At 44.2% G+C, this 137,643-nt stretch overlaps 2 protein-coding genes across 5 annotated transcripts; both read right to left on the reverse strand.

Annotated features, from left to right (window-relative positions):
- Positions 1-3,016: 3,016 nt before the first annotated feature.
- Positions 3,017-47,501, reverse strand: sorbs3 (sorbin and SH3 domain containing 3). Of its 4 annotated transcripts, none has more exons than XM_084180983.1 (20): positions 47,414-47,501; positions 26,085-26,162; positions 24,894-25,088; positions 23,491-23,569; positions 22,891-23,027; positions 20,280-20,343; positions 16,998-17,033; positions 16,809-16,890; positions 16,310-16,424; positions 13,689-13,805; positions 13,361-13,471; positions 12,561-12,619; positions 10,404-10,492; positions 9,592-9,650; positions 9,262-9,308; positions 8,859-8,973; positions 8,646-8,771; positions 5,727-6,313; positions 5,479-5,585; positions 3,017-4,921 (listed from the first exon to the last, which is right to left on the reverse strand). In XM_084180983.1, the coding sequence occupies exons 2-20, from the start codon at positions 26,094-26,096 to the stop codon at positions 4,860-4,862; spliced, it is 2,199 nt and encodes a 732-aa protein (XP_084037109.1). In that variant the 5' UTR covers positions 26,097-26,162; positions 47,414-47,501; the 3' UTR covers positions 3,017-4,859. The 4 variants fall into 4 exon arrangements, with proteins under 4 accessions (XP_084037109.1, XP_084037110.1, XP_084037108.1 ...); XM_084180984.1 differs by lacking the exon at positions 47,414-47,501 and adding an exon at positions 40,643-40,714; XM_084180982.1 differs by lacking the exon at positions 47,414-47,501 and adding an exon at positions 39,668-39,694.
- A 7,656-nt stretch (positions 47,502-55,157) lies between these two features.
- Positions 55,158-61,469, reverse strand: LOC311145071 (E3 ubiquitin-protein ligase NEURL3; the record flags this gene model as incomplete). Its single annotated transcript, XM_084181254.1, has 4 exons — positions 55,158-55,351; positions 60,061-60,219; positions 60,352-60,852; positions 61,418-61,469. 4 exons carry the CDS (start codon positions 61,467-61,469, stop codon positions 55,158-55,160), a joined length of 906 nt encoding a protein of 301 aa, XP_084037380.1.
- Between the last annotated feature and the right edge of the window lie 76,174 nt (positions 61,470-137,643).

Here is a 137,643-nt window from a genome sequence, read left to right on the forward strand (position 1 = left end):
TCCGAAATGCACTTCTATTGCTGGGTATTGGATACAGAAGTGATATGAAACCACCTGTAGTCACCGGTATGATGGCTCACAGAGCCACGTGCTGTTATCAAAATAAAGGCATGAGCGCGCTGGGCGTGTCGGGGATACTGGGAGAGTGGGTAATAATTGAGATATTACATATGGTCATGGCTAGAAGAGATCCAGCTTTTGTCAAATTTCGTTTTAGCTAACCTAACCCTTTTCCTAACCTTACCCCAATGTTCCTAACCTGCTACGTTAGTTATCCTAACCTGCTGCGTAAATTCTCCTAACCTGCTATGAAAAGTCAAATCTGACGTTAATTTGACAAAAACTGGATCCTTCTAGCCATGACCATAGTGCCTTGCACATTTGTCTTAGTGCGCCATCTGCAGATAATAAATAGCATTACAAAATTCAACTGATCCATAGACAATAGGCCTACATATGTCTACGCCTACAGGATGGGCTGGTGAAATTGCCAGAGGTTTATGATTAAATTCAAAGCATGTTTAAACAATGGAGGATTGTGTTATAGGTTAGTAGGCTAGGCCTACATAGTTGAGGCCTGGGTGAGGAGGGAACAGCAGGTATCCAGCTCTGTGAATATATGGGTAGCAGAATGTTTTGTGTCAAAGGGTAGGCTGCCATGTCTCGCAGCCAAGGGAGGTAGGTGATAGGTATGCATAGAAGGCAAGATTTGCCATTTGTACGGGATTTATTGAATAGCCTAAAGGGGAAGAGAGTAATGACAACTGCATTCATGTACTTACAAGAAAATAGACGTTGGCTTAATGTCACTTCACACTTAACTTGTAGTTAAATTAATTGGCTTAAGTCAGCCCAAATTTGACATAATGTACCATACCATCTGTTCCACTCCATCTGCCCTGAAAGGCTGAAACCAACTGAGTTAAATACCCTCTGTGTTAGGAAGCCTGCGTTATTAATATAGGCCTACTATTCCCAGAACATTTCCCACCAGGTAGGCCTAAGTCCCTACTGGCCTCTTACATTACCATGTTGGCACAAAAAGACTCAATACATGGATGTGTGATTGAAAAATGACAACAAGTACAATCTTATAACATTAAAAAAATTATATATAACCTTAAATGGTTTTTCAGCTGTCCCTATAGGATAACCTTTTGAAGAACCCTTTTTGGTTCCAGGTAGAACCTTTTTGGGTTCCATGTAGAACCCTTTCCACAGAGGGTTCTACATGGAACCCAAAAGAGCTATCCTATGGGGACAGCCAAAGAACCCTTTTGGAACCCTTTTAAGAGTGTAGGAAAGCAAAACATAACAATAAACAATATGAGAATTGCAAACTTTTCTCAAACTAACCTCCCCCGTGGCAGCAGCTACAATGGATACGCTCATTCCCAAACAGCTCTCGCTGAGCAAGTGCATACAGGCAATCCCCTGGAGAACAAAGAATGTCCAAAGTGATTGGCCACTAGCTAATTAAAGATGTGTTCCAGATCGAGGTTAGTTTTACTTTTTAGCCAGTAGTTCTGAAAGTAGGTCCCCGAAAATTGTGCACAATTGTGTACAATGTAATCCATTTTGTATGATATGTTACATCCTGCTTTTTTTGTGTTTGTTTTTTGTTTGTGCAATTCGTATGATATGTTATGAATTCCAATTTGTACAATATGTTAAGAATTTGTAAGTGCATTTGTACAATATGTTACTAATTTGTGTAAGTGCTTAAGGTCCCGTTCTATCTCTTGAACGCTTTTCTTGAGTAGCCTTCCCAACAGCTAAAGGTCCTGAAGCTTCTGCTCATGTGCGGGATTCTCTACTTTAGTTTACAGGCTACTCTGGCGAACGGTGCTCATTTAATAAAGTTAGATCAAAGCTGAATCACTGTCTGCAAGTTCACATAATGAAAGTAGGCCTATTCTACATAACATAACTGAATATAATAGCATAGTATAACGTTACTGTATGACAAAAATAATAATAATTCTTATGAGACTTTAGGATGATTGTGTGAATGGTCACATTTTTCTGTCATGTGGCCAAAACGTTTAGTTTTGATTGAAACTAAACACAGGCAGGCTACTGTATGTTACAGTTTGTTAACACAATCTGCTCAAAAATTTGCTCACTGCACATATTCAAAACAACACTGTAGGCTACTTCGAAACAATACTTTATAACTCAAGAAGATCTAAATGCATATCCCAATGAAACTGAGACTGTGTTTAAAGTAGAGAATCCCGCACATGCGCAGAAGCTTCGGGACCTTTAGGTGTCGGGAAGAGGGGTTCAGAAATGCATTTCGTAAACGCCATTTGCAATTGCAAAATCAATGCAACATGAAATCAACTACATACACATTAATGGAAATAAACACTGCAAAACACTCAACAAAATACTTTCAGTGTGGGGCATAAAGTAGGCTACACATTTTAATAGAGAATGTCCGACTGTCTTTAGCAACTTGAGATAAAAGTTGTGTTCCTTTGCGCAGACGTTGTTGACGCATTCCAGATCTTACAACGCCTTGAAAGGTATTTTAGGTGTCAGCTCATCACATCATATGTTATAGCAATCTGGTGCCAGCGGCACAGTCGATGACGTGGCACCCATTGGTTGATGCATGCAACTTCTGAGCAGGGGAACACGACCACTTTGTATGAAGAAGAAACGGAGCGCTAGCCTATAGTCAAATGTGATGATGGCTGTCTCTGGGCTCATAATCACACTTTGGAATAAAATAGTACTCCTAGAACAGGCATACACATTTGTGGGAAATCTTCCTTTTCAGAGAGCAGAAACAGACTGTTAACTCATTTTTATTAACTAAATAGAGGTAGGCTAAAGGTAGGCCTAGCTCAGGGCTCTCCAACCCTGTTCCTGGAGAGTTACTGTCCTATTGGTTTTTGCTCCAACCTACAGGAGGGAAGCTCTCCAGGAACAGGGTCGGAGAGCCCTGGCCTAGCTACTTCACAAATGTCAAACTGCTTGGGAATCAATTCAAGTCACACATCAAAACCTTTTTATCATCAATTTATATGGTTTATTTGAATTACATAATGTATGTGTATCATTGATATTGAATAACATTGGTTGGTATTAGAGGAAATATATTATATGTTTAATCTGATACATGGTTAAAACCCTGTACAATCATATGTTGTGGCTAGAAAAGGCATTTTTACGATAGTGTGAATGAACAAAGCAGAGAAACATTTCAGTTGGCAACTTCATAATAGGGGTTTGGGTAGGTCCATAAATAAAATGACTGCTTAGTTGCTTCCCATTGGCTTACAAACGTATATTTGCCATTGGTTACACTTGTATGCACACCTCCGATTCGCAGTTTTAATGTATACTGTATGTCAAAGCAAATTGGTTAATTTTCAAAGCGGCAGATTATAGAAACAGTAGTAAACAAACACAGTTTGTAGTAGAACTGAGATACCAAATCAAATGTACAGTAGCCCAAGGAATCAATCTACTGGTCCATCTTACTGTTCACTCCTTTCTTTCTGTAATGTTTGAACACCATTGTGGGTTTTAATGTTGTAGTTGACAAGCAGGATTAGTGTTAGAAAAGATCTGTGCTCCAAAGTGAAGCTATGGCATCTCTTTGCTATCGCTTAGGTCATGGCCTAAAAATGTCAGCGGTTCCACTGAATTGATACAATTGGTGTAGCTCCACTTCTGTTCTGTCAAGACATTCCGTGTTGCATTCACTTGGGGGATAATGCCAACATACCTCCTTCTCATCATCTTCATCATCATCTTCTCTTCTCCACCATCACATTCAACTTCCACTTTAACACTCAACACCTCCTCTGTTCCCTGGGTCCCCTGTAGCTCAGTTGGTAGAACATGGCGCTTGCAACGCCAAGGTTGTGGGTTCGTTTCCCACGGGGGGCCAGTATGAAAATATATGCACTCACTAACTGTAAGTCGCTCTGGATAAGAGCGTCTGCTAAATGACTAAAATGTTCCCAACAGAAATACAAGCTGCACAAATGGCTGAATCATTACCAGTGAGCTTCATTGAAGATGTAAGTAGTGAACAATAACACGCTGAAGGACATTGCCTTGATTGTTTGCTCTGCTGCATAGAGCACTAATAAAATCTTGAACAAATGGAGAGTCAGCAGAACTGTTTTGTAACCAAGCAACAAATCTTTTATGCCATTGTTTCAAATAATAAAGTAAGTGATCCATTCATGTATATTGGACGGTCATATCAGTGCTGTGCTGTAGCCTCGGACACACCCAGGATGCATTTATAGATCTGAAATCAAAGTGTAGGAAGACATTTCAAAAGGAAACATTCATTCTGTCTACGTTATAGAGAACATGACAACATAAGGATATTCTCAGGCATTTGTGTCTGTGATGGCACTTGGGTGACAGAAAGTGTAGCAGGTGCATGCTAAGCCGAACACTCCACAGCAGTAGATGAACCATACTGAAGGAATGTCATTTGAGTTGTGTCAATGAGGACAAAGTTATTTATACTGTACCAGTATCATCATCAGCATTCATTCTATCCATTCAAGTAGTGTCTGTGAAAATCACTCCAAGTCTATTCAGTGATGGACCACACATGCTGGGGGTGAGGTGTCAAACCACACGGTGTTCCTACCTCCAGACCAGCTGCACACTGGCCAACAGCTGTGGTCAGTGGCTGACGTGAACATGCAGACCTGACTAAACCAAGTTGGTGACAGGGGGAGGACAGGGGGTGTTGGGGTCAGGGGTTGATCATTTGGCTGCTGGAATGATCTGATGTGCTGGTTAAAGCAAGCGGATCTAATAGTCATGTGTCCACTACAGTCCATGTGGTTGTGGAGTGGACAGGTAGAGTGAAGCAGTTACACTGGTGTCACATAGTTCCCTGGGAAAGTCCCAAAGGCATGTGTCCTTTCTGACGTACCTAAGGAAAGAGCAGAGCACATAGTAAACCAAAAGATTGTTCTCTCATACTGTACATCATACAGTACAGACAACCATGTTCCATTAATCTGACTACATAAGTCATATTTGTAATATCATTTGATGCCCAATAGAGGGCAGACTTGTATTTAATTTGACTTAAAATGGCAATCAGCTGTTGAAACAACTACAAAGTGTCCTCCCCACCACCATTTAGCTAAAAAGCTGAGGGGTGGGGCTGGAGAAATGTAACCACACTCAAATTCATAGACAGAGCTATGGATGAAAGGACTGACCATCCATGATAACAAAATTATAGTTCACCATGTTGAGGATCTACAGTGTTTGTTTACATTTAGTTTGTTTACAAACATTGGAGTAAAACAAGCTTATATTTTGGGTGCTGATGGGGTACGATAGTTGAACTAAGCTCATGAGGTATTTATAAGTTATATTCTTCAAGAATCAATGGGTCCATATCATTAATTTCTAAGTCCAAAAATGGATGTAGCTACTGCAGATTGCCCATTTCAGGTAAGGCTTGTGTAAATGTCTTACCTACAAACCAGCCATCATCACACTTCTCCATCACTTGTACGATGTCCCCCTCTCTCAGTTCCAGCTCATCTCTGTTCTGTGGGTTGTAGTTGTAAACTGCTTTGTATCTGAGTGAGACAGCACAGGCCAGGGTTTAGGATTTGATTTTTGGCAAGACGAATAGACTGTGGCAATGAAGAATGAGATAGACAGTATCCCAATCACGTTATATAAAATCACATTTTGATTGACACATTTTTTTGACTCACGGTTGGCGTTGCACTACTGTCGAGCCAGCATTGTTGGTCGTTTTTGTTTTGGGGATGTTGGTCGGGGCTGCTCCTCCCCTGTGGGCAGATGGTGACATCTGATTTGATGGTGAACCAGCTCTGCCAATAGAATTTTGCAAAGCTGGGTGTGCTGCTCCCCAGTGGTTGTTCTGGGGGGTGGGGGAGGCAGGCCCAGAAGTGGGGTGTGGCCAGTGATTGGGTGCTTCTTTGGATAGTGAGGGCTGGAGGGATGAACGTAAATGGGAGGCTACTGTCCCATGGGGTATGGGTGAGGACGGCTTCAGGGGGGAGTATCCTGGTTCAGGGCTGCGGGAGGAGGGGGTCAGACTCAGAGGCGAGCGGGTCAAAGGCGAGCAAGGTGAGTGTAGAGGGCGTCCTGGACTCATTGGCTCTGGGGATGTGGGTGACATGGGGCATAATGGGTAGTCGTCAGAGGATGATTTGGTGCGGGGCAACTTGTTAACCTGGACGTAGTTGGTGGGGAAGATGCCACTCCGGCTGGTCCCTGGGATCCGGCCCTCCAGCCACTTGTCGTCCACACGCCTGGTTACACTAATCACCTCGCCCTGAGATAGAGGAGCAGGGAGATCATGGTTCATGACAAAAGTACCATAACTCTCACGTAACACATTCAAATCTCAGGTAATCGTCAGTATCCATGTAATTCTGAATACAGTAGTGTATCAACCGTAAAGAAAACACAGGCAGTGTGAGAGAGACACAGTAGAGAGGGAGTACTTTGAATGATTAAAGATTCGAAAAGGACAGTCAACAGTTTAAGATTAGAGAGTAGAGTATTACCTTATTAATCCCAACATGGCAAATTGTTTTATCACAGCATCCATCAATGACAGAACACGTAACAATGACCAACACATGATAAAAAACAAAACAAGACACAGAAAGGCACATGCACCATAGTATCCCTAAAAGGATAGTCTGATTCCAGTGCTGTTTTCTATCCTACTCTAGGGAAAAAACAGGCAACAAGATGTTCCAATAGGAAGACCTCATAAAACAGTTAATCAATTACACTCATTAAAAAGCCTCATGGCTGTGGGTAAAAATGACAGTCTAAACTCTCTGTGGAACATCTGGGCAGGATGGACCTGCAACTGAAGCTGCTACTTTGTTGCATTAGAGTGCTGTGGAGTGGGTGTGTGTCATTGTCCATGATCATGTGTGTTTTCACTTGCAGCCTTTTTATGAACATGTCCTGCATTGATTCCAGCCTGCAGCCAATTGCAGCACTGGCTTTCTTAATGATTTAATACAGGTACAGTGGGGGGAAAAAGTATTTAGTCAGCCACCAATTGTGCAAGTTCTCCCACTTAAAAAGATGAGAGAGGCCTGTAATTTTCATCATAGGTACACGTCAACTATGACAGACAAAATGAGAAAATAAATTCTCCAGAAAATCACATTGTAGGATTTTTAATGAATTTATTTGCAAATTATGGTGGAAAATAAGTATTTGGTCAATAACAAAAGTTTCTTAATACTTTGTTATATACCCTTTGTTGGCAATGACACAGGTCAAACTTTTCTGTAAGTCTTCACAAGGTTTTCATACACTGTTGCTGGTATTTTGGCCCATTCCTCCATGCAGATCTCCTCTAGAGCAGTGATGTTTTGGGGCTGTCGCTGGGCAACATGGACTTTCAACTCCCTCCAAAGATTTTCTATGGGGTTGAGATCTGGAGACTGGCTAGGCCACTCCAGGACCTTGAAATGCTTCTTACGAAGCCACTCCTTCGTTGCCCGGGCGGTGTGTTTGGGATCATTGTCATGCTGAAAGACCCAGCCATGTTTCATCTTCAATGCCCTTGCTGATGGAAGGAGGTTTCACTCAAATTCTCACGATACATGGCCCCATTCATTCTTTCCTTTACACGGATCAGTCGTCCTGGTCCCTTTGCAGAAAAACAGCCCCAAAGCATGATGTTTCCACCCCCATGCTTCACAATAGGTATGGTGTTCTTTGGATGCAACTCAGCATTCTTTGTCCTCCAAACACGACGAGTTGAGTTTTTACCAAAAAGTTATATTTTGGTTTCATCTGACCATATGACATTCTCCCAATCCTCTTCTGGATCATCCAAATGCACTCTAGCAAACTTCAGATGGGCCTGGACATGTACTGGCTTAAGCAGGGGGACACGTCTGGCACTGCAGGATTTGAGTCCCTGGCGGCGTAGTGTGTTACTGATGGTAGGCTTTGTTACTTTGGTCCCAGCTCTCTGCAGGTCATTCACTAGGTCCCCCCGTGTGGTTCTGGGATTTTTGCTCACCGTTCTTGTGATCATTTTGACCCCACGGGGTGAGATCTTGCGTGGAGCCCCAGATCGAGGGAGATTATCAGTGGTCTTGTATGTCTTCCATTTCCTAATAATTGCTCCCACAGTTGATTTCTTCAAACCAAGCTGCTTACCTATTGCAGATTCAGTCTTCCCAGCCTGGTGCAGGTCTACAATTTTGTTTCTGGTGTCCTTTGACAGCTCTTTGGTATTGGCCATAGTGGAGTTTGGAGTGTGACTGTTTGAGGTTGTGGACAGGTGTCTTTTATACTGATAACAAGTTCAAACAGGTGCCATTAATACAGGTAACGAGTGGAGGACAGAGGAGCCTCTTAAAGAAGAAGTTACAGGTCTGTGAGAGCCAGAAATCTTGCTTGTTTGTAGGTGACCAAATACTTATTTTCCACCAAAATGTGATTTTCAGGATTTTTTTTTCTCAATTTGTCTGTCATAGTTGACGTGTACCTATGATGAAAATTACAGGCCTCTCTCATCTTTTTAAGTGGGAGAACTTGCACAATTGGTGGCTGACTAAATACTTTTTCCCCCACTGTATTAGGGTGTTAAAGATATAACATATAGTACATAGTAGGATGCTCACTTTGCGGAAGGACAGCTCAACAGGAAGGTCTGCATTGAAGGTGAACAGAGCCACTGCCTCTCCGTAATCCAGCAACTGGATGGTGGGAGACTTGATGGGTGTGGGCTTCTCTGTAGAAGGGACAATCTGGGGCAGAAATGAGTGAGGTTCAGAATGACATGTGGAGTGCATCACATAAATTGACACTCAGAGGTTAGATGGATGCACACCCACCTCCACATAGGTTGTGGGGAAGATACCGGCTCTCCCATGATGCTCTCCTTCAAACCAGTTGCCGTCTACCTGCCTGCGGATGTAAACAATGTCCCCCTTCTGTAGAGACAGTTCCCTATGAAGAGGAGAAAAGTCATACTGTGGCACCAGGGACATGCATTAGATTAAAGGAAGAGCTCAGCTTTTGTGCAATGTTCTGTTGCAAGGGTTTTGTTTCTAGTAACTCAATGTTAACATTAATATTATTGGGCTTTCTGAAATAATCGGTTTGGTCCAATTAGGTTTGGCAGACCTAAATGTGATATAATTACATTGGGTGTGTTTCTATTCACTGACAATACAGTTAAACGGACGTGTGAGAGAGGAAATGGTTTGCAGCCGATCAGCAGGAATTATAACTCACTTGGGTGACTGAGCCTGGAAAGTGAACTTGGCTCTTGCTGCTTTCATCTGCACAAACAAACACAAAGACATTTATTGCTTTTCACAAGGGCACAGGCCTGTTCCAGCTTGCAGTTGTTGATAGTTATAGCAAGATCCTAATCAGGGAAGCTAAAATAAAAGATATACCGATTATTCAGAGCACAATACATAAAGCACTAAAACCTCACGGTGAACCTCACTCCTCAAAGATCATAGATCCATTTTCAAAATGTTCTGACATTGTGTACAGTATACACAGGTATGTATAGTAGTTGGATATCCCAACACCAAGAAAGATAAAGACATCTACCTGCTTCTCCTGTCTCCTGGGTGGAAACTCCATGACTTCAGGTGCAGGGGAGAGGCGTTCTATTGTAGAACAGCATGGGGACGTGGAGAGTAACAGTGATGAGAGTGAGGAAACAAGACACGGGTCAAAAGAGTGGAGCAGAATCACAAGGTTTTATCAGGAAACTGTATAGCCTCCCAATCCAGCTTTTGTTGCTTTAAGAGTGTAATTATATCAAGTCAGTGGGAAGATATGTAAACATTGAATGAACCCTCTCCAGTTCAATGTATGTTATTCTAAAGAAACCAAACTTTTGGGCTGGTTCTCTGACTAATCTCCAAGAAAAACAGTTGGATAAAGCTAATCTATAATCAAGGCTTCCGGCCCGCAGTCCCTATTTTCTGTGCTACCTCCCCACCCATACACTACAGTTCTGTCCATACTAAAAGTAAGACACCTCTCCTCTCATTAACCCAGGTCAGTTTTATATCAAATTCATTCAGACAGATCAGGAAAGACTACAGGAAATCACAAGGAATCACAAGACTTCAACAGTAGTCCCATATTGAATTACTGTATTTCGTTAGTAGAGGCTGTTTTTCCATGGAAGTGTCACTGATTAGATTGTATACATTACCCATTTTAAAAATGAATCAATTCCGATAACAGCATTCAAGTACACAGCAGTATTATGGCCAACCTACTGTTACTAGTCTTTACTGAGCCATTTTACGGAGACTGCATGTCGAGTGGCCTATCCATAGCACCACTCTTTCTGAATAAATGTTTTCATGTATGGTTTGGATCCAGGATCAACTCCTATGTAGCCTTACCATGTGTGGGACTGGAGGCTGCCCTCTGAGCAACAGCTGTTGTGGGGACAATGGGACGATGGAGAGGTTGCTTTGCTCCAGTCAAAGAGCTGGAAAGAATGACAGGAAAAGAGAACAGGTTTACTATATGACTGTATGCTCCCACAAACTCCAGTCAATTTGATGTTTCCCAACATTAACAGCCTACATGGTGGAGCTCCACACTGTATAAGGACAGGGTACTGTGTGCAGTAGTATACACATTTGTCATGCAGATTTGGCCTCTGGCCACAGCTGCTGGTTTGCATATAAAGATCAAACAAAGTTGAAACAAATGACCAAATTGAGAGAGAGAGAGAGAGAGAGAGAGAGAGATCCAGATGAAATGACTCTGGGGACCTTCTGTCTTTGGAGAACTTATAGTCATCATTATAATCACTGACATTATTACCATGTGTAAATGACAGGGAAACATCATGCAGGGTTCTCCAATAATTGTGAAGTTAAAACATCTAGCAGCATGAGCAAATCAGTATCATTATTAAACAAACATATCTGAGAAAGTGCATTAGATCAGTAAACAGCTGTCCACTGTCTGAACCAGATAAACACAGTGACAGAGAGGCATCACACCTGCCTGTTGATCCAGTCAGAGTCTGGCACATGGCTGTGTCTGCCTGCAGCCAAGCAGGAGGCCTGGACAACAGGAAGCAGTAAAAACCTGCCATATTCTTATTGCTGTATGTTTCCATTTTACATCTCCTTAGCAACCGGCTCGGTAACCGGACCCTGAGGCCTTGAGGTAGGCAGGAGTTTGCTGGGCCAAAACCGCTGAGCTCAGTTCAGCAAACAACAATTAGGAGAGATCTGTCCAAGAATGTATTACACACTAGGTAAGAAATTAACTGAACTTCAACTTGTTAAAAGGTATGTAGCTCAACCATTAAGTATTCTATAAGAGTGTCTACTAGGCAGCAAGAGTAAAGTTACTTTGCTAAGTTTTCTAATTTCTACCTGATAGGGAACCAACGACTGTAAAGACTGTAACTTATGGCAACAGTAGTGGGATGGACAAGTGCATGTATCCATAGTGGATGAAGAAATGTGTAACTGGATTAAGAACGTGGGAGTTGTGCTCAGAGGAGGCCTGGTATGTGGCCTCCAGCCAGCCAAGGGCTCAACCATTAACCTGGCCTGTCCTGGTGTTACCTCCCTCTGCAGTTCACACTGGCTTCATGTTGCATATTAACAGCAAAATCTGGGATCATTTTGGAGAATATCTTTAGAAAGTCACAAGCTTTTGAATTGCATTATCTTTAAAAACTGTATTGTTACTGTAGGACGGTTATTTCACATGCCTGCAAAAATGCATTGACTGCAATAATTTGAATCATGGCTTAGAGACTGGCTTCATCTCTCTGCACTGGTTATCAAGCCACAGTCTAGCTAGACTCTTCAATGACCAACCTGCCAGTGCACAGACACAGATACAAGCCTGAGGAAGTGGGTCCCACCCATTAGTATCAAGACAACAGCAATCCAAACGGTTGTAAACAGACTTGTAGATGCTTAGTCATTGAAGAGGCATCAGTCATCCAAATGTAATGCGCAAGCAATAGTCTCAATACCATTGCCGTACATGTATGTAATATAAACAACATGTGGATTTTCTACTCATACCCAAGTGGTATGAGGTGTCAGAAATGATGCACGCATGTCAGTAGTGCATTATCTGTAGCCTCTGTGGGACAATAAAGTTGTAAAAAAAACTGCCAGATTTGATCTTTGTCCAAAACAAAATATTGTCTGGATAAGAAAGCTTAAGAAATGCCCCAATGATTTGAGAAAAGCTAAAATATTTGCTGAGTAAATCCCCTCTGTTATGAACAGATTTGTCAGAGCAAATGAAATAATGGAGTGTGAATCAGTTGATGATGACATGGTTTTGGGGACACACCTCAGCAACTATAGTAGCAGGATACAACAATGAACAGTATAATAACTGTTTCCTGTATCAACAACAATTCCTGTACATAGTTCTCAACATCAGAAAAGTGACGCAGCTACACCCAATGAACTACCCTGTACAACTTGAGACATAGTTTTACTGAAGGGATAAAACCATTGTATGTACAATCACACCAACAGACAAAGCAACAACGTTGTCCCATTACTCACCTGTTGTCCTGTGTTGTCCCTGTCCCTGCAGCAGTTCCTGGATCAGCGTTCCTGGCACCCTGGAAGCAGAGATCACATTGAAGGCTGTTCTCTCTTGATGGAAATCGCACAGCTACTCAGACAGAGCAGAGCTGGTGACCACTCCCAAATGAGCGAGAGGGAGAGAGAACTCCCCTGGGTCCTACACTCCATTGAATACACTCCATTGAATACAATTACAAGGTTGGTAACAGTATCTTTCCGTGGCATCTTTCATTGAGGAGTGGCAGTATACAACCACATAGAGCTGATTAGATTAGGTGCAAATTAAGGTTGTGAAGAGAATCAGCATCAACCTTTGAAGAGTAAAATTAAATCCTTCTATTCAGCATTAAAAGCATACAAGGCATACAGTGCTGCAAACAGTTAAGTTCTTCATTGAATTGAACCTCTGTTTCTACGGAAAGCGTGAGGGAAAAATCTAACAAATGCTTGTTGGATTTGCAGTCTGATTTAGATTTGTGGGGGGTTTAGATTTGTAGGCGTGTGATTTGAGGCAGACAGGTCAGGCAGGTCCTGGGCGTAGCAGGGTCACAGGGAAGTGTTGGGGTTGGCTTGCAGGGCTGTCTGTCTTTCAAATAGTCCTCACAGGAGGGGAGATGGGGAGATAACAGGGAGGTATGGTATTGACATTATCCATGCAAGCAACCAGACCTCCTCTCAGTGGATTTCTAGAGGAGTGTGAGAGTGAGGAGAGGGTTACAGGCAGGGTAGCAGGGAGGAGGGTTGCTTCAGCAGAGTCACAAGGGGGGCCTCAGTACCTCACCCCGGCCTCGCCGCGTCTGCTTCTTTTGGGAAAGCCTCCTCTCCAGGCCCTGGATGTCCGAGTCCAGCTCAGCCTCAAAACAGCTCAGCTCAGAGAGCAGAGACTCCTGGCCAATGCAGCATGGTGGTTGGAAGGAATGAATCAGTCAAATTATACAACTGAATACAGTAACTCATGGTGGCCCCATACTTGCATGCTTCTGCCATGATTCAATCTGTCCATGCTAACTTTTCCTTATTCTTTGCTAGCTCATTAAAACAATCACTGCCTTTGGCCATCATGGTCAAGGTTATGACAACTATCATGTCACTGTGAGCATTCACCTCGAAGGCAGATGGCTTAGACGGCTTCTCTATGGGGGACCAGGGTTTCTCTGTGGGTCTGTGCTGGACCAGCTGTATGGGAGGATGCTGGGGCTTCTGGGCTGGCTGACCCTGAGGCTGGGAAACACAAACATATAGACTCTGAGCACACAGTCAGACAGGGAGACCTGAGAGTTGGTCATATAGATAGATAACAGTTGGTCATAGTAGACGTATAGAACTGATATCTAACTCTTCTAAAAGTTCTTAAACCCTGCAGTTTGATTTACAGTAAAGCATGATCATCGTTTGTGATACATACAAGACCTATGTTTTTGACATGAACCCAGACAAACACACAAGTGTGTTCCTGTAGACTACTTTATAGTCAGTTAATCTGATTCACTTCATTAACTCTACATCCACATCAACAATTTAACAGCCATATGAAACAGAACTCATTCCCTCATTAAAGGCCCAATGCAGCCATTTTATATCAATATCAAATCATTTCTGGGTAACAATTAAAGGTCCATGTCACCAGGCAGGCCAAAACTCCATTCCACTGAAACAGGCAGAAATTTAAGGCAGTCTTTTCAAGCAGCTCTTACACTAAAAGGGCATTATCATAATTTTCACAATTTCACAGTATTATTCCAACCTCAAAGTGTGGAAATATATATAAAACACAGGAAAATCATGTTCTTGACTGCACTGGGTCTTTAAATAATAAATATAAATAAATAAATATATATTCTCAAGCAAGAATTTTGCTAGGACTGTCTGGGAGTGGGGACGGGAAAACTAAAAACTAGCTGTTACTGGCAGGTTTGGAACTGTTTTTGTTATTGGTCTATTAACCAATTTACCACATTGTGATGTCACCAGGCAAGCCAAAACTCCAGCCCAAACCTGCTAATTAGATTGTCCTGTGTAGATTGTATTTTCAACCAGCAACTATCAGGAAATAACAGAGATCTAATTTGTTCACACTTTTACAGTGTTAGTCTCATCAGCTGATACAAAACACAGGAAAAACTGCATTTTGACTGCACTGGGCTTTAAGAAGACATATGGCCCAGTAACTCACACCAGAAAGAATTGCATCAAGCTACACTACTTTAAAAGGGTAAAAACTCTTAAGAAACCTTCAACTCCCGGCCCCTTTTTCATGTTCCTTGAAATACCTTGGCAGAGTGAGATCCTGTGAAAGCCAAAGTATTCTCTCAGCCAGTAGTCATCACCACAATCACAGGCAATGATATCACTACTAAGGAGTTCAGCACTTGATTTGGTGTGTGCTCTCTAATTGTGTGATTCTCTATACACAGGCTGGCCTGGTCTGAGGAGAGGAGTTGCTGGAGGTAGAAGTTGTACCTAACCACAGATCTAGGATCAGATTACACTACCTCCAATCTTAACCTCAACCATTAGGGCAGGGTTCTTCAATTCCGGTCCTGGAGGGCCGAAACACCTCTGTTTTTCATCCTCTCCTTCTAATCAGGGGCTAATTCAGACCTGGGACACCAGGTGAGTGCAATTAACTACCAGGTAGAAATAAAAAACAGAAGTGTTTCGGCCCTCCAGGACCGGAATTGAAGAACCCTGCATTAGGGGGATCAAACATATATGACCCTGTATCCGTTGGTTAGGGACAACTTCTACCTAATCTAGAGCAAGCCTGTTGATGACCTTCAGAGTAAATGAAATACGCCTCCATACTGTGAAGCATTACGCACCACAAGAGGTTAACAGGCATAATCAGTATCACAAGATGCCTGGGCCACGTGGGGGACTCTACTCTGGCAGAGGGGAAACAAAGATTTATTTTCTTCCCGCTGTGAGATGCCAGGCTCAATTTGCACACTATCTGGGGCGTGGCGACAAGAGCCATTCAAAACGTCAGCCCAGAAACAAACACACTCCTCTCTAAATCATTCAGGGTATTTTAAAAGACAGACATACAGTACTCAAAGGGCCTCACACACGCATGCACACACACACACACACACATATACACACACACACATGGGTAGTTCCAAGTTCCCTTACTCAAGTTAGATACATTTCCAAGGGAACACATGCATCACAGACAGCAATACACACTGTTGACCATCCAGTAGTTTATGGCAGTTCATGGTTAACAAACACTGTCTTCACGTTCTTTTGCTTGTTCTACAAATTTTGATCTCAAAATTAAGAAGGATGCCAGAACACAGCTGGTGTGGGTTTGCCATTGTAGCACTGACCACATTAACAACTTCCTGATTACCTGGCATGAGATGCTCTCAGCTGAGAAGCATTCCAGGGTATTGACACAAACTAATCGTAATAGGAAAGGGATTAGGTGTTTGCCACCATGAGCAGCTATTGTATGCAAGCCCACTCCACACTAACAAATACAGTACATAGAAAAACTCACAAAAATAGTTCTGAAGCTAAGCCACAAATCTTTTGAAAACCTCAATGAAAAACGTGTTGTTTTAAAATCAGGAATTTGAAGAAGTCTTACTCCAAGAAAATATTTGCCACAGTGCAACCTTTGAATACAAACAAATGTGTTCTATCCAGGTACCATCTAAATTCAAATGTGTGGTATTGCTCCATGTTAAGTTCCCTGGTAAAGGTAGGTAAGGCCTTACCTCGCTGTGGACCTCTGAGGTGGTGCTCTGTCCAGGCTCAAAGTCAAATATGCTCCTGGGCTGTGGTGGCTCCCCCCATCGGTCTGAAAGCTTATCTTCAACCCCCAGCTCACTCCTGAAACACAATCCCCAACAACATGCATGCACGAACACACACACAACGCAACTTAATCATGGTTTCAGTGTCAGTGCCTGTAGGAACAGATCCAAACGTGTCTATCCGGCACTTGTTTTTGTCTCTCCCCACACTCCTTGCCTTGGGTCTAGATTGGAATTCACACTTATGCCATTCACCCAATTACCAGGTTGACTCAAGTAGCATGTACTAGGTGTTTCACAATGACTGACCACATGCTTCTGATATGCTGTGAACTTAGTCATGGTTATACGGTAACAGAAACAAACACATTCTAACATTCTCAACATGAGTTCTTCCACCTCACTAAGCTCTACTGTTGGTTTAAATTAGGAGGTTGAACGTGGACTCTCCAAGTCTCACCAGTCAGGGAGGGATCCATAATTGTCCATATGGGTCTGAGTCTGCTGCCCACCGGCTGAGTCAGCAGCAAGGGCCCGGGTCCCTGAGGATCCGTCGAAATTAGTGTTAGCAATGACTGGCCATCTGATAGAGTAGATATGTTACAGCCCAGAACATGGAACATGGCTATGGTATTTCCACTTTACTCACTTTCAGCAGACCATCGCTCAGAGTCCTCGTCAGTTTCTAACAAATGGGCAAAGATAGCAAAGAGAGTTAGAGGGATTTAGAGAACAGTAATCATAAATAGTACCCTTCCACACCAATCTCAACAAACCATTTCTGTATGAACCTTGCTTTGTGCACAGGGGCATTGTCATGCTGAAACAGGAAAGGGCCTTCCCCAAACTGTTGTCACAAAGTTGGAAGCACAGAATCGTCTAGAATGTCATTGTATGCTGTAGCGTTAAGATTTCCCTTCACTGGAACTAAGGGGCCTAGCCCAAACCATGAAAAACAGCCCCAGACCATTATTCCTCCTGCACCAAACTTTATAGTTGGCACTATGCATTCGGGCAGATAGCGTTCTCCTGTTCAAACCCAGATTTGTCCATCGGACTGCCAGATGGTGAAGCGTGATTCATCACTCCAGAGAACACGTTTCCACTGCTCCAGAGTCCAATGGCGGCTTTACACCACTCCAGCCGACGCTTGGCATTGCGCATTGTGATCTTAGGCTTGTGTGCGGCTGCTCGGCCATGGAAACCCATTTCATGAAGCTCCCGACGAACAGTTATTGTGCTGATGTTGCTTCCAGAGGCAGTATGGAACTCGGTAGTGAGTGTTGCAACCGAGGACAGACGATTTTTATGCGCTACGCGCTTCTGTGAGCTTGTGTGGCCTACCACTTCACGGCTGAGCCGTTGTTGCTCCTAGATGTTTCCACTTCACAATAATAGCACTTACAGTTGACCGGGGCAGCTCTAGCAGGGCAGAAATGTGCCGAACTGACATGTTGGAAAGGTGGCATCCTATGACGGTACAACGTTGAAAGTCACTGAGCTCTTCAGTAAGGCCATTCTACTGCCAATGTTTGTCTATGGGGATTGCATGGCTATGTGCTGAAATAGCCAAATCCACTATTTTTAAGGGGTGTCCACATACTTTTGTATACAGTACATAGTGTATATTCTATTCAGTAGGGCCCCAATTCCGACTCGAGTTAAGATCACTTTTCTCTCTATACATATTCTGACCTTGAACTTAAGCATGAGAATAGCATGCTAATCACCTGCTATTTGTTCGTGGTGGAGATCTAAGAAATGAAATTGTGGCGGAGGTGTGTCTACAGATATACCGTATTCTGACCTTCTGACTTCATTCCCTAATAAATCCACGACTTTTACGTGAGACGATACCATGAATAAGGTCGAGCGAATCTGCCGGTTCCATGTAGAAAAAGCATCTACTTATTTTTTTCCTATAGAAATAACAGCTATCTCCATACACTGTAATTTACAACTTGATAAGAGCTATTGATAAGAGCTAGGTAAATGAGTAATCCATTTGGATAAGGGAATTGTAAATATAAATGACACTTGGTTTAGATCTATTTTACCTTATAATCGCTGGAGACAAATTTGAAACCAGTCATATGGCAGCAAACTGAAGCATATAAACATATCAACTTCCCCACATTAAAGTTTATGAAATGCTATGCCGTTATGCAGAATTTAAATTGTACAGCCTTTTAATTTGCAGGGATGGGCACTCTCAAATGTCTCGACTTCCGCGACTTTCTCTGTTTCCTATTTCTATCATCTTAAATATTAGCCACTATCAGTATCGACTGTCAGTAGGCCTAATAACCACACATATTCAACTGCCAATTTACTGTTAGTTCCCTTCAGTTGGTATAGCCTACGTTATCATTCTATTTAATTACATTGTTTCAGTTATCTTCATTTGCTTCCTCTGTAAACGCCATCACGGTCATGTGGTTGTTGCTGAGGATCATTAGTAACAGTTCATAATATAAAAAACAATAATTTAATTGTTATGGAGCAGAGCGCAGACCAAGCTGTAACAGTTAGAACCTGACGCATGGCGCAATACCTGGCTGTGTCATCAAACAGTTCCATGGTTGGTGCAGGCAATAGATGAGGGTATAGCCTACTATTGTACACTATTCTCCCTATTATAATTATATGTACACTAATCTTCCAACATTACCATGGGTCAAAGAACTGAATTTGGCAATTTTCAGAAGGAATCAAACCACCATATTTTTTATTCATCAATATATAGTCCTGTGTAGCTCTGTTGGTAAAGCATGGCGTTTGCAACGCCAGGGTTGTGGGTCCGTTTCCCACGGGGGACCAGTATGAAAAAAAAATATGTATGCACTCACTAACTGTAAGTCGCTCTGGATAAGAGCGTCTGCTAAATGACTAAAATGTAAATATTTTGTGTGTAAATGCTCTCCAAAACATGTTTTATTTATTTTTTATTCTTATATACTTATCATGCCTAAATAATCTATAAAGTCAGAGTATTTTTTGATCTAACTGTTGGTGTTGAAACGGAGACGAATATGCATATATTTGGATTTCTTTCATTGACCCCTATTTTCTGAACCTGTTCTCTCAATGTATTTTAGTCTGTAGACAAAATTATAATTAAAGGTACACTGTATTTAAAGGGAAGGCTTAAGATAAATGTACTGAAAACCCTATTGAATGAAAACTCTATGACAAAATCTGTTGGCCAGCAAGTGGGAGGGTTTTCAGCGGTTCAATTACATTTATTCAGCTCGCGCAAGGGAACCACGCCTGCAAAGCCTGTTAGGCACCTTCATAAGGTAAGTCTGAATACCAAGTGCTGAAAGGCGTGCCTACGAAAGGCATAATTTCTTAAAGCAGAATCGGGCCCTAGTGACATTCCAATGCCATTATGAAATGTGACTAATGCAAATATTTTCTGTACTCTGCCAAAGGAATCCATCACCTGCACACTAATCAGGTTGGTGCCTATGGCACAATGAACCAGGACAGTAGACACTGCTCTCAGGAGGGATCAGTGGCTGTGAAACCTGTTAAAGGTTAAAAGCCAACTGCCTGCAGAGTGGTGACACCTGAGAATCAGTTTTAAACTCCATCCTGGCCATTCCCGTGCTGTCACTCTGAGGACCTGAGTGCTGCCTGTCAATACCACCAAGCAGACACATAACCAGACATAGACTACTGATATACAACTGGATATAAGAACTGGTATGAAGGAATACATTTAGGATGGGGCTAGATATGTGGAGATACTGTAGATAAATTGGAATGATTGGGTATAGATATCAAAACGGCTTGAGAGTTCTCCTCTCCCTGGAATAATCTGCCCTCTGGATCAGCTCTCTGGAGGCTGACATTGATAGAAAGGAATTCTCTGTCTGGGCTGGTGTGAGTGTGTGTGAGAGAAGGCGAGAGGGAGGAGGGGTCATACCTTCTGGCTTCTTGTGGATCTGCCTGAACATGCTCCTGTACCAGTCTTTGGGCTTGTTCACACTCTGGTGTGAGAAAAGAAGGGAACATGACAAAAACATACAGTGGGGAGAACAAGTATTTGATACACTGCCGATTTTGCAGGTTTTCCTACTTACAAAGCATGTAGAGGTCTGTAATTTTTATCATAGGTACACTTCAACTGTGAGAGACGGAATCTAAAACAAAAATCCATAAAATCACATTGTATGATTTTTAAGTAATTCATTTGCATTTTATTGCATGACATAAGTATTTGATCACCTACCAACCAGTAAGAATTCCGGCTCTCACAGACCTGTTAGTTTTTTTTAAAGAAGCCCTCCTGTTCTCCACTCATTACCTGTATTAACTGCACCTGTTTGAACTCGTTACCTGTATAAAAGACACCTGTCCACACACTCAATCAAACAGACTCCAACCTCTCCACAATGGCCAAGACCAGAGAGCTGTGTAAGGACATCAGGGATAAAATTGTAGACCTGCACAATGCTGGGATGGGCTACAGGACAATAGGCAAGCAGCTTGGTGAGAAGGCAACAACTGTTGGCGCAATTATTAGAAAATGGAAGAAGTTCAAGATGACGGTCAATCACCCTCGGTCTGGGGCTCCATGCAAGTTCTCACCTCGTGGGGCATCAATGATCATGAGGAAGGTGAGGGATCAGCCCAGAACTACACTGCAGGACCTGGTCAATGACCTGAAGAGAGCTGGGATCACAGTCTCAAAGAAAACCATTAGTAACACACTACGCCGTCATGGATTAAAATCCTGCAGCGCACGCAAGGTCCCCCTGCTCAAGTCAGCACATGTCCAGGCCCGTCTGAAGTTTGCCAATGACCATCTGGATGATCCAGAGGTGGAATGGGAGAAGGTCATGTGGTCTGATGAGACAAAAATAGAGCTTTTTGGTCTAAACTCCACTCGCCGTGTTTGGAGGAAGAAGAAGGATGAGTACAACCCCAAGAACACCATCCCAACCGTGAAGCATGGAGGTGGAAACATCATTCTCTGGGGATGCTTTTCTGCAAAGGGGACAGGACGACTGCACCGTATTGAGGGGAGGATGGATGGGGCCATGTATCGCGAGATCTTGGCCAACAACCTCCTTCCCTCAGTAAGAGCATTGAAGATGGGTCGTGGCTGGGTCTTCCAGCATGACAACGACCCGAAACACACAGCCAGGGCAACTAAGGAGTGGCTCCGTAAGAAGCATCTCAAGGTCCTGGAGTGGCCTAGCCAGTCTCCAGACCTGAACCCAATAGAAAATCTTTGGAGGGAGCTGAAAGTCTGTATTGCCCAGCGACAGCCCCGAAACCTGAAGGATCTGGAGAAGGTCTGTATGGAGGAGTGGGCCAAAATCCCTGCTGCAGTGTGTGCAAACCTGGTCAAGACCTACAGGAAACGTATGATCTCTGTAATTGCAAACAAAGGTTTCTGTACCAAATATTAAGTTCTGCTTTTCTGATGTATCAAATACTTATGTCATGCAATAAAATGCAAATGAATTACTTAAAAATCATACAATGTGATTTTCTGGATTTTTGTTTTAGATTCCGTCTCTCACAGCTGAAGTGTACCTATGATAAAAATTACAGACCTCTACATGCTTTGTAAGTAGGAAAACCTGCAAAATCGGCAGTGTATCAAATACTTGTTCTCCCCACTGTATTTGTAGACATATGAGAAAACGTTTATAGTATCTGAAGATTATGCCTTTGTTAAATGTTTTTCATGAAGAAATGGAATGTTGGTTATGTTAGTATCAAAAGGCAATGTTTAGTATAATGTCACATATAATAGACAGGAAGTGTGTTGTAAACTGGTGATTGGCCAGAGGAGGGAGTTTCATTGTTTATAAATAGGGGGGTTGGGCGAGGAAGACGTCAGAACGGCCATGGCAATCGGGAGAGCCGTTCTCCGGGTGTCATGTCACCTGTCATTTATGCTGTAACCTCGTGATTTTAATAAAAGCCTCTAACACGATGCAGCATAAAACGGACTCTTTGTTGACAGCAATAATGGCCACCATTCATCCGATACAACACGTTCTCAGAAGTTTCAGAGTACATGAATGAGAACATTTTGGCACCAGGTAAATGACAACTACAGATGTTGGATCTTAATATGATCACTATTTTGTTGCTGAGAATTTTCCTGCCCCGGGAAATGCAGATGAGCTTCATGTTTTACATAAATTCACTGAGAACACGCAATAACACACGATTATCTTAACAGTATTGCACTTTTCATGTAGCCTAATTTTGGACAGCTAATAGCCTAACAAGCAACATTATGGACTAAACATTAAAATCCTGTTGCTGCAGGATTATTTTGCTGCGACAATACTGGTCAAATTAAGATCCTACACCTGTAGGAGCGTACCAATGAGTTTTTCCTATCTGCGTGACCAGATTAAGAAAAAGTCTGGGCACTAGGGCCATATGTGGTTATAATATTATATAATATATAACAATAATATATGCTTTTTAGCAGACGATTTTATCCAAAGCGACTTACAGTCATGTTATGTATGGTTATGAATGCTGCTGTCTGTCTGTGTTTATCTTACTGATCTGGAGGCGATGGGCATCCCTGTTTCATCCACTGGGCCGATCCCAGAGAACTTGATGAGGCGCTCCTCCCTTGTAGCAGCCCTGCATGGCAGAGTGGAAGAGCCCCTGGTCTGGACTCCATTAGAAATAACCCCTGTTACAGAAAGACAGGACAGATCTGTTATCAAAAGCAGTTCAAACTGTCCTCATTCTTCTATTACATTTCAGCTGAGTAACAGTATGAACATTCAAGCGGTCTTCTTCACCACTATTGCCACTGGGTGGCATATACCCCGCATCATATAATACATTTTAGGGTGATAATAAAATGATTGTGAAGGCTTCATTAAAGCTGACCAAAGATCCCATAATACTTTGCACATTCATCACTTAAACATAAAACATATTTACATGTATATTTACATTTACATCATTTAGCAGACGCTCTTATCCAGAGCGACTTACAAATTGGTGCATTCAACTTATGATAGCCAGTGGGACAACCACTTAAAATAAATGTAAAAAATATGGGGGGGTGGGAGAGGGAGGGGTAGAAGGATAATCAAACTAAAACTGTAATGCTCTATATGATCATTTCAAGAAAACTATAATCCTACCATTTGATTGAGCAGGGCCATAGTATGATCCAAAACGAAGAGGGTCGGTAAGAGGGTCACTCCCATTGACCTCTGAGACCTAGGATGGAAAAACAGTTAGTCTGATATAAACATTATCAGTCGGAGAGCATGTGGCTGTATATATGAATAGTGTGTAAATAGTATTTTTGGTGTCTCTTGGTGTCTTTCCTATATATAACTCTTTATTTTTTGTAATTATTTTTTAAATGTAATATCTTATGTTGTTCTTGTCTTTTACTGTTCTGTACTTCGTCATGTATTTGTACGTTCTATGTGGAACATGTGCAGTAGCTAATGGGGATCCTAATAAACTAAACTAAACTGTGGAAATAGTCTGTAGTGCAAGAGACATTAGCATATATTGGATTAACCAACAGAAATACAGGACCTCTATCAATATCCAGTACATTCCAATTCAGTGGCATAACACTGAACCTGTGATACTAGACAATTCCACAGGATGGAGCAGTTGTCTATGAATATAACGTGTGATCTACACTGAGTGTACAAAACATTAAGAACACTTACTCTTTCCATGACATAGACTGACCAGGAGAATCCAGGTGAAAGCTATGATCCTTATTGATGTCACTTGTTAAATCCAATTCAATCAGTGTAGATGAATGGGAGGAGACATGTTAAAGAAGGATGTTGAAGCCTTGAGACAATTGAGACATGGATTGTGTATGTTTGCCATTCAGAGGGTGAATGGGCAAGACAAAATATTTAAGTGCTGCTGGGTTTTTCACACTCAACAGTTTCCTGTGTGTATCAAGAATGGTCCACCACCCAAATGTAATTCAGTCAACTTGACACAACTGTGGGAAGCATTGGAGTCAACATGGGCCAGCATCCCTGTGGAACGTTTTCGACACCTTGTAGAGTCCATGCCCTGACAAATTGAGGCTGTTCTGAGGGCAAAAGGGTGGGTGGGTGGGGGGGGGGGGGGGGGGGTGCAATATTAGGAAGGTGTTCATTTTTACATTTTTAGTCATTTAGCAGACGCTCTTATCCAGAATGACTTACAGTTAGTGAGTGCATACATTTTCTCCCTTACTGTGTTCCTAACTGCTGTTATCGTTGAAGTGCTACAGATGTAGGATCTTCATTTGATCACCATGTTGCAGGAGAACTTTCTTGCAATGCAGGACATTTAAAACCTGTAGTATATTTGAGGTTTAAAAAGGTTTCTGAAGTTTGTAATTTCCACTTGGAAATTTCAGACTTGATTTTCCCTTAAGAAAAATGGATCAACCCCTCTACATAAATGTCCATTAATTATAATTCATATAATAATTCACATTTCCTGTTGCAAACTGGCTCAAATTAAAATCCTAAATCTGAACAATAACCATGTGCATCTTCTTAACAGTTTTGCTTGCCTTAATGAGCTCCACGGGTGGCAGTCTTGTGGAACGGAAGGGGCTAAGAAGGGGGGTGGGGAGCCCCGGGGAGATGACCACCACCTCCTGGGTCAGGTCTGGAGGGGACAGGTGATGCTGCTGGCTGGAGGGAGGGCCATCGTCAGAGAAGACGATACGAGAGCCGTTCAGATGGTCCAGGACTTCCACACGTTGCTACAGGAGAGAGGCAGTTGAACACTACATCTAAACACAGCCATGTCATGTTGTTAATGCTCTGTCTGTCTGTCTGTCTGTCTGTCTGTCTGTCTGTCTGTCTGTCTGTCTGTCTCTCTCTCTGAGGGAGGTCAAGTGAGCTTGTTAACCTAACAGTGGGGCTCCTGGTGAAAAGTTCTCTAATTTATTTAAAGCAGAGCAGCAGAAGGATGTGCGGTTCCACCCACTTCATCATCTCCCTTGCAGAGGCTGTAGAAAGGGCCCATTCAGGACCTATATCAGGGGGCTGAAACAGAAGAGGCCCATTATAAGGCCATTAACCATCCATTCAGCTGGGCCTTGTATTCTCCAACTAGGGGGCGTGGCCCAGGCCGAGGGGGTCGAAACGGGGTCACTGATGTTGACCGCAGTGAAAGTGCACCAGCGTTAGCGATTCTCCCAAAGCCCTCCCCTGCTCTCTACCTTTCCGTGGCAACTGGTCAGCCTCCCTCCTTGCTGCCCAACACCACCCCTCTTATCCAACTCCTGCGTGTTTGAGTCCACAAGGGGTGTTTCAGCTCTCTCTATGTGGACTCTGGGGGTCATGGGTAGCTCTTGTGCCTCTCACACAGGATGAAACTGTATCTAGCTAAATCAGAGAGATGCCATTTTCATGAAAATTGAAGCCTGTAAATACAGTAAATAGCTGTTATTTTCATTCTACCTTATATGTGTTGTTGTTTTGCCTTGTTGTATAGTATCTTTAAAAGGCAACCCTCTGTGTGCTGTTCATGCCAACTCTGCCAAGGCAGACTTCAAAGGTTTTTGTCTCTGAGAGCAAAATCGTTTTGTTTTTAATACCTCTATCAAATCTTCAATACTTTGGCTCTGCCTGAATATGTTATTTCATAGAATTCAGTTCTACTAAGAATCTAGCTCTCTTCATGTGGCGTTAGAGATAGATGTCAGTTTGACTCTCAAATCCTAAATTAACTTTGTGAGCCAAAATGCCTGTACCTGAGACTGCATTTCATTTGTTATGATCCTGGCTGGTCTCTGACGCCAAAGTCTTTGTGCAGCCGCCAAAGTATCCACCTGTGATAAACAAAACACACATACCGGTTAGATGGTGAGCAAATAATTGATATCAAGTCACTCACACGCAGAGAACACCACGGTAGCATATTCTCTTACACAACACCCTAAAAGGAGACAAACAGATTTATGGTCAATTACCTCTTATTCCAGAGACAATTGCACTATGCCTTTTAGTTGGGTCACCAATCTGGAATACACATTGCATTGACGTCTGTGCCCAGTGGAAAGGGACTGACCAAAGAGCTCAGGAGCTGCCTGCACTGATAAAAGTCAGTTACAATTTAACAAACTGTACTTCTTCAGTTCTTCAGTTATTGGATTATTTTTTTTTTATGCCGAGCATCACTCCCAGAGATCTGAACTTTGATACACTTCCCGGCAGAAGAGCAGGCAGGCATTCAAGACTGAATTGTGTGTTCTCTAAAGACGAATGAACGCATTTCAGATCAAAATGTACTGTATAGAAAACGTTTCATGTCTATATTACATGTTAATGTGTAACGTCCTTTGTTGGGTCTCTGTGGGATTGATTGATTCATTCTATGCCACAGACCATTCTTTTCAGTGGAATATTTAATATTTAACATTTAATCTCTGAGTCATTAGTCTCTCTGCCAAACAACCTTTTCTTCCATAAATCAAAACTAAGTCATGAGTAGAGTTGACTGGGGTTCTATTAACCCACTGTCAAGGCATTCTGAAAGGAGAAAGTTTGTTATCCTCCTTTCCCTGTTAACACAGCAGAGGCCATTCAAAACATGAGTCAAAACTCTCCCTAAACTCTTCCATAACACATAGTAAAGAGAGAGCTGTGAGAATGGGCACTGTGGAGAGAGTGAGCCATGTCAGGCTGAAGTCAGGTCCTAATCACCAGCACCTTGGAAAATCAGATTAGCTGTTTCTACATCAAAGGCCGTGGGGACTCAAGGGGGGGTCATTTCCTCTCTCGTAGGAGGCGCCTCTCCTCCACAGTGGCTCCAAAGGCCCATAATAACATGGTTGGCATGGAAACTTAAGAACTGAAAAGATCTACAACTGCTACTATGGGACTTGAGAATTGATACGTGATTATTAAGGCTTTCCATTTGTGGTCAACTTTCTCCAACTTGGGCCTTGGCCAGGCAAGGTTGAGAGCTGTCCAATAGTTTTTGGGTTGATGGGTTTTCCATGTGGCCCATAACATTAGAGACTGTAATCATTATGGTCAGTGCTCAGAGACAGATATATGCACTCTGTCTGTGTACAGTACAACAACCCAGGACCAAATGTAGCAGAGAGATCCAATCAGTGTTACCGGTTCCAGACAATGATGTCACTCTTTCTGACTCATCACCTCCGAATAAATCAGGTTACGTTACAGGGAAAATATGGGAAATGGGAGATCATTGTCTACAATAATACCATTACAGCTCAGATACAACACAGATGTTAAGACTGCACTAAAAGCAATGATGTTTATGTGAGGGACACTTTAACAGTATATCACACTTGCCAACAGCATAAATCAGTTAGGTTTTCTGGTTGTTTTCACTGTGGTATTTCAACATAAATATTCACACTTCCAATGGCCTTTAGGGCAGGCAGCATTGTAGATGTTTGACATGATGTTGGTTTCTCTTGATTCTATGGCCATTACAACCCTCAGGTCTGGCTGTCTGTGGGCTGACATTCATTTTACATTTTTGTCATTTAGCACACGCTCTTATCCAGAGCAACTTACAGGAGCAATTAGGGTTAAGTGCCTTGCTCAAGGGCACATCGACAGATGTTTCACCTAGTCGGCTAGAACCAGCAACCTTTCGGTTACTGGCACAATGCTCTTAACCACTAAGCTACCTGCCGCCCCACTGAGATCCCATCTCACTGATGGATAACAAATAGTATTTCCACATAGGAGGACTGTTCAATCTAATACTCCAAAAGGACAAACAATTGAGCTTCTTTTTGTTTCAAACACTGCTGCCATTCATGTCTCAACGTCAATCACTGGTGCAATAGGGCTGTCTCTTGTTTCTTCTTTTCATGTATAATATTATAAATTGTGTTATTGCTGGAGAGACATATCTAATCATGATACATGAAGAGGGGGATCAACATGCATTGACTGTTTTGTTACAGACTTTGAAAGAAAACATTTGCAGACAAATGTCCTCTCAGTTCACAAAAGAACACCAATAAAATATCTGCTCTGAGGGTGGGAGTTAGTCAAACAGCCACTGTAGCACATCCACCCACACTGCATACCGCATACATAATTTAAACAACGGGTGGGTCTAATCCTGAATGTCTATTCCACAAATTACCACCAGCTAAATCTATGACGTTAAAATGCCTATTTACACTGTTCCATCTGACTGCGCAATCCACTGTTTCATTAACCCAGTCAGGCACTTTATAAATTTGATCTCCACTATAAAAAGCATCTAGGCATTATCTCACATTTCTTTTAGACTTTTTCAACAGCAGAGATTTGTATAAACCTTGCTGTCTTGTCTCTCCGACATTTGCAACATTGTTTCAATATTCAAATTCGATCTCCTGCTGTCCCATAGTATTGAACTTGTCGGGAGTCGGGACGAGACAGAAAGGCAGGCAGCGTTTCTCAGCCGAAATCATGAATCAGCTGTCATCATTTTTATGGATTTATACAAAAAATTGTCAATTTAAAAAAATGTCAAACGAAACGCAGCTAATTTGCAGTCTTTCCAGCTTCAGTTCGACGTGATTGTGTTACTGTAGCTATGTTGTTGGCTAGCTCCTCTGAACAACAGTGTCCTGACGAGTGAGCACATTCTCTATGCCAGGCGAAATTGCGCCTCATTAGCTCATTGTTATGTATGTGTCCAAATAAATGTCACTAGAAAACAGCTTAAACAAATGCAAATATGCTACTTTCTTTTATTCTGGCGGAACTTTTTGACGTGACTGTAAATTAGACGTAGTTGGCTAGCAAGCAAGGGATAAGAACGTTGCTAGCCAGTATGGCAATGGAACATTTAGAATGAACGACTGGGTCGCGTCTATAGATGCAGAACAAAAAGACTGAACGACTGGGTCGCGTCTCTAGCAGCCCTAGATTTGTGTCGGGACTATATTTTGTGGAAGGATGAAATAGTACGAATAGATTAATCAATAACGTTTTTAATTTAAATATGTAAATCATTATTTGAATATGTTGGTAACCCGTTGTATAAAGGTGATAATGACTTCGCGGGCATTATCACTGAATTATGCACTGCGAAAATGCATGCGTTCATTAGAATAGTCATCTTTAACATTTTCAGATTCACCACATTACTTCAAATGCACTTCCAATTATGGCAGTAACAATATCGCTTCCATACTGCAGGTTTGAAAGACTCCCAGCCTAGGTACTTTTAGTATCTTTGGCACCACAACAAAAACAATTTAAAGATCCAATGCAGTGGTTTTCATCTCAATATAAAATCATGTCTAAGTAAAATTAATGTATGATTGTTTTCAATTAAAATGGTCAAAAAGAAATAAAAATAGCTTCTTAGCAAAGAGCAATTTCTCAAGCAATAACTTTGCTTGGACTGTCTGGGAGTGATCTGAGTGGGGAGGGAAAAACTGAAAACTAGCTGTTATTGGCAGAGAGGTTTGGAACTATTTTTCTTATTAGTTAATTAACTAATTTACATTAGTAACTTTTTTTACAACACTAATTTACAACACAGGAAAATCACATTTTTGATTGCACTGGGCCTTTAAAATAAAAAATCATAGGTAGAAGTATCTCTACCAGTATGCATCAGAGGTAAAAAAAAAAAAATATATATATATCCCTTTGTCTGTGCATTTGGCCTCTACTGTTCTCATGACCTAAATTAGTCTGGATGGAGGATGGAGGTCTAATTGTATCAGCCAGAGCTGCACATATTACCACTCCCAGAGCACCAAACACGATCCAGCCTAATAAGGCAAAATCAGCTGTGATATCTGGCGAAAAATCCTGCTCCAGAACCTTGCTTCTCCCTGGGATATGTTTACTTTGAACACCCCAAACATTCTTATATGATTACTAACATTCAAATACCATGACTATCTCTTTCACATGGAGCGGATTCCTCCAACAGTAAGCTATAGAATAGAATAATTAAACAAAGACAGATACAATTCCACTAATCTAAATGCAATATACTGTATATATGAATAATAAACACCTGCAAAGCTCATAATGTCTGGTATACCATATAGGGTTGAAAAACCAAGATCAGGGCTGGATTACTAGTAGTGAGGAATGTCAGAGTCTGTCGACTTGACTTTGATGTCTGAGATGTTTCTTGTACTCTGGATAACATGATTAAGTCACACAGGTATACTTTGCTCAAATAATTTTGGACATTTCTCACACATGCAATATCTTATGTCAGATTGCTAGAGCTGCAGTGTGCCTTGTGTAATGCCCTCACCGTGCCTTCCAGCATCTGCCTTGTGGCCTTATGGGGCAACAACCAGGCTGCTTTGGGACATTGAAAGAGGATAGATCATTGAGGAAATACGACAATAGGAGACAGGGAGGATGGCTGTGTGGTAATCACTCTCACATGGCCTCACATATCTCTGCTCAGTGGAACTCATTTAGTCCCTTTGAATTTTGCCAGATGCTTTGCAATAGACTCACATTTCAAGAGAATGGGGTTATCACTAAACGTGACATTACCTTACATAAGCAGTTGTCTCCCACTTAATGAGATAATGGTTCACAAACTCAGATGTTAGATACAGATACAGAGATCAGTAGAGACCAGTAGACTAATTAGATTGAGACAACAGACTACTGTACTTTGCAAAGAGAGGAAGTAGGAGGTGGTGTTAGTTACAGGAACAGTGCACTATGATGTAGTGAGCCATAAAAGTGTTAGTCAGCATGGGGTCACTGAACTTCACCACACCCTGCTGCTGATTCCCAGGAAATCTATGGGAAGTTTCCCTCACGATCCAGAATAGCAACCGTGTAACTGAATAGAATGTAGACACACAGTTCCATAGGTCAAGGAACCGACTCGATAACCAACACCAAGCTTTTGTATGACTATATCAGTGACGTGCAATCAGGCTAGGCAGGGTAGGCAATGCTTTCCCTGTGATAATCTAATAATAAAAAAATATTATTCTTTGTTATCTAATGTTTTTTCTCAATGATTCTGGTGCTACAAAACCATAGGAAAGGTGTCAAGGTATGCATGCCTTCCATTCAAATCGTTGACGTGCGTGGTCGTTCCTGTGCATCAATATTGCCTAAACATGTTGTGTGGGTAAGCTTGGGGTAAGCTCTGCACATTTGGGTGTCTACATAATTATCCTCTGCAACAGAGGTAACTCTGGGTCTTCCATTCCTGTGGCGGTCCTCATGAGAGCCAGTTCCATCATAGCGCTTGATGGTTTTTGCGACTGCACTTGAAGAAACTTTCAAAGTTCTTGACATTTTCCGTATTGACTGACCTTCATGTCTTAAAGTAATGGACTGTCATTTCTCTTTGCTTATTTGAGCTGTTCTTGCCATAATATGGACTTGGTCTTTTAACAAATAGGGCTATCTTCAGTATACCCCCCGCCCCCCCTGCGTGGTCGTTCCTGACTCCAATCACTTTTGACTAGGCCTCGCTGCTTTGCCTAGCTTCATTCGTTGCATTGAGACTATTTCATATTTTGTGCATCAATATTGCCTAAACATGTTGTGTGGGTAAGCTTGGGGTAAGCTCTGCACATTTGGGTGTCTACATAATTTGGCGCTCGCGTCCTTTGAACTGAACGAAGCTAGCTAGCTAGCTAGCAAAAACAATATGACAAATTGACACTATACTGCACCTCAAACAATTTTCCAAGTTGGATTTAGAGGGAGACCAACACCTGCCCTTCCTGACCTACATTAGAGGAAGGGACAAAAAATCATCCGATTGAGACAACGACACGTTGCTGATGGGCTCTGGATATGATACCTGGCTGTCAAAGGCATCAACCGGCTTTCTGCTGATGGTCTATGGGGAGATTTTCAGTGAAATTTATGCACTCTTTCGTATTCTGCAGAATAAAATAATGGACATGGGGTTCTGCTGTGCACGTATCAGCGATATTATGAAAGTTCTGGATGCTCAGAGACAAGAGTTTGACATTTTCTATTATTCGGTTTGAGGAAAGAAATACACCACACTCGGCCTGACAGACACAGCAACCAGGAGCAGAGATGAGAGGAGAGAAATGTTTTACAATATTTTGGACAATATCAGTGTTCAAATGAAAGCCAGGTTTGATAATTTTGTCATCCTTGGCCATCATGTCAATCGAGGCTGAGAGACTTTTCAAACGCAAAAGGAATAAAGAAGACTTCTACAGCGCTGTCACTGAGAGGTTCACCCTGAAGGACAGACAAATTGACTTCATTTACAAGTAAAGGTAGGCATAAATGAATTTTTGTTGTTGCAATTTGAGGGTTAGGCTACTGTTGAGTAAACATGAGAATAGACAACATCCATTTGATGCATTTGATTAATCAAGCTTAAATTTGGTTTTGATGAAACACTTTTTTGACGTTTTGAACTGCATTTTTCAGCAATTTTGATTGTTGATTTGGACATTTTGTTAGAACCTTATTATATACAGTACCAGTCAAAAGTTTGGACACACCTACTCATTCAAGGGTTTTTCTTTATTTTTACTATTTTCTACATTGTAGAATAATAGTGAAGATATCAAAACTATGAAATAACACACATGGAATCATGTAGTAACCAAAAAAGTGTTAAACAAATCAAAATACAGTGGGGGAAAAAAGTATTTAGTCAGCAACCAATTGTGCAAGTTCTCCCACTTAAAAAGATGAGAGAGGCCTGTAATTTTCATCATAGGTACACGTCAACTATGACAGACAAAATGAGATTTTTTTTTCTCCAGAAAATCACATTGTAGGATTTTTAATGAATTTATTTGCAAATTATGGTGGAAAATAAGTATTTGGTCAATAACAAAAGTTTCTCAATACTTTGTTATATACCCTTTGTTGCCAATGACACAGGTCAAACGTTTTCTGTAAGTCTTCACAAGGTTTTCACACACTGTTGCTGGTATTTTGGCCCATTCCTCCATGCAGATCTCCTCTAGAGCAGTGATGTTTTGGGGCTGTCGCTGGGCAACACAGACTTTCAACTCCCTCCAAAGATTTTCTATGGGGTTGAGATCTGGAGACTGGCTAGGCCACTCCAGGACCTCGAAATGCTTCTTACGAAGCCACTCCTTCGTTGCCCGGGCGGTGTGTTTGGGATCATTGTCATGCTGAAAGACCCAGCCACGTTTCATCTTCAATGCCCTTGCTGATGGAAGGAGGTTTTCACTCAAAATCTCACGATACATGGCCCCATTCATTCTTTCCTTTACACGGATCAGTCGTCCTGGTCCCTTTGCAGAAAAACAGCCCCAAAGCATGATGTTTCCACCCCCATGCTTCACAGTAGGTATGGTGTTCTTTGGATGCAACTCAGCATTCTTTGTCCTCCAAACACGACGAGTTGAGTTTTTACCAAAAAGTTATATTTTGGTTTCATCTGACCATATGACATTCTCCCAATCCTCTTCTGGATCATCCAAATGCACTCTAGCAAACTTCAGACGGGCCTGGACATGTACTGGCTTAAGCAGGGGGACACGTCTAGCACTGCAGGATTTGAGTCCCTGGCGGCGTAGTGTGTTACTGATGGTAGGCTTTGTTACTTTGGTCCCAGCTCTCTGCAGGTCATTCACTAGGTCCCCCCGTGTGGTTCTGGAATTTTTGCTCACCGTTCTTGTGATTATTTTGACCCCACAGGGTGAGATCTTGCGTGGAGCCCCAGATCGAGGGAGATTATCAGTGGTCTTGTATGTCTTCCATTTCCTAATAATTGCTCCCACAGTTGATTTCTTCAAACCAAGCTGCTTACCTATTGCAGATTCAGTCTTCCCAGCTTGGTGCAGGTCTACAATTTTGTTTCTGGTGTCCTTTGACAGCTCTTTGGTCTTGGCCATAGTGGAGTTTGGAGTGTGACTGTTTGAGGTTGTGGACAGGTGTATTTTATACTGATAACAAGTTCAAACAGGTGCCATTAATACAGGTAACGAGTGGAGGACAGAGGAGCCTCTTAAAGAAGAAGTTACAGGTCTGTGAGAGCCAGAAATCTTGCTTGTTTGTAGGTGACCAAATACTTATTTTCCACCATAATTTGCAAATAAATTCATTAAAAATCCTACAATGTGATTTTCTGGATTTTTTTCTCTCAATTTGTCTGTCATAGTTGACGTGTACCTATGATGAAAATTACAGGCCTCTCTCATCTTTTTAAGTGGGAGAACTTGCACAATTGGTGGCTGACTAAATACTTTTTTCCCCCCACTGTATATGTTATATTTGAGATTCTTCAAATAGCCACCCTTTGCCTTGATGACAGCTTTGCACACTCTTGGCATTCTCTCTACCAGCTTCACCTGGAATGCTTTTCCAACAGTCTTGAAGGAGTTCCCACATATGCTGAGCACTTGTTGGCTGCTTTTCCTTCACTCTGCCGTCCGACTCATCCCAAACCATCTCAATTGGGTTGAGGTCGGGGGGTTGTGGAGGCCAGGTCATCTGATGCAGCACTCCATCACTCTCCTTCTTGGTAAAATAGCCCTTACACAGCCTGGATGTGTGTTGGGTCATTGTCCTGTTGAAAAACAAATGATAGTCCCACTAAGACCAAACCAGATGGGATGGCGTATCGCTGCAGAATGCTGTGGTAGCCATGCTGGTTAAGTTTGCCTTGAATTCTAAATAAATCACAGATAGTGTCACCAGCAAAGCACCCCAACACCATAACACCTCCTCCTCCATGCTTTACAGTGGGAACTACACATGCAGAGATCATCTGTTCACCCACACCTCGTCTCACAAAGATGCGGCGGTTGGAACCAAAAATCTCCAATTTGGTCTAATTTCCACCGGTCTAATGTCCATTTCTCATGTTTCTTGGCCCAAGCAGGTCTCTTCTTATTATTGTTGTCCTTTAGTAGTTGTTTCTTTGCAGCAATTCGACCATGAAAGCCTGATTCACACTGTCCCCTCTGAACAGTTGATGTTGAGATGTGTCTGTGACTTGAACTCTGTGAAGCATTTATTTGCAACAGAGGTAACTCTGGGTCTTCCATTCCTGTGGCGGTCCTCATGAGAGCCAGTTCCATCATAGCGCTTGATGGTTTTTGCAACTGCACTTGAAGAAACTTTCAAAGTTCTTGACATTTTCTGTATTGACTGACCTTCATGTTTTAAAGTAATGGACTGTCATTTATCTTTGCTTATTTGAGCTGTTCTTGCCATAATATGGACTTGGTCTTTTACCAAGTAGGGCTATCTTCTGTATACCCCCCCTACCTTGTCACAACACAACTAATTGGCTCAAACGCATTAAGAAGGAAAGAAATTCCACAAATTAACTCTTAAGAAGGCACACCTGTTAGTTGAAATGCATTCCAGGTGACTACCTGATGAAGCTGGTTGAGAGAATGCCAAGAGTGTGCAAAGCTGTCATCAAGGCAAAGGGTGGCTATTTGAATATATCTTTTTTGGTTACTACATGATTCCATATGTGTTATTTCATAGTTTTGATGTCTTCACTATTATTCTACAATGTACAAAATAGTAAAAAATAAAGAAAAACCCTTGAATGAGTAGGTGTGTCCAAACTTTTGACTGGTAGTGTATGTGTGTGTAATAATATTTCACATAATAATATTATTGTGTGTGTGTGTGTGTTTGCGGTGCATTGGAAGAATTGTAAATCTATTATGAAAGGCTATGGAGTTTGCGCTGTAAACTATTCTAATTAAATGTGTCCATATATTGGTATTTTAGTGACACCTATTGGTTGTTTGGTTGTAACTGTGGAGGCTACATCGGTCTATGGCTGAGCTGAGTTAAGTAGTGTTTCATTTCATCGGATTATATAAAATATGAGGCCATCGTAGGCTATCGCTTGTGTTCAGTATCTTTGCTACATTGGTATTTATATTTAATGAAAATTGTTTGTCAATCTTGGTTAATAGCTTATGTCACTCTGGTTGTTGGCGCTATCTGTTGTATGGTTCATCAAGGTTTATTTGTGAGTAAATCTGGCTTTTATAATAGCTAGTGCAGCGTTTCCCAAACTCAGTCCTCGGGACCCCAAGGGGTGCATGTTTTGTTTTTTTCCCTAACACTACACAGCTGATTCAAATTATCAAAGCTTGATGATTAGTTGATTATTTTAATCAGATGTGTAGTGCTAGGGCAAAAACCAAAACGTGCACCCCTTGGGGTCCCGAGGACCGAGTTTGGGAAACCCTGATAGTGCCTACCCAGCAACCTACCTCACCGCACATCACTGGACTATATTAGCTTTCATCTTGGCCGATAACCTACAGGGACATTTTTCATATATTTGCTTTAATCTTCAAGCCCATAAATAACTTTTATTACAAGAAAGTGTTTCACAACAGGATTTCTCTAAGCACCAGTATTTCAATAGGAAGATCTCATGAAAAATGAGTTGGCACTGTTTCTCTGTCACCTAGACTTCTCCTTTCCTCCTCTTCTCTGCTGTAGGAGCCCACTGGGCAAAAACTGGTTGAATCAATGTTGTTTCCACATAATTTCAACAAAAACATTCAATATGAGGGCGTTGAATCAATGTGGAAAACTGATTGGATTTGCAAAAAGTCATCAGTGTGAGGGAATGTAGTCTTTTTTTCACCCAACTTTTCACCTAAATCCAATGACATGGTGACATTAGATTTCACGTTGAATTCATGTTAGTTGACTCAACCAAATGTAAATCAAAACTAGACGTTGAAATGATGTCTGTGCCCAGTGGGAGTTTTCCTGTGACTTGGCCCAGCTCTGACCTCTTCCACTTCACCTCCTCCTCCACCACCTCCTCATCCATTGCATTGTTCTGCCAGGGAGTATGGTTTTCAGGACAGCCACAAAAGACACCTCATGAGTAGTTGTTCTGGTTGTCGTGGTGGCGACCCCTGAACTTCTGCTACCAACAGACCTATCTCCCGAGTGGCGCAGTGGTCTAAGGCACTGCATCGCAGTGCTAGCTGTGCCACTAGAGATCCTGGTTCGAATCCAGGCTCTGTTGTAGCTGGCCGCGACCGGGAGACCCATGGGGTGGCGCACAATTGGCCCAGTGTCGTCCAGGGTAGGGGAGGGAATGGCCAGCAGGGATGTAGCTCAGTTGGTAGAGCATGGTGTTTGCAACGCCAGGGTTGTGGGTTTGATTCCCATGGGGGGCCAGTATGAAAAAATATTAATGTATGCACTCACTAACTGTAAGTCGCTCTGGATAAGAGCGTCTGCTAAATGACTAAAATGTAAACAGCATCACCACAACAGGCAGCCTGCCAGGGCCCCAGCAGGGTAGAGTGAGTGTCTATGGTCAGTTGGAATAACAACAGCAAAACTTCTCTTCATGCCAAACATCATGGAAATATTTTTCAGCTTGTAAGAGAATGGACGAAACTCAACAATTGAATTGATACATTGATACACACAATTGATACATTTTATGTTATTTTACATATCTATCATGAACCAAAAAGTACAGTTCAAGGTAATATCATATAAGGCTGGGAATTGCCAGGGACCTCACGATACGATATTATCACGATACTAGCTGCTGATACGACATGTAGTGCGATTCTCACGATTCTATATGTATTGCAATTCGATGTTCTAAAGAGAGAGCATGAGAGAAAAGAGAGAGCGTGATAAAATGAGTTTTGATCAGTCACGAAAATAAAAGTGCTGAAAACATGTTGGCTCACTATTTAAAAGAAGATGGAGAACAAGCTATTGGATGAAAAATAGTGGAGTTTGGCATAGGTACAGCCTACGCCAAACTCCCGAGTGGCGCAGCGGTCTAAGGCACTGCATCTGAGTGCTTGAGGCGTCACTACAGACCCCCTGGTTCGATTCCAGGCTGTATCACAACCGGCCGTGATTGGGAGTCCCATAGGACGGCGCACAATTGGCCCAGCTTCGTCCGGGTTTGGCCGGTGTAGGCTGTCATTGTAAATAAGAATTTGTTCTTAACTGACTTGCGTAGTTAAATAAAGATAAAACTAGCCCTATTTAACGCTACCTAGCAAAACATTTAAATAATATCGCAATATCACTAGTATCATAACTTGAGTATAGTGAAATTAGTGTGCAAAGTCACTTTATGGATAACTCGATTTGATACCTAAAAAAGTGCACACAACTAATCAAACTAGTGACATCCTCTCTATTCATTGTATTTCTATGACTGACCTCCTTCGTTGGCCTCTGTGTGTGGGGCTGTGTTGAGCAGAAAGAGCAGGTTAATCATTGACTCCATAATGTTGTTCCCAGCCATGAGAACGGATCTAAGTCCTGCTCAGAGTTAGACTAATAAGAACAGACCAAATCACAGACGTCTGCTTAAGGTGGTCATTTTGTTTGTTTGTGTGTTCCTGTAGTGTAATGAAATACAGGTCCTGAAAACATCAGGCTTTTCATTAAAATCAGACAGCATAAACATCCCTTCATCTGTGTCCTTTAATGGAAATACTTATTATTATTTATTTTCTTGGACACAATTGGGCAAAAACTGGTTGAATCAATTCTGTTTCCACGTCATTTCAACCCCAAAACTCTATGTGAAGACGTTGAATCAATGTGGAAAACTGATTGGATTTGCAACAAGTCATCAACGTAAGGGCATTTTGTCTTTTTTTCACCCAACTTTTATCCTAAATACAATGACGCGAAATGTTTTGTTGATTTCACGTTGAATTCACTTTAGTTGAAAACTCAACCAAATGTAAATCAAAACTAGACGTTGAACTGACGTCTGTGCCCAGTGGGCCATGTCTGGTCTCCCACAACTACTCTCTGGATGAGTGGGAGGCAGGTAATGCCTTATCAAATAATCTCACACAATGTAGTACATTCCAGGGGATACGTTTAGTAAGAAAGCAAGAAACCTGAAAAGACCATCAATATGTTTTTACTTGAACAGGATGTAAGAAGATCATCACAAATCCTTTTCAAAAACCTGAGGGGTGACTCATCATCAGGTTGTTATTATAAAGATGTTCTCTAAAGGTTCCTACAAGGTTAATCACACACTCCTGCCTTGTCTCCAGACTGCAACTTGGCCCATGTGAACACACAGCCGTAGACCATACAAGGACCTGGACCCGGCCTGTTTATGACATGCGCTTATTGAGGGATACACACATTTATCAGAAGGAAACTATTCTGCCTCCTTGTATGGTGGTCCCTCCCCTCAGCCTGCTGCTTGGGGGAGCCATGGCTTCAGTGTTACTTGTCAATGGATACACTACATGTTCACTGCTGGATTAGATGCTCTTCATCAGACATACCATAGCCTCACTTTGAGGGGGCCACTAATAACATGACTGCTGAACCAGAGAGTGATTGGAGTTTTCAGGAAGGTTACTGTACTCACATTAGGGCTCATGCAGGGCTATGCAAGGTAGCTCAGCCTTTACACACCTTTACAAAAGAACAATCACAACCTTACACAGTGTAGGCAAATATACCGTCACAGTGCACATAAAAACACTCACCATTTTATTTTTTGTAATTATGGTTATTATTATTATTTTTGTTCAGAGTGAGTATAGGCTGTGGTGATGGAGCAAGAGAGATCTCAGGAGAGCTCAGAGGATCAGTGCAGGGTGTATATATCCTCCTGACATCCACAATAACCCCCAACGTAAAGGGTGAACAGGTCTGGAGCCAGTGGGCCGTGTGTTAGGGGCAGTGTCCCAGGGAAGTGTCCCTGACAGGGATGTTTAATGCCACGTGTCACATCATGGGAATCACACCTCTATACAGAGTTAATAAGAAAGTCCCCATGATTACAGTACAGTATAATGACCATAATAACACAGCCCCCTCTCATGTCCACCCTCTGTGTTCCTGTAATGTGACAGGGGGTGCCTCAGAGTGGGTCTCCTCTCCTCCACTCAATCATCCACATGCCACAACTCAGACTGCTACTCTATGATAGTTCCTAAATCACAGCATTGACGTCATCACTGAGGGTAGCAGAATAAAACAGCCTTCTTTTGTCAGAATGAGACAGCCTTAACTTCTGTACATTTATACTGTCCTGGGTCTCGCTGTGTGGCCTTACTCTCAAAAAAGTCTAAAAAAACAAAACACTGACAAATTCCTGGAAAAGTCTGCCTCACTAATCCTGTGAAGCAAGCAAGTAAGCCCAGAGCAGACAGGCCGACAGGCAGGTTAATCAACTCTTCAATAAAAACAGAGCAAAGCAGAACCTACCACAGCCACGTGATTACATAGTTACATAGTTAGTGTAAAATATCTCAGTCTGGCTATATCGGACAAGTGTATCTAATGCTATGTCATCCTACAGTACTGCCTCATCATGGGAAAAGTGTAGGCTACTCACCTCTGATACAGAATCCCAGGGAACAACACACCTCTCAAAGTCCTGTCTGCTCTGTGGCGCATGTAAGCCCAATGTGTTGTGGGCAGTCACTCTCTACTCCCGCTCTCTCTTTCCCTCCCTCCCTTTCTCTCACTCGCTGGACTTGCTCCGCCTGTGAAGGACTTCCCGGTTGACAGGCATTGCCATGGCAACCCCTGGGCCGTGTTCAAAAGGCACCCTCCTCTTGGCTTGTCAGTGTGGGGCTCCTTCAATGAAGAGGGCCCATTGTTGTGATAAGGTGATATTTCACAGCGCAGGGTTAACCAAAGGGGATTTTTTAAAATTGTAACCTTTATTTAACTAGGCAAGTCAGTTAAGAACAAATTCTTATTTACAATGACGGCCTACACCGGCCAAACCCGGACGACGCTGGGCCAATTGTGCGCTGCCCTATGGGACTCCCAATCACGGCCAGTTGTGATACAGCCTGGAATCGAACCAGGGGGTCTGTAGTAATGCCTCAAGCACTGAGATGCAGTGCCTTAGACCGCTGTGCCACTCGGGAGCAAATAGTTCATCACCTCCACCTCCCCAACAACCCACACTGCCCCCCCCTCTCTCTGTCTCTTTCTATCCCATGGGGGGGGGGGTTCAGGAGGGTTCTCTGATGATCCGCTGGCATCATTAGTATTTGGGCTGGTCCACCCCCATGTATCCCACTGACACTGGAGCCACCACTAGACTCAGACAGACAGACAGACAGAGCTGGTCTCTCTCACATCCCCTGCCCTTGCACACATCATTGATATCCAATTACAGCACGTTAGTACGATGACTAAAGAGAAGCTACAGTGGGGAAAAAAAGTATTTAGTCAGCCACCAATTGTGCAAGTTCTCCCACTTAAAAAGATGAGAGAGGCCTGTAATTTTCATCATAGGTACACGTCAACTATGACAGACAAAATTAGATTTTTTTTCTCCAGAAAATCACATTGTAGGATTTTTAATGAATTTATTTGCAAATTATGGTGGAAAATAAGTATTTGGTCAATAACAAAAGTTTCTCAATACTTTGTTATATACCCTTTGTTGGCAATGACACAGATCAAACATTTTCTGTAAGTCTTCACAAGGTTTTCACACACTGTTGCTGGTATTTTGGCCCATTCCTCCATGCAGATCTCCTCTAGAGCAGTGATGTTTTGGGGCTGTCGCTGGGCAACACGGACTTTCAACTCCCTCCAAAGATTTTCTATGGGGTTGAGATCTGGAGACTGGCTAGACCACTCCAGGACCTTGAAATGCTTCTTACGAAGCCACTCCTTCGTTGCCCGGGCGGTGTGTTTAGGATCATTGTCATGCTGAAAGACCCAGCCACGTTTCATCTTCAATGCCCTTGCTGATGGAAGGAGGTTTTCACTCAAAATCTCACGATACATGGCCCCATTCATTCTTTCCTTTACACGGATCAGTCGTCCTGGTCCCTTTTCCAGAAAAACAGCCCCAAAGCATGATGTTTCCACCCCCATGCTTCACAGTAGGTATGGTGTTCTTTGGATGCAACTCAGCATTCTTTGTCCTCCAAACACGACGAGTTGAGTTTTTACCAAAAAGTCATATTTTGGTTTCATCTGACCATATGACATTCTCCCAATCCTCTTCTGGATCATCCAAATGCCCTCTAGCAAACTTCAGACGGGCCTGGACATGTACTGGCTTAAGCAGGGGGACACGTCTCGCACTGCAGGATTTGAGTCCCTGGCGGCGTAGTGTGTTACTGATGGTAGGCTTTGTTACTTTGGTCCCAGCTCTCTGCAGGTCATTCACTAGGTCCCCCCGTGTGGTTCTGGGATTTTTGCTCACCGTTCTTGTGATCATTTTGACCCCACGGGGTGAGATCTTGCGTGGAGCCCCAGATCGAGGGAGATTATCAGTGGTCTTTTATGTCTTCCATTTCCTAATAATTGCTCCCACAGTTGATTTCTTCAAACCAAGCTGCTTACCTATTGCAGATTCAGTCTTCCCAGCCTGGTGCAGGTCTACAATTTTGTTTCTGGTGTCCTTTGACAGCTCTTTGGTCTTGGCCATAGTGGAGTTTGGAGTGTGACTGTTTGAGGTTGTGGACAGGTGTCTTTTATACTGATAACAAGTTCAAACAGGTGCCATTAATACAGGTAACGAGTGGAGGACAGAGGAGCCTCTTAAAGAAGAAGTTACAGGTCTGTGAGAGCCAGAAATCTTGCTTGTTTTTGGTGACCAAATACCTATTTTCCACCATAATTTGCAAATAAATGCATTAAAAATCCTACAATGTGATTTTCTGGATTTGTTTTTCTCAATTTGTCTGTCATAGTTGACGTGTACCTATGATGAAAATTACAGGCCTCTCTCATCTTTTTAAGTGGGAGAACTTGCACAATTGATGGCTGACTAAATACTTTTATTCCCCACTGTATATGTGATGGTAGGTGAATCCATTTTAATTTGCTTCAGCCACTGATAGCAATCCAGAGATTCTGTTTTCAAATATCTAATTTACCTTTCATAATATTTAGCACTTGGGGCACACAGGCCATAAATCTAGTGCATGAGATATTACAGTACATGGCACTACACAGTGTTAAAATACAGAGAGAAGCACACACTCAAATTCCTTAGTTGTTCTCTCTACTGTACATGGCAAATTAGAACTGGGCTCTCCAGTTTGTCTACAGTGTTTGCCAATGGAGAGAAACTGGATAAAACCCTGAAGTTTTGCATGCTGACATAATTTTTTCTGTCACATGTTTCTCAGGTACTGAGTTAACCTTTACACGTTCCACGTTGCAGGTGGTAGTCCACTCACCTTTATTGCACTTGAACTTTCCAGACAGACCAGCTATAAACTAGAAATTATTTGGTGTGTGTGTGTGTGCGTGTGCGTGTAAGCCCCTCGCCTTGGCCAGTTTCAGGTTGGAATCGAAGGAGTCAGCTCTTTTTTAATAATTCAGCGGTCTGGCTTGGGACAGTGAAACTCAGGCAAATACCAGGCAGTATCCACTTACTGAGTCTGCACCCCTGCTCTGGAGGTTGTTTTTGCCAAATGAAAGCAGAGTTTTTCAGCCCTAGTAGAAGGAATGGTTCTGGATAGTTTGGCCTGTAGTGGAGGAGGCTATAGGGCCCAGTTAGGGCAGTCAGGCACAGTCCCCCGCTGTGACCCAATCCTACACCCTGTCACTCTGTGGCTCAATGAGGTGCAAGAGGTGATTGCTGCTTTGGCCGAGGACCCAGCACCTCTCTCACAAACACCCACCCTCCCTCCTTTTCTCTCCCCTACACACATACATATCTTTCTCTCTCACTGTCATCTTGTCTGTACCTCCCTCCAATGAGAAATACTATATTTGGAGAGATGGGAACTGTAGTTTGTTTCACTATCCCACTGAGTTCATAGTATGGTATTTGTAACAGTGATGGGATCCTAATAACTTAACCCTAGCAACTCTCAAGCTCTGTCCTACCTAGCAACTTTCAACTGCAGCAAAAGACTCACCAGGAGTAAAAACACATTCAATCCTGTCCTGTCTCCATGGTATGTCACTATGTTCCAGTATGTTTCTATGAAACCCTGTCCTGCCTCAGTGGTATGTCACTATGTTCCAATATGTTTCTATGAAAACCTGTCCTGCCTCAGTGGTATGTCACTATGTTCCAATATGTTTCTATGAAAACCTGTCCTGCCTCAGTGGTACTTTTCAGGATGTTCCAGTATGTTTCTATGAAACAATCGTGTGGATCATTAAAATCCCAAATGCCAAACCAAGCATGACATAAATCTCTGTCACATACCAGTGAACTACCTCACTTGATGATGGCTATAGGCTGCATACTTTTACTACTGTTTAGGAAAAACATTTCCAAGTAAAGCACTAGACTACAGTATCTGAATATACACTATATAAAGGGAACACTTAAACAACACAATGTAACTCCAAGTCAATCACACTTCTGTGAAATCAAACTGTCCACTTAGGAAGCAACACTGATTGACAATAAATGTCACATGCTGTTGTGCAAATGGAATAGACAACAGGTGGAAATTATAGGCAATTAGCAAGACACCCCCAATAAAGGACTGGTTTTGCAGGTGGTGACCACAGACCACTTCTCAGTTCCTATGCTTCCTGGCTGATGCTTTGGTCACTTTTTTGTTTATTTTTTATAAACAGCTAAACAGAGAACAAGCATCAAATCCATAGAAGTGGAAATTATGGTTAAATTACTAGTAAGCCCTTCACATATGGTAACAAAATAATCATGATAAAACACTGACATGTTGAATGAACGAATAAACAAATTAACGTATACAGTATGTGCACATGAACATGCACAGCATTACCAGAAGTTCAGTACTGAAGTGGTTTCATTCAGCATAGCTCTCAGCCCAAAACAACAGCCACGGAAACAACAGAAACCTGTCTTTCCGTGGAGTTCTGATTCCTATCTGCTCAACCATAGACAATAAAAGATAGATCCTCCCTAACACAATGTTAGAACTCTATCAGAACTACTCGGCTGTTACTGTTTAACAAAATTCAGACAAAAAGTCATTGACACACATGGAGAACTAAAGATAAACAGAGTTCCAGTTCCCACAGTTCATGTTTATAATCCTGTCATTACACTGATCTCTTCAGTCCTCCAAGTGATAGAGCAAGAGAGAGAGTGGGAGAGGCTCACAATATGAACTGTTTGTGTTTTAGTCTTGGCTTGGAGCAGCAGAGACAGACAGAGAGAGAGAGAGAGTCGTACTCACGGAGCAGTGCAGTGCAGTGCAGGCCGAGTAGAGGTGTTCTTGGTTCTTGAGAAAGAAAAAGAAGGAGGGAGGGAGAGAACCACCGCTGCACTTTCCCTCTCTCTGTCTTTTATCTTCTGTGAGTTACTCAGCTTGGGTTTGAATGTGTTTTTGTGTGTCAGTGAGTGAGTGTATGTGTGTATGTATGGGTGTGTGTGTGTTTGTGTGTTTGAGCATACACACCCCCACTACACTATACAGAGACTTTGTAATAGTTTCCATCTGCAGCTGGAAATAATATAAATTCCCATGCAGGCACAGCCTCAGTGGCACCGCCCTTTTGTGTTTCATGAGCAGGAACAGAGGAGGCCATTTCCATAGCCATCTAAATAAACAGACTTTTGTTTGAGATAGTTCCAGTAATAGCATGGTGCTCCAGTCACAGTCTAAGGTCTGTGTGAGCAGCCTGGTCTCATAGACTAGACGTAACATAGTAAAAATCAATCTGACTTGCATTAGTATGATATGTTACGTTTGGGGTGGTTACATAAGACAGATGGTTACTTGGTTGGGGTGGATGGGTGGGCATATAGCGTGAGCATCTAGCAACCCAAAGGTTGCGAGTTTGAATCTCATCACGGACAACTTTAGCATTTTAGCTAATTAGCAACTTTTGAACTACTTACTACTTTTTAGCTACTTCGCAACTACTTAGCATTTTAGCTAACCCTTCCCCTAACCCTTACCTTAACCCTTTTAGCTAACCCTTCCCCTAACCTTAACCTTTTTAGCTAACCCTTCCCCTAACCCTAAACGTAACCCTTTAACCTAACTCCTAAACTTAACCCCAACCTTAACCCTAACCCCTAGCCTAGCTAACGTTAGCCAGCTAGCTAACGTTAGCCACCTAGCTAGAATCCGTAAAATATCATACGTTTTGCAAATTCGTAACATATAGTATGTTTTGCAAATTCTTAACCTATTGTACGTTTTGCAAATTCGGAACATACAATACGAATTGTAATTCGTAACATATAATACGAAATGGGTGATGGACATCCACAACTTAATACATACCATACGAAACGTAACATATACTAAATGGAGTGTCTCGGATTTACGTACAGAATAATAAGAAATGCTCTGAAACCAGGTTGGTGTGAGAGAACTAGATGCAGATTTGCTAAACTAAACCTTGAGTCATAATGTGGGTTGACACAAAGCAATGTATACACGGCTAGGGTTGTTATCTCTGCACAAATACACAAATTCAAAATACAGACCTGGGCTCACGCTAACACACTTAGTCACACATTTACATTATATACACATGCCCACAGCTGGAGGAGAGGAATTGGTATTTCCATGGTCTGCTCCAAAAGCAGCCATGCCCATGCTGCAAAGGCAGGCCTCTCTTGCCCACCCAGTTTGGAAATTAGTGTGTGGCAGAGGAAAGTACTGTTGTATGTAGCAGGACAGCAGTGTAAAGTGGACACATTGGTAACTGCTTTCTACTTTAGAATATTAATCATGCTGAAGAATAAGAAACCCATGGAATGTGGTAGTGGTTGGAGAAATGATCTTAAAACTGTTGCTGCAGTACATGTGCAGCAGTAATGACAGCAGTATAAACAACCTGTTACTCATCCACATGTACATATTACCTCAACTACCTCAACTAGCCGGTGCCCCCGCACATTGACTCTGCAACGGTACCCCCCTGTATATATAGCCTCCCTACTGTCACTTTATTTTACTGTATATATAGCCTCCCTACTGTCACTTTATTTTACTTCTGCTCTTTTTTTCTCAACACTTTTTTTGTTGTTGTTTTATTCTTACTTTTTTTGTTTAAAATAAATGCACTGTTGGTTAAGGGCTGTAAGTAAGCATTTCACTGTAATGTCTGCACCTGTTGTATTTGGCGCATGTGACCAATACAATTTGATTTTATTTTATTTTGAACATCAACAACCTGTGCAGAAGTAGAGACAATCTGGTCCAGAAAGTGTACTTACAGTGCAGGTACACAGTTATTCCTCATGTGTTGGTCCACAGAGTTTCCTTAGTTTTGTTGTTATTCCTGACAACCTGTGGTAGAGAGGCTGCCTGGCTCCTCTGTCTTTCCCAGCATCTGACTCAGTCCTCAGATATTCCTCAGGCCCATGGTGGACTGGTGAATTCCTCCTCTCTCTGGCTCTCTTTCTTTCTCGCTGTCCTGAATGCAACCCAGCTCTGCTCTGCCATCCAAGATAAATATTTAACAGCCTGGCTGTGCTGTGAGATCAACAACCTCACGTCCCTCTCTGTTCCCCTCCCTCCACATGATCTCCTCATCAGAGAAAACCAACTGTTCCAGGCTTCCAGCACAAAGGCACATTACCATCAGCTGAGTCACACCAACCATACATTAAGAAGAAAGGTGTATAAGAGATCGAAATTTAGTGGGTTATGATATTGGCTTCAATGTGTCTCAAGTCACACCACTGGTTGTGGCTTTGTTAGAATGTTAAACTTGTGGGCCTGTGATCTGCCTCTTGAATTTAGAAGGTGTAGCCTAGTTGTCACATTAGACCATCTATTGAATATTGTAAGCTATTTATCATCTATGTTGTTCTAAAAACAACAAATGATTGACTCACCTTGAACACTTCCCTGTGTTTTGCGTCTTCTGCCAGCGGTCATTTGAAGGAATAAAGCAACATTCATTATTGAGCACTGGTGGATGGTGACGGTTGTTCTTAATTAACAACGTAACACTGCCACTTAGTGGTCATATTAAGTATTAACCCAATATAATTTCCAACGTTGCCTAAAGTAGGAATTACGGGTTAGGGTTGAGCCGGAGAGTGGACATTTATGGTTATGGTTAGGGTTGACATGAAGCTAAGGTTAGGGTTAGCGATTTTGGGGCCCGTTTCAAAATACAATTGAGGGGCCCCCCATACCCTCCAAAAGTGAAAAATGTCCGTGGACATTACCTGCGTTGATTATTATTATCACTCAATTGAAAATATCTCTTTCAAAACCTATTTTGGAAGATAAATTATGCTGCCACCACAATACATGAAAACACAGAGGGTTTCAATGTGTGTTGTGTTGTATTAGATTTGACCAAAACCTGTAGTTTTTCATTTCGGCCAAAAAGTAAATGTATTTGTCTTGCAGTATTACTTAATGGCCTTGTTGCAAAAATAATGAATGATTTGGAGTGGATTTTTTTAAACACAGGCTTCCTTCTTTTCACTTTGGCATACAGGCCAGTAATGTGGAGTGAATACAATGTTGTTGATCCTCTGTATTTTCAAGTATTGTGGTGGCACTGGCAGCATCATGTTATGGGTATGCTTGTAACCGGTAGGGACTGGGTAGTTTGTCAGGATAAAAAAAAATTAAACGAGCAAAGGCCAGGTAAAAAGTTTGCGAAAAACCCGCTGTAGTCTTCTGAAAATCTAACCCTGGGATAGAGTTGTATTTTTCAGAGGGACAATTACACAGATTTTTATGCCAAAGACACACCAGAATGGCTTTCCAAGAGGTGTTGAGTGTTCCTGAATGGTCCAGAATCAGTCCTGATTTAAATCTGCTTGAAAATCAGAGACAAGGTTTGAATATTGTTGTCCATCAATGATTCCCAACCAAATGTACTGAGCTTGAGCAATTTTGACAAAAAACTATGGAGATACAGTGGGGAAAAAAAGTATTTAGTCAGCCACCAATTGTGCAAGTTCTCCCACTTAAAAAGATGAGAGAGGCCTGTAATTTTCATCATAGGTACACGTCAACTATGACAGACAAATTGAGAAAAAAAATTCCAGAAAATCACATTGTAGGATTTTTTATTAATTTATTTGCAAATTATGGTGGAAAATAAGTATTTGGTCACCTACAAACAAGCAAGATTTCTGGCTCTCACAGACCTGTAACTTTTTCTTTAAGAGGCTCCTCTGTCCTCCACTCGTTACCTGTATTAATGGCACCTGTTTGAACTTGTTATCAGTATAAAAGACACCTGTCCACAACCTCAAACAGTCACACTCCAAACTCCACTATGGCCAAGACCAAAGAGCTGTCAAAGGACACCAGAAACAAAATTGTAGACCTGCACCAGGCTGGGAAGACTGAATCTGCAATAGGTAAGCAGCTTGGTTTGAAGAAATCAACTGTGGGAGCAATTATTAGGAAATGGAAGACATACAAGACCACTGATAATCTCCCTCGATCTGGGGCTCCACGCAAGATCTCACCCCGTGGGGTCAAAATGATCACAAGAATGGTGAGCAAAAATCCCAGAACCACACGGGGGGACCTAGTGAATGACCTGCAGAGAGCTGGGACCAAAGTAACAAAGCCTACCATCAGTAACACACTACGCCGCCAGGGACTCAAATCCTGCAGTGCCAGACGTGTCCCCCTGCTTAAGCCAGTACATGTCCAGGCCCATCTGAAGTTTGCTAAAATGCATTTGGATGATCCAGAAGAGGATTGGGAGAATGTCAGATGAAACCAAAATATAACTTTTTGGTAAAAACTCAACTCGTCGTGTTTGGAGGACAAAGAATGCTGAGTTGCATCCAAAGAACACCATACCTACTGTGAAGCATGGGGGTGGAAACATCATGCTTTGGAGCTGTTTTTCTGCAAAGGGACCAGGATGACTGATCCGTGTAAAGGAAAGAATGAATAGGGCCATGTATCGTGAGATTTTGAGTGAAAACCTCCTTCCATCAGCAAGGGCATTGAAGATGAAACGTGGCTGGGTCTTTCAGCATGACAATGATCCCAAACACACCGCCCGGGCAACGAAGGAGTGGCTTCGTAAGAAGCATTTCAAGGTCCTGGAGTGGCCTAGCCAGTCTCCAGATCTCAACCCCATAGAAAATCTTTGGAGGGAGTTGAAAGTCTGTGTTGCCCAGCGACAGCCCCAAAACATCACTGCTCTAGAGGAGATCTGCATGGAGGAATGGGCCAAAATACCAGCAACAGTGTGTGAAAACCTTGTGAAGACTTACAGAAAACGTTTGACCTGTGTCATTGCCAACAAAGGGTATATAACAAAGTATTGAGAAACTTTTGTTATTGACCAAATACTTATTTTCCACCATAATTTGCAAATAAATTCATAAAAAATCCTACAATGTGATTTTTCTGGATTTTTTTTCTCATTTTGTCTGTCATAGTTGACGTGTACCTATGATGAAAATTACAGGCCTCTCTCATCTTTTTAAGTGGGAGAACTTGCACAATTGGTGGCTGACTAAATACTTTTTTTCCCCACTGTATGTTGCCCTACGAGTTGGGCAAGGTTGGTAGAATCGTATTCAAAATTATTCACAGCTGTAATGGCTGCCAAAGATGCTTCCACCAAGTATGAAAAATGTATGCACTCACTGAAACTGTAAGTCGCTCTGGACAAGAGCGTCTGCTAAATGACTAAAATGTAAAAATGTAAGTATTAACTCTGGGGTGTGAAAACATACGCATTTGATTTTTTATTCATTTAAATAAATGTTCTATAATTTCCTTTCACTTTGAAAATGTGGAGTAGATTGTGTAGATCCATGTGAAAAAAATCAAATAATCCCTTTTTAGATGTAGTTCTAATGCAGAAAAATGTGAAGACTATGTTGCCATGCAGGTAATCACCCACATCTACCCAGTAACTCTGTGTTATCAGATGTCTTTGTAATGAAATGTTATAATCAGAAATATTTATCATGGTGAGCTGCATAAGTAGGGTTGCAAAGGGAGGGTATATTACTGGAAACGTTCAAAGTTTACCAGTAAACTACCAGAATTTTGGTATCTTTTAAAGGAGTTTATGTAATCTAGCAGCCCTTTTGGGTATTTCAGATTATCACAGGTGTCTGTAATTATCTCTGGTCCCCTGTGTGGCCTTATCACATGTAAAATATATGAAATAATGAAATAATATTTTAAAAAAGAATGACAAAGCTGTAAAACATTACCCCCCCCCCCCCCCCAAAAAAAAATAAAATAAATAAAGTTATCCCCAGAATAGTTATCCCCACAGAATGCTTTTCTTATAAATGTAATAGATCAGTAAAATGCATGTGCAGGAGAATATTGTTTTGTTTAAAACTTTCAAAGTTCAAACAATTTCATAGTATTTTTATCAGTAGACTGTGCCTTATTGTGGTGCACTAGGTACAGTATTGTCACTAAGCAGCATTTGATCATATCAGCCATGTGATGGTCTGTGCCTGGGGCATAGGGCTGTCCCCGACTAAAAACAAATCTTGGTCGACCGAAAGTCGGCTGTTCTTTCTACCAATCAATTGTTCCAAATTTTTTAACTAGCATTTTTCTATAAATAGACACACCCTATGTGTTTTAATAAAACTTTTAACATTGTATCAACTATTAACTTGGGTCCTGCCCAAAGCTTGCTCTAGCGAACTTGCAACATTGTATAAAATATTCTGGGCCCTCATGACAGACACAGCTCTAGGCTATTTGCGCAAGGGATAAGAAGCAGTGCTTTACTTGGGCAGGAGCTCGCCAGAGCGGAGTACCGGCACCTCAAATTTTCTACTGCATGAGCTCCTGTACCTCTTATAGAATATTATCTCAAAAGTATTGTGGCGCTTCTGCACCTAAATAAAAACAGTACCAGCACCCAAAATGAGTACCGGAACCTATTTCAGACCAAGTCAAGCACTTATAAGAAGCCTATTTTATGACTTTTCCACTGGATCAGAGCATGACATTTTTCCCTTTCATGCCGAGTGGTTATCGAAAGGGAGAGCTGGAAAGATTTTTCAAATACAGTGAGGAACTATTGTAATTCTCAATGGATGTAAAAACAGACTTCATTTGCTTGCTGTTTGAGGTGAAAAAAACATTACCTTGAGAAGCTCCACAGGTCATTAGTGGTGGTGCGTTAAGACAATCAGAAATACTATCTGTGCACTCTGCAAACAATGTGTCCACTCCGAGAATGAGAACAGGAAGACTGGAATAATAATATTGAATGCATTAAAAGAAATGCCCGTAACCAATGTAATAATTATTAACTGTAAATGTACTACTGGTGATAAATGTAATGGTGAATTGATATACACTAACTAACCAGCTGTTTTGAGCCCCGCCTGTTTAGCTAAATATATATATATATATATATATATATATATATATATATATATATATATATATATATATATATATATATATATATTGTCACGACCGTCGGATATAGAGGACCAAGGCGCAGCGTGGAAGGTGAACATACTTATTTATTAAATGATACACGAACAAAACAACAAATCGATACGTGACGTCCACAGGTGCAAAACACAAACCAACACGGAACAAGATCCCACAAACACTGTGGGAAAACTGGCTGCTTAAGTATGGTTCCCAATCAGAGACAACAAGCAACAGCTGATACACGTTGCCTCTGATTGAGAACCACACTGGCCAACATAGAACTACAAAACTAGAACGAAAAACAAATGAAAACTCACACCCTGGCTCAACATACTAGAGTCCCCAGAGCCAGGGCGTGACATATATATGGGTTTTTTCTCCTGTTTTGCATGTTATTTTGACATTAATACATGTCTGATATCAGTTTGCAAACAATGTAAAAATAATTAAATAAATAAAAACACAAACATTAGAATAGAACATCTGGGCGCATGGTCAATCAGAAGTCTGCATTGGCCATGCAGCATTAATGGTGATATGGCCTCAGCAGAAGTCAGGGCAAGTATGGCCTAGGCAGAAGTCAGGGCATTCATACTTCGCAGAGCTGTTGTCAAGGAAGTGAGTTTGTGTTTATACAGGATGTACCGCCCCCACCTACCATCAACCAATCATGTCAATGCCGAGCTATGCAGGTGCATGGCGATGTGGTAGAGAGCTCGATTTGGACTCTGCATGCTTCTGGAGGCTCCGCAATTACGTCACACCCTCCATATGGAGCCTCCGACCACATTTTGTAATCAAGCATAAATTGGCTTTTAGTCTAGGCCTCCACAATGGATTAGTTCACTGAGATGGGCGCCAATATATATACAGTGAGGGAAATAAGTATTTGATCCCCTGCTGATTTTGTACGTTTGCCCACTGACAAAGACATGATCAGTCTATAATTTTTTAATGGTAGGTTTATTTGAACAGTGAGAGACAGAATAACAACAAACAAATAAAGAAAAACACAGGGAAATAAGTATTTGACCCCTCTGCAAAACATGACTTAGTACTTGGTGGCAAAACCCTTGTTGGCAATCACAGAGGTCAGACGTTTCTTGTAGTTGGGCACCAGGTATGCACACATCTCAGGAGGGATTTTGTCCCACTCCTCTTTGCAGATCTTCTCCAAGTCATTAAGGTTTCGAGGCTGACGTTTGGCAACTCAAACCTTCAGCTCCCTCCACAGATTTTCTATGGGATTAAGGTCTGGAGACTGGCTAGGCCACTCCAGGACCTTAATGTGCTTCTTCTTGAGCCACTCCTTTGTTGCCATGGCCGTGTGTTTTGGGTCATTGTCATGCTGGAATACCCATCCACGACCCATTTTCAATGCACTGGCTGAGGGAAAGAGGTTCTCACCCAAGATTTGACGGCACATGGCCCCGTCCATCGTCCCTTTGATGCGGTGAAGTTGTCCTGTCCCCTTAGCAGAAAAATACCCCCAAAGCATAATGTTTACACCTCCATGTTTGACGGTGGGGATGGTGTTCTTGGGGTCATAGGCAGCATTCTTCCTCCTCCAAACACGGCGAGTTGAGTTGATGCCAAAGAGCTCAATTTTGGTCTCATCTGACCACAACACTTTCACCCAGTTCTCCTCTGAATCATTCAGATGTTCATTGGCAAACTTCAGACGGGCCTGTATATGTGCTTTCTTGAGCAGGGGGACCTTGCGGGCGCTACAGGATTTCAGTCCTTCACGGTGTAGTGTGTTACCAATTGTTTTCTTGGTGACTATGGTCCCAGCTGCCTTGAGATCATTGACAAGATCCTCCCGTGTAGTTCTGGGCTGATTCCTCACCGTTCTCATGATCATTGCAACACCTCGAGGTGAGATCTTGCATGGAGCCCCAGGCCGAGGGAGATTGACAGTTATTTTGTGTTTCTTCCATTTGCGAATAATCACACCAATTGTTGTCACCTTCTCACCAAGCTGCTTGGCGATGGTCTTGTAGCCCATTCCAGCCTTGTGTAGGTCTACAATCTTGTCCCTGACATCCTTGAAGAGCTCTTTGGTCTTGGCCATGGTGGAGAGTTTGGAATCTGATTGATTGATTGCTTCTGTGGACAGGTGTATTTTATACAGGTAACAAACTGAGATTAGGAGCACTCCCTTTAAGAGTGTGCTCCTAATCTCAGCTCGTTACCTATATAAAAGACACCTGGGAGCCAGAAATTTTTCTGATTGAGAGGGGGTCAAATACTTTTTTCCCTCATTAAAATGCAAATCAATTAATAACATTTTTGACATGCGTTTTTCTGGATTTGTTTGTTGTTATTCTGTCTCTCACTGTTCAAATACACCTACCATTAAAATTATAGACTGATCATTTCTTTGTCAGTGGGCAAACATACAAAATCAGCAGGGGATCAAATACTTTTTTCCCTCACTGTATATATATATATATATATATATATATATATATATATATATACATACATATATATATATATATTATATTATATTATATTACATTTGTTACTGCTCGACTAAAACAATCTCTGTCGACCAACAGCCTAATGACCAAACAATCGACCAGTCGACTAATTGCGGTCAGCCCTACTGGGGCGTTTAGTTTGCAGGAAGCTCTTGATGTTCTGGCGACACAGAGGGCAGGTTCCAAACTCTTGGATCACTCTGTTGGCACACTGGAGACACAGGCACTGGTGGCCACACTGCAGGCTGATACAGGCCTCCTGGCTCATACACACCGCACAGTACTCCACGCTCTCAGAGTCTGCAATCAATGAGATACGCTCAATTACATGACCTATAAGGTCAAGTGGGACTTGGCTCAGCATCACTATGAAGTTACGGTGGTTAGTGTTTTGGTGTCCATAAGGTTGATCCGGTCGTCATTTCTGCTAAACCTAGAGTATGGCAAAGTTATGTTTTTTTAATATATTTTTTTTATAGTTAAAGCTCATTTACTGCATTTCTACACAATTTTAAAACTCTAAAATACTATTTGGAGAACAGCAAAAACTAGCTAAATTGACTCCACCCATTATCACCTTAGCTGCTGTAGCTTAATTCACCTCAACACATGTCATACAGCAATTAGCTGCTACACCCTAGCTCAGCACCGGGATTAAAAACTTGTTTAGTTTCATGTCAAGTCAAACAGCAGTTACAGTGGGGAAAAAAAGTATTTAGTCAGCCACCAATTGTGCAAGTTCTCCCACTTAAAAATATGAGCGAGGCCTGTAATTTCCATCATAGGTACACGTCAACTATGACAGACAAATTGCGATTTTTTTTCTCCAGAAAATCACATTGTAGGATTTTTAATGAATTTATTTGCAAATTATGGTGGAAAATAAGAATTTGGTCACCTACAAACAAGCAAGATTTCTGGCTCTCACAGACCTGTAACTTCTTCTTTAAGAGGCTCCTCTGTCCTCCACTCGTTACCTGTATTAATGGCACCTGTTTGAACTTGTTATCAGTATAAAAGACACCTGTCCACAACCTCAAACAGTCACACTCCAAACTCCACTATGGCCAAGACCAAAGAGCTGTCAAAGGACACCAGAAACATAATTGTAGACCTGCACCAGGCTGGGAAGACTGAATCTGCAATAGGTAAGCAGCTTGGTTTGAAGAAATCAACTGTGGGAGCAATTATTAGGAAATAGAAGACATACAAGACCACTGATAATCTCCCTCGATCTGGGGCTCCACGCAAGATCTCACCCCGTGGGGTCAAAATGATCACAAGAACGGTGAGCAAAAATCCCAGAACCACACGCGGGGTCCTAGTAAATGACCTGCAGAGAGCTGGGACCAAAGTAACAAAGCCTACCATCAGTAACACACTACGCCGCCAGGGACTCAAATCCTGCAGTGCCAGACGTGTCCCCCTGCTTAAGCCAGTACATGTCCAGGCCCGTCTGAAGTTTGCTAGAGTGCATTTGAATGATCCAGAAGAGGATTGGGAGAATGTCATATGGTCAGATGAAACCAAAATAGAACTTTTTGGTAAAAACTCAACTCGTCGTGTTTGGAGGACAAAGAATGCTGAGTTGCATCCAAAGAACACCATACCTACTGTGAAGCATGGGGGTGGAAACATCATGCTTTGGGGCTGTTTTTCTGCAAAGGGACGAGGACGACTGATCCGTGTAAAGGAAAGAATGAATGGGGCCATGTATCGTGAGATTTTGAGTGAAAACCTCCTTCCATCAGCAAGGGCATTGAAGATGAAACGTGGCTGGGTCTTTCAGCATGACAATGATCCCAAACACACCGCCCGGGCAACGAAGGAGTGGCTTCGTAAGAAGCATTTCAAGGTCCTGGAGTGGCCTAGCCAGTCTCCAGATCTCAACCCCATAGAAAACCTTTGGAGGGAGTTGAAAGTCTGTGTTGCCCAGCGGCAGCCCCAAAACATCACTGCTCTAGAGGAGATCTGCATGGAGGAATGGGCCAAAATACCAGCAACAGTGTGTGAAAACCTTGTGAAGACTTACAGAAAACGTTTGACCTGTGTCATTGCCAACAAAGGGTATATAACAAAGTATTGAGAAACTTTTGTTATTGACCAAATACTTATTTTCCACCATAATTTGCGAATAAATTCATTAAAAATCATACAATGTGATTTTCTGGATTTATTTTTCTCATTTTGTCTGTCATAGTTGACGTGTACCTATGATGAAAACTACAAGCCTCTCTCATCTTTTTAAGTGGGAGAACTTGCACAATTGGTGGCTGACTAAATACTTTTTTCCCACACTGTACCTAGCATCTACAGCCACTTTCCATCCCTGCACTGTTTTGAGAGAAAAGTCGCGCAGTTCACCAGCCAGGTCCGAGGTGTCCACATGGGCCTAAAACATGCTCTCTACTACCGCGCCCATCTTTTTTTTTTTCTTTCTTTTTTTTTCTTTAACCTTTATTTAACCAGGTAAACCAGTTGAGAACAAGTTCTCATTTACAACTGCGACCTGGCCAAGATAAAGCAAAGCAGTGCGATAAAAAACAACAACACAGAGTTACATATGGGGTAAACAAAACATAAAGTCAAAAATACAACAGAAAATATATATACAGTGTGTGCAAATGTAGCAAGTTATGGAGGTAAGGCAATAAATAGGCCATAGTGCAAAATAATTACAATTTAGTATTAACAATGGAATGATGGATGTGCAAGAGATGATGTGCAAATAGAGACACTGGGGTGCAAATGAGCAATAAATAACAATATGGGGATGAGTTGTTGGGTGGGCTAATTACAGATGGGCTGTGTACAGGTGCAGTGATCGGTAAGCTGCTCTGACAACTGATGCTTAAAGATAGTGAGGGAGATAAGTGTCTCCAGCTTCAGAGATTTTTGCAGTTTGTTCCAGTCATTGGCAGCAGAGAACTGGAAGGAATGGCGGCCAAAGGAGGTGTTGGCTTTGGGGATGACCAGTGAGATATACCTGCTGGAGCGCATACTACGGGTGGGTGTTGCTATGGTGACCAATGAGCTAAGATAAGGCAGGGATTTGCCTAGCAGTGATTTATAGATGACCTGGAGCCAGTGGGTTTGGCGACGAATATGTAGTGAGGACAAACCAACAAGAGCGTACAGGTCACAGTGGTGGGTAGTATATGGGGCTTTGGTGACCATCCGCATGGTCCGAAAGCCAGCCCCTTAATACCACTAAACTGCATTTGCCTTTTAATGGGGATTGAAATTGTTGGTGTTGAGAGCTAATGTATGGCGACTGCCATACCCAATTGACACCCGAGCCCTACATGAGGCTAACGTACTGTAGCTACAGTGGGGAAAAAAAGTATTTAGTCAGCCACCAATTGTGCAAGTTCTCCCACTTAAAAAGATGAGAGAGGCCTGTAATTTTCATCATAGGTACACGTCAACTATGACCACTGTTGCTGGTATTTTGGCCCATTCCTCCATGCAGATCTCCTCTAGAGCAGTGATGTTTTGGGGCTGTTACTGGGCAACACAGACTTTCAACTCCCTCCAAAGATTTTCTATGGGGTTGAGATCTGGAGACTGGCTAGGCCACTCCAGGACCTTGAAATGCTTCTTACGAAGCCACTCCTTCGTTGCCCGGGCGGTGTGTTTGGGATCATTGTCATGCTGAAAGACCCAGCCACGTTTCATCTTCAATGCCCTTGCTGATGGAAGGAGGTTTTCACTCAAAATCTCACGATACATGGCCCCATTCATTCTTTCCTTTACACGGATCAGTCGTCCTGGTCCCTTTGCAGAAAAACAGCCCCAAAGCATGATGTTTCCACCCCCATGCTTCACAGTAGGTATGGTGTTCTTTGGATGCAACTCAGCATTCTTTGTCCTCCAAACACGACGAGTTGAGTTTTTATAAAAAAGTTATATTTTGGTTTCATCTGACCATATGACATTCTCCCAATCCTCTTCTGGATCATCCAAATGCACTCTAGCAAACTTCAGACGGGCCTGGACATGTACTGGCTTAAGCAGGGGGACACTTCTTGCACTGCAGGATTTGAGTCCCTGGCGGCGTAGTGTGTTACTGATTGTAGGCTTTGTTACTTTGGTCCCAGCTCTCTGCAGGTCATTCACTAGGTGTTTCTGTGTTCACTGTGTGGTTCTGGGATTTTTGCTCACCGTTCTTGTGATCATTTTGACCCCACGGGGTGAGATCTTGCGTGGAGCCCCAGATCGAGGGAGATTATCAGTGGTCTTGTATGTCTTCTATTTCCTAATAATTGCTCCCACAGTTGATTTCTTCAAACCAAGCTGCTTACCTATTGCAGATTCAGTCTTCCCAGCCTGGTGCAGGTCTACAATTATGTTTCTGGTGTCCTTTGACAGCTCTTTGGTCTTGGCCATAGTGGAGTTTGGAGTGTGACTGTTTGAGGTTGTGGACAGGTGTCTTTTATACTGATAACAAGTTCAAACAGGTGCCATTAATACAGGTAACGAGTGGAGGACAGAGGAGCCTCTTAAAGAAGAAGTTACAGGTCTGTGAGAGCCAGAAATCTTGCTTGTTTGTAGGTGACCAAATTCTTATTTTCCACCATAATTTGCAAATAAATTCATTACAAATCCTACAATGTGATTTTCTGGAGAAAAAAAATCGCAATTTGTCTGTCATAGTTGACGTGTACCTATGATGAAAATTACAGGCCTCTCTCATCTTTTTAAGTGGGAGAATTTGCACAATTGGTTGCTGACTAAATAAAAATTTTCCCCACTGTATGTCCTTGAACAAGTGTAGCTTAGATGTTTCTGTAAACGTTAAGCTACACAAGAGTACATGTGTAAAATGTTAGCATGTAAAAATTGTAGGTTTGCCAAGCATGTGACAATAGAAACATATATATTTATAACATTTTTTAAAGAATACCTTAGATTAAATATCAAGTTATTACACTCAAATGAAGTACCTTTTTCATTAAAAATATCCAAAACAAGATAGCAGGAGTTTATTGTATCATTGTGATGCTTACCTGATGTCTGCTTATTGGCTGGACGGGAAAGAAGATAGCTGTCATGTCTGTCATCACAAATCTGGCTCACATTCACATAGTTGTCAATATTGAGTGAGGTGTGTCTCTGACGAGCAGGACAGGACTTTCGATTCCCGAAAAACTCTTTCTTCTCCGACCCTACAAGAAACAACCATATTTCTGGTTAGTCACTGACACTGACAGATGGACATAATTTCAAACCAAGAAATCAAATTAGAAGGACAGACTGCATTGTTCATTAATACATTTTACATTGATTTCTGAACTTACCCAGTAAGAGCACAGAGCAGGTCTGCCCATACACGTCAATCATGGCCCACAGGGGACGGCTGAGGTCCACTCCCTTCAGCAGTTTGTGTTGTCGCCTGTTGGCATTACTGAAATACACTGTACCGCCATAGGAGACCCAGAACTCCAGCTCTGAGCCTGGCAGGCAGCAAGTCTCAGGCACAGGAGCAGCCCAGTGGCCAGGGAGGTCTGTGAGGTATGGGATGGCCAGGGAGGGCAGGGCTCTGGCAATAGGAGGCACATTGGTGAAGCCCACACGCATGGCTCCATGCCAGGTCAGCTCGCACAACTCCACTCGCAGACAAACCCTCTCCCGGGGCTGTACCGGGCGGCTGCTGAACACCAGGCCGTGTCTGAAGGTGACCCCAGTTCTGTCTGCCCTTCTGGCCCCCTGGCTCAGGCTCACCAAGGCCCCCATCGCCTTCCTATGGAAGGTCAAGGGGCCCAGGCAGTGGGGTCCACAAATGTGTCCTGTCTCAGACTCTAAAGGAGATTAAAAAAGAGCAACTAGGGTTAATCACTGGAATGCTACAGTACCTCAGTCAATGATAAAAACAAAACTAACAAAGAATGTCTGAAGGTGACTGAGAATGAAACTGACACTGCTTTACTGAAATACATTTTTTTTTTGTGCCAACAAAGTAGATATAGAGAAGTCTAGTCAAGGGATCTGAATGACAACAATTTGTTTTGTATTCAGTAACTATAAATCTCTAATTGTATCTGGTGCCATTCTGAACTGTATAGTGGCTCATGATCAATACTAAATGTTACTTCTAAAAGATGAAATGAGATTAGTGTTATTAGCTAACTAGTGCAGGGTGGATCCTTTGAGTTTTGTAATGACAATTTGACGTTATTTTAATGGACAAAAAAATTGCTTGTATATACAGTATATATTGTACTACTTTAATGTTTGTAGATATAAAGATGAACTTCACATGAGACCATTATAATATAAGTGGAAATGTACTAGAGCGGTATCATTTTCCTCCAATAACAATTACAACACAGTTGTCATCATTCATCAATAAGAGGCCATCCTTACCAAGGCTTCTGCTGACCATCTCCTTCATCATCTTGTACAGGTTGCTTTTCATATTCTCTGCAATCTATAGTACACCTATAGTAGGTTGAGTATAGTTCTGAGGTGGTGGGTGTTTGCTGTTTTTATACTCCTCTCAGTCTACATGTTCCAGTAGTTTATACACAAAACATAACTCATCACACAAGGAAAGAGAAAGTGGATGGCTAAGGGGAGGGACAGTTCTTCTAAGTCAGGTTTTTTTTGTGCTGCATATTTCGCCTGGTGTCAACACTCACTTGACTACTGATCCCTATGTGCTTCTTTAAAAGAAAACCTATCATATGATTACTACAAGTTAGTTATTGGACTAAAACTGTCGATTTTTTATTTGTTTTATCCAACACCATTTTCCATTTTATGATATCTTTGAAAATAGTACAGATACTTTTTGAAAAGCATGATCAAACTGTTGTGGGAAATCAACCACAGTTTATAACATCTATAGCAGTGGTTCCCAACAAGGGGGGGCGCGTGATCTCATTTGCTTTTCTGGGGCAGAAATGAGTGAGGTTCAGAATGACATGTGGAGTGCATCACATGTATACGCGTGATCTCATTTGCTTTGAGGTCAAACATGCATAAAATGTTCCACTATAATTTAATTGTAAAATTAATACATTTTAAAATGTTATTAAAATCATATGCTTGCAATGCCAAGGCCAATCTAAAAAAGTATAATAATGGCAGAGAAATGTATAAGCGGTAATTCCCCGGGAAAAAGTGTAAACATCAATGACCCGCGCCTAATCAGTTTCAGCTAGCAGCTCGTTTTTCCTGCAGTCAGAGCATCACTATTTTATGAATAAAACAACATGTCTAAGAACGTAAAAGTGCTGATGACTCATCATCAAAAAAGAAAGTAAGGCTATATCTCGAGAGTTATCTTAACTTCGGTTTTATTGAAGGACAGGACTCGGCCAGAATGTGTCATTTGTGGCGAGAAGCTAGCTAATGACAGCATGAAGCCAAGCAAAATGCAACGACACTAGGAAACAAAACACCAGGAGACTATTGGTGAAGGTCAGGATTTTTTTGAGAGGAAGAAGCAGTTGGCACTATCAAAAAGATCCACAGACATCAGAAAAGCATTTGAAAGAGCAGGCAGTGATTTACACAGAGCCATGGAGGCGTCATTTGAGTGTTTGCTATTAATTGCCAAGGCTAAAAAGCCACACAATATTGGAGAGCAGCTAATAAAACCCGCCTGCCTGAAAATTGTAGAGAGGCTGTGTGGCCCACAGGTGGTGGATAAAGTGAGAACCGTCCCACTCTCTGACAACACTGTCAAAGACAGAATTTATAAAATGGCTGGAGATTGTCAAAACCAGCTGCACGAGAAGCTTAGGAATGTTCCCTTTGCCATTCAGTTGGATGAAACAACAACAGTGTCAGACGAATCCGTGCTCATCGTTTATGTGCAATATATTGACGGTGATGATTTGAAACAAGACATTCTTATGTCTACCAATCTAGCCACAACAACAACAGGCCAAGATATTTTTATAGCTATGGACTCATATCTCTCGTCCAACAATCTGCCCTACGAGAATATTGTTGCATGCTGCACTGATGGGGATGCAGCATTGATGGGCAAAAACAAGGGATTTAACAGCCGATTGAAGGAAAAAGCCCCGGGGTGCGCAATTTTCCACTGCATGCTACATCGCCAAGCATTGGCCAGTACAAAAATTTCGGAAGACCTTAGTAACACCCTGGCAACTGTTGTTAAAGTTGTAAACTTTATTAAGGCTCGCCCTACTGTTTGCCCAACTGTGTGAGGATGAAGCGCATCAAACACTGCTGTTACACACAGAGGTACGCTGGTTGTGCTTGTGCGTTTTATGGAACTGCAGGAAAAAATAAAGGAATTCTTGCAAGATCACAATCGACCACTGTGCGAACAGCTGACTGATGCGTTTTGGATCAAAACGGCATACCTAGCGGATACATTCACTCTCTACAATGAGACAAACAAGCGGATGCAGGGTCCTGAATCAAACGTCATGCAGTGCAAAGATTCTCACCGACGCTTTTGTGAGGAAACTGGAGTACAGAGTTGGAAAAATGTAAAAAGGGGAGCTACAACAATTTCCACTGCTGATGAAACAGTCTGGTGGCACTGTGCCTGTGTCTTTACGCACTGAGTTTACCAGGCAAATGAACATGCTTCGGGAGGAAATTAAATCCTGTTTTGCCGATGTTGACGAATAAAGCCTGTGCCTACTCCCCGCACCAAACCAGTGGTGCGTGTATCCAGTCCAGTACGGCCCGTGCCTGCTCCTCGCACTAGACCAGTGGTGCGTGTATCCAGTCCGGCACGGCCCGTGCCTGCTCCTCGCACCAAACTAGTGGTGCATGTTCCCAGCCCGGTGCGGCCCGTGCCTGTTCCTCGCACCAGACCAGTGGTGCGTGTCCCCAGCCCGGTACGGCTGGTGCCAGAGAAGTCCGCTCCACTGGTGCCTAGTCTAGCTCCGGTCAGCTGCTCCACTCCGGTGCCAGAGCAGTACGCTCCACCGGTGTCTAGTCCAGCTCCGGTCAGCTGCTCCACTCCTGTGCCAGAGCAGTCCGCTCCACCGGTGCCCAGTCCAGCTCTGGTCAGCTGCTCCAGTCCAGAGCCAGAGCAGTCCGCTCCACCGGGGTCCAGTTCAGCTCCGGTCAGCGGCTCCACTCCAGTGCCTGAGTAGTCCGCTCTACCGGTGCCTAGTCCCGGTCAGCTGCTCCAGTCCAGAGCCAGAGCAGTCTGCTCCACCGGGGTCCAGTTCAGCTCCGGTCAGCGGCTCCACACCAGGGTCCAGACAGGGCTTGGTGCATCGCGGGGGGATTGCCGGTCCAGGCCCAGACGTCAGCCCCTCTCCAGGGTCGGGGCCTCCCGCACCAGGGTCCAGACAGGGCTTGGTGCATTGTGGGAGGACTGAGAGGGGAAGCATCGCGCCGAGGTCCAGACCGGACCAGGGGTGCAACGGGGAGGCAGAAGGGGAGAGGACGTCACGCCCGGAGCCGGAGCCGCCACCGATTAATCAGGTTGGTGCGGCTGGAGTCCGCACCTTTGGGGGGGTACTGTCACTAGAATGCTAGAGGTTATCATGTGAATATCTAGGTATCTATGTGTAAATCTAGAATATATATTTATATGTTGGCCGGGTGTGGTTCCCAATCAGAGGCACCTGTCGCTCTTTGTCTCTGATTGTGGATCATACTTAGGTAGCCATTTTGCCTACCTATGTTGTGGGATCTTGACTCTTGTTTGGCTTGTTTGTGTGTAGCCATTGTGAGCTTCACGTTTCGTTGTTTTGTCGTGTGTTAACTTAATTAATAAACATGTATGCATTCCACGCTGCACCTTGGTCCAATCCTGTACTCAACGAACGTGACACACCCAGATTGGCCAAACAGGGTTATTCAGCTTTTCTTAGATACAAGTAGGGGGCGCTCCAAGGAAAAAAGGTTGGGAACCACTGATCTATAGCACATCATATAGGTATCAAGTTAGTAGTATCACTTTCATTTCACATCATTCAGATCAAACCAGGTTCTTTATGTACAGTGCCTTCAGAAAGTAATCACACCCAATGTTCCCTCTAATTGTTTTCGGCACTGAGCAAATTTCAGGTCTGCTGAGCGCAAACTTTAACATTGTGAAAATGTTGTGCAACTTCCGGGGTGTGTTTACTGTGAACACTGAGGCTGTACCCGCTTTAAGTTACAGTTTTAACAGCGGCCAAGTAGGCTGCTGTGCTATTTGATCATAATGTAGGCATACCAGAGTGGCCTACCATCAAAAATAATGGAGAAAAATAACATTTTTACATGGAAATAGCTGTTCTGTCAGTAGCAGCAAATGTGTGGTGTTCAATATAGGCCTACATTCCATGAGACTTAAGCAAAAAACATGCAGGGCTTGCCATTAACCTGTTTGTCCACTTGTCCTTCAGACAAGGTGGTGACTGAAAATGTTGTGTTGTTTGATGCAAGAAACCACTTTACAAAATAAAATTCATTATTATTCCCGTACCAATTTTAGAGAGAAACAGACAAATTAAGCTACCCTCTGCCTATTGGGTACTTAGCTTATTTAAGACCATCTCAAAATACAACTCTGCCCCTTTAAGACATACAAAAAAACTATTTACCTGACTCGCTTTTCAAAGATGTCTAGAAATGCACACATTCTGTGATCTTGTAGGAAGCAACCACTCCCCCATTGTTGACTAGAAATTAGCCATAACTGGGCTAATAACTCACTAACCAGCAAAGAATATGAACAAATGTGCACAGGCGGCTGGCTACATGCAGCTCTCGCTTTGATATCAAAACAAGCGCATCTAATCGTGCCCACTCATGCTATAAACACAGTCCAGTTCAAAATGAATGGCACAGATCCATACATGGCAATGGCTATTTGCATACAGGCCTACTGCAGCTCTGATTGGTTATCAAATCAAATCAAATGTTATTGGTCACATACACATATTTAGCAGATGTTATTCTGGGAGTAGCGAAATGCTTGTGTTCCTAACAGTGCAGCACACCAGTCTGTGTACAGGCCTGAGTCCTGCCTGTCAATGCAATATAATCTTCCTCCATTGTGCTCTGCTTACAATAAAATATCTCGCACAGTTAGGGTTGCATACTAAGTTCGTTTTGTTTTGGTATGTTACATTGAAAGTGGCTAATATTGCGTTGATACGAGCACATTTCCCACAGTAGAGCGAAACGTTAATAGTGTTAACTAAAGTTCAATCTCGTGCTTCTCTGCGCAGGCTGATATTTCTTCTGTGCTGTTCACACCCCTTTACTTTATTTTCTTATTTTTTTGTTACAGCCTGGATTTCAAATTGATTACATTTAGAGTTTGTGTCACTAATCTACACACAATACCCCATAATGTCAAAGTGGAATTTTGTTTATAGAATTTCTTTGAAATTAATAGAAAATGTAAAGCTGAACTGTCAATAAGTATTCAACCCTTTTTTATGGCAAGCCTAAATAAGTTAAAGAGTAGAAATGTGATTAACAAATCGTTTAATACGTTAGATGGACTCACTCTGTGTGCAATAATAGTGGTTAACATGATTTTTGAATGACTACCCCATCTCTGTACCCCTCAAAATTATCTGTAAGGTCCCGCAATCGAGTAGTGAATTTCAAACACAGTTTCAATCACAAAGACCAGGGACGTATTTCAATGCCTCGCAAAGAAGGGCACCAATTGGTAGATGTGTAAAAAAAAATTAAAAGCAGACACTGAATATGGTGGTTTTAAAACAGTTACATAGTTTAATGGTTGTGATATGAGAAAACTGAAGATGGATAAGCAACATTGTAGTTACTCCACAATACTAACCTACCTACAGTGGATTTGGAAAGTATTCTGACCCCTTCACTTTATCCACATTTTGTTACGTTACAACCTTATTCTAAAATTGATTAAATCGTTTTTTTCCCCTCATCAATCTACACATAATACCCCATAATGACAAAGAAAAAACAGTTTTTTAGAAAAATTTGCTAATGTATAAAAAACAAAAAACTGAAATATCACATTTACATAAGTATTCAGACCCTTTACTCAATACTTTGTTGAAGCACCTTTGGCAGCGATTACAGCCTCGAGTCTTCTTTGGTATGACGCTACAAATTTGGCACACCTGTATTTGGGGAGTTTTTCCCCATTCTTCTCTGCAGAGCCTTTCAAGCTCTGTCAGGTTGGATGGGGAGCGTCGCTGCACAGCTATTTTCAGGTCACTCAAGAGATGTTCGATTGGGTTCAAGTCTGGGCTCTGGCTGGGCCACTCAAGGACATTGAAACTTGTCCCGAAGCCACTCCTACGTTGTCTTGGCTGTGTGCTTAGGGTTGTTGTCCTGCTGGAAGGTGAACCTTTGCCCCAGTCTGAGGTTCTGAGTGCTCTGGAGCAGGTTTTCATCAAGAATCTCTCTGTAATTTGCTCCATTCATCTTTCCCTCGATCCTGACTAGTCTCCCAGTCCCTGCCGCTGAAAAACATCCCCACAGCATGATGCTGCCACCACCATGCTTCACCGTAGGTATATTATTGGCCAGGTGATAAGTGGTGCCTGGTTTCCTCCAGACGTGACGCTTAGCATTCAAGCCAAAGAGTTCAATCTTGGTTTCATCAGACCAGATAATCTTGTTTCTCATGGTCTGAGAGTCCTTTAGGTGCCTTTTGGCAAGCTCCAAGCGGGCTGTCATGTGCCTTTTTACTGAGGAGTGGCTTCCGGCTGGCCACTCTACCATAAAGGCCTGATTGGAAGGTTCTCCAATCTCCACAGAGGAACTCTGGAGCTCTGTCAGAGTGACCATCGTGTTCTTGGTCACCTCCCTAACCAAGGTCCTTCTCCCCCGATTGCTCAGTTTGGCCTGGCGACCAGCTCTGGGAAGAGTCTTGGTGGTTCCAAACTTCTTCCATTTAAGAATGATGGAGGCCACTGTGTTTTTGGGGACCTTCAATGCTTTCTTTTGTACCCTTCCCCAGATCTGTGCCTTGCACAGTCCTGTCTCGGAGCTCTACTTCGACCTCATGGCTTGGTTTTTGCTCTGACATGCACTGTCAACTGTGGGACCTTATATAGACAGGTGTGTGCCTTTCCAAATCATGTCCAATCAATTGAATTTATCACAGGTGGACTCCAATCAAGTTGTAGAAACATCTCAAGGATGATCAATGGAAACAGGATGCACCTGAGCTCAATTTCGAGTCTCATAGCAAAGGGTCTGAATACTTATGTAAATAAGGTATCTGTTTTTTGCTTGCAATACATTTGCAAACATTTCTAAAAGCCTGTTTTCACTTCATCATTATGGGGTATTGTGTGTAGATTGATGACGGAACATTTTAATTTAGTCCATTTTAGAATAAGGCTATAACGTAACAAAATGTGGAAAAAGTGAACAGGTCTGAATTCTTTCCGAATGCACTGTAAATGATAGAGCGAAAAGAACGTATCCTGTTTGGATGCACTTAAGTAATACTGCAAAAAATGTGACAAAGAAATTAACTTTGTCCTGAATACAAAGCATTATGTTTGGGGCAAATCCAACACAACACATCGCTGAGTACCACTCTTCATATTTTCAAGCATGGTGGTGGCTGCATCATGTTATGGGTATATGCTTGTCATTGGCAAGGACTAGGGAGTTTTTTTTTAGGATGAAAATACAGCTATAAGCACAGGCAAAATCCTAGAGGAAAACCTGGTTAAGTCTGCTTTCCAAAAAACACTGGGAGATGAATTCACCTTTCCGCAGGACAATAACCTAAAACACAAGGCCAAATGTACACTGGAGTTGCTTACCAAGACGAGATTGAATGTTCCTGAGTGGCATAGTTACAGTTTTGACTTAAAATCGTCTTGACAATCTATGGCAAGACTTGAAAACGTCTGTCTAGCAATGATCAACAATCAACTTGACAGAGCTTGAAGAATTTTTAAAAAGAATAATGGGAAAATATTGTACAATCCAGGTGTGCAAATCTCTAAGAGACTTACTGAAAAAGACAGCTGTATTCGCTGCGCTAGGTGTTTCTACAAAGCATTGACTCAGTGGTGTGAATACTTATGTAAATGAGATAGTTCTTTATTTCATTTTCCCAAAAAATTGCTAAAATTTCTAAAAACATGTTTTCACTTTGTCGTTATGGGGTATTGTGTGTAGATGGGTGAGAGAAAAAAAATATTTAATCGATTTTGAATTCATGCTGTAACACAACAAAATGTGGAATAAGTCAAGGGGTATGAATACTTTCTGAAGGCACTGAATGAATATACACAATTAGAAAATGACTGCTTAACCAGAAATGACAGTCTTTCTACAATAATGAATTCCCCCACGTCAAATGAGTAAACATGTAAAGTATGGGTACTGCCTACAATGCAAACTATAGGCATTGGTTGAATAAAAATTGTGGGGAATCATTTGTTTCAACAGAGGTTTTTTTTTAAGCAGTTGAATCATTGGTACCAATGTTGTTCATACCTGGAGCATACTCCACATACCTGGTTCACATTGTTGCGAGATGATCAAGATCTATATCTATCATCTATGGCTGTTTCAGGAGCCTAGTTGGAATGTCCACTGAAAGAGCATTACAGTTATCTAGGACCTAGGGGACAGGTGAAGAACATCTGGGTTTTCCTTCCCTATGTTGGATCCATGTTTTGTCTCACTCCTGTGTTGTTGTTCTTGCAAGAATAAGGGTGCATTGTTGGTGCCACTTTCTTACCAGCACCATATCCACCACATTTTTTCTTCATAGGAAGAACAACATTTGTAACCGTAACTCGACAATTGTAAAATCCACAAAAGAAGTAACCAACTAAAAAAGTATATGTAATCAGGGATGTAGTGGAGGGACACGCACGTAAATGCCGTTTACGCAGCTTTTTATTTGTGAAATAGCGTTTAGGCCCTACTCACCTTTTTATTTTGTTAATTATTGTTTACTCACTTTTGTGTTCCCAGCGTTGATCAACGCTTAGAAGGCACATTTTCTAATCGTGCCTGCCTCTGCGAATGAGTGGAATCATGAATGATTCAGGCATGCTCATTATGTTCGCCTGCACCCCGGATTTACCTTGTTAGCAGAGAATTCGTAGAGCTCGCCAGCTTGCAGTCCTAAAACCCGGAAATAAGTTACCTCTGGTTCGTTCTGCCATCTCTATGGGAAACATTTATGGGGAACGAATAGGGTTTTGTAATAACACAGGCTTAGGAGATCTAATACGTTTACTATATTAACAACATTACATTATCATAAACATCACAATTATCCAAACCACAAGCTAGAACTAGCACATTTTCTTGTCACTGGTAGAATCGGGAAGTTTCGACCCCCTGTGTATTGGTCTGCTCATAGTGAACCAGAAAGTCCGGCATTCATGATACCGCCCCCTAGTTAGAGGGGGCGTGGCCACAAACTTGACTAATGGCGTTGTTTACTTCGAACGACCAACACACAGTAATCCCAGAACTTCTCTAGGCAAGAGTTTTTTTTTTACTTTAGTTTTTCACTGTTTGACAGTGTGTATACCAAAAGATAGTTATATGATTTAGCTGATGGCCTTCAGAGTACACTACAAGAATGTAACGTTAGCTAGCTAACTTACCCAGCTAGGCTAGCAAGCTAGCTAACGTTAGGTTACCTGTGCCAATTTAATGATGCTAGTTAGCTAACAGCAAGCTGTTTGTTATGGGGTTACATGTCACGATCGTCTGAGGAAACGGACCAATACGCAGCGCGTGGAGTGAACATGATGACTTTATTTAAATAAAAGCAACCACGAAAACAACAAACAAATGACGATAGTGAAGTCCTACAGTGACTATGACTGAACCTGGAACAAAAACCCACAAACCCCACAGGAAAACATACAGAAATAAATATGGCTCCCAATCAGAGATAACGAGCCGACAGCTGACACTCGTTACCTCCGATTGGGAGTCATTGACCAAACCTAGAAATACAACACTTAGAAACACCCAACCAAACATAACAAAATACACCCTGGCTCAAATACAAAAGTCCCGGAGCCAGAGTGTCACAGTACCCCCCCCTAAAGGTGCGAACTCCGGGCGCACCAGCATACAGTCTAGGGGAGGGTCTGGGTGGGCGTCTGTCCACGGTGGCGGTTCTGGCCCTGGTCGTGGTCCCCACCCCACCTTAGTCACTATCCGCTTCCGCAGCCTCCTCCACATGACCACCCCCCAACTAAACCCCACTGGATTAAGGGGCGGCACCGGACTAAAGGGCAGCACCGGACTAAGGGGCAGTACCGGACTAAGGGGCAGCACCAGGATAAGGGGCAGCACCGGGCTAAGGGACAGCACCGGACTCAATGGCGGATCCTGGCTGGCTGGCTCTGGCGGATCCTGGCTGGACGGCTCTGGCGGATCCTGGCTGAACGGCTCATGGCTGGCTGAAGGATCTGGCTGCTCATGGCTGGCTGACGGATCTGGCTGCTCATGGCTGGCTGACGGATCTGGCTGCTCATGGCTGGCCGACGGATCTGGCTGCTCATGGCTGGCCGACGGATCTGGCTGCTCATGGCTGGCCGACGGATCTGGCTGCTCATGGCTGGCTGACGGATCTGGCTGCTCATGGCTGGCTGACGGATCTGGCTGCTCATGGCTGGCCGACGGATCTGGCTGCTCATGGCTGGCCGACGGATCTGGCTGCTCATGGCTGGCCGACGGATCTGGCTGCTCATGGCTGGCTGACGAATCTGGCTGCTCATGGCAGGCTGACGGATCTGGCTGATCCTGTCTGGCCGAAGGCTCTGGCTGATCCTGTCTGGCGGAAGGCTCTGGCTGATCCGGTCTGGTGGAAGGCTCTGGCTGATCCTGTCTGGCGGAAGGCTCTGGCTGATCCTGTCTGGCGGAAGGCTCTGGCTGATCCTGTCTGGCGGAAGGCTCTGGCTGATCCTGTCTGGCGGAAGGCTCTGGCTGATCCTGTCTGGCGGAAGGCTTTAGCGGCTCCGGTCTGGCGGACGGCTCTGAAGGCTCATGGCAGACGGGCGGCTTATGCAGCGCTTGGCAGACGGACAGTTCAGACGGCGTTGGGCAGACAGGCAGTTCAGGCGCCATTGGGCAGACGGGCAGTTCAGGCGCCGTTGGGCAGACGGGCAGTTCAGGCGCCGTTGGGCAGACGGGCAGTTCAGGCGCCGCTGGGCAGACGGGCAGTTCAGGCGCCGTTGGGCAGACGGGCAGTTCAGGCCGGGCCACGCGCACCGTAGACTTGGTGCGGGTGGCAGGAACAGGCCGGACCGGGCTGGCGACGCGCACCGTAGACTTGGTGCGGGTGGCAGGAACAGGCCGGACCGGGCTGGCGACGCGCACCGTAGACTTGGTGCGGGTGGCAGGAACAGGCCGGACCGGGCTGGCGACGCACACCGTAGACTTGGTGCGGGTGGCAGGAACAGGCCGGACCGGGCTGGCGACGCGCACCGTAGACTTGGTGCGGGTGGCAGGAACAGGCCGGACCGGGCTGGCGACGCGCACCGTAGACTTGGTGCGGGTGGCAGGAACAGGCCGGACCGGGCTGGCGACGCGCACCGTAGACTTGGTGCGGGTGGCAGGAACAGGCCGGACCGGGCTGGCGACGCGCACCGTAGACTTGGTGCGGGTGGCAGGAACAGGCCGGACCGGGCTGGCGACGCACACCGTAGACTTGGTGCGGGTGGCAGGAACAGGCCGGACCGGGCTGGCGACGCGCACCGTAGACTTGGTGCGGGTGGCAGGAACAGGCCGGACCGGGCTGGCGACGCACACCGTAGACTTGGTGCGGGTGGCAGGAACAGGCCGGACCGGGCTGTGGAGACGGATAGGAGGCCTGGAGCGAACAGCGGACACCACCCGTCCTGGCTGAATGCTTACCCTCACACACTCTGTGTGAGGCATCCGCACAGGACATACAGGGCGGTGTACCCCTGGCCTGGTGGCCTCCTGGATACTCCCCCTTTTCTCCTCCGTCAGCCCCGTCGTCCATGCCGTGTGCCCCCCCCTAAAAAATTTCTGGGGTTGACTCACGACCCTCCGACGATGGCCCTGCTGCCGCCGTTGCTCCTCTCTCGCCAGGGCCTTGATCCTTCCCCAAGGTCCCTTGCCTCCGAGCATGTCCTCCCAGGACCACGATGTGCCCACCTGGGCCATCGCCAGCCTCTCTATCTCCTTGCCCGGTGCCTCCTCCCATGTCCAGTCTCCTTGCTCCTGGACACGCTGCTTGGTCTTTCTTTGGTGGGTTTTTCTGTCACGATCGTCTGAGGAAACGGACCAATACGCAGCGCGTGGAGTGAACATGATGACTTTATTTAAATAAAAGCAACCACGAAAACAACAAACAAATGACGATAGTGAAGTCCTACAGTGACTATGACTGAACCTGGAACAAAAACCCACAAACCCCACAGGAAAACATACAGAAATAAATATGGCTCCCAATCAGAGATAACGAGCCGACAGCTGACACTCGTTACCTCCGATTGGGAGTCATTGACCAAACCTAGAAATACAACACTTAGAAACACCCAACCAAACATAACAAAATACACCCTGGCTCAAATACAAAAGTCCCGGAGCCAGAGTGTCACATTACAGGTGGTTAGAGGTAGCCTGAGGACCACAGAGTACCTTCCAGACCATGTAATCAATTTAGTCTACCCCTCCTCTCTTAATACCTTTTATTTTTGTAAAACTCAGGTTATCTGGATTCATTCCACAGTGCCCTGCTGACAAATACCCCAAAGCAGGGACATTTTGGGTACACAAGCATGAGAGAGCGGACACATCTTGCGGTTATGGAGCACAACAAGATTGTGGACCAGAAACCAGCAAGGACACTGAAAGGTATAAAATCAAGACTACAACAGTAATGACACAACCACCTCATTATTCTCTCTGCAGATTCTCAAAACACAATACAAAGACATGTCTACAAAATTCCCCTGCAAAGGGCTACTATTGGCAAGAATGATTTGTCAAAGTCAATGGGCTGGGGGAGGTTTACAGACAGTACTTTGAGATGAGGAAGGGGGTTCTGGTTGTGCTTAGACATTTCTCCTCAATCTCCCATACACATCAATTCATACTGTGTAAGAACTGCCTTCCTAAGACATTTCACACCTTTAGCCCCCTAGCCCATTCACTTTGTTGACTGATCTTTCCTCTCAAAAGCAGCTCCCAATGTCCCCTCATTGTCCCTAAACAATAAGCTAGCCGGTCCCATTCGGTTGATACCTTTACCAACAAAGGCATGTTGCGTAAAGTGTAAAATGCTAAGACCACAACCATTTTTTTCCAGGAGACGTGCATCACCAGCAAATCTTTTGCAAGAGGACCAAACAGTTGGTGGTTAAGAAGCCCTACACCACTTTCGGTAGAATCTTATCCAGCTGGCCAGTCACCGCAGACAGGACAAGCCCATAGCCATAAGCACAAAGAGTCTCAGCTTCCCCAGCACACCATTGCCAGTGTATCGAAGCCGGATAAAGGACTATGGCTGCGTTTACACAAGCAGCCCAATTCTGATATTTTTTTAACTAATTGTTCTTTTGACCAAATAAATCAGTTCTGAAAAGATCTGATGTGATTAAGACCAAAAAAATATCAGAATTGGTCTGCCTGTGTAAACGCAGCTAATTATTAGAATCAGGTGTGCTAGATTAGGGTTGGAGTGTGAACCGACAGGATGGTAGCTCTCCAGGAACAGGGTTGGAGAACCACCATATAATAAATATGGGCATTTTCTATCAATCTTCTACATTTGTCTGCCCTTATGGATTCACAGAAGATATTGATATAAGCTGCACAGGGCTCTGTAGCATCAAACAGATGCTAGATATTCAAATAATGTTTGTTTATTTGTAAAAATCTAAAATACAGGAGAGTGTACACTATTTAATGCTAACTCAAGAGAACGGGGTATTCAACAACAATGTTATATGGTCAAAGTAATACAAAATAAATAGTATGAACAGTATAGTAAAGTTCAGTGTGTTTCAGGTGTAGAGACACACAAGTGCAGAGAACTGTAGTTACAGATTGTTACACCAGATAATGTGATTTACCCAAAGATTTTTGCAGACATCTTGTCTATTTCAAGTCTTCTCTCATTGATCGAGACAGGTGGGAGTCCAAACCAAAGTGCTGCATGTCATGATGACAGAGACCTGTCTCGAGCAATGAGTGAGAAGACTTGAAATAGACACGATGGCGGAGCACATATTGTTGGATTACTATATGGAGCAAAAAACATTTATTTTAATAATGGAGCATTTTCTAAATTCAAACTGATTCCCTGCAACTGGACATTTTATGAGACTCCTGTTTCCCCGAATCGAGGACGAAGACGGCATCGCTAAGGTTGGTCAAAAAGTATCTGTGCTACACCATACAGTACCTCTCCTGTAACGGATACCTAAAATCTTTGGTTAAATCACATTATCTGGTGTAACAATCTGTAGCTAGGATTACTGGTTATCAGCAGATGGGAGATGTGGTCATGATGAAATTGCCATTCCAATGAAACATACAGTAAATTTAGGGAATACTTGTAAAGCTGTGGGAGGAGCGTTGTCATGATGAAACTGCCATTCAGCTCCTCATGAGTAATCTGCTTAAAATCCAGCATAATGTCTAATCCCTCGAGAGGGATACAGTTCACTGGATACAGTTCTGCTACAATGACACAAGAAGGTAAAGGAATTATGTTTCTGTATCTAGAATCCACTCCAGGAAGAAGCCCAGGCACTGTAAGACAAAAAAAAAAAAAGTATTCTCTATTGTACAGTTTCAATAGCCTAGGTAGGTAGGCAGACAATATCTACCTACAGCCATGTCTATCAGGCATGCTTAGGCAAATATGTTTATAGTAAAACCAGCTGTTTTAGAGATTAACAACAGTCAATTGTTGTATAATTGTTTCTCCTCACTGTTTGGTAGTAAATTTAGCTAGTTAGCTTGCTGGATATGCAATACTTGTTATTTACATCTGTTTGGAATCATATCTTGCATCATGTCAACCCTCGCCAATTATGTTACATAGCTAGCTAGTCAAATTATTTACAGTTGCTGATGTTACACATGTTCGCTAACAAGTTACAAATGCAAGGCGTAGGCACCAGGCTAACTAGATAGCCAACTCCAGTCGTGTGCTAACATTTGCTGGTAAACCTAACTTTAGGTAGCGGTTTGTAATGTTGTAGCTAGCCATATCTACGACTAAAAAGCAAAGAGGTTTTACAATTGAGATACAAAAGATATCAGATTGTAAAACCTCTTCTATTTTTTGTCATAGATATAGCTACCGGTAGTTGTTTAGCTAGCTAAACTTAGCTAATTAGCTAGTACCTAGATAGCTAGCTAAATTAGCAAACAGAAAAATAATTTGATTTCCTCCCACTGTAACACAGTAGTACGTTAGCCAGCAATACATAATATGGGTTTCAGTAGATAAACTAAAGTTAGCTAGCTAGCTAGGTGGCTTGCAAGAAAAATTACTTACTTAGCTAGGCACCGTATTTGTCATCCGCCCTCTTGCTTGCATCGGCTGTAGCTGAGCTAACGTTAGCTATATCCAACTCTTTGTTTCCAATCCTCTACGCTATATTCCGGTTGAAACATGTATGGTTGAATGTCACCATGTAGCTAATAGATGCACCATCGTCAAATTCGTGTTATTTAGTAAATATGTTCTTAAAACTGCATTGTTGGTTAAGGGCTTGTAAGTAAGTAAGCATTTCAAGGTAAGGTCTACACCTGTTTTATTCGGCGCAATCACTTGAAGCCATTGCGTCTGGTCAGTTCTTTCAGTGTTGCCCAAAGGATTGTGGTTAGTGTCCACCTCCTTTTAAGAAAAGCCCGCCTTGGGGGAGGGACGGGGTCCAGAGCACGACGCGCTGCCCAACACAAGTTGTAGTCTTTCAAAGACTAGAAAATATGTCTGCTTGTATATTTACAAATGAATCATCCGATAGGAACATCGCTGAAAGATGTCCAATGGCTCTATCAAACAAGGACAACCATATCTACACCCACAAAAATGTATAGTGCGATCAGTATAACATAGAGCCGAAATGCCACAAAGCAGGACTACATGTATTTTTGGATCTGCCCCCCGTCTTGTGCAGGTTTTTAATTGACACAATACCTGTTAGCAAAGGTGTCAGCTAAATATGACATGCAGTTGCTTGCAGGGATTTATTTTTTATTTTATTTCACCTTTATTTAACCAGGTAAGCCAGTTGAGAACAAGTTCCCATTTACAACTGCGACCTGGCCAAGATAAAGCAAAGCAGTGCGGAAAAAACAACAACAACACAGAGTTACATATGGAATAAACAAAAACGTACAGTCAATAACACAATAAAAAATCTATATACAGTGTGTGCAAATGTAGTAAGTTATGGAGGTAAGGCAATAAATAGGCCATAGTGCAAAATAATTAAAATTATAATTTAGTATTAACACTGGAGTGATAGATGTGCAGAACATGATGTGCAAATAGAGATACTGGGGTGCAAATGAGCAAAATAAATAACAATGTAAATAACAATATGTGGATGAGGTAGTTGGGTGGGCTAATTACAGATGGGCTGTGTACAGGTGCAGTAATCGGTAAGCTGCACTGACAACTGATGCTTAAAGATAGTGAGGGAGATAAGTGTCTCCAGCTTCAGAGAATTTTGCAGTTCGTTCCAGTCATTTGCAGCAAAGAACTGGAAGGATTGGCGACCAAAGGAGGTGTTGGCTTTGGGGATGACCAGTGAGATATACCTGCTGGAACGCATACTACGGGTGGGTGTTGCTATGGTGACCAATGAGCTAAGATAAGGCAGGGATTTGCCTATAAGGGATTTATAGATGACCTGGAGCCAGTGGGTTTGAACCCTGTGGCATCCCCATAGAGACTGCCAGAGGTCCAGACAACAGGCCTTGCATGATGTCTACTTTGATGCTAATTAGCATTTTTGAATCTGAGAGTAAATAGAGCCGAATATATTGATAAATGTCACCTTGTCAGAGAGATTTACATGGTGATCAAAACGTCACGCCAGGGTAAGCCTACACGAAACACAGCCCTTATTTTAATATGTATATGAACTGAATATGCTTGTCAACAGCTGCCAGTGTTTTTTTTGTAGCCTAATCTGACTTACTGTTACCGTCAATCTTATGCATTCTAACAACTGATCAGTAATTGCGATAGAGCTTTGGCAACTTCCAATGTATTTAACTAAACATGGCTATTCATTTGATGAAACCTCCCTTCAAGCATACGGAGGAGCCGCCTACAACAACAAACTGAAGTTATAGACTATATATTAAATCCGTTTGCCAGCTCTAGGTAGGCTACACAAGTGGCACAAATTGATTTGCAATAACTCCAGTGATATCTTCATTTCAACATATTTATTGTATCAAATGGTAGCCTACAATGGCATTTAAATTAATAGCTACTCAATGGCCAACAGATGCAAATGTACATTATCCACATTCAACGTCAGTTTCAATGAGGACTTTTCCCCATAAAAGAAGCATGCGAGGGAGTTCCATAACTTCCATTTCAAATTTGCACTCGCGCAGTCTTCGAGACCCAAGAACTGAGCATGCATAAAACAGTTCGCTTGATACCGTTTTCCATAAGCAAAGTCGATGTGGTATGTGGTTTATTCCAACTCCGAGCAAATTTATCTAATGGGCTCTAGTGCACCCAAAGTCGTTTTCCATTGGTTTGTCGCCATTATTTCTTGATGTTCATCAGTTCTACTGTGCTAATATGTTTTGTCTCCATTAATACAATCTAAATAGCCTACATACAACTGGTAAAAAGTTGTCATGACATGCACGAGTGCTGCTCGGTCACTCAAGTGACTCTGCCAATAGTGGACTAAGCTGTCCGCTGCAGTGCTCTATGGGGAGTGATTCAGGCCAGAATTCAGTCGAGTGAAGCCACTGATACCTCTCACCAAGTCACCTAACGTCTTCCTAGCGCCATAAGATACCGCCATGAATTAACATGGACTGTCAATGGAGACAAGTTTTTTTCCAAGGCATCAAACTGCCGATGTCATGAACCCTGCATCCTGAGTCGGTTCCTGCCTGTGTTGCCAGTTTTCTGCTCGGAATCTCCAGTTTCCTGAGGGTTCTTGAACGCTCCCTGCCTGGTTGCCGGGCGACGTTGCTAGGCGGGAGATCTCCCGATTAACTGCACCTGCATCTCATCAGCAATCTGCACACCTGGTCCTGATCATCACCTTCATAAGCTCTGACCTGACATCCATTCCCTGCCGGATCGTTAGCCATGAACAGTATGTTTGTCAGTGTATCAGCCTTGGAGCTTCTAGCGTTAGTTTTGTTGTTTTGCACTTTGTTGGCTTGCTGTGTACTTACCTCCGTTTTGTTCTATCTGCAGTCACTCACCCGGAACCTTCACCCAACCCCTGCCTGGTGGTCGGCGGCTGCCGAGCCATTATTGGACCTGCCACTGCACCCCCACCAACTCATCTCCGCCGCCCGCTCTGTTCCCTGGATAATTCAGCATCGCTTTTGGATCTGTTAAATAAATACTCACCTTCGTTTCAACTCACCTTGTCCTGGTCTGCTTCTGGGTTCTGGCTTTGTAACCCGTGACAGAACGATCCGGCCAGTAATGAACCCATCGGACCTGGACTCTGTTCGCCATGCCATTACCCATCAGGAGAAGATGTTGGGACAACATAGCACGGCACTACAGGAGATAGCGTTGTCAGTTCGGAACCTTTCTACCAGTCTGACGGAGATCCAGGCCCAGCTCAGTTTGCCGGTGGAGAATCCACTACCGGTTTCACCCATCTCGCCTGCCGCTTCTGGAGCTGTGTCCTTCCGTGAGCCCAAGGTTCCGACGCCGGATAAATATGAGGGGGAGCTGGGAAGATGCCGTTCTTTCCTTATGCAGTGTGGATTAGTGTTCGATCTACAGCCCTACTCTTATGCCACAGACAAGGCTAGGATAGCCTTTGTTATTGAGTTGCTGCGTGGTCGAGCGCTGGAGTGGGCTTCAGCCGTTTGGGAACGACAGGACACCTGCATGGCTTCATACCAGGAGTTCACGGCCGAGATGAGGAAGCTATTCGACCATTCCGTCCGAGGTATGGACGCAGCTAGGCGCCTGTTTTCGCTTCGCCAAGGAACTCGCAGCGTTGCCGACTTCGTGATCGAGTTCAGGACGTTGGCTGTGGAGAGTGGGTGGAATGAGGAGTCTCTGCAAGCGGCCTTTTACCAGGGCCTGTCGGAGCAGCTCAAGGATGAGTTGATCTCCTATCCGGATAGGAGATCAACTCATCCTTGAGCTGCTCCGACAGGCCCTGGTAAAAGGCCGCTTGCAGAGACTCCTGATCTTCTCGAAGGAACCTTCCAACCACGTCCAGCATGTCAGGCAGGTTCTGCAGCGATTGTTGGAGAATCGCCTGTTCGTGAAGGCCGAGAAGTGCGAATTTCACGCCCACACTACATCCTTCCTCGGGTACATCATCTCCAGGGGAGAGATTAGGATGGACCAGGAGAAGGTTAGGGTGGTTCTGGAATGGGCCCAGCCCGGTACGAGATTGCAGCTCCAGAGGTTTCTGGGGTTTGCGAATTTCTACCGCAGATTCATCCGGGATTACAGCCGTGTGGCCGCTCCGTTAACTGCCCTGACTTCCAGTACCAGGACCTTCAATTGGAATCCGGAGGCGGATCGGGCGTTCCTGGATTTGAAGAGGCGATTCACCAATGCACCGATTCTCTCTCAACCTGACACGGCCCGTCAGTTCGTCGTTGAAGTGGATGCGTCTGATGTGGGGGTTGGCGCCATCCTGTCCCAGCGATGCTCCACTGACGGTAAACTCCATCCCTGCGCCTACTACTCTCGTCGTCTTTCGTCTGCGGAGAGGAACTACGATGTGGGTAACCGGGAGCTTCTCGCGGTGAAGCTTGCCTTGGAGGAGTGGCGCCACTGGTTGGAGGGGGCGGAGCAACCGTTTATTGTCTGGACTGACCACAAGAATCTTGCTTACGCGCAATCGGCTAGACGTCTCAACTCCCGTCAGGCCAGGTGGGCTTTGTTTTTCGGACGCTTTAATTTTTCCCTGACGTTTCGACCTGGATCTAAGAACGGCAAGGCGGACGCCTTGTCCCGGATGTTCTCCAAGACGGAGGAGAGTGGGGCCAAGACTGAGACGATTCTTCCCCGGAACTGTGTCGTGGGAGCAGTTATGTGGAAGATTGAGGAGGAGGTTATGGCGGCCCTTCGGACGCAGCCCGGTCCCGGTAACGGTCCACCCGGTCGGTTGTTTGTGCCTGAGTCGGTTCGTTCTGCTGTCCTCCAATGGTCCCACGCCAGCAAGATGGCTTGTCACCCTGGCGTGGCTCGGACGATGGCGTTACTTCGCAGACGATTTTGGTGGCCTGCCATGGGAGAGGATACTCGGAGGTTTGTTGCTGCCTGTCCAGTGTGTGCGCAGAATAAGAGTGCCAATCGGCCCAGCTCTGGACTACTTCACCCCCTCCCTATTCCCCGGCGACCATGGTCGCATCTGGCCCTGGACTTTGTCACTGGGTTGCCCTCTTCTGAGGGGAACACGGTCATTCTGACTATCGTGGACAGATTCAGCAAGTTCGCCCACTTTGTGCCCATTTCCAAGCTTCCCTCTGCCTCTGAGACGTCCGAGATCCTGGTTAGGGAGGTTTTCAGGGTCCACGGGTTGCCCAGTGACATAGTTTCCGACCGTGGCCCTCAGTTTACCTCTGCTGTCTGGAAGTCCTTCTGTTTGGCCATTGGAGCTACAGTCAGTCTCACATCTGGGTTTCACCCCCAATCTAATGGTCAGGCGGAGAGAGCCAACCAGAAGATGGAATCCATGCTACGCTGCCTTGTCTCCTCCAACCCCACCTCCTGGGTCTCTCAGTTGCCTTGGGTTGAGTATGCCCACAATACTCTCCCTACATCTGCCACTGGGATGTCTCCCTTCCAGTGCCTGTATGGCTACCAACCTCCCTTGTTCCCTTCTCAGGAGAAGGATCTCTCAGTGCCCTCTGTTCAGGCCCACATTCGTCGTTGCCACTGGACCTGGCATCGGGCCAGAAAGGCCCTCCTTAGAGTTTCTGACCGGTATCAGCTCCAGGCGAATCGTCGCCGGATTCCCGCCCCCACCTATACCATCGGAGATAAGGTCTGGTTGGCCACACGGGATCTTCCTCTGCGGACAGAGTCTAGGAAACTGTCACCGAAGTTCATTGGTCCGTTTGTGGTGGAGAAAGTGATCAATCCTGTTGCAGTTCGACTCAAGTTACCTAGAACGCTCAGAGTCCATCCCACCTTTCATGTCTCCTGCCTCAAGCCTGTTCTCCTCAGCCCTCTGTTACCCCCTCCGCCTCCTCCTCCTCCCCCTCGGATGATCGGAGGTGGTCCTGCCTACACGGTGCGCCGCATTATGGATTCCAGACGGCGGGGCCGGGGTTTCCAGTATCTCGTGGACTGGGAGGGGTATGGTCCTGAAGAGAGGAGTTGGATTCCTCGGCGTCAGATCCTTGATGCTGACCTCCTTCGTGACTTCTACCGCCTCCATCCTGGCGCTCCGGGTAGTCCGCCCGGTGGCGTTCGTCGGAGGGGGGGTACTGTCATGAACCCTGCATCCTGAGTCGGTTCCTGCCTGTGTTGCCAGTTTTCTGCTCGGAATCTCCAGTTTCCTGAGGGTTCTTGAACGCTCCCTGCCTGGTTGCCGGGCGACGTTGCTAGGCGGGAGATCTCCCGATTAACCGCACCTGCATCTCATCAGCAATCTGCACACCTGGTCCTGATCATCACCTTCATAAGCTCTGACCTGACATCCATTCCCTGCCGGATCGTTAGCCATGAACAGTATGTTTGTCAGTGTATCAGCCTTGGAGCTTCTAGCGTTAGTTTTGTTGTTTTGCACCTTGTTGGCTTGCTGTGTACTTACCTCCGTTTTGTTCTATCTGCAGTCACTCACCCGGAACCTTCACCCAACCCCTGCCTGGTGGTCGGCGGCTGCCGAGCCATTATTGGACCTGCCACTGCACCCCCACCAACTCATCTCCGCCGCCCGCTCTGTTCCCTGGATTATTCAGCATCGCTTTTGGATCTGTTAAATAAATACTCACCTTCGTTTCAACTCACCTTGTCCTGGTCTGCTTCTGGGTTCTGGCTTTGTAACCCGTGACAGCCGACGTGTTCACGTCACGTGCATGTCACGTAGACGTCATGTAGACATACTGTAACGTGGCACTGAAACGTTACGTGTCAGTTTGCATGTACATTAATTATGAAAGATCTCACTGTGAACACCTTAAAGACGTCTACGCGACATCTACATGTACATCATGCTTTCATGTCGTGTACACGTGTTAGTTTAAGTGTCTGTTTAGTTTATTACTAAAGATCTCACCATGAACGCCTTACAAACGTCTACAGGACGTCTACATGTACACGATTTTGTAAACAAAAAAAATCATTGCCAGAGTAATCTAATTAATTTAATTTGTTCATTTTGCTAAAATAGCCATATCACCTCAATCAATAAATACAATTATTAGGCTAGTTGATTTGCAGCCAGCCACCATTAGTGTGTAGATATGCCTATTTCTCAATAGGCATAGCCTATTCAGAAATAAGAGGTAGCCTAGGTCTTTAGTGGCACATTCAAAACAACTCGAAACTCTGCAATCTCTGACTGGTAAAAATAGTTTTGAATGATCATCCAACTCGGAATTCCAATTCAGAAACTCAGGCATCTTTCTCTGACTTTCTATTTGTTGTTGTTGTTTTTACTCCTTTTTCTCCCCAATTTTGTCATATCCAATTGGTAGTTACAGTCTTGTCTCATCGCTGCAACTCCCGTACGGACTTCGGAGAAGCAAAGGTCGCGAGCCGTGCATCCTCCAAAACACAACCCCGCCAAGCCGCACTGCTTCTTGACACAATGCATGCTTAACCCGGAAGCCAGCCGCACCAATGTGTCGGAGGAAATACCATACACCATGTGTATGTGACCAATAAAATTTGATTTGATTTAGAGAAAAGCACATGCTTCCCTTTGTTTGCTTAGCCTTAGAAAAAACAACGGTCCAGATTATATAAAGCGATCTAGGCTATAACAATGGTTAACTCCACGATTATTTCTGCATAGTCTACTAGCCTATCGAAGGCCTTGCTCAGCCTCAACACAGGTTCTGGGTAGGCCTATAGGCGTATGAAAACATTCACTTTTAAATGAAAAGCAAGTGTCACTATCACAGGAAAATATGGCTGTTTTATTAAATGCGCCGCAATCTAGAATATTAGTGGTAGGCTATGCCTACAGCGAAATACCAAAAAGATAGAAGCGGTATGGGTCTATCATAGACCAAACATCTTAACAGATAAACACTTATTTATTCAGGAGAATCGCATTCAATCAGGCTATTCATGTCAGTGCATTTTTTTTATTTAAAAAAAAGACATTAGGGGGTAGATCAGCTTTAATATTGCAGATAACTCCCATTAATGTAATTGTCTGCATCACTTCCAATCCCCCATGTTTTTTCCCCCAAATAAAATGGAATATTTTTTTCTCATATAATTTAAAAAACTGTTTGCTAGGTGTAGGCAAGACCATAAGCAAATAGGTAAACTGGGATAATACTAAAGAGTTAATCAAGGTGATTTTTCCACAAATTGACAGGTATTTACTTTTCCATGGTAGCAAGATCTTATCTATTTTTGCTAACTTTCTATTAAAATGTATTGGAGTGAGATCATTTACAGTGGGGAAAAAAGTATTTAGTCAGCCACCAATTGTGCAAGTTCTACCACTTAAAAAGATGAGAGAGGCCTGTAATTTTCATCATAGGTACACATCAACTATGACAGACAAATTGAGGAAAAAAAATCCAGAAAATCACATTGTAGGATTTTTTATGAATTTATTTGCAAATGATGGTGGAAAATAAGTATTTGGTCACCTACAAACAAGCAAGATTTCTGGCTCTCACAGACCTGTAACTTCTTCTTTAAGAGGCTCCTCTGTCCTCCACTCGTTACCTGTATTAATGGCACCTGTTTGAACTTGTTATCAGTATAAAAGACACCTGTCCACAACCTCAAACAGTCACACTCCAAACTCCACTATGGCCAAGACCAAAGAGCTGTCAAAGGACACCAGAAACAAAATTGTAGACCTGCACCAGGCTGGGAAGACTGAATCTGTAATAGGTAAGCAGCTTGGTTTGAAAAAATCAACTGTGGGAGCAATTATTAGGAAATGGAAGACATACAAGACCACTGATAATCTCCCTCGATCTGGGGCTCCACGCAAGATCTCACCCCGTGGGGTCAAAATGATCACAAGAATGGTGAGCAAAAATCCCAGAACCACATGGGGGGACCTGGTGAATGACCTGCAGAGAGCTGGGACCAAAGTAACAAAGCCTACCATCAGTAACACACTACGCCGCCAGGGACTCAAATCCTGCAGTGCAAGACGTGTCCCCCTGCTTCAGCCAGTACATGTCCAGGCCCGTCTGAAGTTTGCTAGAGTGCATTTGGATGATCCAGAAGAGGATTGGGAGAATGTCATATGGTCAGATGAAACCAAAATAGAACTTTTTGGTAAAAACTCAACTCGTCATGTTTGGAGGACAAAGAATGCTGAGTTGCATCCAAAGAACACCATACCTACTGTGAAGCATGGGGGTGGAAACATCATGCTTTGGGGCTGTTTTCCTGCAAAGGGACCAGGACGACTGATCCGTGTAAAGGAAATAATTAATGGGGCCATGTATCGTGAGATTTTGAGTGAAAACCTCCTTCCATCAGCAAGGGCATTGAAGATGAAACGTGGCTGGGTCTTTCAGCATGACAATGATCCCAAACACACCGCCCGGGCAACGAAGCATTGGCTTCGTAAGAAGCATTTCAAGGTCCTGGAGTGGCCTAGCCAGTCTCCAGATCTCAATCCCAAGAAAATCTTTGGAGGGAGTTGAAAGTCCGTGTTGCCCAGCGACAGCCCCAAAACATCACTACTCTAGAGGAGATCTGCATGGAGGAATGGGCCAAAATACCAGCAACAGTGTGTGAAAACCTTGTGAAGACTTACAGAAAACATTTGACCTGTGTCATTGCCAACAAAGGGTATATAACAAAGTATTGAGAAACTTTTGTTATTGACCAAATACTTATTTTCCACCATAATTTGCAAATAAATTCATTAAATATCCTACAGTGTGATTTTCTGGATTTTTTTTCCTCAATTTGTCTGTCATCGTTGACGTGTACCTATGATGAAAATTACAGGCCTCTCTCATCTTTTTAAGTGGGAGAACTTGCACAATTGGTGGCTGACTAAATACTTTTTTTCCCCACTGTATTTCATTTGGGATATGTATTCCGAGTATATCCACATCACCATCAGACCATTTTATTGGTAAATTACATGGTAAAATTATTAGGCTAGTTGATTTGAAAAACAAGTGTCACTATCACAGGAAAATATGGTTGTTTTATTAAATGCGCCGCAATCTAGAATATTAGTGGTAGGCTAACGCATTAGTGCATTCTAATGCATAACCTTACATGCTGACCAGACCGCACACAAATGTATTTTGTCCCCCCACACAAGACGCGACCAGGACATGCAGGTTGAAATATCAAAATAAACTCTGAACCAATTATATTAATTTGGGGACAGGTCGAAAAGCATTAAACATTTATGGCAATTTAGCTAGCTAGCTTGCTGTTGCTAGCTAATTTGTCCTGGGATATAAACATTGGGTTGTTATTTTACCTGAAATGCTCAAAGTCCTCTACTCTGACAGTTAATCCACAGACAAAACGGTGGAAGTTAGTTTTCTAGTAATCTCTCCTCCTTCAGGCTTCTTCTTCTTCTTTTGATTTTATATGGCGGTTTCAACCAACTTTAAGGTGCATTACCACAACCAACTGGACTGGAGCGTAGACCTCAGTTCATCTTTCAATCACCCACGTGGGTAGATGCTCCTAAAAAACGATGAGGAGATGGGAGAGGCAGGACTTGCAGGGTGTTGAGCTTCACAAATAAAACCAAGTTCTATTTTAGCGCCTGGCCACGCAGACGCTCATAGACGCGCGCGAGCAGTGTGGGTGCAATGATTGAATAACATGTGTACATTTATTTTGCAACGCGTGCGGTGTGGTTAGCCTAAACGGAACCGAAAACACCCCAGCCTGTTTTGATCACAGATCATGATAAAGCCTGAACATTTCAGCTATATTTGTCATTTATTTAGCCCACTATCGCCAACAGATTTGATACACAATAGCCTGACTAGGATCCTTTGACTTTTCCCCACGCTATATATGTTCCCAATTAGGCTAAATGTAGTCCTATTAATACATGTTTTACATTTTAGTCATTTAGCAGACGCTCTTATCCAGAGCGACTTACAGTTAGTGAGTGCATACATTTTCATACTGCCCCCCCGTGGGAAATGAACCCACAACCCTGGCGTTGCAAGCGCCATGCTCTACCAACTGAGCTACAGGGGACAATAAGCTTGGAATGTTTTCCTATTATTGGGGATTTATTATTCTCCTAAATTGATGGGATGACTAACTTAGAAAGAATGCATTCTTGACTGGGCTAATGTAGGCTGTGACACCTGGCAGGCTGTGATTGATGTGAAGAGCTGTTTTAGGGGGTAAAGGGAGATAAGGATTTGCCTCCAAATGCTAGGCTATACTGGTTCTTTGTGATCTGTGAGCCTTCCTTGGACGTAGGAATGATGTCTAAGGGAGCTGGCTCTTCTCACTATGATAGGTTGTTATAATAAACTTGTGCCTGGCTGAAGTGTGCAACAAATGGCGCCGAGGAGATGAGACCAACCCCTGAACCAACGGATTGGCTGAGTAAAGTTTAAACCACACTCAGTTCTTTACTCTGATTGGCCAGCAGAGAAGTGGGAAACTTTCTCTGTCAGAGTATTTGAGCAACAATCTGAAACAATGGATTTAGTTCTCTGGGGTGTCCTGCGAGGTATCTCAGAGAGCCCGTATATACGAAATATCATATTTACCATTGAAGGTTTTTGCATTAATTAAAATAACTAGTATATCTTAGAAGTCGTGTTGACCTCTTTTGTTCCTAATACCAGATTTGAATTGACGCGACTTTGACAATTGGTGACCCCGACGCGGTCTGGTAGAAGGGACTTCGCTGGGTAAATGTCCGGCCCATTTGGTCACATCTTTCATCGAACCGTGTGTTTCACAAACTGCCCGGGCTTCTAAAAAGGTAAGCAGATACCTATTGTTAAATAACCAAAGATCTGCACATTGGCTTTATCCAAATTAATTTTGTGAAACACCTGTCTGATGTAAGTGAACTACATTATGAAACTATTATGAGTAGATAAGCACAATATTGTGACATGCAAACCTTTAGTAAATGTGATGTTTAAACCATGGTACCAGAGAGTGTTGGTTCTACCGGCAAGGTCCGTTAAGAGACGGCTAGGTTCAGGAGACAATACTTACATCTACCGGCAAGGTCCGTAATTGCGACAATACGGCTAAGGTTCGGAAGATATAGGGAATAATTGGTTTAAGTAATTGCTATCGGCAAGGTTCGTAACTACGACAGTACGACTAAGGTTCGAAGAATTACACCGGCAAGGTCCGTAACTGAGGTACGGCTAGGTTCGGGAAATTTTAGATAAATACTAGCGACTGGCAAGGTCCATAACTTCGAGGATATGGCTAGGTTCAGCGGAGTATTTTTTTAAGATAGTAGAAGAGGCTGTGTGCCCAAATAGATTGTGTGTGGAATATAAGTGTGTCATTTATGACTGTGTGACATATTTGACTGTGACACTCTGGCTCCGGGACTTTTGTATTTGAGCCAGGGTGTATTTGTTTTGTGGGGTTTTGTTGTGGGGTTTTGTGGTATAGGGTGTATTCGTTTGGTTGTGTTTTGGGTGAGTTATTTGTGATGTCGTGTGACTCCCAATCGGAGGTAACGAGTGTCAGCTGTCGGCTCGTTATCTCTGATTGGGAGCCATATTTAAACTGTTTGTGTTCTCATGAGGGTTGTGGGTTTTTGTTCCGTTTCAGTCATAGTCACTGTTGGACTTCACTATCGTCTTTTGTTTTGTATTTTACGTGCTTTATCAATTAAAGTCATCATGTTCACTCAACGCGCTGCGTATTGGTCCGCTTCCTCAGACGATCGTGACAGAAAAACCCACCTTAAAAGGACCAAGCAGCGTGTCAAGCGGCAACAGGACCCTGCTCCTAAGGATTCATGGACATGGGAGGAGATATTGGACGGAAAAGGGTCATGGACTTGGGAGGAAATCCTGGATGGGATGGATCGCCGTCCATGGAGCGAGACAGTGGAGAGGCGACGGAGAGAGGAGCAACGGCGTCGGCAGGGCCATCGTCGGAAGGATGAGAGGCAACCCCAAAGAATTTTTTGGGGGGGGCACATGGCTTGGGCGGCTGGGCAGCAGGAGGCTGCCACAGGTAGAGGTGGAGAGAAGGCTTTCGGATTACGGGAGCCATTGGCGAGTAGAGGGAGGGAAGTTGTTGTGGCACGGCGTGAGAGACTGAGGTGTGTTACCAGTCCGGTCCGGCCCGTTCCTGATCCCCAGTTAAGGCCAGTGGTGTGTGTTCCCGGTACGGACCGGCCTGTTCCTACTCCACGCACCAGGTCCACGATGTGCGTCGCCAGCCCAGCCCGGCCGGTTCCTGCTCTACGCACTACGCCTGTGGTGTGCGTCACCATCCCAGCTCCACGTATCGGCCGGGCTAGATTGAGCGTTGAGCCGGATGTCATGAAGCCGGCCCAACGCATCAGGCCACCAGTGCGTCTTCTCGGGCCGGCGTACATGGCACCAGCCTTACGCATGGTGTTCCCGGTTCGCCCACATAGGCCGGTGCGGGTTATTCCACCTCCCCGTACTGGTCGGGCGACGGGGAGCATCAACCCGGGTAAGGTTGGGCAGGCTCAGTGCTCAAGGGGGCCAGTAAGCCTGCACGGTCCGGTATTTCCGGCGCCACCTCCCCGCTCCAGCTCAGTACCACCAGTGCCTACACCACGCACCAAGCCTCCTGTGTGTTCCCCGAGTCCTGTGCGTCCTGTTGCTGCTCTCCGCACTAGGCCTTATGTGCGTCCCCAGGGTCCAGCATGCCCTGTTCCTGCTCTCCGCACTAGGCCTTATGTGCGTCCCCAGGGTCCAGCATGCCCTGTTGCTTCTCCCCGCACTAGCCCTGAGATGCGTGTCCTCAGCCCGGTACCTCCAGTTCCGGCACCACGCACCAGGCCTACGGTGTGCCTCAGACGGCCAGAGTCTGCCGTCTGCCCAACGGGGTCTGAACTGCCCGTCTGCCCTAAGGCGCTTGAACTGGCCATCTGTACTGAGCCTGCTAAGCCGCCCGTCTGCCATGAGCCTTCAGAGCCGTCCGCCAGATCGGAGCCGCTAGAGCCTTCCGCCAGACAGGATCAGCCAGAGCCTTCCGCCAGACAGGATCAGCCAGAGCCTTCCGCCAGCCATGAGCAGCCAGATCCGTCAGCCAGCCATGAGCAGCCAGATCCGTCAGCCAGCCATGAGCAGCCAGATCCGTCAGCCAGCCATGAGCAGCCAGATCCGTCAGCCAGCCATGAGCAGCCAGATCCGTCAGCCAGCCATGAGCAGCCAGATCCGTCAGCCAGCCATGAGCAGCCAGATCCGTCAGCCAGCCATGAGCAGCCAGATCCGTCAGCCAGCCATGAGCAGCCAGATCCGTCAGCCAGCCATGAGCAGCCAGATCCGTCAGCCAGCCATGAGCAGCCAGATCTGTCAGCCAGCCATGAGCAGCCAGATCCGTCAGCCAGCCATGAGCAGCCAGATCTTTCAGCCAGCCATGAGCCGTCCAGCCAGGATCCGCCAGAGCCGTCCAGCCAGGATCCGCCAGAGCCAGCCAGCCAGGATCCACCATTGAGTCCGGGGCTGTCCCTTAGCCCGATGCTGTCCCTTAGTCCGGTGCTGCCCCTTAGCCAGGTGCTGTCCCTTAGCCCGGTGCTGCCCCTAAATCCAGGTGGGGTAAGTTGGAGGGTGATCATGTGGAGGAGGCTAGGGAGGCGGGTGGTGACTAAGGTGGGGTGGGGACCACGACCAGGGCCAGAACCGCCACCGTGGACAGACGCCCACCCAGACCCTCCCCTAGACTGTATGCTGGTGCGCCCGGAGTGCGCACCTTTAGGGGGGGGTACTGTGACACTCTGGCTCCGGGACTTTTGTATTTGAGCCAGGGTGTATTTGTTTTGTGGGGTTTTGTTGTGGGGTTTTGTGGTATAGGGTGTATTCGTTTGGTTGTGTTTTGGGTGAGTTATTTGTGATGTCGTGTGACTCCCAATCGGAGGTAACGAGTGTCAGCTGTCGGCTCGTTATCTCTGATTGGGAGCCATATTTAAACTGTTTGTGTTCTCATGAGGGTTGTGGGTTTTTGTTCCGTTTCAGTCATAGTCACTGTTGGACTTCACTATCGTCTTTTGTTTTGTATTTTACGTGCTTTATCAATTAAAGTCATCATGTTCACTCAACGCGCTGCGTATTGGTCCGCTTCCTCAGACGATCGTGACATTGACTGCATGATAGGATTATGACTGTGTATTGTGAGTGAGGGCGATAACTGTGTACTATTTTTGCTGTGTGATAACTGTATACTACGCTTAACTGTGTACCATTTTTGGCTGTGAATACAAAGAATATTTTAAAACAGTAAATAATGAGAATTACAAATAGGAAATAAGGTTTAAATTGTGCAAACGTTAACAAAAGACACCCATAGGAGGTACTATAAAAAGTTAGACAGTGCGAGTGTTGTCGTATGCATGAAAGTGTGAATGATAAACCTGTATACCTTGATAGAAAAAAATTGGGAATCAAAAGACGTTTGTGGCTGTTCAAATGGTATAATTTGGGAATAAATGTTGGATTTGTGGTTACTCAAACCATATAACCCGTTAAAAACAATTGGGAACATAAAGTAAAAGTGATGAATTGTGTGATTGAACTGAAACGGTTGAGCTGATATGTTTGAAATGTGCCGTTTGGTGTTTGACATAGCATAATACTGCTTTTGAATAGTTGTGTCGAAGCAATTCGGTTTAGTATTTGATTTGAGGTTTGATGTTTGACATAGCATAATACTGGTTTTAGGTGCTTGGTTTGGGCTATTTGGTTTATTATTTGATTTAACGTTTGATGTTTGACCGTGCAAAATACTGGTTAAACAATTAGACCGAAATAATTCGGTTTATCTTTGAGATATAGGCGTGCACCAACTTTAACTAGTTAGGTGGGAATTATTTGATTTAAGTGGGTAGACTAGAGTGCTTTGAGTAACAGCGGAATATTGGAGGCGCGCTGGGACGAGAAGCAGCTCCTCACAGCTCCTCAAAAAGTAGAGTTGCGAGGGGAGGGGCTGGAGAGAGCGAAAGTGTGGCTTTTGGAGCCAGAAAAGACTGGCAGTTGGCTGGGAACGCATGTGGGTATCTGACGAGAGAATGTTCTAAACTTGCTCACCGAACGCAGACGTGCGTCATGGGTGAGAAAGTAGAGAATATTTACATTTGTATTTTTGGTAATTTGGCAGACGCTCTTGTCCAGAGCGATTTATGGGAGCAATTGGGGTTGAGTGCCTTGCTCGAGGGCACATCGGCAGATTTTTCGCCTGGTCGGCTCGGGGATGGTAACCGGCGACCTCTCGGTTGTTGGCGCGGCGCTATTGGTCACTAAACTGCCAGCCGCCCCATATGAGTTTAAGATTGTGGCGTTGTTGGATAATATGATGGCGGAGTAAACTGACCATAAGTAATGTTGTTTTAGACGTAATGTATAATATAGTACAAAGCAAATAGAGGGTTAAATTGAACTAATTATCATGGTAGAGCTAACGTAGTACAGTGAGGGAACTTCATTTTGTGTCAGAGGGTAAGATGAGATCATTAATGGTACTATTGGTGGAAATCTATTTATCATTTCAAGGCATGGAGTAACAATCTGCATTTATGAGTGTAAATTCCACGGCTGATGTGTTGATTGAATGGGTACGATGAGTATTTGGTTTGGTAATGTTGAATGGACTATTTGTAGCGTGTTTAGGGGTTAAATAGAAAAACTCACGTATTCAATAGGGAATCAAAGGGAGAGAGAGTTTTTTGCTGAGGTGAAAGCTACTGCGATTTTCATTTGGTGACGTCACTTGCTCTATGAACTGTGAGTAGTTACTTTGAGAGCATCGCAGATGGTGTGGAGTGACTGGCGATGTCCCTGGTTCGAACACAGGTAGGGACAGTAGACAAAGCTTTCGCTGTGGGGCTATATACCTAGATTACTATGTGGATTGAGAAATGTGAAAGGTTGAATTAGATAGCTTAAATAGAAGTATTCTAGATAAGTCTATGAAAATATGTTACAAGTACGAATGACATTATTTCCTAAGAAGGAAGATTGTAGGGACATTTCCCGCGCCTCCCCCATAATGTAGGAAGGAGCAGGAGAGGGAAAGGAGAGATAAGAGACAGGACATAGTTCAGATGGTAGGAATGTCATTAAGCGTATGCTGATAAACGATAGGAAGTATTTGTTTTATTAATTAGGGCCTAATCAGAGAGAACAGTTAAATAAATTGAATAGCGAACTGAAATGGGTTAGCGGGAAAATACAAAATAATTGGACGATTTTAGAACGATAATTTATTTTGGTTAGGATGAAAGTATGCATTGGCTGTTGTGCTGGGGAATCGCGCCAGCCTGTGGTGGGTTATACATTTTACATTACATTTTAGTCATTTAGCAGACGCTCTTATCCAGAGCGACTTACAGTTAGTGAGTGCATACATTTTTTCTTTTTTTTTCTGGAATCGAACCCACAACCCTGGCGTTGCAAATGCCATGCTCTACCAACTGAGCTACATCCCTGCCGGCCATTCCCTCCCCTACCCTGGACGACGCTGGGCCAATTGTGCGCCGCCCCATGGGTCTCCCGGTCGCGGCCAGCTACGACAGAGCCTGGATTCGAACCAGGATCTCTAGTGGCACAGCTAGCACTGCGATGCAGTGCCTTAGACCACTGCACCACTCAGGAGGACAACAGTTATGGATTTGTTACATAAACTTATATTTTAAATTAAAGTGATGGAATAGGCTACAATTATAACATTATCAGAAAAAAGACACAATTTAATGTGAAATAGTTATTACAATTATTATTGATAGTTATTACAGTTATTATCATTGATCCAGTAATGATATTAGGATAGTAGAGGAAGGCAGGGGATTTAATCTCATTAGGGAAGTTATATTAGGAAGAAAATACCATTAAATGAGGGAACATTTGATGTAACCGTGATTGTATTGGCTAAAAACTCAAATATGACATTTACAGGGGAGACAGGAACAATAGAAGGGGAGACAGATTTTCCTAGGGGGTTGAACAAATAATTGATAATGGATCATTTGAGATGAGATCATATGTAGCAGAGTTAGGGTAATCAATTAAATAATAATTGTATACTCGAGCAATTTTGAGTGGTTTAATGAATTAGATATGAGGAATTAGAATGATACAAACAATTATTGATGGGTTAAGACTGGGGATATCTATCATGTTTTGTGTATACTACCATCTTTAGATTATAACTAGGAGAAAGAGATTAGCTCATCTCAGTTAGGCAGTATTTAGGTCATAAAAGTGAGCTATCAAATTGAGTGAGGCCTGGCTATTTGTGATTGTTGTTTTTTCAAATTTGGTTAAAATGGATTCACAGAGCCAGAGTGTCACGATCGTCAGGGTAAGGAGTAGACCAAGGCGCAGCGTGATGAACGAACATACTTTAATTAGTTAAAGTGTAAACACAATACAAAACAAGAAACGACTCGTGAAGTCCACGGTATCAATGACCGAACACGGAACAAAAACCCACAAACACAAAGGGAAAACATACAGTTTAAATATGGCTCCCAATCAGAGACAACCAGCCAACAGCTGACACTCGTTGCCTCTGATTGGGAGTCACTCAGGCAAAACATAGAAATAAACACAACAGAATTACCAACATAGAAATACACACATAGAATGAACACACCCTGGCTCAACATAATGAGTCCCAGAGCCAGGGTGTGACAGTACCCCCCCCTAAAGGCGCGGACTGCGACCGCGCCTCAACTAAACAAAACAGGGGAGGGCTGGGCGGGCATACCTCCTCGGCGGCGGTTCTGGCTCCGGCCTTGACCACCACCCTCCAATACACCCCCCATAACGCCCCTGGTCCAGTCTGGCCCCGCCGGCTGGAGCCGAACTGGACTTAGTAGGAGCGGTTAGCTTCAGCTCCATAGTGGAGCAGTTGACCGGTACCTTACCAGGCACCGGTGACCCAGGCACGGGTTGTGCTGGACTGACGACGCGCACCCCTGGCTTGGTGCGTGGAGGAGGAACGGGCCTTACCAGGCTGACGACGCGCACCCCTGGCTTGGTGCGTGGAGGAGGGACGGGCCTTACCAGGCTGACGACTCGCACCCCTGGCTTGGTGCGTGGAGGAGGGACGGGCCATACCAGGCTGACGACTCGCACCCCTGGCTTGGTGCGAGTGGCAGGAACAGACCGGGCCGGGCTGGCGACGCGCACCGTAGACTTGGTGCGAGTGGCAGGAACAGGCCGGGCCGGGCTGGCGACGCGCACCATATACTTGGTGCGAGTGGCAGGAACAGGCCGGGCCGGGCTGGCGACGCGCACCGTATACTTGGTGCGAGTGGCAGGAACAGGCCGGGCCGGGCTGGCGACGCGCACCGTAGACTTGGTGCGAGTGGCAGGAATAGGCCGGGCTGGGCTGGCGACGCGCACCGTATACTTGGTGCGAGTGGCAGGAACAGGCCGGGCCGGGCTGGCGACGCGCACCGTAGACTTGGTGCGAGTGGCAGGAACAGGCCGGGCCGGGCTGGCGACGCGCACCGTATACTTGGTGCGAGTGGCAGGAACAGGCCGGGCCGGGCTGGCGACGCGCACCATAGACTTGGTGCGTGGAGCAGGGACAGGCCGGACTGGGCTGGCGACGCACACCGTAGGCTTGGTGCGTGGAGCAGGGACAGGCCGGGCTGGGCTGTCGACGCACACCGTAGGCTTGGTGCGTGGAGCAGGGACTGGCCGGACTGGGCTGGCGACGCACACCGTAGGCTTGGTGCGTGGAGCAGGGACAGGCCGAACCGGGCTGTGGAGACGGATAGGAGCCCTGGAGTGAAGAGCGGCCACAACCCGTCCTGGCTGAATGCCTACCCTCACACACTCTGTGTGAGGCATCCGCACAGGACGTACAGGGCGGTGTATCCGTAACCTGGTGGCCTCCAGAATCCGCCCCTTTTTTGCCTCCGTCAGCCCCGTCGTCCATGCCGTGTGCCCCCCCCCTAAACATTTTCTGGGGTTGCCTCTCGACCGCCCGACGACGACCCTGATCACGCCGTTGCTCCTCTCTACGGCGCGCCTCCACCGTCTCTTCTCCCGGCGCTTCCTCCCATGTCCAGCCCAAGAGCTGCCCCTGGACACGCTGCTTAGTCGTTGCATGGTGGGTTTTTCTGTCACGATCGTCAGGGTAAGGAGTAGACCAAGGCGCAGCGTGATGAACGAACATACTTTAATTAGTTAAAGTGTAAACACAATACAAAACAAGAAACGACTCGTGAAGTCCACGGTATCAATGACCGAACACGGAACAAAAACCCACAAACACAAAGGGAAAACATACAGTTTAAATATGGCTCCCAATCAGAGACAACCAGCCAACAGCTGACACTCGTTGCCTCTGATTGGGAGTCACTCAGGCAAAACATAGAAATAAACACAACAGAATTACCAACATAGAAATACACACATAGAATGAACACACCCTGGCTCAACATAATGAGTCCCAGAGCCAGGGTGTCACACAGAGGCTGTACAGAGAAAGGTGGAGCCCCCATGTTGCCCTAGTGAAAGAACATTCAGAGGAATGGTTATCACTAGGTAAATGGATAAAACAGGGGAAAAACATTACTGACTGGCAGAATACACCACATGGGAATCAGTATGGCCACTCCACTGGGAGATATAGAAGAAAGTTAAATTGGAGTGCAAAAAGCCCAGCCCAGGGTCCACCTGGAGATAAGTTTTAACGGATGACAGGAAGAGATTTTCTTAACTCAGGAACAGGAGGCTGAGTTAGCAGCAATTCCGTTCAAATTATGGTCACAAGGACAACAGATGTAGGACTAATTAAGGGGGTAGCTCCAGTACAAGTGATTCCTCGATCCGATAATAGACCATAACAAAAGCAATACCTTATGAAACCAGAAGCAATAAAAGGGATAACACCTACATTTGAGCATTTACTTAAGGGAGGGGTGATAATTCCTGGAGATGAGGTACACTGCAACTCTCCAGTATTCCCTGTTAGAAAGGAGACACCTAGCGCCGACTGGAGGATGGTCATGGACTTACAGTTAGTTTAATAGAAATATAATTCCCAGAGTTCCATGTGTACCAAATCCACATACATTGCTGAACCTATTGAAACCAGAGAACTCCTATTTTACAGTGATAGATTTAGCTAATGCTTTCTTTAGTATCCAAGTTCATCCGGATAGTCAGGGGTGGTTTGGCTTTACTTTTCAGGGAAGGAAATGGACTTAGGCTAGGATGCCTCAAGGCTACTCAGAAAGTCTTACAATCTTTGTCCAGGCTATAACTAAGAATTTGGGAAAGTTTGAACCTAGGGAAGGAAGCCAAATGTTAGTTTATGTAGATGTTATTCTATTGGCGAATCCCACTCAGGAAGGATGTAAGAAGGATACAATCCAATTATTAACCTTCCTTGGCAGAGCGAGGTCATATACCTAGGACACACTATAACACAGGAGGGGCGAATGTTAAACTCATCCAGGAAAACTGCTATATTTGAAGCGCCAAAACCGTTAAAACAAAAAACAAATGATGAGCTTTTTGGTAATGATAAAGTGCTGTAAAGTTTGGGTGCTCCATTATGTACTGCATACGGGTAAATTAAGTGATCTTATCTATGGGAAGGCAATGGTAGCCCATGGTAAAGTAATTTGGAACTCTAAGGAGGCATACATACATCAGGGATGTTATCCAAAAGGTAGAGAGTAACGAGGGATATGACATTGGTAGTGATTTAAAGATGATTAAGTTTTGGTGGGCTATTAGATATAACTGGGTTAATCATGAACATAGAGATTTTTATTCTTTGTTGCTAGACAGAAGACTTAGGTGACCTAAGAATAGACTTGTCATGTCCAACAATTAGTCTTCAGGTCAAGCCCGGGAGAGCCTGGGTAGAACAGAGTTTGAACTAAACATGAGTGTTTTTACAAGATAAGAGATTGATGATTGGATTACTAATTGATTCTGAACTGGATGAAAGTCGAATTTAGCTGCCATAAAAGAAAAAGAAAAAGGAAGTGGGAGGAGCAATAAAGAAGCAAAAGACAATCTCAAAAATGAAAGGCATGGCAATTGGATGATAAATTACATAAGGATGGTTTAGAAAGGTGGTAATATTGACACATGGGCAAATCATGTGTCAAAAAGGGGGAGTGATAGGATTAAATAATAATGATAGGATAAAAAAAAAAACAACAACAATAGAAATTGAGAGCTCAACATGTATGTGTGAAGATAGTTTATTAACCACACCTGTATGTCAGAGGTTTTGTGCCCCACAGGTGAACTAAAGGAGAAGGTGACCCACTCTATCTCACCAGGAGACTGGGTGTGGATCCAGTCCCTAAAAGAAGAAAAACTGGAAGCAGGCCTGTTGGGAAGGGCCCTATCAAGTCCTATTAGATCCATCTGGGTGCATGTCACACACTGCAAAAAGGTAAACCCAGTTACACCTGATGAACAAACACAGAGTTAGGAGAAAGAACCGATCACCATTAGGGCTCGGGGGTTGGCTCCTTAATGAAGATTCCCTTACCCTGTCTGATCATCCCTGTGTGAGTTTGGTAGAAGGTGAAGCAATGGGTTGGCGTCTGACATGTTCTCAGGGCAAGGGTGGGGATTCACAGGTCTCCTGACGGTAGGTAGCTGTCTGATTGTGGGGGCCATATTCCTAACACACTCAAACCCTTCTGATCAGCCAAAAGTAGTAGTTAACCTAAAACAAGTTGATAAAATAATACCTGAGCACTGTCTACGAAGGCATAGGAGACAGCTAGACGTAGGGAAAGGGGAAGTTTAGGGACTTTAGGGGAGGACATCACTATATGTATGTCACCATGTACATCCTGGGACTATGTAGTTGCTCATATCGAGAGCGTGGGGGATATGTCAATCTCCATACACAGTTTAGGGACAGGTGTAGTATTGTGAAAGTATGGAATTATCAGAAATGGCAGTGCGACCCATATGAGGGTAGGTACTGTCTGAAAGTCTGAATTATGCTAAAACAGATTACAGACCTGACAAGTGAGATATCTTCTTCAACTGGGGCAGCCTATAGAGTAAACCTCTGAGGGAGGTAGTGAGACAGTGCAAACTATAGACCTGAAGGAAGTAGTACAGATGGAGACGGAGTAAATAGATTTTAACCTGTGGTTGGAATGGATTCAGTATACGGTCTAAAGAGGACTGTTATGCCTGTAGGACAGCCAAACCAAGGTTAACAACTACTCCGTTCCCCTTGACAGGCTTTAACTCTGTGTCAGGTTTATCCTCCATGCAAGCCACCTGGGAATGTGGTGAAAGAGTCTTGTAGTAACTTGAACTATCTGTATCCCCCGATAACAAAGTCATTCCGACCTAGGTTGCCTACGTTTGAAGTCTCAGGGGATTCTAATTGTTTTTCTAGGACTAGTAAGATAGGATACAGAATAGGGCATCTTAGCTCTGCTCCTACACAGAGAATATCACAACTGAAAGAGACCATGACTAATCTCTCCTCTTTGTTGCAGCCAGAGGATTTTAGGAACTAAAACCAGGCCCGTGCTGACATCTGATGGTTGTGTGGTGATAACTGATTGTGAACTCACCTACATACGCAAACAATCAAACGTGTCAGAGACTGGTGAGTTGTCACGTAGAAAGTAGAACCTCCTCCCGGGATCCTTTGATGAAAGGATCCTGTGATGGGATAGGAGCACCTCGAGGGGTTCCAGAAAAATTCAAAGCTAGGAATCAGATCGCAGTTGAGTTTGAATCAAGTATTTTTTGGTGGTCAACAATTAATAAAAACGTAGATTGGATAAATTATATTTACTATAACCAGCAAAGATTTATAAACCACACTCGTGATGCAATAAAGGGATTAGATGAGCAGACAGCGGCAACTAGCTTAATGACATGGCAGAATAGAATAGCTTTAGCTATGCTTTTGGCTGAGCGGGGCAGAGTTTGTGTTCTGTTTGGATCTATGTGCTGTATTTTCATCCTCAAACAATATAGCACCGGACGGGTCAGTGACAAAAGAGCTTCAGGGGAGTAACTACGCTGGTGAACAAACTGGCTGAGAACTCTGGTATTGATAGCTCCATAAACGGTTGGTTTGATAACATATTTGGTAAATGGAAAACTATTGTTGTAACTATTCTGGGTGAAGTTATAGCTTCTATGGGTATACTTGTTCTTTGTGGATGTTGTCTTATTTCCTGTGTCTGAGGTTTGGTGAGAAAGGACATGGAGAAGGTGATTTCCCAACAGATGGTGAGATACGGCCCAATCCTGGACTCCAACCTAGGAATGGAGGATATGACCTACCAGGCTTGGTGGAGTGACACTAGAGGGTGTCTAAAGGGGGCCAAAATATACTTCTCTGTTTGTGTTTTATGTTTTAATAGTCTTATGTTTTGTGTTCTATTAATCCTGTGTTTTATGCTTTATTAATCAAGTTAATCATGTGAATGTTTGTCTTTCCTTATGTGATGGTTTGAAGTTCTTTGATGACTGGTAACAATTTGCAAGTGGGGTGTAGATGAACTGAGGGTTTGAATTTTTTAGTATCATTATGGCCTATTAATAAACGTGTGATTTTTTGTTTGTATTGTATTATAATGACTGACAATCTGTGTTTTCTTATTTTTTGAATCACACCTCATTAGGTGTGAAAAGGGGGATTATTGGGGATTTATTATTCTCCTAAATTGATGGGATGACTAACTTAGAAAGAATGCATTCTTGACTGGGCTAATGTAGGCTGTGACACCTAGCAGGCTGTGATTGATGTGAAGAGCTGTTTTAGGGGGTAAAGGGAGATAAGGATTTGCCTCCAAATGCTAGACTATACTGGTTCTTTGTGATCTGTGAGCCTTCCTTGGACGTAGGAGTGATGTCTAAGGGAGCTGGCTCTTCTCACTATGATATGTTGTTATAATAAACTTGTGCCTGGCTGAAGTGTGCAACAAATGGCGCCGAGGAGATGAGACCAACCCCTGAACCAACGGATTGGCTGAGTAAAGTTTAAACCACACTCAGTTCTTTACTCTGATTGGCCAGCAGAGAAGTGGGAAACTTTCTCTGTCAGAGTATTTGAGCAACAATCTGAAACAATGGATTTAGTTCTCTGGGGTGTCCTGCGAGGTATCTCAGAGAGCCCGTATATACGAAACATCATATTTACCATTGAAGGTTTTTGCATTAATTAAAATAACTAGTATATCTTAGAAGTCGTGTTGACCTCTTTTGTTCCTAATACCAGATTTGAATTGACGCGACTTTGACACTATTAATTTGCATAGGCTAACCATTGTGATTAATTTATATTTACTATCTTCTGCTTTTTATGAATAAACAAGCATCGGCGTAAAACAAAAACAAAATAGTTTTGAAGCCCCCTCCCCCACACACACACACACATTAATGTTACTTACCTTACAGATTACCTTACAGATACTTACCTTATCTGCAATGAAATAATATTATTTAATTTTTATCATAGCTCATTAGTACACCCTTGTTGTTGAATTAATATATATATATACACACACACATACACACAGTCATGGTCAAAAGTTTTGAGAATGACACAAATACTAATATTCACTAAGTCTGCTGCCTCAGTTTTGATGATGGCAATTTGCATATACTCCAGAATGTTATGATGAGTGATCAGATGAATTGCAATTAATTGCAAAGTTCCTCTTTGCTAAGAAAATGAACTTAATCCCAAAAAAACATTTCCACTACATTTCAGCCCTGCCACAAAAGGACCAGCTGCCATCATGTCAGTGATTCTCTCGTTAACACAGGTGAGAGTGTTGATGAGGACAAGGCTGGAGATCACTCTGTCATGCTGAATGAGTTAGAATAACAGACTGGAAGCTTTAAAAGGAGGGTGGTTCTTGAAATCATTGTTCTTCCTCTGTTAACCATGGTTACCTGCAAGGAAACACGTGCCGTCATCATTGCTTTGCACAAAAAGGGCTTCACAGGCAAGGATATTGCTGCTAGTAAGATTGCACCTAAATCAACCATTTATCGGATCATCAAGAGAGAGGTTCAATTGTTGTGAAGAAGGCGTCAGGGCGCCCAAGAAAGTCCAGCAAGCGCCAGGACCGTCTCCTAAAGTTGATTCAGCTGCGGGATCGGGGCACCACCAGTGCAGAGCTTGCTCAGGAATGGCAGCAGGCAGGTGTGAGTGCATCTGCACGCACAGTGAGGTGAAGACTTTTGGAGGATGGCCTGGTGTCAAGAAGGGCAGCAAAGAAGCCACTTCTCTCCAGGAAAAACATCAGGGACAGACTGATATTCTGCAAAAGGTACAGGGATTGGACTGCTGAGGACTGGGGTAAAGTCATTTTCTCTGATGAATGCCCTTTCCAATTGTTTGGGGCATCCGGAAAACACCTTGTCCGGAGAAGACAATGTGAGCGCTACCATCAGTCCTGTGTCATGCCAACAGTAAAGCATCCTGAGACCATTCACGTGTGGGGTTGCTTCTCAGCCAAGGGAGTGGGCTCACTCACAATTTTGCCTAAGAACACAGCCATGAATAAAGAATGGTACCAACACATCCTCCAAGAACAACTTCTCCCAACCGTCCAAGAACAGTTTGGTGACAACCAATGCATTTTCCAACATGATGGAGCACCTTGCCATAAGGCAAAAGTGATAACTAAGTGGCTCGGGGAACAAAACATCGAAATGTTGGGTCCATGGTGTCACGGTTTCGGCCGAGGCTGCCTCTCTTCCTTGCTCGGGCAGGCTTCGGCGGTCGTCGTCTCCGGAGTACTAGCTGCCACCGTTGTATGTTTCGATGTTCGTTTGGTTTTGTCTTGATGTTGTACACCTGTTATCGTTTAGCGTTCATTATTGTCCTATACAGTGGGGAAAAAAAGTATTTAGTCAGCCACCAACTGTGCAAGTTCTCCCACTTAAAAAGATGAGAGAGGCCTGTAATTTTCATCATAGGTACACGTCAACTATGACAGACAAAATGAGGAAAAAAAATCCAGAAAATCACATTGAAGGATTTTTAATGAATTTTTTGCAAATTATGGTGGAAAATAAGTATTTGGTCACCTACAAACAAGCAAGATTTCTGGCTCTCACAGACCTGTAACTTCTTATTTAAGAGGCTTCTCTGTCCTCCACTCGTTACCTGTATTAATGGCACCTGTTTGAACTTGTTATCAGTATAAAAGACACCTGTCCACAACCTCAAACAGTCACACTCCAAACTCCACTATGGCCAAGACCAAAGAGCTGTCAAAGGACACCAGAAACAAAATTATAGACCTGCACCAGGCTGGGAAGACTGAATCTGCAATAGGTAAGCAGCTTGGTTTGAAGAAATCAACTGTGGGAGCAATTATTAGGAAATGGAAGACATACAAGACCACTGATAATCTCCCTCGATCTGGGGCTCCACGAAAGATCTCACCCCGTGGGGTCAAAATGATCACAAGAACGGTGAGCAAAAATCCCAGAACCACACGGGGGGACCTAGTGAATGACCTGCAGAGAGCTGGGACCAAAGTAACAAAGCCTACCATCAGTAACACACTACGCCGCCAGGGACTCAAATCCTGCAGTGCAAGACGTGTCACCCTGCTTAAGCCAGTACATGTCCAGGCCCGTCTGAAGTTTGTTAGAGTGCATTTGGATGATCCAGAAGAGGATTGGGAGAATGTCATATGGTCAGATGAAACCAAAATAGAACTTTTTGGTAAAAACTCAACTCGTCGTGTTTGGAGGACAAAGAATGTTGAGTTGCATCCAAAGAACACCATACCTACTGTGAAGCATGGGGGTGGAAACATCATGCTTTGGGGCTGTTTTTCTGCAAAGGGACCAGGACGACTGATCCGTGTAAAGGAAAGAATGAATGGGGCCATGTATCGTGAGATTTTGAGTGAAAACCTCCTTCCATCAGCAAGGGCATTGAAGATGAAACGTGGCTGGGTCTTTCAGCATGACAATGATCCCAAACACACCGCCCGGGCAACGAAGGAGTGGCTTCGTAAGAAGCATTTCAAGGTCCTGGAGTGGCCTAGCCAGTCTCCAGATCTCAACCCCATAGAAAATCTTTGGAGGGAGTTGAAAGTCCGTGTTGCCCAGCGACAGCCCCAAAACATCACTGCTCTAGAGGAGATCTGCATGGAGGAATGGGCCAAAATACCAGCAACAGTGTGTGAAAAGACTTACAGAAAGACTTACAGAAAACGTTTGACCTGTGTCATTGCCAACAAAGGGTATATAACAAAGTATTGAGAAACTTTTGTTATTGACCAAATACTTATTTTCCACCATAATTTGCAAATAAATTCATAAAAAATCCTACAATGTGATTTTCTGGATTTTTTTTTCTCATTTTGTCTGTCATAGTTGACGTGTACCTATGATGAAAATTACAGGCCTCTCTCATCTTTTTAAGTGGGAGAACTTGCACAATTGGTGGCTGACTAAATACTTTTTTTCCCCACTGTAAGTTCTCATTGTGTTGGTCATGTGTTGTGTGTGATTGAACTTGCTGTCGTGTATGTCTGTGCTTCGTTCTCTCCTCTGTGTTTGGAGAGGTTCTCGCACGTGTTTGTGCGTTATTGTTATTTTGTTTGATTTTACGCCTGTGTGCGTAATCGCTCGTATCCAAGCTCTTTTGACTCGTTTTGAGTTTTGGTTCCCTAAAGTCTATTGGACTAAGTTCCTGCGTCCTGCGCTTGATTCCTACACCACACCTTCACAGCACCCCTTCTGACAGAATCACACACCGAAGATGGAATCAGCAGGAGCCGCAGCAGCACCTGAGTCTCTGGAGGAGCGGGTCCGCGAGCAGAACGACCAGATCCTTCGTATCGGGACCGCCCTTCAGGACATGATCAACACGCTTCAACGCTGGGAGACCAGAGGGACACCCACACCTCCACCTTCCGTGCCATCACCATCGGCCAGTCAGCCTATACAAGTTCCGGAACCCAGGGGAATTCGGCTCTCGCTCCCGAGGGCATATGATGGAACCGCTGCCGGGTGTCAGGGCTTCCTTCTACAGGTGGAGCTATACCTGGCCACCGTACACCCGGCGCCCTCGGGACACGAGAGCGTGTCCGCCCTCATCTCCTGTCTCACCGGCAAAGCGTTGGAATGGGCCAATGCCGAGTGGAGGAGAATAGACGCCTCCACTATCACCTACTCAGAGTTCTCCCGCCGCTTCAGGGCTGTGTTTGACCATCCACCTAAGGGGAAAGCGGCGGGGGAGCGTCTATTCTACCTCTGGCAGGGGAGGAGGAGCGCCCAGGAGTTCGCTTTAGAATTCCGAACTCTAGCGGCGGATGCAGGGTGGAATGAGCGGGCCCTCATCGATCACTACCGCTGTAGTCTACGAGAGGACGTCCGTCGGGAGCTGGCCTGCAGGGATACCAGCCTCACTTTCGATCAGTTAGTGGACATGTCCATCAGGCTGGACACCCTGCTGGCTACCCGCGGACGTTCCGAGGGGGGTCCGTCCATTCCATCCTCCAGCACCTCCGAGCCGAGCCCTATGGAGCTCGGGGGTGCTGGCGCTAGAGAGAGTAGGGGTCGGAGCACGAGGGGGGCCGTCCCCTGCACCAACTGTGGCCGTGGAGGACACACCGCGGCTAGGTGCTGGGGAGGGTCTCCTAGGGGAGAAGACGACAGGCTCCGCACTGGGGAGTCCTTCCAGGTGAGTAGGCGCCCCACTTACCCAGAGCTCTCTGTTGCGCACTTCTGTATACCTGTGCGATTTCCACAGGTTGCACCTCATTCCCAGCATAAGGCGCTAGTAGATTCAGGCGCGGCTGGGAATTTTGTTGATAGTAAATTTTGTTTAGAATTAGGGATTCCCCTTCTTCCTGTTGACGTCCCATTCCCCGTTCATGCCCTAGATAGCCGTCCGTTGGGATCGGGCTTGATCAGGGAAGTCACAGCACCACTTAGGATGTGTACGCAGGGGGGTCATGAGGAGATTATCCAGCTATATCTGATCGACTCTCCTGCGTATCCGGTGGTGCTGGGAATGCCCTGGTTGAGTATCCATAATCCATCTATTTCGTGGCAGGAGAGGGCTCTGATGGAGTGGTCTGCCCAGTGTGTGGGGCGATGTTTAGGTGTTTCCGTGGGGGCTACCTCGGTGGAGAGTCCAAACCAGGTGCCCGCATTGCACATTCCCCCCGAGTATGAGGATTTGGCTATTGTGTTCAGTATGTCGAGGGCGACGCAGTTACCTCCTCATAGGCAGGGAGATTGTGCGATAGACCTCCAGGCAGGAGCTGCGCTCCCACGGAGCCATGTGTATCCTCTGTCTCAAGAGGAGAAGAGAGCTATGGAGACTTACATAGACGAATCTCTGAGACAAGGATACATACGGCCATCCACTTCCCCTGCGTCCTCAAGTTTCTTTTTTGTGAAGAAGAAGGATGGAGGGTTACGCCCGTGCATTGATTACCGTAGTCTCAATCAGATCACGGTGAAGTACAGTTATCCACTTCCTCTGATTGCGACCATGACGGAGTCATTGCACGGGCGCGTTTTTTCACAAAATTAGATCTCAGGAGCGCTTACAACTTGGTACGCATTAGAGAGGGCGATGAATGGAAGACAGCGTTTAGTACCACCTCGGGTCATTACGAGTATCTTGTCATGCCATACGGGTTGATGAACGCTCCTTCAGTTTTCCAATCATTCGTGGATGAGATCTTCAGGGACATGCAGGGGCAGGGGGTGGTCGTGTACATAGATGACATTCTTGTGTACTCGTCTACCCGAGTCGAGCATGTGGCCCTGGTGCGCCAAGTGTTGAGGAGGCTGTTGGAGCACGACCTGTATGTCAAGGCAGAGAAATGTCTGTTTTTCCAGGAGTCGATCTCCTTTTTGGGTTATCAGTTGCCTGCGTCAGGGGTGAAGATGGAAGTTGACCGGGTGTCAACCGTGCGTAATTGGCAGACTCCAACCACTGTTAAAGAGGTGCAGCAGTTTTTGGGGTTTGCAAATTACTACCGGAGGTTTATCCGGGGTTTTGGACAGGTGGCAGCTCCCATAACGTCTCTTTTGAAGGGGGGTCCGGTGCGTTTGCAGTGGTCAGCCGAGGCGGACAGGGCTTTTGGGAGACTGAAGGACCTGTTTACTTCGGCTCCGGTGCTGGCGCATCCGGATCCCGCTTTACCATTTCAGGTAGAGGTGGACGCGTCAGAGGCCGGTATAGGGGCCGTGCTTTCGCAACGGTCCGGCACGCCACCTAAACTCCGCCCCTGTGCCTTTTATTCCAAAAAGCTCAGTCCGGCGGAGCGAAATTATGACGTAGGAGACAGGGAGCTGTTAGCCGTGGTACAGGTCCTAAAGGTGTGGAGGCATTGGCTTGAGGGGGCTCAACACCCTTTTCTCATTTTGACTGACCACCGTAACCTGGAGTACATCCGGGCAGCTAGGAGACTGAACCCTCGCCAGGCGCGGTGGAACATGTTTTTGGCCCGGTTCGTATTTAAGATCACGTACATCTCTGGGTCACAGAATGGTAAGGCAGACGCACTGTCTCGGCGGTATGACACGGAGGAGAGGTCCGTGGAGCCCACTCCCATACTGCCGGAGTCTTGTCTGGTGGCACCGGTAGTGTGGGAGGTCGATGCTGAAATCGAGCGGGCGTTGCGCACCGACCCTAGTCCTCCTCAATGCCCGGAGGGTCGGACGTACGTCCCGCTCGAGGTTCGGGATCGATTGATATATTGGGCTCACACGTCACCCTCCTCTGGACATCCTGGTATTGGCCGGACAGTGCACTGCCTTAGTGCTAAGTACTGGTGGCCCACGTTAGCCAGGGATGTGAGGGTTTATGTCTCCTCCTGCTCGGTGTGCGCCCAGTGTAAGGCGCCTAGACATCTGCCTAGGGGTAAGTTACAACCCCTGCCCGTTCCACAACGACCATGGTCTCACCTCTCGGTGGACTTCGTCACTGACCTACCCCCCTCACAGGGGAATACTACTATACTGGTCGTTGTGGACCGGTTCTCTAAGGCCTGTCGTTTGCTCCCTATGCCGGGCCTTCCTACTGCCCTACAGACCGCCGAAGCTCTATTCACCCACGTTTTCCGGCACTACGGGGTACCCGAGGATATTGTGTCTGATCGAGGTCCCCAGTTCACCTCCAGAGTCTGGAGAGCATTTATGGAGCGTTTGGGGGTCTCGGTGAGCCTTACCTCGGGTTACCATCCAGAGAGTAATGGGCAGATGGAATGTGTGAACCAGGATGTGGGTAGGTTTCTTAGATCATACTGCCAGGGCCGGCCGGAGGAGTGGGCACGGCATGTTCCCTGGGCAGAAATGGCCCAGAATTCCCTACGCCACTCCTCAACTAACCTAACCCCTTTCCAATGTGTGTTAGGTTACCAGCCGGTTCTGGCACCATGGCAGCAGAGCCAGATCGAGGTTCCTGCGGTGGATGAGTGGGTGCGGCGCTCGGAGGAGACGTGGAACGCTGCACCTGCAGCGGGATATCCGTCGTCAGAAGGCGAGCGCCGATCTCCACCGCAGTGAGGGGCCGGTGTACGCACCTGGTGATCGAGTCTGGCTCTCTACCAGAATCCTACCCCTCCGCCTGCCCTGCCGGAAGCTGGGTCGGCGATTTGTGGGGCCGTTTAAAGTCCAGAGAAGATTGAACGAGGTGTGTTACAGATTACAACTGCCTAGTGACTATCGTATTAACCCCTCGTTCCATGTGTCTCTTCTCAGGCCGGTGGTAGCTGGTCCACTCCAGGAAGATGAGATCAGAGAGACTTCTCCGCCCCCATTGGACATCGAGGGGGCACCGGCGTACACCGTGCGGTCCATCTTGGATTCGAGACGTCGGATGGGGGGTCTCCAATATCTCGTGGAGTGGGAGGGGTACGGCCCGGAGGAACGGTGCTGGGTGCCGAGGAGAGACATTTTGGACCCGTCTCTCCTGACAGAATTCCACCGTAGTCACCCGACGCGCCCTGCTCCGTGTCCTCCTGGTCGTCCCCGAGGCCGGGGTCGGCGCACGGCTGGAGCCGCGCGTCAAGGGGGGGGTACTGTCATGGTTTCGGCCGAGGCTGCCTCTCTTCCTTGCTCGGGCAGGCTTCGGCGGTCGTCGTCTCCGGAGTACTAGCTGCCACCGTTGTATGTTTCGATGTTCGTTTGGTTTTGTCTTGATGTTGTACACCTGTTATCGTTTAGCGTTCATTATTGTCCTTTAAGTTCTCGTTGTGTTTGTCATGTGTTGTGTGTGATTGAACTTGCTGTCGTGTATGTCTGTGCTTCGTTCTCTCCTCTGTGTTTGGAGAGGTTCTTGCACGTGTTTGTGCGTTATTGTTATTTTGTTTGATTTTACGCCTGTGTGCGTAATCGCTCGTATCCAAGCTCTTTTGACTCGTTTTGAGTTTTGGTTCACTAAAGTCTATTGGACTAAGTTCCTGCGTCCTGCGCTTGATTCCTGCACCACACCTTCACAGCACCCCTTCTGACACATGACCCAGGAAACTCCCCAGACCTTAATCCCATTGAGAACATGTGGTCAATCCTCAAGAGGCGGGTGGACAAACAAAAACCCACAAATTCTAACAAACTCCAAGCATTGATTATGAGCCTTTGACACTTATGGAATGCTTGTAATTATACTTCAGACAAAGATATCTCATAACACTGAAGCAGCGAACTTTGTGAAGACCAATACTTGTGTCATTCTCAAAACTTTTGACCACGACATATCGTAGGTCCTAGGATACAACAATGAATAATGTTGAACTAACAAATACCATCAAGGGATACCTTACAATTTAGAACAATGTACACCTTGTGAAACAGCTGTGAAAACCAACCTGGCAATATTTAAGATTTAAATATATAGACGTTGATATTTCTTTGGTACAAGTGTGTCAATTTACTTTCACATATTTTTTGTACACTCACATGGCAATCACAGACTGAAATACTGAATTCTGGTGTGTGGAATAGAGAGGGGTGGGTGCTGTGTGGGTGAGAGGTTCTGCCTGTCATTTGTTCTCAACAGGCAGTCAATCTCAGAAGGGAGACTCGAACAGGGAGACTGCGAAATCCAAGCACTGCTGCTCTCTTTGTTCTGAGTGTTTGCAATGCTAGTGTTTTTAGTTAATCTGTGAATCTCACATGTATGTGCCCAGTATGATAGAGCAAGAAAACTTTCTTAGCAGATAATGACAACATGACAATAACAGTATCTGTAGATGATGTAATGAAAAATTGGAGGGTGGTTGGTAATGGAGGACATCAGGTGGATCCATGTCTTGGTGTTAGGCAGAACCCCTAGGTCCTGGAGAACAGGAGCAGAGTAAAGGGAACAGGGTAGGAGACAGACGTAAACAAGCAAACACAAATGTTACAGGTTGATCGGGTATGAAAAAATACAGTTATTGAATGATTTAATTTAAATGTTTGATTGGACATTCAATAATGTTAATGGCAGACAGAACATAAAGGATACCTGTCTGTAATTTTTATGTCATTGGGGTTGAGGCAGGTAAGGGATGATCCATAGAAAAGATGAGAGGTGAGTTGTGAGAGAAACTCTGGGGTGGTGTCATGACCATTGGAGTCATACAACTTAACAGTACCTACCTGGCAGCGGAGGTTACAGTGGCTTGCGAAAGTATTCACCTCCCTTAGCATTTTTCCTATTTTGTTGCCTTACAACCTGGAATTAAAATATATTTTTTTGGGGGGGGTTGTATCATTTGATTTACACAACATGCCTACCACTTTGAAGATACAAAATATGTATTTATTTATGGTGAAACTGTGGTGTCGAGACAACGATGCTGATATGCTGTGATGACAAGAAATCCGCTGACACTGTCCTTGATTATAATGGTTTATTACATCAAAGATTACAGTATCAATTTACAGACTCCTGCAGACATCTGGAGAACAACTGATCCAATCTCTAATATGTTATTCTCCCGGTCCTTTGTTCAAACATGGTATTTATATCCTATGTAACATAACATGTAACCAATCCCTGGCCTTTACACATCCGAATCTCCTCTGTCTTAGTGTCACGCCCTGGCTCTGGGGACTATGTTATGTTGAGCCAGGGTATGTAAGTCTATGTTTGTATATCTATGTGGGCCTGAGTGACTCCCAATCAGAGGCAACGAGTGTCAGCTGGTTGTCTCTGATTGGGAGCCATATTTAACTATCGGTCTTTTCACTTTGTGTTGTGGTTTCTTGTTCCGTTAAGGTTTGTTCGTGTTGTAACCTTAGACGTCACGCATCGTTGGTTATTGTTTTGATCGTGTGATCAGTTAATAAATATATATTATGTTCACCTTCAACGCTGCGCATTGGTCCTCTCTCGTAGACGATCGTGACACTTAGGGGGCCCCTATAGTAATACTTTCCAGATGTTTCCGCAAGCAGAGCCAAATTCCTCTAACACACCATTTGCAAACGTCAGCAAAATCATAAACTGTTTAGATACTATATATTTCCACCCTTCGAGACTAATTAAGTCTCGAAAACAAAAAGAATAGGATTATGACAAATATTGTGTAACTTTAGCAATAAAACAACATTTCTGTAGTGTGAACACATTTTTATGGAGTGTAAGAGCGAAAAACCTGTCTGGCAGCTTTCTTTCCAAATATCCATCAATCAATCAAGACAGTAAAATTCTCTCACGGCCCCTCTGCCCCAGGCGACCACCTAAGTACTCCAGAACAATTTATAAATCTTTATCAATGCATTTTAAACTATGATGCAATTGAATACACATGAAAGCCTCAGAAAACAAAATACAATCAAAAATGTCCACATTCAGGCTGGTCGACCCATCGGACCCTCCTGTGGATTCTCTCTGTCCCTGCCTAGACCCAATATCCCTAAGCATCCACAAAAAAAAAAAAAAACATCTGAGGTCCCCACATGTACCCAACAACAGAAAACATAATTCTTCAAAAATTAATACAGAAAGAATATAACACTGGAATGTAGTCTACTACACTGCATCTCCTCAGCAGTGTCGACTTTCAATGCAACGTTGATGATGGAATCTGAACATTTCCACACCTTCCTTGTTCCACTTCCTCCAGTCCATTCATATTGTCCATGTTTGAGTATTTGAATCCCCTCTACACATTCCCCCATATGCTTCTGGAAGAAAATAAAACATCAACCAGTATCTTTTGCAAAACAACACATGCAAATGAAAACATCAATATCAACAATAATATAAAAATGATATATATATATGATATATAAAATGATATATAAAATGAATCACATTCAATTTCCCCCCTTTGATTCATAAGAAAATACTAAATATCACAATAATATGTAAAGACGTGAAAAATTATCACACAATCAGATATTCAACATTTCCTAGAGTTACTTCAACCCTAGTTAAAAAAATCAAAAACCATTTCACTGATTTATCCACAAAACTCTTTCCCATTTTCTGAGGATATTAAATCGGGAAATCCCCACCTGCTTATGACTTATTTACACAAGAACTTTGCAACCGACTGAGCATCTTTTAGCTTAGTTGGACATCTTATGCACCTCTTGGTGTAGGAATGTAACCAAGAAGAACAGTCACACCCCTGCGAACATTATTTTTCAGACAGATTGTGCACCTCCCTATGACATAGTCAACCTGTTCAAGCAAATATGGTTCCCAAAAACCATACTCCTTTGTGATCTTTCTCCTAACCTCCCCCCTTGCAACATGAGCTAACCCATGTGCTTCCTGAATCATCAGACCTAATAGGTCTAGAGGCGCTACTATCAACCCCTCATGGTTTCTCCAAAGACAACAAAGGATTGTTACTCTGAGGATTTTTTGTTGTCCTTAAAACACCTGCTTTCGAAAGTCCTTCAATTTGTGGTTCGATCCCTTGGATTGCTTCATCTTTCAATGGATACTGATTCTTCCAATGAGGTCTGGCTCCTGTTCGAAGTTCAACTTTCACCGGTTGGGCTGATTTCACAAGTCCAATATCGGTACTGTGTTGAGACCACAAACATTCTGGAACTTGTTGCAACATCTCCTCTTTCATAGGGTCTGAATCCATCTTCGCACTGCAAATAGATTCATGTGTCATCCGTACAGATTGTGGCTCTCCTTGTCCTTGAGCCGAAATCATGATTTTGAGAAATCGCTGATCTTCACTCCTCCAAATCGCCAAATTCTCTTTCATCGGTACGAAAACAGCTTTCTCTGCTTCTGTCATCATTTCTCCTATTTGCTTCTGCTCATAGCCTTCAGAAACTAACAAGGTCACATGTGGCACACTCTTCTCAATCTCAAATTCTTTATCCAGATAATCATCTGTGTTTATCTTCATAGCTGCTCCTTGTGGTCCTAAAATTATGCAACATGAGCTGAGTTGAACTTTCTTTGGTTGATGACTCAACCATTCCTCTGAGTTCGATTGGGCAGCATTCTTTAAATACTTGAGCGTACAATGAAATGGATATTCCGGAAGCCTCGCATCTGGCATATTTGCCACAATGAATTTCTCCCATATCTTAGCCTGCTTCAAAAAATCTTCACTGAGATTTCCAATCCAGAATACTGAAGAAGAATCCATCTCTGTCGTCATCAACAATTGGTAAACCTTTTCCTTTGGCACTTCTACCAGACAGCCGTCTGGTGTACATTTTATTGTACAGTTCAATTTACACAATGCATCTCTTCCCAACAATGCAATAGGTGTATGTTCTGATACCAGTATGGGTATTGTAATTTTCAAATTTTCATAGCAGAGCTCAATTGGTTCCGTAAGAAGAATCAGCTGTTTCACTCCCTCAAATCCGATTGTCCTAATTAGTTGATTGGACATAGGGAGATGTGTAGCATCTTCAGGCCGAACACAGGTAAAAGCAGCTCCGCTATCCGCCATCACTTCCAATGGTCGGTTGTTTACTTTCACCTCAATTGTTGGATCTTTTTCCGGTCCTGATGCTACCAGCTGACACTCCCCTTTCGTATCTTCTGGGCACCCCTAGAATCCTTGCTCCGGGCCCCTATAAGGGTTCACCGGTCCTGCAGAAGTGTCACGCCCTGACTCTGGGGACTCTTATTTGTTGAGTCAGGGTGTGATTTTCTATGTTGTATTTTCTATGTTTTCTATCTAGTATGTCTAGATCTATGTTGGCCGGTGTGGTTCCCAATCAGAGGCAGCTGTCGCTCGTTGTCTCTGATTGGGGACCATACTTAGGCAGCCTATTGGCACTAGTGGGTTGTGGGATCTTGTTCCGTGAAAGGTATGTTGTTTGTGTCTACCTTGGACTTCACGTTTCGTTTCGTTTATTGTTTTGTCGAGTGTTTATTCATTTAATAAACATGTATGCATATCACGCTGCGCCTTGGTCCGTCCCGTCCTTCAACGATCCGAGGCGGAATGCCCACCCGGCCCCTACCCTGTTATGTTTATGTTGTGCGGTCGGAGTCCGCACCTTTGGGGGGGGGGGGGGGGGGGGTACTGTCACGCCCTGACTCTGGGGACTCTTATTTGTTGAGTCAGGGTGTGATTTTCTATGTTGTATTTTCTATGTTTTCTATCTAGTATGTCTAGATCTATGTTGGCCGGTGTGGTTCCCAATCAGAGGCAGCTGTCGCTCGTTGTCTCTGATTGGGGACCATACTTAGGCAGCCTATTGGCACTAGTGGGTTGTGGGATCTTGTTCCGTGAAAGGTATGTTGTTTGTGTCTACCTTGGACTTCACGTTTCGTTTCGTTTATTGTGTTGTTGAGTGTTTATTCATTTAATAAACATGTATGCATATCCTGCTGCGCCTTGGTCCGTCTCGTCCTTCAACGAACGTGACAAGATGATCTTGACTGGCCCCTGTATCTTCCTCTGAAATTCCCTCTGGTGTTTCCTCCTGGCCCATTACACTCACGGGCAAAGTGACCAACCTGTCCACAATTATAACACACTTCTGAAGATTGCTGGAAGTATGGCTTAAATCTTTCTCCTCTTCCTCTTCCTAAGCCTTCTCGTTCTCTTCCTCTCCAATTCTGTGTCTGTCCAGAAACTGGCTGTGGATATGAAACAACTGGTACCGCTATTGGTGGCTGGTACAATTGCGGTTGGAACTGGTTCGGTTGAATCTGTGGCAGTGATTGTTGATTTGGTGCACACTGATTCTGCATAACCAAAGCTTGTTTATTCTCCATCTTATTCTCCACCAGTTGTATTTGATTGAGTTTTCTGAGAGTTTCTTGGTCCTGTTCTTTCTGGTTGTGTTCCTTTTTCTGGTACAGATCCAGTTGATGGGCTATATGATCTGTATAGACACCTTTTGCCATGCTTCCAAGTCCAACCACCTCTGCCAGTTTGCTCCTTACTGGTGAGGGAAGCCCCATCTGCAGTTTAGCTCGCAAAATTGACTGCTCAATTTGACTCACATCTGGATCATTTCCGGTAATATTTCTCCACACTTGATGAACTCTTGACACATAGGCTCTCGGATTTTCTTGTTGTCCTAGTGGGTCAATCAGAATGTTGTCAGGATGCACATTTGTTGGAAACGTATATTTCAGTGCTCTCCACAACCGATTTCTACTTGCAGCCAACAATTCAGGATCATTCACCGCAGTCCCCACATATCGATGAAGTCCAGCTCTCTGAAAAATGTCTCCCATATCTGGAATCCCAAGGAGATTAGCTAAAATCTCTTAATGTCTCCTATGGCAGACTGTGTTCCCACCGTAATTTCTTCCAATTTTGAAATCCAAGGATATGCTCCATCTTGAAGAGTAGGCAGCTTCTCAAGTATATCTGACATATCGGTATTCTGCAAAGGCTTATACTCCAGGTTCTGTCCTCGAATTCTCACTGGCATCATCTTCTTACTTGTGCTCCCTTGTCTTGGCCTCAATGTATACCTCTTCTCCAATTCTTGGGATCCTTTTTTCAACAGTTTTTTCTTCTGTATCTTCAGCTTCTTGAGTTGTTCTTCCAGTTCTCTTACTTATTCTAAATTATTGGCCTTATCCAGGCATGATACGCATCGGTCTATATCTTTTTCTATTTCTTCTGTGCTAGTCATTGTAGGATAAAATCCTCTTGAATATGAAGCACCTTTAATCTCCAAATCTTTATCGCTGTCTTCATCAGAACTCGAATCTCTTGTATTCTTCTTCTTCCAACTTCCATCACCCCTTCTTTCCGCTCTGGCCAACCTCCGTCTGATCACAGGGTCATATCCACCCAAGATCTCTTCTGAATCACTCTGATCATCATCATCATCATCTTCAAGTTCCATCCTCCTGAACCTCACTCCACCCTTAGTTTCCAGACATCTCGTTTTCTTCTTACTTTTGGAGTTTGGATTAATCTTTATGGTCGTTTCTGGTTGTCCTCTCTCTATTATTTGTTCATCTTCATCTCTGATGCAATAATCACCCTCCTGAATGATCACTGGAAGCTGAGGATAGACGTCCTTAAACTCTACTTCTTCCTCGTAAGGTGGGGGTCTTTTTGCTGAATCCGTATGTGAGAAAGGTGTATTGACTTCTGCCTATAGTTTTTCTGTCACCTTCACCTCTTTTGCCATTTTCTCTATACCTCTGTCTCTTTTATCTTTTGTATCTTTTATCAGTTTTTGTCCTTCATTTTCAAACAGCTTAAGAACACCCAGCTCTCTTTGTCTCTTTTCTTTACGTTGTTCCCTTTTTTTCCCCTTCTTTTGTTCTGCCTTATATGTGGCCACAAGCACTTTCTTATCTTGATGACGTCTGGGTTAAGAGTCCCTTCCACTGGCCATGGTTGTTCAATGTCAGGCCAACGTTTATTCCATTTTCCAGATACCATTAACTAGAGGATTACTATTTTGTACTACATCAACAGGAGTAATTACTTTCATAGTTTTGATGTCCTTTTTCCCCATTGTAACAACTCTTTTATATTCCTTTATTGTGAATTATTTTATTATTATTATTATTTTAAACCAATTAATTTGTAAACCAAAAAATACTTTAGACTATGTAGCTTATGTTTCCCTCCTTTTATTTTATTTTATTTATTAATTAATTAAATAATTAATTTATCAATATATTTATTTATTTTTATTAATTTATTAATTTATTAATAATTTTTTATTTTATTTTATTTTTTACAAAATTATTGATTAGTGGCAATATTACCACATCCGATCAGGAAAAGTAAAGGAAAGTAGTCAACTTCAGAGCAATCCAAAAAAGAAAAACCTGTAATCCAGCAACACCACAGCACTCACAAACCAATTGCTTAATAATCACCCAATTACCTTAATTTTACAGAATAATGTCAGTGCTGGATTTCCAACACAACTCTAATCAAACCAACCCATGCACAAAAAACTCCAATGTGCAATTCTTAATTACATCAATTGATCAGTCTGTTGCCAAGTCCCTGTTAAATTGCCACAACATGAAATATGCTAGGCACACACAATATCCTGTATGGGAAAGTAAGTCTGTGAACAGAGCAGTACTGGCCTTGATTGGACTGGATCCGGGGCAGCACACACTGTCGCGTGACGCACTGGTCAGCACCTCCTCTCTCTCTCTTTCTCCTCCTTCTTGTCTCTCACATGACAGGAGAACAAAGGAAACAGACAACAATTTAGTATTTTATGCATACCTATGTTCACATTCGCGCTAAGAAATAAGCAAACAGCTTAACTCAGGAATATTATAAATAGCGCAATAATATTTTATTTATTTATTTAATTATTTTTATTTTTAATCCGTCAACATATCTCTCATTCATAAATTCAATAGATCTCAATCAAATAGTTTCATAGTTAAGCAACAGCCACTTATCAAACAGAATATGTTATTTGTGCTTATTCAAAGTCTCCCCCTTTCTTCTCTGTCTGTAGCACTAATTCTGCGTGTCACAGCAGCTCAGTGCAGGCAGGGGAGTGGCATATTTGCTCTACGTAACTCTAAACTCATAAAATCCCACGCATGCGCAGTTCATTCACCAGTGCGATTTCAGAGTGAGAGGAGCTCTCCCATGCAGCTCTCTCCAAGCTAAACAACAGAAAGCAGACAGACCAGCTGTTCCTCCATTATTTACAACACAGACAAACAGTAACACTTAACAAAACTCACAAACCAACACAGAACATAGAACACAAAATCCTACTTCGAAGTTTCTTAACTTCACTTATCATAATCTGCAGATTTATAGTTATTTTCTTATCCATTACAAAACATCTCTATACAATCATAACATCCTCCCTGGGGGCTCATAGTCTTTTAACAATTATTAAACGTTCTCTTTTATAGAGACTCATACAAGGTTTTAACCTTAACGTCCTCCCAGGGGGCTCATAGTTTTTTTTACAATTATTAAACGTTCTCTTTTATAGAGACTCATACGATTTTAACCTTAACTAACATATTTCCTTACAAAAAACTAAAACCCCTGTTCTCAACCAAAACATATATATGTATATATCTCTAACATAAATCTTATCATAACATGAGTCGACACAGCTGAAACACAGCAGAGACGTCTTTATATTTTTTTTTCCGCACACACACACTCTCTTTCCTAACACACACATGAAAAGAATGCATCCATTCATACGGTCCTCTAAAGCATGCTACCGTCGCTCCTTATTTCTCATTGTTCCTGCCTAAATTTCTGCTACCTCGAGTTGCAGATATTTAATGAGAGGTTACTTCGAATACATACCTCGTCAACTATATGTCGAGGGGTAACATGCAAATGAATGTATCTTCCACAACTCCAGTTCCCAGAACTGACCCGAAAGTTCACTCTAGTGACTTTCCTAGGATTTACGGCCCATCCTAATGATCGCCTCTTTTGAGGGCTTCCTTAAATCAGCGACGTACTAGTCGTATACTTTTTCCTTATTTCCTGGCCTTATTCCTTCATGCTATTCCTGGACACTCCTTTTAATTTTATTCAAGCCAAATATCCGTGTGCCCAGTGTTAACAATTCCTATAGACACTCCCCCCTGTTTGCGTTGTTCCCAACGCAAACACATTTAGAAATTTAGAACGGATTCTTATCACACAGCAAATAAGAGCAAAGTCCACACACAAGTTTTTAAACGGTACATCTCCTCAACGCACATACACAGCACACGAACTGACCAGCGCCCAAAATGGTGAGAAATCTCACCTTATCTGCCGGCGTCTTGAGCGGGAGTCACTTCGTAGCTCATGAATGGAACGCTGGAGAGACGCAACACGTCCCAAAGGTCCTCGTCGCCATTCTGTGGTGTCGAGACAACGATGCTGATTTACATTTACATTTTAGTCATTTAGCAGACGCTCTTAACCAGAGCGACTTACAGGAGCAATTAGGGTTAAGTGCCTTGCTCAAGGGCACATTAACGTCATTTAGCAGACGCTCTTAGCCAGAGCGACTCACAAATTGGTGCGTTCACCCTATAGCCAGTGGGATAACCACTTTACAATTTGGGGGGGGGGGGGGGTTAGAAGGAATACTTTATCCTATCCCAGGTATTCCTTAAAGAGGTGGGGTTTCAAATGTCTCCGGAAGGTGGTGAGTGACTCCGCTGTCCTGGCGTCGTGAGGGAGCTTGTTCCACCATTGGGGTGCCAGAGCAGCGAACAGTTTTGACTGGGCTGAGCGGGAGCTATGCTTCCGCAGAGGAAGGGGAGCCAGCAGGCCAGAGGTGGATGAACGCAATGTCCTCGTTTGGGTGTAGGGACTGATCAGAGCCTGAAGGTACAGAGGTGCCGTTCCCCTCACTGCTCCATAGGCAAGCACCATGGTCTTGTAGCGGATGCGAGCTTCAACTGGAAGCCAGTGGAGTGTGCGGAGGAGGGGGGTGACGTGAGAGAACTTGGGAAGGTTGAACACCAGACGGGCTGCGGCATTCTGGATGAGTTGTAGGGGTTTAATGGCACAGGCAGGGAGCCCAGCCAACAGCGAGTTGCAGTAGTCCAGACGGGAGATGACAAGTGCCTGGACCAGGACCTGCGCCGCTTCCTGTGTAAGGCAGGGTCGCACTCTCCGAATGTTGTAGAGCATGAACCTGCAGGAGCGGGTCACCGCCTTGATGTTGGTGGAGAACGACAGGGTGTTGTCCAGGGTCACGCCTAGGCTCTTCGCACTCTGGGAGGAGGACACAGCGGAGTTGTCAACCGTGATGGCGAGATCAAGGAACGGGCAGTCCTTCCCCGGGAGGAAGAGCAGCTCCGTCTTGCCAGGGTTCAGCTTGAGGTGGTGATCCGTCATCCATACTGATATGTCTGCCAGACATGCAGAGATGCGATTCGCCACCTGGTTATCAGAAGGGGGAAAGGAGAAGATTAGTTGTGTATCGTCAGCGTAGCAATGATAGGAAAGGCCATGTGAGGATATGACAGAGCCAAGTGACTTGGTGTATAGGGAGAAAAGGAGAGGGCCCAGAACCGATCCCTGGGGGACACCAGTGGTGAGAGCACGTGGTGCGGAGACAGCTTCCCGCCACGCCACTTGGTAGGAGCGACCGGTCAGGTAGGACGCAATCCAGGAGTGAGCCGCGCCGGAGATGCCCATCTCGGAGAGGGTGGAGAGGAGGATCTGATGGTTCACAGTATCAAAGGCAGCAGACAGGTCTAGAAGGACAAGAGCAGAGGAGAGAGAGTTAGCTTTAGCAGTGTGGAGAGTCTCCGTGACACAGAGAAGAGCAGTCTCAGTTGAATGACCAGTCCTGAAACCTGATTGGTTTGGATCAAGAAGGTCATTCTGAGAGAGATAGCAAGAGAGTTGGCTAAAGACGGCACGCTCAATAGTTTTGGAAAGAAAAGAAAGAAGGGATACTGGTCTGTAGTTGTTGACATCAGTGGGGTCGAGTGTTGGTTTTTTGAGAAGGGGAGTAACTCTCGCTCTCTTGAAGACGGAAGGGACATGGCCAGCGGTCAAGGATGAGTTGATCAGCGAGGTGAGGTAGGGGAGAAGGTCACCGGAGATGGTCTGGAGAAGGGAGGAGGGGATGGGGTCAAGCGGGCAGGTTGTTGGGCGGCCTGCAGTCACAAGTCGCAGGATTTTATCTGGAGAGAGAGGGGAGAAAGAAGTCAAAGCATAGGGTAGGGCAGTGTGAGCAGGACCAGCAGTGTCATTAGAGTTAACAAACGAGGATCGGATGTCGTCAACCTTCTTTTCAAAGTGGTTGACGAAGTCATCCACAGAGAGAGAGGAGGGGGGGGGGGGGGGGGGAGGATTCAGGAGGGAGGAAAATGTGGCAAAGAGCTTCCTAGGGTTAGAGGCAGATTCTTGGAATTTAGAGTGGTAGAAGGTGGCCTTAGCAGCAGAAACAGATGAAGAAAATGTAGAGAGGAGGGAGTGAAAAGATGCCAGGTCGGCAGGGAGTTTAGTTTTCTTCCATTTCCGCTCCGCTGCCCGGAGCTCTGTTCTGTGAGCTGGAGGGGAGGACCGAGCCGGCCGGGAGGATAGGGGACACAGAGAGTCAAAGGATGCAGAAAGGGAGGAGAGGAGGGTTGAGGAGGCAGAATCAGGAGATTGGAGGGAGAAGGATTGAGCAGAGGGAAGAGATGATAGGATGGAAGAGGAGAGAGTAGTGGGAGAGAGAGAGCGAAGGTTGCGGCGGCGCATTACCATCTGTGTAGGGGCAGAGTGAGTAGTGTGGGAGGAGAGTGAGAGAGAAAAGGAAACAAAGTAGTGGTCGGAGACATGGAGGGGAGTTGCAGTGAGATTAGTAGAGGAGCAGCATCTAGTGAAGATGAGGTCAAGCGTATTGCCTGCCTTGTGAGTAGGGGGGGACGGTGAGAGGGTGAGGTCAAAAGAGGAGAGGAGTGGAAAGAAGGAGGCAGAGAGAAATGAGTCAAATGTGGACATAGGGAGGTTGAAATCCCCCAAAACTGTGAGGGGTGAGCCATCCTCAGGGAAGGAACTTATCAAGGCGTCAAGCTCATTGATGAACTCTCCAAGGGAACCTGGAGGGCGATAGATGACAAGGATATTAAGCTTAAATGGGCTAGTGACTGTGACAGCATGGAATTCAAATGAGGAGATAGACAGATGGGTTAGGGGAAAAATTGAGAATGTCCACTTGGGAGAGATGAGGATTCCTGTACCACCACCCCTCTGACCAGATGCTCTCGGGGTATGCGAGAACACATGGTCAGACGAGGAGAGAGCAGTAGGAGTAGCGGTGTTTTCAGTGGTGATCCATGTTTCCGTCAGCGCCAGGAAGTCGAGGGACTGGAGGTTGGCATAGGCTGGGATGAAGTCAGCTTTGTTGGCAGCAGAACGGCAGTTCCAGAGGCTGCCTGCGACCTGGAACTCCACGTGGGTGGTGCGTGCAGGGACCACCAGGTTGGAGAGGCAGCAGCCACGCGGTGTGGTGCGTTTGTGTAGCCTGTGCAGAGAGGAGAGAACAGGGATAGGCAGAGGCATAGTTGACAGGCTGTAGCAAATGGCTACAAAAATGCAGAGGAGATCGGAATGAAATGGACTAAGCATCTGGGAGCGGAGAGAGCAGGGCCTCCCTCACCAAAAACTTCTACCTCAGAAACTAAAATTGTTTCACTGAACCACCCGAACAAAAAACTCTCCCAACTTCCGCCTTTGGAAATCAGAATTGTTGTGAACCACAGCGGTTCAATGTTTAAAGGAATAGACTCAACCCACTTTGTTCAGCTAGCCAACTATGACACCATAGCCAACTAGCAGACTAGCATCCAATAACAATAACACACCGTTTAGCACCAACACTTGGTCACAACAAACCACCAATAATGTGATAACACACTAAACAGATCATTCGTGTCTGTGTCAAGTTCCTTTCATGACGCAGCAATGATTAGACGTTGGCTAGCTAGGACAAGTATATTGTGGTTAGCTACTACAGTACAGCCAGCTGGTCATGTTGGGTAGCTAGCAATGGCCACTGTGTTGACTCTGTTTGAAGAACGGCTAGCTAGCTAGCTTCGTGCTACAGCCGGCACGGCCGAGGACACTGCCAAGACACAGTAACTACCCACAACAACCCACGAAGCCTAGCTATGACGCCGTAGCCAACCTGCAAGCTAGCATCCATTAGCACACAACTTAGCATCAACACCTGGCCACAACAAACTGCCAAGAGTGTGTCAGCACACCAAACAGACAATTTCAAGTCCGTGTCGAGTTCCCTTCACAACGCAGCAAAAAAAAAAAAAAAAAAAATTTAACGTTGGAACCAGCTCTCCAGCGTTGCTAATCGTTACCAGTAGCTACCCGCTAGCTAGCTAGCCTCGTGCCTCGATACTAACCTACAACTACCCACGGAAACCTACAATAACAACAGCACCAACCTACAATAAATACAATACCTAACTACAGCTAACTACCTACCTACGATCTAATACATGGTTAAGCAAAAGTTAAACGTTGGCTAGGACTACATTACCATTGGAACCAGCTCTCCAGCGTTGCTAATCGTTACCTGTAGCTACCCGCTAGCTAGCTAGCCTCGTGCCTCGATACTAACCCACAATTACCCACGGAAACCTACAATAACAACAATACTAACCTACAGTAAATACAATACCTAACTACAGCTAACTACCTACCTACGATCTAATACATGGTTAAGCAAAAGTTAAACGTTGGCTAGGACTACATTACCATTGGAACCAGCTCTCCAGCGTTGCTAATCGTTACCAGTAGCTACCCGCTAGCTAGCTAGCCTCGTGCCTCGATACTAACCCACAATTACCCACGGAAACCTACAATAACAACAATACTAACCTACAATAAATACAATACCTAACTACAGCTAACTACCTACCTACGATCTAACACATGGTTAAGCTTTACTCAACACTACATGTAGCTTACCTCCTGCTTACCTCCAGCCAGAGAAAAACACGACCTCTCCCGACAACCTCTCCCCGTGGGTTAGGATATGCTGATATGCTGTGATGACAAGAAATCCGCTGACACTGTCCTTGATTATAATGGTTTATTACATCAAAGATTACAGTATCAATTTACAGACTCCTGCAGACATCTGGAGAACAACTGACCCAATCTCTAATATGTTATTCTCCCCGTCCTTTGTTCAAACATGGTATTCATATCCTATGTAACATAAGATGGGTGGTTTTAGATAGACCAATCCCTGGCCTTTACACATCCGAATCTCCTCTGTCTTAGGGGGCCCCTATATTAATACTTTCCAGATGTTTCCGCAAGCAGAGCCAAATTCCTCTAACACACCATTTGCAAACGTCAGCAAAATCATAAACTGTTTAGATACTACAAAACAAACAAGGAATAAGACAAAACCTTTTTTTTTTTTACTTGAGCGTGCATAACTATTCACCCCCCCAAAGTCAATACTTTGTAGAGCCACCTTTTGCAGCAATTACTGCTGCAAGTCTCTTGGGGTATGTCTCTATAAGCTTGGCACATCTAGCCACTGGGATTTTTGCCCATTCTTCAAGGAAAAACTTCTCCAGCTCCTTCAAGTTGGATGGGTTCCGCTGGTGTACAGCAATCTTTAAGTCATATCACAGATTCTCAATTGGACTGAGGTCTGGGCTTTGACTAGGCCATTCCAAGACATTTAAATGTTTCCCCTTAAACCACTCGAGTGTTGCTTTAGCATTATGCTTAGGGTCATTGTCCTGCGTCCCAGTCTCAAATCTCTGGAAGACTGAAATAGGTTTCCCCTCAATAACTTCCCTGTATTTAGCGCCATCCATCATTCCTTCAATTCTGACCAGTTTCCCAGTCCCTGCCGATGAAAAACATCCCCACAGCATGATGCTGCCACCACCATGCTTCACTGTGGGGATGGTGTTCTCGGGGTGATGAGAGGTGTTGGGTTAGCGCCAGACATAGCGTTTTCCTTGATGGCCAAAAAGCTCAATTTTTGTCTCATCTGACCAGAGTACCTTCTTCCATATGTTTGGGGAGTCTCCCACATGCCTTTTGTCGAACACCAAACATGTTTGCTTATTTTTTTCTTTAAGCAATGGCTTTTTTCTGGCCACTCTTCCGTAAAGCCCAGCTCTGTGGAGTGTATGGCTTAAAGTGGTCCTATGGACAGATACTCCAATCTCCGCTGTGGAGCTTTGCAGCTCCTTCAGGGTTATCTTTGGTCTCTTTGTTGCCTCTCTGATTAATGCCCTCCTTGCCTGGTCCGTGAGTTTTGGTGGGCGGACCTCTCTTGGCAGGTTTGTTGTGGTGCCTTATTCTTTCCATTTTTTAAATAATGGATTTAATGGTGCTCCGTGAGATGTTCAAAGTTTCTGATATTTTGTTATAACCCAACCCTGATCTGTACTTCTCCACAACTTTGTCCCTGACCTGTTTGGAGAGCTCCTTGGTTGTCATGGTGCCGCTTGCTTGGTGGTGCCCCTTGCTTAGTGGTGTTGCAGACTCTGGGGCCTTTCAGAACAGGTGTATATATACACTGAGATCATGTGACAGATCATGTGACACTTAGATTGCACACAGGTGGACGTTATTTAACTAATTATGTGACTTCTGAAGGTAATTGGTTGCACCAGATCTTATTTAGGGGCTTCATAGCAAAGGGGGTGAATACATATGCACGCACCACTTTTCCATTATTTATTTTTTCGAATTTCTTTAAACAAGTTCTTTTTTTCATTTCCCTTCACCAATTTGGACTATTTTGAGTATGTCCATTACATGAAATCCAAATAAAAATCAATTTAAATTACAGGTTGTAATGCAACAAAATAGGAAAAACGCCAAGGGGGATGAATACTTTTGCAAGGCACTGTACTTAACGTGACCCAGTGGTTAGCCTTTAGATTGACTATTTGATACTCCTGAGTGGCGCAGTGGTCTAAGGCACTGCATCGCAGTGCTAACTGTGCCACTAGAGATCCTGGTTCGAATCCAGGCTCTGTCGCAGCCGGCCGCGACCAGGAGACTCATGGGCGGCGCACAATTGGCCCAGCGTCGTCCAGGGTAGGGGAGGGAATGGCCGGCAGGGATGTAGCTCAGTTGATAGAGCATGGCGTTTGCAACGCCAGGGTTGTGGGTTCGATTCCCACGGGGGGCCAGTATAAAAAAATATGTATTCTGGATAAGAGCGTCTGCTAAATTACTAAAATGTAAATATTTGGAGAAACCCCTGGGCCAGTGTTGGTACTGCTGACAGCATTGTGATGCCGCCCACCACGAGGAGGCAAATGCAAATAGTTATCATCTGAGATGTTTATATTCACCTTAACAGATGGTGACCCCAGCTAGGAGTGAAAGAGCAGCAAGGTTTCCCAGGTCTCGCCTTCTTCCAAACCAAGTCATTCCCCCGGATGTCGAAGCCCTTGGTTCCCTTCTTCATTCTCCTCCGGTAGCTGTCCTTCTGTTTATCCTGCGCGTTGTCCATGTTCAGTCTCACCTTGATTGATAATATAAATAAATTAAATTATATTTCATATTATTACAAATACATCTTACATATCTCTTGGAGGGCCAGAAAATATACAGTGGAGAAAAAAAGTATTTAGTCAGCCACCAATTGTGCAAGTTCTCCCACTTAAAAAGATGAGAGAGGCCTGTAATTTTCATCATAGGTACACGTCAACTATGACAGACAAAATGAGAAAAAAAAATCCAGAAAATCACATTGTAGGATTTTTAATGAATTTATTTGCAAATTATGGTGGAAAATAAGTATTTGGTCAATAACTAAAGTTTCTCAATACTTTGTTATATACCCTTTGTTGGCAATGACACAGGTCAAACGTTTTCTGTAACTCTTCACAAGGTTTTCACACACTGTTGCTGGTATTTTGGCCCATTCTTTCATGCAGATCTCCTCTAGAGCAGTGATGTTTTGGGGCTGTCGCTGGGCAACACGGACTTTCAACTCCCTCCAAAGATTTTCTATGGGGTTGAGATCTGGAGACTGGCTAGGCCACTCCAGGACCTTGAAATGCTTCTTACGAAGCCACTCCTTCGTTGCCCAGGCGGTGTATTTGGGATCATTGTCATGCTGAAAGACCCAGCCACGTTTCATCTTCAATGCCCTTGCTGATGGAAGGAGGTTTTCACTCAAAATCTCACAAAACATGGCCCCATTCATTCTTTCCTTTACACGGATCAGTCGTCCTGGTCCCTTTGCAGAAAAACAGCCCCAAAGCATGATGTTTCCACCCCCATGCTTCACAGTAGGTATGGTGTTCTTTGGATGGTACTCAGCATTCTTTGTCCTCCAAACACGACGAGTTGAGTTTTTACCAAAAAGTTATATTTTGGTTTCATCTGACCATATGACATTCTCCCAATCCTCTTCTGGATCATCCAAATGCACTCTAGCAAACTTCAGACGGGCCTGGACATGTACTGGCTTAAGCAGGGGGACACGTCTGCCACTGCAGGATTTGAGTCCCTGGCGGCGTAGTGTGTTACTGATGGTAGGCTTTGTTACTTTGGTCCCAGCTCTCTGCCGGTCATTCACTAGGTCCCCCCGTGTGGTTCTGGGATTTTTGCTCACCGTTCTTGTGATCATTTTGACCCCACGGGGTGAGATCTTGCGTGGAGCCCCAGATCGAGGGAGATTATCAGTGGTCTTGTATGTCTTCCATTTCCTAATAATTGCTCCCACAGTTGATTTCTTCAAACCAAGCTGCTTACCTATTGCAGATTCAGTCTTCCCAGCCTGGTGCAGGTCTACAATTCTGTTTCTGGTGTCCTTTGACAGCTCTTTGGTCTTGGCCATAGTGGAGTTTGGAGTGTGACTGTTTGAGGTTGTGGACAGGTGTCTTTTATACTGATAACAAGTTCAAACAGGTGCCATTAATACAGGTAACGAGTGGAGGACAGAGGAGCCTCTTAAATAAGAAGTTACAGGTCTGTGAGAGCCAGAAATCTTGCTTGTTTGTAGGTGACCAAATACTTATTTTCCACCATAATTTGCAAATAAATTCATTAACAATCATACAATGTGATTTTCTGGAAAAAAAATTCTCAATTTGTCTGTCATAGTTGACGTGTACCTATGATGAAAATTACATGCCTCTCTCATCTTTTTAAGTGGGAGAACTTGCACAATTGGTGGCTGACTAAATACTTTTTTTCCCCACTGTATTAACAGCGGACAATCATTTTTACCTGGTCAAAAACCTCCACCTCCTTCTCAGCTCGTGCCTGAAGGTGGTCCTGAAAGGCGTTCTGTTCTAGTTTGACAACTTCCACCACATCAGTGATCTGAAAGTACGTTATACAAAAATAGCAATAGACAAACAACACTAAGTCAATCACAAATGTTAAATACTACAGTATATGCAATAATTGTATATACAATTGCATTGTTTCCCTCAGTAAACAGCTGATGCTCCCGTCCGTACAGCAGGCGATAGGGTGAGTACTCTGGAGGCCTGGACGCTACTGTTGTGTGCAAAGAGAATTACCTTCAGTTTGTCCTCCCACCATTCCTGATACCCGTCAAGGGACTTGCCCATGGCAGTCTTGAGGGTCTGGTTAGTCCGTTCGTCCAAACCTGGAGGAGGGGGTAGGAAAGGGACATCTATTGACAATGGAAGATATTGAAATGTCTGATTATGTACCATGGAAAACCTAATTGTAAAAAAAAACTCAAACAAACCATTGGCGACAGAATATAACCTATAAACATCCGTACCTTGTTCCAGAGTTCACAACCTTGGTCACTCAAGATGACCTCAGGAGAACCGTGGGTGTTGAAGATGTCCATCATTGCCTTGGAGGTGGCCTCATCAGTCTTGTCCTTGATGGGTATCATACAAAAGGAAAATCAATTTTTGGTTCCAAGCACCCTTTTTAAAAGGGTTACAGAAGGGAATTTAGAGTTAAGCATGTTCTCTTCCTTTACTGACCTTAATGAGTATTGCCTCCACCCACTTGGTAAAGTAATCGGTCGCGGTCAGACACCAGCTCTTGCCATTCCTGGATTTCGTGAAGGGTCCAATGAGGTCCACCCCTAACATTTAAAGTGTTAGAGAGAAGATTACTTCATTCTTACCCATATCTGTGTCATTCAGTATGCAGATTTTCATATTTGTAAGGATAATAACACATTCTATAATATTGAACTCTGCTGTGGTCAAATAAAGCAACCATTACAAAATAACTTATCAGGGCAAAATGTGAATTGTGACACTTACCGATCATGTGCCATGGTGAAACAACTGATGGGCTTCAACTCAAGCGCCACAGTCTTCACCCTCTCAAACTTCTGTCAGGCTAGACAGGTACTGACCTTTAAGCACAAGGTGACAAATTGAAACATTGTGTTCTCTCTGATATGACATTCATTGAAATCATAATAATTTCAGATATAATAGAATGTGATCGATAAACAAAAGGTTATTTCACTTGCCCAGCTGTCCACATCCTTGACAATCCCACGCCAAAAGAAGCGTAGGTTGATTTTGGTAATCATGCTCTTCACTCCGAAATGGCCAACATGCATCTCGGTCAGCATGGCCTCGTTCTCCTCAGTGAAAATCACCCTCCTGTGTGGCTGGCCATCCTTCCACCATAGGTACATATGATTGCCTAACAAGTTTGAAGACAAGAGTTGTTGAAATACTCAAGTCTAAGTAAATTTGCATGGCTATCTTTCTCTGCTTCCAAGCCTTCATAGTACTTCGCCTGGTTGGAAAGATAAAATAAAATCTCCTTGAGGAATGCCATTGAACTGCAAGCTACATACAAACATAACGCTACAATAAAAGTTAGTTAACTAGCTAACGTTAGCTAAATAAAGCTGTCTGGCTAGCTGACTAGGCAGGCTGATGTAAGTAAATATGTGACGTTACAGTAGCTAGCAATTTCAATTTAAAAGCTGCTTAAATTATTTTGTTATATAAAGACAAATATATGGTAAAGAAAGAGTGTTCTCTTTCCAGTCTTCTAAAGCAGTAGGCACCGTCAAAAACACCTAAAACATTGTTTTAGCCTATTGGTGATAATAAGTCGCTCTGGATAAGAGCGTCTGCTAAATGACTAAAATGTAAAATGTAAATAGTAATTTACTCTGTGTAATTCTGTAATGTATCATGTAGTTCATTTACACTGTAATTGTTTGTGTCAATTCTTTCATGACTAATACATCCTATTAGTTGAATAGATTAACTGCATTCCTCGTTTTACAGAGTAATTATTTGATTGATGCTTATAATTTAGAAGGTCTATTGGTAGTTGTTATTTACACTATACACATGGCATATTCTTGGGTACCTCCTTGACATCTCTGATCTGCTTGCCTCAATAAACTAATGCTAGAACATTGGTCGCCAGGATGAGCTATTTGTATCTAGTCTCTTCATAATTGCATAACGGTGCAAGTTAGACACATGTTAATTATAGTCGGTGATGCAATGATTCGCTATCTTGCTAGATCCTCCAGAGACGCACATGGCCTGTTGCATTTATTCACATAATAATGGAGTCAGATTGTTAAATGTAGTTTTATTATATTGAACCAAATGTCTACATAATGGTTGGATAATTTCCATCAAACTACATAATGGTGACCCCTCATCCTCAGTCGATGGGGATTTCCAACAATGTACACTAATGCTTTATACCTGACCACGTTTAAGGTTAGTCCTTGTAAAGATTAGGCTAGGCTATGTGTATTGAGTATAATTAAGAAAATGTCTTGACAAGGAGGGAATGGGTGTGTGGCGAAGACGCACTTAAGGCATATTTCTGTCTCCCGACAAATCGTGCACAATTATTGTGTCGTGTGAATTGTTTAAGCTACCCTTTGTTTGTTAATGTTGATCAATTCCCCATTATATCACCAACAGCAAATGTTAACCGTTAATTCCCGTTTTTATCATCTACAATGTTGATTTACGGTAACTTCTGTTAATGCAATTCAAACTGCAACACTTGATCAACAAGTTAAGTTTATTTTATTTGTATATTTAACCTATTCTTGACTCTGTGGTTCTTGCACTTGTTTGGGGAACAGGATTTCATTATTTTTATCTACATTTCTGCCTGAGAAAGGACACCCTGATATAGTTCTGTGATCTGTGAAACAGTTCTGTTAATCACTGAGGCATTGTGTGTTTGTGTGTTCTTTTTCTTTAGAATTTTCAAATAAACTTGACGTGTTTTATGATTAATAGTGATGTTGTGCTTGTACTATTTTGGACACACTGTCCTCAGGCTCCAGCTTTATGTTGTATGTTGATCGTATTAAAACAAAGAAAACAATCTGAAGTTGTTGTTTTTAAGTTATATATACCATGATTTTTCCGGTCCGGCCCACTTGGGAATAGATTTTCCTCCATGTGGCCCCTGAGCTAAAATGAGTTTGACACCCCTGATCTACACCTTCCCACCAGGATCGGAGCCGGTAGTGACATGTTTGATTGGAGGAAGAAAACATAATATGCTGATTGATACAGGATGCACATGGTCTTCTGTACAAGCAACATATCAACTCACTACCAAAACACAAGCTTTCTCTGGGGTTTCTGGGGCTATTATGAGAAAGCCATACACAGTTCCATTGGAGGTTGTATGGGATGACCTACAAGTTACCCACCAGTTTCTATACAACCCGGAATGCTCGGTGGGGCTCATGGGGAGGGACCTGCTTTCCAAACTGGGATGTAGTATCTATTGTAACCAGGAGGGCCTGCACGCATCCATCACGCCCATTGATGAACTCATGCCAGTAATCATGGAAAAACTCTCCGACCCCCCTCGCATGCTATATGTGGGAACACACCTAAACGAGGAAGATGAGGAGGAAGCATATGTTTACTGGCTGAAGCTCATGGATACTGACCCTGATGCTCCCCGAGTATGCAGAGAGTTCCAACTAGAGAAGGCCTGGATACAGAACTTAAATGCATACTATCCACCTGAGGACCCTCCGCACATGACAATGAACTATACAAGGGACTTGGATGAAGCATATGATGAAGCCTGGGAGGAGGAAATGGATGATAGGCGCCCGATTGTGACCAGCAATCATATGTACATACTCAAAGAAGGGGTGGCTACCAGCTGCATGGTCATGGATGGAGACGTGGTGCTCACAGACAAATTGTTTGCTCTTCCTAGTGATTCTGTGCCGCATGTTACCCTTCTCGTGGGATTTGGATACGAGGCAAGATCTCTGGGACCTGCAGTAAAGGCAGCAAGTTGCCTACGGTGGAACAAAACCTCTTGTTACAAAGTGGAAAGCGCATTCCTTGATGGAAATCAAGTATGGAGAATTAAACTCAATGTGGATGATGTGTCAAAACCAGAGGTTGTGAGGAGATCACGTTACCATGGCAGGGAGATGACTGATCATTCGGATACTCCTAACATTTTCAATCAATTACCAGAGGAACTGTGGACAACAAGTGCTGAAGATGTGGGGCTGGTTGATGTAGAACCAGTGGTTGTCTCCATTCGAAAGGAAAGTGAACTCACTGTCCCAGTTTGCAAATCTCAATACCCTCTCAGTGAAGAGAAGACGAGGGAAATTGAGCCTACGATATCAGGACTCCAAAAAGGACAGGTTATATATCCATCCTGTTCTGCGTGGAATACACCCATCCTTCCAGTGAAGAAAGGTGACACTGGGAAATGGAGGATGGTGCAGGACTTCAGACCAATCAACGAAGTAACTGTACCAGATGTTCGACCTGTACCAGACCCATATCTGGCCTTACAGAACATTTCACCCACCCAAGATTGGTTTACAGTTGTGGATCTCGCCAATGCATTTTTCTGCATCCCATTACATCCAGAGTCTCAGCCACTTTTTGCATTTACCTACAGAGGGCAGCAATTTACGTATTCCCGTCTTCCACAAGGCTACCGTGATTCCCCGGGAATCTTCAACGCTATCCTGAAGAGTCACTTGGAAGAACTAACATTACCCGAGGGGGTGACGCTACTCCAATACGTTGATGATCTTCTGTTGGCAGCACCCACTGCCGAGTCTTGTTTGCAGGCCACCAAGTCCATTCTCCTGTTGGTAGCCAAAAAGGGATACAAGGTAAAGAAAGAGAAAGTGCAGTGCTGTCGGAGAAGTGTCCAGTTCCTGGGAAGAGTGCTGTCCGGGAAGGGACAAGCTGTGTCTGTGGCCCAGAGGACCTCCATCTTGGAACATCCCAAACCCACTACTGTACAACACCTTTTGTCATTTCTTGGCCTTACTGGATACAGCAGAACACACGTGCCAGAATACTGTCTTAAAGTGGAACCACTGCGGGCAATCTTGAGAGAAGCAGGAAACAGAAACCTCACAGCAGTCCTTAAGTGGACTCCAGAGGCAGAGGCAGCTTTCATCCAACTCAAACAGACGCTAGCACAGGCTGAAGCACTGTCCTTACCCGATTACACCACGCCATTCTGTTTGGATGTTTCTGAGCAGGACGGTTATGTACATTCCATCCTGTATCAGAAACAAAAGGGGGAGAGAAGAGTGTTACACTACTACAGCGCGAAACTGGACAACATTGAAACAGGACAAACTGACTGTGCCAGACACATGGCTGCCATTGCAAAAGCTTTAGGTAAAACGGCCCACATTGTAATGAGACATCCACTTGAAATCAATACAGATCATGGGGTGACGACTTTTATAGGCTCCAAACTTGTCACACTGTCCAGTAAAAGAAAATCCAGCATAACAAAGGCCATCACTGCAAAGCACATTACATATGTGACAACAGCAACCAATATGACCGATGGTATGGGTCTTGGAGAACCACATGTCTGTGAGGATAGAGCAGCCAAACAGATCAAAGTCCGAATGGACCTGCAAAACTCACCCTTGGAGGGGAACAAAATCACCCTGTTCACTGATGGATGCTGCTACAGGTCAAAGGACCCAAAGGAAGGAAACACTGCTGCCTATGCAGTGGTGAAACAAGACACAGAAGGAGGACATTAAGTAATGGAAGCAGAGAAACTTGGTCCCACTGCTTCAATTAGCTTCTGTACTTCAACCTTATGTTTGATGGGTTCATTTGAGCTGGTCACAAACCCTCTCCTCATCCACTGTGGTCCATCAATGTGTGCAATCCCATGTGCATAGGCAGAATCTGTGTAAATGTCCACGTTCTTTCCCTTGCTGAGCTGAAGGGCTCTCCTCGGCGCTCTGAGTTGGAGCCCTTCAGCTCAGCAAGGGAAAGAACGTGGACATTTACACAGATTCTGCCTATGCACATGGGATTGCACACATTGATGGACCACAGTGGATGAGGAGAGGGTTTGTGACCAGCTCAAATGAACCCATCAAACACAAGGTTGAAGTACAGAAGCTAATTGAAGCAATCCAGTTTCCAAAGCGAGTGTCAATAATGAAGTGCAAGGGACACAGCAGAGAAAGTACAAGAGTACGTGAAGGAAATGATCGAGCTGATCAAGCAGCAAAGGATGCAGGAGGATATACTGCTCAGCAGATGGTACAACGAGCAACTCAAGGCCAAGAGGAACTGACAGCAGACACAGTAAGACAGTTGCAAGAAGCAGCAGATGTCTACGAACAAAACGTATGGAGCAGACAAGGAGCGAGACGAGACCACCAAGGAATCTGGAGATCTCACACAGGAAAAACAGTGGGACCTGCAAAACTTCTCAGGTCAATCATAAGGGAAGAGCACGAAAAGGCCCATGGAGGATGGAAAAGTGTTACAAAATCAGTTGAAAAAGCATGGTGGCATCCACACATGTTGGACATGGCAAGAGAGACATCAGAAAGCTGTGAAGTATGCAAACAGTATAACAACAAAGTGTCACTCTGAGCAGTGATAGGCAGCTTCCCAATACCTGACGTGCCATTTCAAGACATTTGCATAGATTTCACGGACATGGGACAGGACAACAGAGTGGAAGGAAAAAGATACCTGTTGGTAATGGTTGACAGATTCACCAGATGGGTGGAAGCCATCCCCACAGCAAGGGAAGACGCAAAGGCTGTGATTAAATGGCTGAGGAGGGACCTCATCCCAAGGTTCGGGGTCCCACGAATGGTCCGTTCTGACAACGGTACCCATTTCAAGAATAAACACCTGAGGGAGGTAGAGCAGGCCCTAGGAATCACCCACAAGTTCGGGTCAGTGTACCACCCCCAATCGCAGGGACTCGTAGAAAGAGCTAACCAATCGCTGAAACGAAAGATTGCCAAAATCATGGCCGGAACTAAACTGAAGTGGGTAGATGCGCTGCCCCTAGCTCTAATGTCAATGAGAAACTCACCTGGGTCTGACACCCATTTAACGCCCCATGAACTCATGACAGGGCGTAGAATGCCAGGACCACCAGCAGACAATCTTAGCATGCCTAGACTAGACATTGCAAAAATCAGATACACAGACTACATGCAGGCGTTAACCTCTCTTGTTGAAAGATTGTCTAAACAGGAGGTGGAGGTTCGCACTCCTGCTGTTGAAACTACAGATGAGAACAGAGACATCTTGGTGGGAGACTGGGTGAGAGTGAAGGTGCATTCCAGGAAGTGGACGGAGCCAAGGTGGGAAGGACCCTTCCAGGTGAAAGAGGTATCAAGCCACTCATTGAGGGTGAACACGAGCAAGAAGGACGTGTGGTACCACAGGACACACTGTGCCAAAGATATAGTTCCAGGGAGGACTCTAGATCAGGTACAACAGGACTTGGCAACAGAAGGAGAATGATGATGATGTTTTGGTTAGGAGTGGGGCTGGCCTTATTGGGAACAGTGTTCTCAGCTCCCAATCAGTATCATAACATAGTCATTACCTTACAGGAAGGGGAGTCCCAAGTGGTGACCCTAGAACCATGTAAGATCTGGTCATGGAGGAATAGGGCTAGTGGAATTGGGGAAACTAATTGCAAATGGAACCCGAAGGGAAACTGTAATGAAATGAACCCCTATGTGTTAAAACGAGATACTTATCTGTGTGAGGAAAAGTGGTGTCCATATTGGGACTATATGATCACAAATGTTGGCACCTTCTGGGAATGGCGTAGAAGCTATCCATATGCATTAACAGATGCTTCTAAAGCAGCCAGGTTTTCAATGATAAGGGGTGTGCAGGGGTCAGCAGGGGGTGCATGTAAAGGTGATGAAATCCTACTAAACATTCAGGACATTAAACCTACAGATGCAGGTGTGTATACCTTAGCAGCAGTACGAACCGGACCAGATACCATGGGTATGTTTACCATTGCAGTCACACCCAAACCTCCAACTGGGCAGAGACAGACCCAGTTAAACCACACTACCACTCCAGGACCAGCTCAGCCCCAACCCATGAAGGTACCAAACCCCGTTCAGGTAACTAATGTTAGGGATTTTACGGACAGTGCCAATTGGGTACAGAAACTGGGTATGAAGGGAGGGAAAATATGTGGTTAGCATACATGAGGTATACGGCTAGAACACTGGGCAGGCAAAATTGTGTTATCTGTGGGCATGCTAGACCTGGACTGGCAACCCACCCATTTGCTTTAGGAGAAGGGGAGGGATGGCAGTGCATACTGGAAGAGTTCTATCACTCGCTACCAAACACCACCCTGTGTAAAGCTCTAAGTTTGATTTTTCCTGAGGTTCCACCACAGAAGGCACCAGGAGGAGTTAAGGCTTATGGGGGTAATTACAGCTGTATCACTGGGACAGGTAAGGGTGTTAACTATGGTAGATTGCCATCTGGGGACTGTGCTGTAAATGTAACCATGAACAGCACTTGGCCTGTAAAAGGTAGGACTCAGACGAAGGGGGTTGCTGTGTGGAGGATTTGTGGCCCGGATAGAAGACTGTTCCCGATTCTAAAGGGGGACTGGCAGGGTACGTGTGCTTTAGCTAGTCTAATTGTTCCACTGACCATTATTGATGTTTCCTCAGACCAACTTTTGGGAATCGGCCAATTAACTCCGGAGAATGAGGGTGTAAGGCAGAGGAGGAAGCGTAGTGCCCCATGGTCAGTGGGGGAGGAAATCCATCCTAATTTGTTGGGGGTGCCTGTGGGGTACCATCAGAGTTCCAGGCTCTTAACAGGAACTATGGGTTATGGCACCTGGTGCCAATCATAGGTCCAGCAATAGATGCTGCTAAACAGCGATCTTTGATAAACTATATCTATTATGATCAACAGAGATTTGTTAACTACACTCGTACTGCCCTGACTGGAATGTCTGAGCAACTAGAGGCCACCTCTAGAGTGGCTAGGGAGAATAGACTGGCACTAGGTATGATGCTTGCTTACCAGGGAGGTGTATGTAAAATGTTTGGGGAACAATGCTGTACGTTTATTCCTAACAATA

The sequence above is a fragment of the Coregonus lavaretus genome, assembly GCF_964263955.1.
Source record: "Coregonus lavaretus genome assembly, chromosome: 17".
In the NCBI taxonomy this organism is placed as follows: Eukaryota; Metazoa; Chordata; class Actinopteri; order Salmoniformes; family Salmonidae; genus Coregonus; species Coregonus lavaretus.

Excerpts from the sequence above, each read along its gene's own strand:
- sorbs3 (XM_084180982.1), bottom strand. Across the intron at positions 23,570-24,893 it reads CACCCGTGGAGCTCATTAAG|GTCTCAGAGGTCAATGGGAG; the intron begins GCAAGCAAAACT and ends TTTCCATCCTAG. Across the intron at positions 5,586-5,726 it reads ACAGTAGTGCAACGCCAACC|ATACAAAGCAGTTTACAACT; the intron begins GTGAGTCAAAAA and ends TGTCTCACTCAG.